Raw genomic sequence first — 139883 nt, forward strand, 5'->3', positions numbered from 1 at the left:
CAAGAGTTGGATGCTCAACCTACTGAGCCATCCAGGTGCCCCAAGTTGGTTACTTTTAATTTTCCCCTCCAATAATATTAAGAGCCTAATGGTGTTGGAAACTTTGAGGATTTGGAATAGTCACTTGATTCTGGACATCTGGTCAACCACAAATTACCTGACACTGAGTTAATGTCCTACACCTATCCTGGGCAATACTGACTGTATCACCTTGGGAATACCTTTGGCTGCAAGAAGCAGAATATCCCCAAACAGGGATTTCTTTTCCTCACATTAAAACCAATTTGGAAGAGATGACTGCTTTAGTTTAGTGGCTCAACGATGTCAAAACAGATTTTCTTGGCTTTTCTCTCATTAGTGGCAAAATGGCTGTCATAACTCCAGGCATAACTTTCACGTCTGAGGAAGGGAAAAGAGATAAGGGAAAATTAGTATCATACTTAATCGTGGAAGGCTATTTTTGCATAAGATTGGGAATAAAGCAGGGATGTCCAGTTTCACCATCTTATTTAGTATTTTGCTGAAGGTTCTAGTCAGTGCAGAAAGGCAGGAAGAAGAAAGATAAGGCATACATATTGGAAGGGAAGAAATAAAATTGTCTTTACTCACAGACAGCATGATTGTCTACATTGAAAATCCCGCGAGGTCTACAAAATAAAAACCACAAGCTATTAGAATTGAGAAGCTTAATAATGTCACAGGAAACAAGGTCATTATTCAAAAATCACCTGTAATTCTATATGCTACCAATGAACAATTAGATGCTGAAAACTTGCCAGTGCTACATATAATAGCATCAAAAATATGAAGTACTTGGGAATAAATGTAACAAGATTTGTGTGCCGAAAACTAATTAATGAGATAAATAAAAGAAGATGAAAGAAATCAAAGAAAATAGAGGGCTGTATCATTTTTATGGGTTGGAGGACTCAAAACTGTTAAGCTGTCCATGCGTACTCCACTGACCTATATTTTATTTATTTGCTTATTTATTTTAAGTAGGCTTCACACCCAGCGTGGAGCCCAAAGCAGGGCTTGAGCCCATGATCCTGAGATCAAGACCTGAGCTGAGATCAAGAGTCGGACGCTTAACTGACTGAGCCACCCAGGCACCTAGTGACCTATAGATTCCATGAAATCCCAATCAAAATCACAGGAGACTTTTTTTTTTTTTAATTTCAGAAAGTGACAGGTTGGGGCACCTGGGTGGCTCAGTTGGTTGAGTGTCCAGCTCTCGATTTCGGGTTAGGTCGTGACCTCACAGTTTGTGGGATCGAGCCCCAAGTTGGGCTCTACACTGAGTGTGGAGCCTGCTAAGGATTCTTTCTCCCTCCCTCTCTCTCTACCCCTCCCCTGTGTTCTCTCTCTCTCTCAAAATAAATAAGTAAACATAAAAAAGAGAAATGGACAGGCAAATACCTAAATTTATATGGAAAAGAAAATAATTTTGAAAAGAAAAAAATTGGAAGACCCACATCATCTGATTTCTAGACTTACAATAAAGCTAGTGATGTCAAGACAATTGTGTAGTATTGGCGCAAGGTAGATACTGAGATCAAGGGACTACAACAGAGTCCAGAAACTCACACACATATGGTCAATTGGTTTTTGCAAAAGGTGCTGAAATAACTGAGCATCTACATGCAAACAAACAAATACCACCCCCCATGGCATACTTCACTCCATATGCAAAAATTAACTTAAAAGCAATCAGGGTTCAATGTAAATTTTAAGACTATGAAGCTTCTAAGAAGAAAAAATGTTTGTGATTTTGGGTTAAGCAGGAATTTCTTAGATGGGACACAAAAAGCACAAACCATACAAGAAAATATTGAGAACTTGAACTTGATCAAAATTTAAAACTTCTAATTAAATTAAATTAAATTAAATTAAATTAAATTTTAAGTAGGCTCCACACCCAATGTGGGGCTTGAACTTATGACCCCGAGGTCAAGAGTCACATGCTCTACTGAGTCCACCAGGCAACCCCCCAAATTGAAAACTTCTCTTGAAAGACACTGTTAAGAAAATAAAAAGACAAGCCACAGACTAGGAGAAAATATTTAAAAAACACATATCTTTATAAAATTCTCAAATCCAGAATACATGAAAAGTTCTAGCAACTCCATAATGTTTGGTAGGCGGAATATTTCTCCTCAACTGTCCAGGTCCTGATTCCTGGAGAGGCCAAAGTCAGTTTGAGCCAACCCAGGTTGTCTGGAAGATGAAGTAGGTCCTGAGAAGTTGCTGGGTGGATGAGAAAAACAAATGACAGAAGTATGTTACATGGCCAAAAGGACTTTGTAGATGCCACTGAGGTTTCAGGCAACAAGACAGGAAAATGATCCTGAGTCATCTGAGTGAGCCCATTCTACTCACATGAACCCCCCCTCCCTTTTTTAAAGGTATTTGATTTATTTTTATTTCAAATGCTTCATTTATTTGTGAGAGAGCACAAGCTGGGGAGGGGCAGAGAGGGAAGGATAGAAGATCTGAAGCGGGTTCTGCACTGACAGCAGTAAGTCCAATGTGGGGCTTGAACTCAAGAACCTCGAGACTGTGATCTGAGCTGAAGTTGGACACTCAACCAACTGAGACACCTAGGCGCCCCTTCTCACATGAGCCCTTAAACACAGAGGACTTTCTGTGTCTGGAGTCAGAAAGATGTGCTGGAAGGAGAAGTCAGAGATTCAACTTGTGTGTGTGGGGGGGCACCCAGGTTACTGGAAGGGAAGGGACCACGTGGAAAGCAGGAGAAGGAATGCAGGCAGCCCCTGGAGCAAAGACTTGTTGCTGCCCCTGGATACCCAGTGAGAGGCAGAGACCCCAATCCTACAACTGTAAGTGGAGTTCAGCCAACAACCTGGAGATTCTTCCCCAGAGCCTGCAGCGAGGAAGGTGGTCCTAACATCACCTGGAGTTTGGCCTTGTGAGACCCTAAGCCGAGGACCCAGATGAGATTTCTGATCCAAGATATGTGTTGTTTAAACTGCTAAATTTGTGGTCATTTATTAGGGCAGCAATAGAAAACAAATAAAATAATAGAAAAAGACTCCTAAATGGGGATTAACCTTGCAGGATGATCTGTGTGTGTCATCATCGGCCTGCAGAAGAAGGAACAGCCGAGCATGAGAGGTTTCTGGGGCCAGGGCGGGCCAACCTGGGACATGCCCTGGAAGTCTCATCTGACTTCCATCCCTGTGGTTCTGTCCTTTCCTTTTGTTTTAAATTTTTTGAACATTTATTTATTATTTTTCAGAGACGGAAAGAGACAGAGCATGAGCAGGGAAGGGGCAGAGAGAGAGGGAGACAGAATCCGAAGCAGGATCCAGGCTCTGAGCTGTCAGCACAGAGCCCAACTCGGGGTTCGAACTCATGAACTGTGAGATCATGACCTGAGCCGAAGTCAGACGCTTAACCGACTGAGCCACCCAGGCGTCCCTGGTTCTGCCCTTTCCAGACTGTTCTATAAATGGAGTCATAGAGTATACATGACCCTTTTCCGACTTATTTGGGGAGGGGTTTTTAAACAAGGAAGGGCAGGAGGGAACAGTTACAACAGTGGCATGAGGAAACTTTAGGGGCTGATGGGTATGTTTACTATCTTGATTGTGGTGATGGCTTCACGGACGTATTCATATGTCAAAATTGATCAAACTGCAAACTTGTTACAAACATACGCAGTTTATGGTGTATCAATTATACCCCAGTAAAGCTATACATTAAAAGAGACAAGGTTAAGACATGAAAAGATAAGCCACAGATGGGGAGAAAATATTTGCCAATGATCTGATAAAATGGCCTTTCATCCAGAACATATTTTTTAAAACTTGCAACTCAATAATAAGACAACTCAGTAAAAATGGGCAAAAGTTTTGAACAGACACTTCCCCAAAGAAAATATGTGGGGTGCAAATAAGAATATGAAACCCTGCTCATCAGCGTTAGTCATGAAACACAAATTAAAATCATAATGAGGGGAACCTGGGTGGCTCAGTCTATTAAGCCTCTGACTCTTGATTTCAGCTCAGGTCATGATCTCAATATTCGTGGGATCAAGCCCCATTTGATCTGTCTCCCTCTCTCTCTGCCCCTCCCTCCCCTCATGCATGTGCATGCACTCCCTCTCTCTCTCTCTAAATAAGTAAGTAAACATTTAAAAAACAAACAAAAAACCCACAATGAGTTACCATTACTCTCCCACTTGACTGACTAAAACCAGAAAGACTGAAAATATCAAGTGCTGGAGAGTTTCAGATCAACTGAACTTGGTGAGGTCTGGACCTGGGTTCTCTTGGTCATTACAGTGTCCCATTTTCCCCCAGTTCAGGGCCTAGCACAGAGTAGGTACTCAGTAGATGTTTATTGACTAAATGGAGAAAGTACTTTAAAAGGACATATTTGTTTTTTTAATTTTTTTAACGTTTATTTATTCTTGAGAGAGCTAGAAACAGAGTGTGAGTGGGGGAGGGACAGAGAGAGAGAGGAAGACACAGAATCCGAAGCAGGCTCCAGGCTCTGAGCTGTCAGCACAGAGCCCGACGCAGGGCTCAAACTCATGGACTGTGAGATCATGACCTGAGCCGAAGTCGGACGCTTAACCAACAGAGCCACCCAGGTGCCCCTAAGAGGACATAGTTTTTAAGTAAGTTCTATGCCCAATGTGGGGCTAGAACCCACAACCCTGAGATCAAGAGTCACATTTTTTTTAAAGAGTTAATGTTCTACTGACTAAGCTTGCCAGGTACCCCAAGAGGACATTTCTTGATGATGACTAAGAGTCCCAATGCAATTGGATGCCCTCTTCTAGGGGATCCCCCAAGGTAATGTCCCAGCTCAGGGGTGATGACTTCATAATAGTTGTTGGTTCATTCCTTCATTCATTAATCATATGTTCCAGATAGCTATAGAGTCAAGGCCTTGGCCCTTGATACTAGAATCCAAAGTGGCCCACTGTCCCAGCCTTCTGAGGGCTCAGAGGCCACATTACCAAAGAGCTCACATAAACTTGGTAAGTGTCATGTGCAAAGTGTGTAAGAAGAAAAACAAAGAATGACTTACTAGTGGGTCCAGTGAAGGCTTCTCAGAGGAAGAGGTGATCTAGTTGGATCTTTTTTTTTTAATGTTTGTTTGTTTGTTTACTTATTTATTTATTTTTAGAAAGAGCAAGAATGAGTGGGGGAGGGAGACCTGGAGGGAAAGGGAGAGAGAGAGAATCCCAAGCAGGCTGTGAGCCACCATCACAGAGCCCAATTCGGGGCTTGAACCCATGGGCGGTGAGATCATGACCTGAGCCAAAATCAAGAGTCAGATGCTGAACCAACGGAGCCACCCAGGCACCCTGATCTAGTTAGACCTTAATGGATGAAAAGGGGAATCCAAACCTCCACAAGGACAAGGTCTTATCAACACTATCTCCAGTGACCAGCACATGCAAACTGCTAAATATTTACATAAAAGAACTGTGCTCTTCTAGAAGGCCCTTCTCTTTCCAAACAGAAAGTTTGCCTGATTCAGGTCACCAGGCTGCAAATAACTGAAAACCCTGTTTCATGGGCTTAAGCATTAAGGACAATGTATTTTGTCACAATTAAGGAGTCTAAATATAGGTGGCTGGGGGTGGGGGTGGGGGTGGATAGTGCATTTTAGAAGGTCAAAGAAGTATGGAGGGAGGAGATGGGGGGGATGGGTGACATAGATAAAGGGGATTAAGAGTACACTTATCTTGATGAACACTGAGAAATGTATAGCATTGTTGAATCACTACGTTGTACACTTGAAACTAATATAATGCTGTATGTTAATTATGCTTGAATTTAAAAATAATAAAAAATTTTAAAGTTTACTTATTTATTTGGGAGGGAAGGGGCAGAGAGAGAGGGAGAGAGAGAATGCAAAGCAGGCTCTGTGCTCTCATTGCAGAGCCTGATGCGGGGCTTGATCTCATGAACGATGAGATCATGACCTGAGACGAAACCAAGGGTTAGACACTCAACCAAATGAGACACCCAGATGCTCCCAAAATAATAATAAATTAAAAAAAATTTTTAATGTTTATCTATTTTTGAGAGAGATGGAGACAGAGCATGAGCGGGGGAGGGACAGAGAGAGGTAGACAGAATCCGAAGCAGCTCCAGGCTCTGAGCTTCAGCACAGAGCCCAAAGTGGGGCTCAAACCCATGAACTGTGAGATCTTGACCTGAGCCGAAGTCGGATGCTCAACTGACTGAGCCACCTACGCGCCCCTAAATTTTAAAAAAAGAAGTATGTAGGGGCTCCTGGGTGGCTCAGTTGGGTAAGTGACTGACTCTTGGTTTTGGCTCAGGTCATGATCTCACAGTTTCATGAGTTCAAGCCCTGTGTTGGGCTCTGCGCTGGCAGTGCAAAGCCTGCTTGGGATTCTCTCTCTCCCTCTCTCTCTCCTTCTCTCTCTGCCCCTCCCCAGCTTGTGCTATCTCTGTTTCTCTCAAAATAAATAAATAACTTTAAAAAAAGGAAGTATGGAGGACTTAGATTCCTTCCATCTTTCTGATCTGCTTTTTTTTAAAGGGAATTAGCTTGTTCTCAGACCCTCATGGTCTCAAGATGGCTGCTGAAGTTCCAGGCATCTTATAGAGACACAGAGACATTCAGGGGAAGAAGGGGAAGAAGGGATCTCCTTGTGTTTCCTGGTAATTGCTGGGAAACCTGTCTTGGATGTGGTGGGTTGGTGCTGAACATCCATTTCAACTTCCCTCTTTTATGCCTTGATGCTTGCAGAGGCTAGAAGGTTTAAAAACTACATTTCCCAGACACCCCTGCAGCCAGGGTCTGCCTTCTTCCATTTGAGCTTGTCTAGTCAGATGCCCTCATACAAGATCTGAATGGTGGACATGAGCTAGAAACCACTCACCCGATGGCTCCGCCATCATGAAAGGCTATGCCGTTCTGTGGTGGTCTTTCTAATCACAGGCATTTCCTGATGGCAGCTGTCCCACTGGGACAGATTTCTGGTTGTGCTGTCTTCCTGAACACGCCAGTAGAAGCCAATTCCCAATGAAGCAGTCCAGGTCCTGATCATAGAAAAGAAGCGGGCCCTTGAGAAGCCCAATCTATGGTTTGGCTCTTGAAGTGGTACCAGAATGGTCCATACAGAATCTATTTGTTCAACCTTCCTGACATTTCTGTCAGCCGTTTAACATCCTGTAATAAAACCCTTTTTGCAAAAATTAACGAGACTAGGTTCTAGTCTCTATAATGAATGCTGTGAATTTGCTATGGCTACCGTAACAAATTACCACAAACTTTGTGGTGTCAGACAGAAATTCAATCTCTCACAGTTCTGGAAACCAGAAGCTCGAAATCAGTATCACTGGGCCAAAATCAAGGTTATCAGTAGGGCCATGCTCCCTCTGGAGGCTCTAGGGGAAAATCCTCCTTGCCTCTTCCAGCTTCTGCTGGCTGCCAGTCTCCTTGGCTTGTGGCCACATCCCTTTATTCCAACCTCTGCCTCTGTGGTCACATTGCCTCTTCCTCTTTTTTTTTTTTTTTTTAAGATTTTTAAAAAACTAATCTCTACACCCAATATGGGGCTCAAGCTCACAACCCTGAGACCAAGAGTCGCACGCCCCACCCACTGAGCCAGCCAGGCACCCTGCCTCCTCCCCTTTCGTGTGTGTAATCTCCCACTGTCTTGCTCTTCTAAGACACTTGCCATGGCATTTAGCGCCCCCCCCCCCCATCATCTGGGATAGTCTCACCTCACGTCTTCCTTAATTCAATCACATTTGCAGAGACCATTTTTCTCCCCAGATAAGGTCACATTTACAGGTTCCTGGGATTAGTTTTAGGATGTGGATATCTTTTGGAGAACCATTTATCAGCCTCCCACATGAAACAATACAAGCACCTGTCTCCCCTCAAGCCACATCGCCCTCATCATCTGCCAGAACGAGATCACCACGCAACATGTCCTCTCTCATCTAGATTCACTGTCTGCTCTGTTCTAGGTCTCGGAATCTGGATTACTTCAACTGTAACCTAGTCGCTTGCCTCCTGTCTTCCAGCCGGGTTTAGCCCATGGGAGGTGTCAGTAGAGAGTTGTGGGGGCTAGGGAGAGCAGTTGGGTGTTTACTCCGCTGTCTACATCCCTGCTGGGCTGTGTGCTGGCAGAAGTAGGTTTCCAGATTCTCTGTCAAGGGACTGATAATCACTCCCTCCCACGTCCTTTCTGATTTAGGAATGGTAATAGCTTCTGGCCATTGGCTGGGCCTGGGATATTTCTCTTTGTTGGTTTCCTTTAACCGTGAACATCGCTGCTTAAATAAATGTCTCATTCAACCATGACATTGGTGTGCTGCAGAGAACCTGGTTGATATACATAGGAACATAGTCATGCCTATGCTAATCCCTAGAGGAATGGGAATCCCATGATTGGTTTTAGGTCAATCAAGATTCACCCAAGAATAACATGGGGGAAGAAATCTGCCAAAAAGACATGAGAAATTTGTGGGGGGCTGGGAACAGCTATGTCTCCTTTATCCATTCTACAGATAAGACCCTAGGATAATACTTCCTCTCTTGTTTGACAGTTTACATGTTAAAGCTTTTTAAAAAGTAACGCTAAATTGACTTAATGTTGAGTCCTTACTTTGTGCCAGGGACTATGCCTTAGCAGTTGATATGACTGGACGCTTTTAATTCCCACAACCACCTGTTGAGGAAAGATATCATAACTCTTTTATCAATTGGAAATGAAGAGTTGAAGTAATCTGCCCAAGATCACGAGGTAACTAAGTAGGCAGAGTTGAGATTCTAGGATCTCTCTGACTTCGGAGTTCACGTTTTTAACCACTACAACCATTCTGTCTCCTTTATCATGCTGGAGATATTTCCACCTCTCGGGTCAGGTGCTACTTACTTTGTATATATTATTTCTAATCCACAAAAGTTATGAATACATATCACCATCTTCCCTGCCCTGCTGAGGTCTAACTCACCATCATATCCCCCCTAGACTCCCTCAACCACTCTTAGGCAAGCCAGTCCCCTCTCCTTTGATGAGGCCAGAACTTTTAGAAACATACATTGGAGCAGTGGCTTCCTGGCTTAAAACGCTGCAAGGCCTCCCTCTGTAAACTCCCGGAAATCCAAGAGCTTCAAAGACTCACAGACACCATAAGACCTGGCCCTTGTCCAACCTGCCTAATCTCACTCCCAGCCGCCCTTCTGTGGAGCTCTGGACTCCAGCACATTGGCCTCCTCTCTGCTACTCAAACTTTTAGGATCAGCTCCTTCGGCAGTCTGAAGCTCCCTGAGAACATGGCTGTGGCTCTATATCCCCAATACCTAGTAAATAACTGGCAACCAACAAATACTATCCATGTAGAACGAGTGGATGATGGAATGGATGGATGGATGACAAATGAACCTTTCAAAGAGAAATATCAGCAGGTCATTTTCAGATGAGGATATCTAAAACCCCAGGGGCGCCTGGGTGGCTCAGTGGGTTAAGCGACGGACTTCGGCTCAGATCACGATCTCACGGTTGGTGGGTTCCAGCCCCGCATCCGGCTCTCTGCTGTCAGCACAGAGCCTGTTTTGGATCCTCTGTTCCCCCCACCCCCTCCTTCCACCCCACCTATCTCTGCCCCCCCCCCACTCTCTCTCTCTCTCTCAAAAATAAACATTAAAAAAAAAAACACCTAAAAGCCAGAAAAGGCTAGTATCTTACTAAAAGTCATTGGGCAAATACACGTCCCGTCTGGGTATCAAATTCAGGTCTGAGTCCAAAGTCTGGTTTCCTCTGCCTCACACCATCTCCAAACGATTGCTTACACTAGTAAGTGTAACACCATTTAATAAGTGAAAGTGAACAGCAGGAGAATCTGAATCACCACCACAGGCACACAGCGCATACAAGCAGAAGGACACATGAATAGGAGGATCCAAAAATATCACAATACCTGGGAGCTCTGACATCTGCGATCCCCAAATCCCTCAAGAAATGAGACCAGCTCAGGCGGGGAGATGTAAGACGCAGATTCATAGAATCTCAGAGGAGATGTTGAAGGTTCAAATCAGAGGCCCGGCCCTGCTCGGGTCAGAGTAACCCAGGCAATGACATAAGTAAGTCTGCCTCTAGGTGCTTGGGGGGTGGGGGTGGGGGGACAGTGCCCAAAGTCGCCCAAGGTTTGAAGTTTCTTCTTCAACAAACTTGGAAGATTATAGAGCAATGCGTCCCACGGAAATATCGCTGCATCCCGGGGAACTCGTTCTGGCCTTGGGCAAAGCACCCGCACCTCTGGCACCCAGTGCCGGTGGGTCGAGGTCCCGCCAACCGAGGCTGAGGATCTCCCGAGCTGGCTGAGAGACCCGCCTGCTGCAAAGGACCCCCCCGAGGGCGGGGCCCGAAGCCTCCCGCCCGCAGAGCTTCGGGTCCCAGGCCCGGCCGAGCCCAGGCCGGATCACAGACAAGGCCCCGAGTCTGCCACCAGCCTCAGGTCCCACGTGAGCAGGCGCAGGAGGTTGAAGACGACGCTGGCTTCGTGGCACCCAGGCGAGTCCTGGAACCCGGGAAGGAGGCGGAGGCGGGCTGAGCCAGGAGTCCGAGCTCCCATCCCGTCTCAGCCTCGCACGGCTCCCCCCCTGCAGACTCACCGCCTCCCCGCCCGCTGCACTCGCAGCTCTGCGTGTTTGGGGACGCGTCCTCGGTGGCCTGAGGGACTTCCTCCAGGAGCCTGGCCGGACCAGCTCGAGCTGCAAGGGGAACAGGAGGGACGTGAAGACGGCGAAGAACCCAGTGTCCCTGGGACTCTGCCCGTGAGTGACTCTCCCACCGCAGACCAAAGCCCGGATAGGGGGACACCGAGACGACGCGAATCGTGTCTGGGCCGGCTTTTCGGTTCGGGGGACAGATTGGCCTCGCGGGGAGGCCGGGGGCGCAGAGCGAGCCGGAGGGGCCGGGGGCGCGGGCGGTACTCACGCAGGCCCCCACGTCCCGCCGCGCGGCCGCCAGCAGCTCCAGGGTCGCGCAGGTGCCCGGGAAATTCGGGGATCGGGCGCCCCCGACGGCTCGCCAACCTCACCCAGGGCCGCCGAGGATCCCTCCCTGCGCGAAAGGAGCAGTTGCGCGGCCTCCAGCTCAGGGTCTCCTCCTCCTGTGGGACAAGGGTCGGGGTGAGGCTGAGCCTCCTCGCTGCGCTCCCCAAGCGCTGGGAAGGCGGGGATTCCTACACGTGGGACGCTCCCGGCCGGGGACGGTTGTGCGGATGGTGCACTGAACCCCGTAGCTCTCGGAAGGCCTGCACGGTGGGCCAAAGGCACCCCGCGGTCGCCTTGCGAAGCCCGGCGCCCCGACGTGGAACCGAGTCGGCCTGGAGGGGGCGCCCTTTGGGGCCTGGCACGGAGGCAGAGCGTGTGCTGACCGCAGGGGCGCCCCGCAAGACGCCGCGGTCTGAATTCTGCCCTGAGATCCGAGGCGCGCCTGCTGGGCGCTGGGACGCAGGGGGCCCTCGGGGACGGGTGGAGAGGTCTGGGCGTCACTCACGTAGCGGTCCCTCAGCGCCTTGACCGCCGCCACCGCCCTGGGGTCCAGCGAGCGGTAGTGTGACAGCAGGCAGCGCCGGGGTGTCGTCACGCCAGGGTCCGCCGCCTCGCCCGCCGTCACCAAGACCCACAGCCTCACGGCCACCGCGGCTGCGCCTCTCGGCCCCATCTCTGCTCCTGCGCAAGGCGAGGCGCCAAGAGTCCAAGCCCCTGCCTCTGCTTGGCGTCGCGCCGGGACCGATGCTCAGAGCGCGGGCCCGAGACACGCCGCGAGCCCGCAGCCCCCTGGTGCCCTCGGCCCGTCTCCGCTCGCCGCTCACCTGCACGCTGTCCTCGGTGCCCCCTCGTGCTGCTGCAGCGCCCGCCTTCCGCTGTCCCCAGGCTGGAGCCCACCTTCGACAGCGACAGCGGCGCCTGCAGGGTCCATGCGGCTTTTATGTGCGGGGCTGGGAGACGGTGAGCAGCCGGACTTCCCCGTCCGGAGCCGGCTAAGCTTTCCGAACGTCAGCGCTGGGGCGCCTGCCCGGGGCTGAGGACTTTACCCGCCTGCGGGCGGGTGCCAGCCGTGGCTCGGCCCCACGATCTGCCACCAGTTCTGGCCTCTGTCCCGCCTGAATCCTCTCCTCTTGTCATCAGCCTGGGTGTCCTTATCTCCATTCTAGTATACTAAGCGGCCTTTATAATGCACTTACTGGGTACTAGACCCTGTTCTAAGTCATCGATATGCAGGTGTCACATTTAATGCTCCAATGGGTCTGCAAGGGCTGTCCTACTATTGCCTCCATTTTGTAGATGGGAAAACTGAGGCACAGTAAAGTGAAGGAACTTTCCCAAGATACACAGTAAGTGGACAGAGGCTAGATTTGAACCTACCCAGAGTCCAGCCCCAGGGCTTACTCTCTAAGCCATAATTGCCGCCCCCCCCCCCCCCCCCCCGCAGTATCTGATTCAGTCCCCTCCTGTCTCTCCATCTCTGTTCATCTCATTCCATTCCCCCCCCTCCCGTCTGGAGAGGCCTCCTTTGTCTCTCCTTCCTGTCTGTGTCTCTGACTTCGTCTAACTCCATATGCCTCTGATTCCTTTTGCTGACAAACATCCAGCCTAGGATTTCGCTGTCTGTCTCAATCTCCTTATTTTAGTTTAAAATCTACTACTTTGTTTTCTGATAAAATTAGCAATGCAGATTCATGGGAGAAAGCTTGGAAAATACAGAAGTGCACAAAGGAGAAAAAAATTCCCGCCTCTAACTTCACTACCTACCTCTCCCCCTCATCCGGGCTCTGGAACCGTGTTTCCAGTGTGTGGAGAGTGTATGCCTGTTTGTTTGCACATATGTTTTCGGATTCCCAAAGTAACACATTCAAAGATTCGATCACTACAAACACATACGACTTGGAGAGTTAAAGGAAGTCTTTAATCCCACTTCTTGGAGGTAATTCTTTTTGTCAATTAGTAGCAATTCTGTGAAGGGCTCTCTCTCCTTCCTTTCCCCCCCTCCTTTTTTTTTTTTTTTCTTTTCTTTCTAGGAGTAATTTCTCCTAAATTGAAACCAGGCTGTGTACAGTTTGGTAGCCTGCTTTTTATGTCTTACGAGTATCTGTCATTTGCATTTCTCTGCATCTTTAATTATACTGTATCAGGGCCCCAGCAGGAAACAGATGGCCCAATCAATTTAGGATAATTTGAGGTGGGCTTAATACCAGGAGTATCTACAAAGGGTTTGGGGAGTGAAAGTAAAGGGCTAAGGGTAGTGAACGGCCTTGGGGCCCTGGATGGGGGAGAGATCTGTCATCCTTAACCCTGAAGGGACAGGGGAGAGGAGGGAGTGGCTGCCTGGCCTGGGAAGGAGAATCTTGTTCACAGGATGGACAGATAGACAAATCGTAGTGGCCCTGCAGGGAGGAAGCCTGGGGATAAAATATACTCTCACCTCTCAGAGGATGAATACTCTCCTTTCCTCGCCCTGGCCTTACTGCGAGGCTTCCAATTGGCTGAACCCAACTGAGGCCAAAGGTCAGCCTCCTGGGGTCTGGCACAGGTTGGAAAGGAGGGAAGAGTGAGGCTGGAGTGGCAATGGAAAACATCCCACACAGACCACTATTCAGGCTTCCAGTCTAAAGGGATCATTTAATAACCAATCCCCTCTTGGTGGGCACTGATGTTATTTCCAGGTTTTGTCAAAGCCGTGGTTCTCAAGGCTGGTGGAGAAGGGAGGGAGCGATTTTTTCATTCTCTTCCCAGCTGAAGTTTTCAAGTTGACTGAAGATGAACTCATCAATTTTTTTCTCTCATGGGTTGTGCTTGCCGAGTACCTAGAAAGTCATCACCAAATCCAAGGTCCCCTAGATTTTCTCCTGTGCGGTGTCCTGGGAGTTTCATAGTTTTACATTTTATTATTTAGCTCTATGACACGTATTGAATTAACTTTGTGAAACACATAAGGTCTGTGTGTAGATCCGTGTGTTTTTTTGCACGTGACGTCCACTTGTTTCAATACCCTGTGTTGAAAAGACTCTATTGTCTCCATTGATTTGCCTTTGAGTATTTCTCAAAGATCATCGCCTGTGTTTGTGTGGGTCCATTCCTGGGCTCTCCACTCTGTTCCACTGATTTGCCCAGCCCTTCACCAACACCACACTGTCTTCATTACTGCAGCTCTATAGGGAGACTTGAGGTCAGGGAGTGTCAGTCTTCCCACTCTGTTCTTTTCCTTTAACGTTGCGTTAGCTGTTCTGGGTCTTTTGAATCTCTGTATGGATTTTCAGTTTGTCAATATCCACAAATGACTTGCTGTGATTTTTGTTTGGATTGTGTTGAAACTAGAGATTAATTTGGGAAGAGCTGACATCTTGGCAATATCGAGTCTTCTTATCCATGTACATGGAGTATCTCTGTAGATCTCCTCCGATTTCTTTCATTAGAGTTCTGTGGCTTTCCTCACCTAGATTTTGTTCATATTTCACTAAGATTTGTAGCTAAGGGGTGCCTGGGTGACTCAGTCAGTTAAGTGTCTGACTGTTGATCGTGGCTCAGGTCATGATCTCATGGTTTGTGAGATCAAGCCCCATGTCAGGCTCTGTGCTGCTTGGTATTTCTCTCTCTCTCCTTCTCTCTCTCTCTTTCTCTGCCCCTCCTTCAAGCCCTCTCGCTCTTTGTCTCTCTCTCAAAAAATAAATAAACCTTGGGGCACCTGGGTGGCTCAGTTAAGCGTCCGACTTCGGCTCAGGTCATGATCTCATGGTCCGTGAGTTCGAGCCCTGCGTCGGGCTCTCTGCTGACCGCTCAGAGCCCGGAGCCTGTTTCGGATTCTGTGTCTCCCTCTCTCTCTGACCCTCCCCCGTTCATGCTCTGTCTCTCTCTGTATCAAAAATAAATAAACGTTAAAAAAAATAAATAAATAAACCTAAAAAATTATTTAAAAAATAATATGAAAGGGCTGCATGCTTTATTCAAAAAGATTTGTAGCTAAGTATTTCATTTTGAGGAGGTGTTAACATAAATGGTGTTTTAAATTTCAAATTCAAATTGTTCATTACTTTTATACAAGAAAACCAGAGACTTTCGTATATTAATCTTGTGTCCTGCAACCTTGCTATAATCACGCCTTGGTTCACAAATGTGTTTTTAATGCATAACATTAAATACACAGGACTAAAATAAATAAGTAAATAAATAAGTACACAGGACTATGAAGAACACTATTATATTGAAACACAGTTACCAAAACTTAAGAACAAGTTTGCAATAATACACATGCCTCTTTATTAATGCATTAAGTAATAAGATATTGCAGTAGGTTTCACGACTGCTATACTTGGGAGGTAGTAATGAGAGCATGTGATATGTTAAGATATGTGCCCCGTCTGTAATGTGCCATGAAAATATCTGCGGTTTCTTTTAGCAACAAAGTCACAGGTTCTGCTAATCCGATTGTATTTTGTTGCTTACATTCCTTCCCCTCCCCCCCCCCCCCCCCCCCCGCCCCCTGTTGCTTACGTTTCTAATGGAAAGAAATACTAACTCTCAGAGGTTAGTGAAGATGAAAATGCATCTTTTTCTCATGCAAGTTCACTCTCCCTTGAGTCTTACTGGGTGATGGGGGAGGAAGGGGTCCATGAACTCCAGGGTAAGTGAGGCCTGCAGCAGTTAAATAGAATAAAGTGATCTATATGTGTTGACATGGAAGAATCTTCACCATATATTATAGAGTGAAAAAAAGTACACTGCTGGGGTGCCTGGGTGGCTCAGTTGGCTGAGCGTCGAACTCTATACTGGCTCAGGTCATGATATCAGGGTTCATGAGATCAAGCCCTGCGTGGGGCTCTGCGCTGACAGTGAGGAACCTGCTTGGGATTCTCTCTCTGCCCCTGCCCCACTCACATGCGCACATGCTCATGCTCTCTCTCTCAAAATAAATAAAAACTCGAAAGAGAGAGAGCGAGACAGAGGGAAGAGCTTTCCTAAGATCACACCGCCAAGTGGAAGCAGAGTTGAGATAAAAGAAAAAAAAAAGTACACTGCTGAACAATACACTACTGTGTTCAGAAGTACTTGCGGGTGCAAAAGCGGTTCAGTGGAGAAAAGTAGGCTTTCCCACCAACAGTGCTGGAGCCAAAACGTGAACCTTGCTCTAAACTTCAGACCTAAAATAAAAAATTAACTCAAAATGAATCATGGACTTAAATGTAAACTATGAAGCTATAAGACTTTTAGTGAAAAAAAAAATTTACAAAGAACATCTTTGGGATCCAGAGGTAGGCAAAGAGTTTTTAGACTTGACACAGGCTCAGTCTGTAAGAGGAAAATTCATCAACTGGAGGTGATCGAAAACTTTTCCTCTGGGAAAGACCATGCTAAGAGCATGGAAAGACGAGCTAAAGACTGGAAGAAAATATTTGCAAACCACGTATTTGATCAAGGACTGGTATCTAGGATATACAAAGAACTCTCAAAACTCAGCAGTAAGAAATTAAACAGTCCAGGGGCGCCTGGCTGGCTCAGTCAGTGGAGCAGGCAGCTCTGGATTTCTGGGTCGTGTGTTCGAGCCCCATGTTGGGTGTAGAGATTACTTAAATAAAGCTTAACAAAACGTAAACAGTCTACATGGGCAAAAGACATGAAGAGACATTTCACCAAAGAGGATACACAGATGGGAAATCAGCACATGAAAAGACACACTATTAGCCATTAGAGAGATACGAATGAAAACCACAATGAGCACTCATTACACAGCTATCAGAATCGCTAAACCAGAAAATAACGACAACATCAAATGCTGGTGAGGATGTAGGAGAGATTGATCACCCGTTGTTGGCGGGAATGGAGAAATGGTACAGCCACTCTGGAAGAAAGGGTTGGCAGTGTCTTAAAAAAACAGACATGCACCCACCACATGACCTAGCAATTGTATTCCTGGGCATTTATCCCAGAGAAATGAAGACTTATGTTCCTACAACATCTTGCATGTGAACGTTTATAGCAGTTTTATTTGTAACAGCCCCAAACTGGAAACAATCCAGATGTCCTTGAACAGTTAAACAGTTAAACAAACTATAGTGCATGCGTACCATGGAATAACATTCAGGAATAAAAAGAAACAAACTCTTGATATGCAACTATCTGTGGAAAGCTCCAGAGAATTATGCAGAGTGCAAAAAGCCCATCCCCCCGAATTATGACTCAATTTATATGACATTCTTAAAATGACAGAAATGTTGAAACAGGGAGCAGATAGGGGCGTCTGGGTCGCAGAGTCAGTTGAGCATCTGACTCTTGATTTCAGCTCAGGTCACGATCCCAGGGTGGTGGGATCGAGCCCGGCACTGGGCTTCGTGCTGAGTGTGTCTCTGCTCCTCTCCCTGCTTGTTCTCTCTCTGGAAGAAAGAAAGAAAGAAAGAAAGAAAGAAAGAAAGAAAGAAAGAAAGAAAGAAAGAAAAAGAAAGAAAGAAAGAAAGAAAGAAAGAAAGAAAGAGAAAGAAAGAAAGAAAGAAAGAAAGAAAGAAAGAAAGAAAGAAAGAAAGAAGTGGAGAGCAGACTAGTGTGTACAAGGGCTTCAGGAGGGGATGGAGGGGTTTGACTGTGACTGTTGAAAAGCCAACAGGAAGGACCTTTGTGGTGATGGAATTTTCTGTGTCTTAACTGTATCAATGTGAAACTGTATTATACTTTTGCAAGATGTTACCATCAGGAGGAACCGGGGTAAAGGGCCCACAGGATCTTTGTATTATTTCTTACAACTGCATGCAAATCTGAAATTATGTGAAAATAAAAAGGATCAACACAATCACACACAAATATTACATATTGCCTTGCAAGCTATTTCACGTACCTGAAAATGTGTAAAAAGGTATTCAAATAGATTCATAGATAGTGGGGTATCTCTGGGGAGGGCATGGGAACTGAGGAGATAATCCTTGGAATATTTAACCTTATCAGTAATATTTTAATTCCTTACAAGGAGAAGGAAATCTACCTGAGTAATTAAAAATTAAAACCAACTCGGAGCACCTGGCTGGCTCAGTCAGTGGAGCATGAAACTCTTGATCCTGGTGTCGTGAGTTCTAGCCCCAGGCTGGGTGTAGAGATTGCTTAAAGATAAAATTAAAAAAAAAAAAAAAAAAAAAAAAAAACCTAAAATCAACTCATTGGATATGGGGGAAATGCTAGCTCATCCATTATTTAACTCCTGGTAGGATGAAAAAAAAATTGAGAGGTTTCTAAGAGCTAGAGCTTGTTGATCTGACCTCTAGACTTGCTGATATGGCTGAGTAAAACGCTGGGCTGGCCCTCCAACCTTCTGCTACTGTGCCACTGACCAGATCTATTTTCAGCCTGTACTGAGCCCTGAGACACGGCATCGGTGAGCTCTGGCTCATGGTTGGGTTCAGCCCAGGAGAGGTTGGGTTCAGCAGGAGACTGAAGGGGGGAGGTGAACAAGGTTGGGGTATCATTTTCCATTCTCCTGGTTCCCTCCGTGCAGGACTGATGTCTGACAGTGGCTGTGTTACTGTTCCTCTGTCCCAGCCTCGCCCCTCAATGGATAGACGAGCTCTCCATGTTGCTAGCTTCTGGGTGCAACACCACCCCTTGGTGCTGGTTCCCTTAACCTGCCCACTTTTGCCCAGATTGCACATGTGAGCAGGTCACCTGCTTCAGATAATTTTCATTTTTATCCGGCGTATTTTTTCATTGGAATTGTTATTGAGATCATTGTAGCTTGGCCTACTATTGTAAGAAATAATACAAGAGAGAGCCTATGCGCTCTTTCCCCTCCCCCGCCAAGTGAAAACATCTTACAAAATTATAGTACAATATGACAACCAGGCAAATGACATTGATGCAATCCACGCATCTTATTGAGAGATCCTGGGGCCACCTGGGTGGCTCAGTTGGTTGAGTGTCCAACTCTTGATTTCGGCTCAGGTCATGATTGGGGTCGTGGGATAGAGCCCTGTGTCGGGCTCCATGCTGACAGCGCAGAGCCTGCTTGGATCCTCTCTCTCCCTCTCTCTCTGACCCTCCTGTGCTCTCCCTCTCTCTCAGCCTCAGTTTTACTCATATACAGTGTGTGTGTGTGTGTGTGTGTGTGTGTGCATTTAGTTCCACACAATTTTATCACATGTGTAGCTTCATGTATCCACCACTAGTCAAGACAAAACAACTCAGTCACAAGGATCCCCAAGTTGCTTTTATTTTTTATAACCACACCCGCCTGTCCCTGTCCACAACCCACCTTGTCCCTAACCCCTGGCAACCACTAATCTAGCCTCCAGTTCTAAAATATTGTCATTTCAGAAATATTCTATAAGTAAGATCATGCAGTGTGTAACCGTTTGGGATGGCTCTTTTCACGGAGTGTAATTCCCTGGAGATTCATCCAGGTTTCTTTTCGTGTATCAATTATTCCTCCCTGCTTCCTGGTATCTATGTAGCAGAACTTGTTTTACTCTTTGAGGGACATCTTGGCTGTTTCTAGTTTGGGGCTCTTCCTAATGTCGCTATGGACATTTGCATGCAGCTTCTTGGGTGGACATACATTTTCATTTCCCCGGAGTGACGGTCCAGGAGAGCAGTTGCTGGCTGGACCTATCAGTTGCATGTTTTATGAGAAACCGCCAGCCTGTTTTTCGGAGTGGTTCTACCATTTTTACGTTCCTACCAGCAACATAAGACTGACCCGATTTCTCAATCATGTTTGAGTTGAACTCACAAACAGCTTTTTTGGTTTTTGCTCCTAAAATGCTCGAAGCATTTTTTAAAAATATTTTTTAATGTTTATTTATTTTTGAGAAACAGAGTGAGACAAAGCGTGAGCTGGGGAGGGGCAGAGAGAAGGAGACACAGAATCTGAAGCAGGCTCCAGGCTCTGAGCTGTCAGCACAGAGCCCGACGTGGGGCTCGAACTCACAAACGGTGAGATCAAAAGCTGAAGTCTGACGCTTAACCGATTGAGCCACCCAGGCGCCCCTTGAAGCAGCTTTTTTTTTTTTTTTTTTTTTGGCAGAGTATGGGTCACACACAGTGAGTGGGTCACAAGAAAGCTATTAGATTGGTATTTGTCTTAGTCCGGTTGGCTGCTGTCACAAAACAGACTGGGTGGTTTATAAACAACAGATTTTTTTTTAAGTTTTCTTTCTTTTTTTTCTTCAAATTTTCTTTATTGAAGTAATCTCTACACCCAACGTGGGACTCAAACTCACACCCCCCAAGATCAAGAGTTGCATGCTCTTCTGACTGAGCCAACCAGGTGCCCCCAGAATTTCTTTTTCACAGTGCTGGAGGCTGGGAAGTCCAAGAGCAGGTGCCTGGTCAGGTGAGGGCCCTCTTCTGGGAGGCCAAGTTCTCACGTGCTAGAAGGGAGATGGGGAGCTCCGTAGGGTCTCTCTCACAAGAGGACTAACCCCATTCATGACTTACTCACCTCCCAAAGGTGCCACCAACCAATACCATCATCTTTGCTGATTAGGATTTCAACACAGAAATGTTGAGGGGACAAATGTACAAGAGTATTAAATGTTATTTTCTACTGCACGTAATTCCAGCTCAATAACGTGCCTGGTGGGGCTCATAGCTGGATTCCTGATTGTCCAGAATCTGAGTCTGCTTCCCTGAGTCCGTCCCAGCGCTCCACTCCTCTCACTGTTACCAATCTTACTTGTACTTCTTTGGTCCTTGGAGACATGTGGTTGCTTTTCAGCCCCACAGTGGATATTGGTCAGGGGCGAATAACCTTAACTAATAAGGTGGCAAACAACCAAAACCCCAGCTCAAGCCACCTTGGACAGTGGACAGTTTACGGACTTATAAAACCAGAATGCGGGAGTTAAGAGAAGGCTTCGGGTAAGGTTTGATCCTGTAGGACATCATGAACCTCCCAGTTCTGTTTGTTTTATGTTTCGGGTTTCCTTCCACAGGTGGGGAAGCTGTTCCCCCTTACACATTCCAAGATGGGTGCTAAGAGCTCCCCGGCTTTACACTCGGACTTCTTCAGTAGAGGTCGAAGACAGCCTCTCTCCCAAGATGTCTGACTTTGATTGGACTAGCTTAGGTCATGTATCCACGACAAACCCAGTCACTGGAACCAGGGGCACAACTGTGGTAAAGGGCTGCAGCCAGGTCACATATCCCATCCCAGGGATGGGGGAGGGGGGAAAAGTCACCTTCTGGAACTATCCAAATCTCCAACTGAAATGGGGGATGTGGGGATGGGTGGGGGAGAGGTAATGGAAGCTTGGAAAACAGGCTGCATGGACACTTTGGGGGATCCTTTCTAACATTTCCATAGAATTTCTCTCATGATTTTTCTGAGTTCTTATCTTTCTTGTTTTTTTTTTTTTAGTATTTATTTTAAGAGAAAGTGTGTGTGTGTATGCGCGTGTGCTCGTGCGCGTGCACATGCATGTGTGGGTGGGGAGAGCCAGAGAGAGAGAGAGAGAGAGAGAGAGAGAGAACCCCAAGAATCCCAAGCAGCAAGCTCCTAGCTAATGGGTGGGGGGAGTTTGATTCCATGAACTTGAGATCATGACCTTTGCTGAAATCAAGAGTCAGACGCCTAACCACCCAGAGTTCTTACATATCAACCATGTAGACGTTTCTTAAAACCTTTACACCTTTGAATAAGAAAATAAACACTGAAAAAACAAAACAATTTTCTCATTGATGCTGAGGAAGACCTACATCTGAAAGAGTCACAACTTGCCTGTAATTATCAATATTTATTAATGAACGTAATTATAATAAATTAGAGGTGGTCTCATGAAGGAAGCTTGGTTGAACTTGGCCAAAACATACCTAAGCTATTCTGCACACAGACCAGTCTATATAGGTTGTAGAGCATCACCGATAATAACACCGGCAGTCCCAAAGTCACATCTCCAAGCTATGCGAGCTCGGGCAGGACTCGGTTTCTCTGTCCCTCAGCTTCCTCCCTGATAAAACGTCAGCTAATAAAAGGACCTTTGTGGCAACGCTGCTGGGGAGAATAAAGCATTAAATACAAGAGAAGAGCTTCAAGTAGGGCCCAGCACAGGGAGAGTGTTTAGTACAAATTAGCTCCGATTATTATGAACAATGACTGAGAAAAATGTAATCTCACTTTTCTTTTTTTTTTAAGTCCTTTAAAAAAATTTTAACGTTTATTTTATTTTTGAAAGAGACAGAGCACGAGCCAGGGAGAGGCAGAGAGACAGAGAGGGAGACCCAGAATCCGAAGCAGGCTCCAGGCTCTGAACTGTCAGCACAGGGCCCGCCGTGGGGCTTGAACTCACCAACTGTGAAATTATGACCTGAGTCGAGGGTCTGAGCCAGCCAGGTGCCCCGTGATTCCACTTTTCAACAGCAAACGCACATTTATAATTGGCAAAGGAATACATATCATTTAAGAACAGGCCAAGGAAGCCAGAGAGAGTTTGTCAAAGACCCGGATGAGGAAAACCCAAGAGAACCCAGGGGGAATATTCAGGGCGAGACAAGAAAGATAAACAGAGAAAGACAAGGGGCGCCTGGGTGGCTCAACAGTCAAGTGCGGACTCTTGATTTCGGCTCAGGTCATGATCTCAGCTTTGTCTACTGCAGCCCCACGTGGGGCTCTGCGCTGACAGCTCAGAGCCTGCTTGAGATTCTCTCTCTCTCTCTCTCTCTCTCTCTCTCTCTCCTTCTCTCCCTACCCGCCCCTCCGCTCCCCTGCTCTTTCTCCTCCCTCAAAATAAATAAATAAATTTTTTCTTGGAAAAAAAGAAACAGAGGAAGACAAGACTGCGAAGCCAGGAAGCCGCTGCCCACAGGGCACTACAAACCTGCCCCAGGAGCTCCCTGAGGGCAGGCACTGGTGTGGGGACACCTGCCACTCTTGTCCCTCGAACGGGAAGGAAAAGCTATGTTTTCGGTTCCTTCCTAGAGTGCAGAAGAAAGGCAAGCGCGGGCGCGCAAGTCAAACAGCTGTCCAGAAAACAGACCCAAGCGGTTGGCTCAGGACAGAGGGTTGGGGCCGAGCCACGGCTGGCACCCGCCCGCAGGCGGGTAAAGTCCTCAGCCCCGGGCAGGCGCCCCAGCGCTGACGTTCGGAAAGCTTAGCCGGCTCCGGACGGGGAAGTCCGGCTGCTCACCGTCTCCCAGCCCCGCACATAAAAGCCGCATGGACCCTGCAGGCGCCGCTGTCGCTGTCGAAGGTGGGCTCCAGCCTGGGGACAGCGGAAGGCGGGCGCTGCAGCAGCACGAGGGGGCACCGAGGACAGCGTGCAGGTGAGCGGCGAGCGGAGACGGGCCGAGGGCACCAGGGGGCTGCGGGCTCGCGGCGTGTCTCGGGCCCGCGCTCTGAGCATCGGTCCCGGCGCGACGCCAAGCAGAGGCAGGGGCTTGGACTCTTGGCGCCTCGCCTTGCGCAGGAGCAGAGATGGGGCCGAGAGGCGCAGCCGCGGTGGCCGTGGGGCTGTGGGTCTTGGTGACGGCGGGCGAGGCGGCGGACCCTGGCGTGACGACACCCCGGCGCTGCCTGCTGTCACACTACCGCTCGCTGGACCCCAGGGCGGTGGCGGCGGTCAAGGCGCTGAGGGACCGCTACGTGAGTGACGCCCAGACCTCTCCACCCGTCCCCGAGGGCCCCCTGCGTCCCAGCGCCCAGCAGGCGCGCCTCGGATCTCAGGGCAGAATTCAGACCGCGGCGTCTTGCGGGGCGCCCCTGCGGTCAGCACACGCTCTGCCTCCGTGCCAGGCCCCAAAGGGCGCCCCCTCCAGGCCGACTCGGTTCCACGTCGGGGCGCCGGGCTTCGCAAGGCGACCGCGGGGTGCCTTTGGCCCACCGTGCAGGCCTTCCGAGAGCTACGGGGTTCAGTGCACCATCCGCACAACCGTCCCCGGCCGGGAGCGTCCCACGTGTAGGAATCCCCGCCTTCCCAGCGCTTGGGGAGCGCAGCGAGGAGGCTCAGCCTCACCCCGACCCTTGTCCCACAGGAGGAGGAGACCCTGAGCTGGAGGCCGCGCAACTGCTCCTTTCGCCCAAGGAGGGACCCTCCGCGTCCCTGGGTGAGGCGGGCGAGCCGTCGCGGGGCGGCGCGGACGGTGGGCGCGGCCTTTCTAACTCCCGCCTGCTCCCCACAGTCGTGCGCGCGGCTTCGCCTGGTGGCCCGGGGCCTCGAGGACGCCCAGGCCGTGCTGAGCCGCTTGCGGAGCCCGGAGCGGTTCCCCGGCACCGGCCCGATCCTGGAGCTGCTGGCGGCCGCGCGGCGGGACGTGGGGGCCTGCGTGAGTACCGCCCGCGCCCCCGGCCCCTCCGGCCCCTCCGGCTCGCTCTGCGCCCCCGGGCCTCCCCGCGAGGCCAATCTGTCCCCCGAACCGAAAAGCCGGCCCAGACACGATTCGCGTCGTCTCGGTGTCCCCCTATCCGGGCTTTGGTCTGCGGTGGGAGAGTCACTCACGGGCAGAGTCCCAGGGACACTGGGTTCTTCGCCGTCTTCACGTCCCTCCTGTTCCCCTTGCAGCTCGAGCTGGTCCGGCCAGGCTCCTGGAGGAAGTCCCTCAGGCCACCGAGGACGCGTCCCCAAACACGCAGAGCTGCGAGTGCAGCGGGCGGGGAGGCGGTGAGTCTGCAGGGGGGGAGCCGTGCGAGGCTGAGACGGGATGGGAGCTCGGACTCCTGGCTCAGCCCGTCTCCGCCTCCTTCCCGGGTTCCAGGACTCGCCTGGGTGCCACGAAGCCAGCGTCGTCTTCAACCTCCTGCGCCTGCTCACGTGGGACCTGAGGCTGGTGGCAGACTCGGGGCCTTGTCTGTGATCCGGCCTGGGCTCGGCCGGGCCTGGGACCCGAAGCTCTGCGGGCGGGAGGCTTCGGGCCCCGCCCTCTGGGGGGTCCTTTGCAGCAGGCGGGTCTCTCAGCCAGCTCGGGAGATCCTCAGCCTCGGTTGGCGGGACCTCGACCCACCGGCACTGGGTGCCAGAGGTGCGGGTGCTTTGCCCAAGGCCAGAACGAGTTCCCCGGGATGCAGCGATACTTCCGTGGGACGCATGATCTTCCAGGCGCCTGGTGCGGCAGGAAGAGACTTGAGTCTGGAGTCTGCCTTGACTCCCACGTGCCATGTACCAGTTTCTACTTCTGTGGTTCCCAGAATCCCAGCGCCCCTCTCCCAGGGCAGGTCCCAGGCCCTGATTTGAACCTTCAACGCCCACTTTGGGATTGTCTGAATCTGTGATTCTTGAATCTCCCCAGTGGGGAGGCGGCATACGTTCCCTGAGGGATCTGGTAGTGGAAAGGCCTAAAGTCCTTAAATTATTGTAGTTTTTTTCATTTCTGTTACTTACTCATGTTTTGTATTTGCAAAATTCCTGTGTGTATCTGCAATTCTGTCTGCGGGTGTTAATTTATGGCCAATTATTAAATATTATTGCATTTGCGTTGGTTGTTTCCTTGTGACCATTTTGGGGTGCACTGTCCAGTAAAAAAAATGCTGAACCAGGGAGATCAGGTGACTTGAATTTCAGTTCTGACCCTGCCATTTAATTATGGAGTAACTCTGGGCAAATTGCTTCTCTCTGAGCCTCGGTTTTCTCATCTATGCAATGACATTATGATACTGTCCTTGCAAATGAGTAATGTATTTTGAAATAGTGTTTATAAAGCTTCCAGGTGAGGTCATAGTGTGGTCTTAATAAATGGTCTCCATTAAATAACCACACACAGAGAAGTACACACTTGTGCTTTTTAAACCTGTCCAGATTTGTGGGCTGGCGATCTTTGTTGCTAACTGTGATCCTCATTCTCAAGGTCACACAGCTAGTGAAAGTCAGAGCCAGGTCTGAACCCCAGACCCTTTAGTTTCAGAACCTATGCTCTGAATCACCCCCACTGAACTTCCTTTCTAAGAAAAACAAGCCTGAAGTTTAGGAATTTTGAGATACTCTATCCACTTTCAGAATTCGCTGTTGATCCAATGTCTTCTCCCCTGAATTAAGGCCCTTGCAATTGACAGAAATTGACAATGCCCTGGTAGGTGACTGGGGTACATCCCTGCTTTTGGCTTTGAAACATTTTTCTGTATCAGAGCTCAAAGATTTTCCCAACTGAGGACTTCTGTTTACCCTTTCTCTGGAATTATCAATGAGGGAAAGGACTGCAGGCAGGGATCACGTGTCAGAAAGGACCCAACACCTTCCCTCCAAAAAATTCATCCCTTCTGGGTCCAGAATTTCCAGCTACACAAACGCCAGAGACTGCAGTGGTTACTGTCCAGGTGTCAGACCAAGTTCACTAAATCCCTGCCCTCACCACTTATTTGCTGTGTGACCTTGGGCAGGTCTCTTAACCTCTCTGAGTCCCCACAGGTTACTACCTATTTACAAGGCAGGCGAAGCACAATATGCAGTTGGTGTTCTCACGGGCATTCAATACTGCCTTGTGGCAAAGCTTCCGTGACCTGGTGAGACACAGAAGTGTTCGACAAAAGGGGGGGGTGTCTCTGTTTTCCTTTTGCACTGGCTGCTGCCTTTCCCCAGAAGGCTCGACCCTCAGATGTTCACATGGCTTCCTCCCCCCTTCCTTTAGGCTTTTGCTCACATGTCACTTTCTCAGGCCACCTCATTAATCCCGCACTCTGCTCTCATCTCGGCATTATTTTCCCCCCATTTTCTGTTATCCGACGTAATACATACGCCACGCTCCCCACCCCCAACCCCAACCCCGGACACTGTCTCTTACTCCTCTCTAGTAACAAGCTCTGTGAAGGGTCGTTTTGTGTTTGTTTGTTTTCGGTGCTCAATTCCTGGCACCTTGAGCAGTGCCTGACAAAATGGGGACCAAATAAACACCCGGTGAATCAATGAAGGCGTTTGTCACCACTGGTGACCAGCTGGTTCCTTTGAAGTCCTTGGGCACACCCCACCCCCCATTCCTTAGCAGAGCGTCAGATCCCTGGGTCTTTCTGTGCTTGGATGATGGAAGGTGTGCGGGCTGTCTGTCTGTCAATCAATGGCAGGTGAGGACAGGTGGGGAAGGGTTGGTGTCCTCTCTGTTCTTGGATGTTTAGCTTTTCGACTCTCTCTGCCTGCGTCCAGACAGCCTTCTCCCTGGGATTTCTCCCCGCCCCTAAACCGCCTCCCTCTTGGAAGTCTCAAGTTCCCTGTGGCACCACCCACCAAGGGTGCCTTACCCCTCCCCTCCCTATATTAGGGAGTCCCGTAGAAAGGCAAGTCCCTCTGTCCCCTCCCACCCCAGTCCTGAAGCTAGTCCCTTCAGGGCACCGTGACCCCTCCCGGTGGGGCCGGCGCTGCCCCAGCCCTGAGGATTCACCTTCGGAACTCACCTTCGCGTAGGCAAACACTGGATCCGGTTTCTCTTTCGCTCCAGATGCTCGGCTGGCTCTGGGCTTCCCCGGCCTGGGGGCCTCCCCTGGCAGTGAAAGTTTTCACTTTTCCTACATCAGCCGGAATTGCCCATCTGTCCAGGTTAAAAGCTGCACCATGGGGCTCAGGCAGGAATGACACGTCTCAGAGCTGCAAGTTCTTGGGGGACGCAGACAGAGCAGTCAGCTGGGATCCGGAAGAGGACGCCCGACAAGACTGAGGACCCCGGGGGACAGCCTCTTTGACATTTGGAGTCCCCCGTCTGCTGAGGAAGACCAGAGTCCAGGAATGAAGTCGAGCGAGCCCCACAGCACCATCCACGACCCTCCCCTCCCCAGAGCCCTCCCCCTCGGCCCTTGATGCTGCCCTAGCCCTCGCCTTTCTGTCCTTCCGTATCACAGATCCGGCTGTGGGACGCACGCTGGTGCTCATTGCTATGGTCCAGACCGGGACGGGAGCAGTGCCCGGCCCCCAGCCCCTCGGGGCCCTCCTGGATGCCGGGGCTGCCACTTGGCCCAGTTCAAGTCTCTGTCCCCACAAGAGCTGCGGGCTAACCTCCTCCCCTCCCTCTGTGGGTTACCTTTCCTCACTCCCCCAGCGGGGGACCTGCACCCTTCCCTCCCTGGGCTAACCCCCCCATCAGCCCTGCAGTGGGCAGACTCTGAGGGACCCTGCCAGTCCTTTTGCAACTTAACCTCCTGTTGTTAGCACCATCCAGTCCTACTGGGGTGGTCTCCTCGCCGTGCCTCAGGCTGACAGGCCGACCTCTGCCTCTGCTCTCCAGGAAGAGTCACTCGCCCTGCAGGCCCCGACCTGACGCCCCGCCCCCGCCTCTTCCCCAGGACCTGGGACCTGCGGCAGCTGCAGGTAAGGGGACAGTCAGGCCCACCCCCACCCCCACCCTCACCCGGCCCCCTCCCCTTCTCCTTCTCACCGTCCCTCTCTCCTCGCCCTCCCAACCTGTCCTCTCTCACCTGCCTCTGTCTCCCATCCCCAGGTGTGGGAGCGCCTTGGAGGCTGAGCTGGCCCTGACGCTAAAGGTCCTGGGGACTGTGGCCGATGGGTCCCAGGGGGACATCCTGGACCAGCCCCTTCACACGCTGCGCCACATGCACTCTGAGCTCCAGGCCGTGTCTGCTCTCTGACCACCCACCCTAATGTCCCCCTCTGTCCCGGGCCCTGCCTCACACGCCACCCTCCTCTGCCCCCAGGTCTCGGCTCAGTCTGAAGCAGGCCCCTGGCCCCAAGGCCGCCTCTATCACAGGGTGCAGTGTCTCCACGAGGCCCCGAAGAAGGTGAGTGACCGGTGCCTGAGCACAACCAGAAGTCCAGATGACAGGCAGTCACTGACCCATCGCTTCCTCCCCACCGGAGTCCCTCGGCTGCCTGGAGGCCTCTGTCCTATTCAACCTCTTCCGCCTCCTCACCCGGGACCTGAAATGTGTCGCCAGCGGAGACCTGTGTGTGTGACCCCTGACAGCCACCTGCACCCTGTCCCAACACCTTAGCTATTACTTATGCATCCCCTACTTTTCTTAATTCATTGCCACCAAATCATGATTTATGAATTGATGTGCGTGAATTCTCAAACTCGGACCTGATAAAATGTTTATTTTTCTACTTTTTATAAACATTGTGCAAATAAAAAATGAGGAAAAAAACGCTCCTCGTGGTGTGGGACTGTGTGTGTGTTTGTATGGATTAAGTTTGTGAGGGTTTTTTTACATTTATTTTTGGGAGAGTGCACGGTGGGTGGTGCGCACGAGCAGGGGAGGGGCAGAGAGAGGGGGACAGAGGTTCCAAAGCGGGCTCCATGTTGACAGCAGAGAGCCCCATGTGGGGCTTGAACTCACGACCGATGAGATCATGACCTGAGCAGAAGTCAGATGCTTACCAGACTAAGCCACCCAGGCGCCCCTTTTTAATTTTTATTAAAAAAAAATTTTTTTTTTTTGCAACTACGTGGATGGAACTGGAGGGTATTATGGTAAGTGAAATTAGTCAGTCAGAGAAAGACAAATATCATATGACTTCACTCATAAGAGGAGTTTAAGATACAAAACAGATGAACATAAGGGAAGGGAAGCAAAAATAATATAAAAACAGGGAGGGGGACAAACACAAGCAACTCTTTTTTTTTTAAGTTGGTTTTTTTTTGTTTTCTTTTGGTTTCTTTTTTAGTGTTTATTTATTATTGAGAGACAGAGAGAGACAGAGCATGAGCATGGGAGGGATAGAGAGAGGAGGAGACACAGAATCCGAAGCAGGCTCCAGGCTCTGAACAAGGGGTCAGCACAGAGCCTGATGTGGGGCTCGAACTCACGACCCGTGAGATCATGACCTGAGCCGGAGTCGGACGCTTAACCAACTGAGCCACCCGGGCTCCCCAAAACATAAGCGACTCTTAAATGCAGAGGACAGACTGAGGGCTGCTGGAGGGGTTGTGGGTGCAGGGGGGGGTGGGCTAAATGGGGAAGGGGCATTAGGGAGGACACTTGTTGGGATGAGCACTGGGTGTCATACATAGGGGATGAATCACTGGCCTCTACTCCTGAAACCATTATTGCACTATATGCTAGCTAACTGGGATGTCAATTTTAAAATTAATAATTACATAAAAAATTTTCTGGAAAAAAAATTAAAAAAAATTTTTTAAGAGAAATATTTTTTCTTCTGCCATAACAAATTATCACACATTTAGCCTCTTGAAACAAGACGGATTTGCTAGCTCACGGTTCTGCGGGTCAGAAATCCAGGTGGGCTCGGTAGTTTCTCCGCCGTGGGTCTCACGAGGCCGAACAAAGTGCGGCTGGCTGGGTTCTTATCCGGGGCCCTGGGAAGAATCTGTCTCCGAGCTCATTCAAGTTATTGGCAGGATCGGCTCCTGGCAGTTGTAAGACTGAGATCCCTGCTCCCTCGTGGGGCTGTGGACACCCATCCACCCTTAGCTCTTGGTGGCCTCTTTGTGGTCTTTGCTCACGGGTCCTTACATGTCAGAGCCAGCAGCAGCGTGTGGCAAGTCCTTCTCATGCTTCGAATCCCTCTGACTTCCCCTTCGGCCACATTTCGTCCGACTCCTGATTTCGGCTCAGGTCATAATCCCAGGGTCGTGGGATTGAGCCCTGCTGAGTTTAAGAGGCTCTTAAGATTTTCTCTTAAGAGATTAAGATTCTGTCTCTTAAGATCAGGATTCTTTTTTTTTTATTATTAATATTTATTTTTAAGAGAGAGAGAGAGAGAAAGAGAGCACGAGCGGGGGAGGGGCAGAGAGAGAGGAAGACCCAGAATCCAAAACAGGCTCCAAGCTGTTGGCACAGAGCCCGACGCGGAGCTCGAACTCACAAACCGTGAGATCATGACCTGAGCCGAAGCCGGATGCTCAACCGACTGAGCCACGCAGGCGCCCCTCTTTCATCGTATTTAACGAGAAGTCTGGAACAGCAGGGTTCGTGTGAAGCTGTGTTGACCCGGGTGGTCCACAGGCTACATACACCTAGCTAGTCAGCACTTGAAATGTAGCTGGTGCAAGCTGAGCTGTGCTCTAAGTATAGAACATTCTGCAGGAATTGAGGAATTTTTATTAAAAAAAAAATTTTTTTCACATCGGGCCTGCCAAGTTTCCCCACTGTAAAGCTACTCTTTTTCTCTTTGTAACAAGTAAGTGAGGAGACTTTGAGACTAGGTAAATGCGTATTCCTTCCCTACCTCTGACCCGTCCATGTTGGCATCCATTGACGGTGGTCGTTTGACGGCTGCTGTTAGGACAGTTACCGACCAGCGATTCTCTTTTTACACGTATTCGCTGGCATTCTACTCTTGGGAAGAGCCTTTCTCTCCTCCCTCACTTATGTATTTACCGATGGATTTCCATCAGCACAGACTCATGACTCCTTATTTTATTCAGTGGATAGTAATTCTTTGCTATCCGTTACTTTGGTATTTCAGTTGTTCCGGATTAGGTCAGTAGGGTTCAAGAGGGCGCCTGTGTCTTTGTGTGTGTTCCCGTCATTCTTTGAGCACCGCCTTGCTTTCTGGAATACAATTTTTAGTAATCCCCCCGCCCCTTCCAGGTCTGTAAAGAGCCGCTTCTCCGAGGAGATCTGGTTATTTTCAGTGGAGCACAGTGTTTGGAGACGGAGATCTGGGTGCGAGGTGGGTTGATTGCTTCAGGAACACCACTGCTTCTACTCTTTCTGAGGACAGAGGGACAGAGCCAGGGAATAGATAGATGTGCGTACAGAATTTCGGCTCAGCGTAAAAGGCTGAAATCTTAACAACTTTTACACTGGAGGCACCTGGGTGGCTCAGGCGGTTAAGTGACTGACTCTTGCTTTTGGTTCGGGTCGTGATTTCACTGTTCGTGAGATCGAGCCCTGCATCAGGCGCTGTGCTGACAGCAAGGAACCTGCTTGGGATTCTCTTTCTCCCTCTTTCTCTGCCCCTCCCCCACTCATGTGCATGCTCTCTCTCTCTCAAATAAATAAACTTAAAACAATTTTTTACACAGATTATCTGTTGAAATTATGTATTTTTTAATATTATAAATATTTATATTTGCAGATATGATATATTTAAATATATGATATTTAACGAATATTTCTATTATTTTCTTTTTCTTTCATATATTTATTGGTCACATGTTATTTCATATATTTCTTTTTACTTTTGAAATGTGGCTACTAGGAAACTTAAAATTACATATGTGTCTCACATAACACTTATATTGAACAGTGCTGGTCTAGAGGGCATGACGTCTTACTGGTTCTAGACTCTTTCCACCTGGCTACTCCTCCTTCCTCAGTGTATCAGTACTGTCTCTCATCATGATCATAAAATGGCTGCCACAGGTCCAGCCATCACACAATCACATAACGGACCAAAAAAACCAACCAAACAAAAAAACCAGAAGTGGCAAAGATTACAGCTAGCTGTATCTATACTTATTCTCTCTTTCTTCCTTTACTGAGACAAACTAAGTTTTAAGTGGATCCAAGAGCGCTCTACTAAAGACATTTTCCAGCCTTCTCTGCAACGACAGCAGCGGGTATTGCCCAATGCATATGAGTGAAAGTGATCTGAGCACCTCATGAGTCATTCCTTTGAAGGAAATGGCAATGCCCATCTCTTTCTCCTTTCTCCTTTCTTGCTGAATGACAAGAATGAGAACAGTCATTTTATTTTGCCTTCAGTTTTCCAGGGTATTTTCAGTGGCTATAGAATTCTGTGTTGACAGCCTTTTTTTCTTTCAACACATTGAAAATTCAGGGTAAGTTATATATAGACCGAGGTCCTTTCTTTCTGGAGCTCCCTCCATATTGAGATTTCTTCTCTCAATTTCTACCTGCTCTGGAAGCTCCAAACTCTGGCATCTGACACCTCAAATGAATGATTACGATTTTCTGCTTGAGTTCTGGCTGCCTCTTACCGCACAGACAGAGATGCGTCTCTAGGGGAAAAGCCATGTAAACTTAGATCTCATACAGTGTGTTCTTGTCTTTAACGTTTTTATTTTATTTTTGAGACAGAGAGAGACAGAGCATGAATGGGTGAGGGTCACAGAGAGAGGGAGACACAGAATCTGAAACAGGCTCCAGGCTCTGAGCCGTCAGCACAGAGCCCGACGCGGGGCATGAACCCACGAACCGTGAGATCATGACCTGAGCCGAAGTCAGACGCTTAACTGACCAAGCCACCCAGGCGCCCCGCATTCTTGTCTTTAAAAGGTTGAATCCTCTCCAAGTTTCTGCCTGCCTCTAGTTTCTCTCCAGTGCTTAATTAAAAAATTAAGCACTGTTATTTAAAAAAAAAATTTTTTTTTTTTTGGTCCAGAATTGGACCAGAATTGGTCCAGAATTGCTGTGTGTGGGGAAGGTAGTCAGGGCCTTCTCACCTGTCCTTGTCCTATCCTTCTCCCTCTCTGGTTCCCTCTCAATTGAGTGATTCCACTCAGGGTCTCTCCTGTGGTTGCAGACCACATGTCAGCTGGGATTTGATTGATCTGAAGTTTTGACTGGGCTGGATGCCATTGATGGCTCACTCATATGGCTGGCTGTGAGCTCAGCAGGGAGAGTTACCAGAGCACCTGTAAGTGGCTTCTCCATGCGATTCAGACTTCTCCCAGCATTGCACTCCCTGGGCAGTTGAACTTCTTACAATGGGGTTGGCTGACCTCCAAACGGTGTTTAAAGGACAAGATGTGAATGCTGGAGTCCAGTTAAGGGCCATGTCCAGAAAAGACACTAAATGCTATCGGTCCCAGCAGTCTCAGGCCCTGCCCAGATTTGAGGGACTGGTGAAAAGTAAAACTCAGTCTTGATGGTGGAGTGGAAGTGTCATGCTGCAGCAGAGCATATAAGATAGATTGCTGGAAAATACAGTTTGACCACAATAGACACAATTTCCCTCCACGCAATACTCTAAGTGTGTACGATGCTGTGTGAATGAACGTGAATGTCTGCCCAGGGTCCATGGCTGCCCAGTGCCTAGTATTAGGGGATAGAAGACCAATTAGTACCACTCTCCGTGGTCCTGAATCTGTGTGATTTCTCCCTGCCCAAAGCCATGCAGGAGAATGGTCCAACTTTACTAACACACACACACACACACACACACACACACACACACACACACACTGCATGTTCTTTCCTTGTCAATATTGGCAAAAATTGACATGAAATATAATAATAGAAAAAAGAGAACCATTCTGTTTTATAACAATAGCAAGAAGTTGGTGACAGGTCACAATGGATCTGGTCATATTCTAAGCACTATCCCAAGGTGAAGTCCTTAAATTCACACAATAATCCTATGTTGTAGGTACTATTATCCACATACATTTTGAGGCCAGGAATAGTGAGGAACAGAGAGGTAAATTGCCCACTCAATGTTACACAGCTAATAAGTTAGGATTTGAAACAAATTATTGTGGGTTTTTTTTTTTTTTTTTTTGAGAGAGAGACAGAGACAGAGACAGTGTAACTGGGAGAGGGCAGAGAGAAAGGGAGACAGAATCCCAAGCAGACTCCACACTGTCAGTACAGAGCCCAACACAGGGCTCAAACTCATGAAACTGTGAGATCATTACCTCAGCCGAAACCAAAAGTCGGACACTTAATCGTCCGAACCACCCAGGCGCCCCAAAACAAATTATTGTTGACAGACTCCGTGCTCTTAACCACTATAATATATGGGCTCTAAAAGAAAATGGGCAACAAAAGTAAATGTGAAAAGTAAAACTTTTTTTACTGAGACCGTCCTTATTTCTGGTTCTTCAACACTATTGCACGACAGAACCCAGTGGTTTTCTTTACACCCCTGTACAGACTCTCCCTGAAATTATGAATGAGGGTAGACAGGAACACAGATGGGGGTCAATGAAGTAGAGGAGGAGAGAGATGCCATATGGAAATAAAAAGACAGAGGTTAGTTTAAAATAGCATTTTCAAAAGTAACAAATGCTCATAGTTTTTTGTTTTCCTTGCTTTCTTGATGAAAAATTGGTAAAATAAATAAAGCTACCACTTTTATATTTCATTTACATCATTCATGTACTAATGGTAGTTTTATAGTTACAAACATTTGATTTTTGTGGTTTACTAGGGAAGGTGGCTCTGTTCTTACCCCATCAAGAAGTTTCTGATATTCAACCATTCCCACAAAGGCCACTTCCAGGCTGGTGATAATGTGGAGGACAGAAAGAAGGGAGAGACCAGGAGAAAAGAAATGGAAGGGGAGATTCCAGGGGGCTGAACCAGATTTGCCATAAAGCTAACAAAGTTCACCTTTGGCTGGGTTTCCTGGAAACAGATTATGAGATGAGAGCCTCCTAGCCCAAGCTTTACTGGGGAGGATTCTCAGGAGATAGACATACAAGGGAGTGTGCAGAGCAGGACTGGGTAGAGGGGGAAGCTAACCCACCATACACTTGAAAACGAGGTCCTACAGGGAGCTCTGGAGCTGGGAAGGCCCTTTGGAATTGTTCCAAATTGACACAAGGAGTTCAGGCCTTTCTGTTTCTAGATCAGTCAGTTAGTGGTTGTGGGACACCCCCCCCCTCCACCAAGAACTGGAGTATAAACATAGTCCCAGCTGGTTCCCAGTGGATGATGGAAATTTCCATGGAGGGACCTGGCTGTGCACTCTCGGCAGCTTGGCTCTGACCACCACAGTGTCCACTACAGTCCACCCCTTGTCTTAGTCGAGCCGCTTGCTCCATATACTCAGTTTGTCCCATCTGGGAACAGTTCTTCCAAGATTCTGGCTAGTCCAGTCTTCTGGAGGAACTTGATAAAGAAGGTTTAGTAGAGGGGCGCCTGGGTGGCGCAGTCGGTTAAGCGTCCGACTTCAGCCAGGTCACGATCTCGCGGTCTGTGAGTTCGAGCCCCGCGTCGGGCTCTGGGCTGATGGCTCGGAGCCTGGAGCCTGTTTCCGATTCTGTGTCTCCCTCTCTCTCTGCCCCTCCCCCGTTCATGCTCTGTCTCTCTCTGTCCCAAAAATAAATAAAAAACGTTGAAAAAAAAATTTAAAAAAAAAAAAAAAAAAAAAAAAAAAAAAGAAGGTTTAGTAGGATGATCTACATCCTGCTTCTGCAGCTGGTCACAGGCAAGTTACTGATACTTATTATTCCCTCCTGCACCACACATTGTAGATTCCCTTCATCCTCGACTAGAACTTCTACTGGCTTGGATGGGTAACCCAGACCCTTATCCCAGAGTGGTGTGAGGCCCTTGCTACCATGACCTTCTCAATCTATGGCTGCAGTCTACCTATTCATTTTTTTTCCCCATCAAAGCTGGCCAACAGATTAACCGAACTGAAGATCCAGTGGATCACTTGAGTGCTAAACATATGCTTCCCCATCTCCACTGTACAACAGGGTCAATTTCCCCTGCCAAAATGTTGCTCATTGGTGTCTTAGCAGAAGAGCAGTGGCTGGGTAACAATCAGAACTTAAGGTTCAATGGGATTCTTGCTGAGTTTCAGGTGGAAGGGACCCTTGACTGGGAACCAGGATCTCTCATTCTGCAGAACCTAAATTTTTCTGGTAGGAAGCATGACTTTCTAAGGTGGGTCAGTGGAAATGATGGTAAGCAATGCGATTTTTGCATTCGCTCTTTGGATCCCGGACTCATTTTTTCTACTTTCTGGGGGACCAATACCATATGGTGATGGTTGATTTGTGGTGTATGCTGCATACTCAGTAATTTCCATTGCAGAATTTCAATTGCAGGTGGAAGCCTCAGCTATATCTTTAAGAGGCTATTTCACAGCTTTATTAGGCCAAATCTTCTGGGTAGTGAGGTATGAAATGGGACCAGTGGATCCCATGGTTGCATGCCTACTGCTGGGCTTCCTTTGTTATGAAGTCTTTTGATTCGTGGTGGTGTTATGGAGGATCCTATGTTGGTGGATCTGAATTCTGATATCCCTCAGATGGTAGTTCTTGCTGAGGCCTTGAGGTCAGGAGAGGCAAACCCTTGGCTGGGTTATCCCGATGAGGATGAATCACTGTCCTATTCAGGGTGGAAGGGATCCAATGTCATCAACTTATCACCCAGTGGCATGTTGGTCTTCTTAGTCCACGGTGCTTCTGGCTAGCAGGCTTGACATTCAGCAGTGGCATTATCCAGATGAGTTTTGGTGAGCAGCAGCTCAGGCTGTTGGGCCCCATCCATGGCCTTCTTCTTGCCACCATGGTTCCCCCATTCATGTGCGCATGGTAGCAGATCTGGGGAGGCTGATGATGGAGGCCGCTGATGTCAGCTGGCCAAATCATTACTTCCCCTTTGTTGATTAGTGTCACTTCTGTAGTAAATGCTCTCCGGTGGCGTTGACATGCAAAACCAAAATACGCTGTGTGTCCATTCCCCTGTGTCCATCCATATACCTCTATCCCAAATGTCCCCATCTGAGGTCATCTCGTCTTTTTCAGGCTAATTTCAAGCTGCTGACCAAGCGTCAGGGCCATTTGCTAGTGCTTATAAATTCTTGCATAGTCACCTTGGGCTACTTCTATTTCCACATACTGGATGATCAGCTTTACCACCTGGAGCTGTGCCTATTGACAAGGTTTCCTCTCAAAGCTGTCTTTCGGGGTCACCCTTGAATGGGCTGTCATGAGACATAAGTCTATTTTCATCTTAGACCCAAGTACTGAGCCAATCCATCCATGGGCCAAACTTAGCCTCTTTCATTCTCATGGGCCAGTCACAAAGAACCCCCTGCCGTGTGGCCATACATGTGAACAGAGGAATAGGCAGCCATATAACAGCAATAGATGACATGGAAGCTTGGGCCACTTGTTCATGAAGCAGACTTGTCCTCTGGCCCTGCCTGTGCCTCATCTTAGATCTTAGATCTTACAATGAATGGCTGCTTAGATCACCTGGCCTTATGATCTGGTGGGTCAGACAGCTCATAATTGGTCACTTGATGTCTCGAGACATTGAACTTCCTGTCCACTGTGACCCAGCAGCACGCCAGACACCGCTTTATGAATGGAGTGTACTTTGTTGTAGATGCCCTGACCTTGCTCCAGAACCCTAGTGGGCTCCATTGTGATTTTCCCATTGAGGTTTTGTGTAAATGCCACAAGTGGTCTTTTCTTACCACGGATACCTCAAGTTCCATAGGGTCTGTTGGATCATATGCTTCAAGTGACAGAGGACTCACATCACGGTCTGGACCTGCTGCAGAGTGCTTTTCTTCTCTGCACCCCACTCGAAGCTGACACTCTTTCACATTTATGGCTTGGAGCATTATTCCCATATGCTGTCTGCTGAGTCCAAACATGCCTAAGTGGTATTGGGCCCTTTCCTTAGCAGGAAGAGGTGTGACTTGACCCATGGAGCAGGTGCCCGGACCTTTGAAGAGTTTCCCTCCCACCCCCGGGAGGATATCTTCCACATACTTGTCACTTCTTCCTCTTACAATCTGATTAGCATGTTGCCATCAAAGTGTGGGCCAACATGACGTTCCGTGTCCAGATGGTCTAGGTCCTTGCAGTTAATGTCATGGCAGAGGACAGGATGGGCTAACATATCCCTGGGGCCAGATTAAGTATGCATCTTGGCCATCCTGAGTAAATGCGACCGGCTTCTGATTCTCCTTTCCATAAGGGACAGAAAGACTGCATTTGCCAGGGCAATGGCCACATATCACACGGTGAGGCTGTGTTCATTCTCGCTGGCAAAGATACCCTGTCCAGCACAGCAGCTGCAGTTTGGGCTAATGCCTGACTGAATGTGCACATCCACTGTCATCCACGATGATCTAGACGGGCTTCAAAGGGAGCAGGCAAGTGAACTAAATGAGGGTATGATGGGATCACCACTCTTGCCTTCTTCGTGTCTGAGGGCACTGATCTCTGCCATACCCTCGGGGGTGTGATCATTGTTTCTTAGTTACGATGATCAGGATGGGAAGGGGCCAGCTGCAGATATTTCTATTATAAGAAGCCCTTCCCCATTGTAACAGCTCTGTGAGGGAGACCTGGGTCAGGATGCCATGTATCACCTGCCTCCATATGCCCCCCACTCGAACGGAAGGGCCAGAATGGCATCGATATTCATTCAGATTCTGTGTTCCACGATTATCAAAAGGTCTGAGTTGTCACCTGTAACCAGTGCCCTCTTAACCAAGGTAACGGCCATGGGTAGTGGCTTCCCGTAAATGTTTACCGACTGGTTCTCAGAGAAGAAAAGCTCTAATTTGTAGCATTTTCCAGTTTCGATGGCTGACACCAGGCTGCCAACATGGTATCGCTGAGCACGGAGTTTGGAAGACACGTCCGGCAGGACGTCATGATCTAGTATTTCTACGTAGAAATAATAGACGTAATATTTTACTTGCCTGGGGCTCTCATAACAGAGCACCACGAACCGAGTGACTTAAAAATGGCAGAAGTGTGTGGTCTCACAGTTCTGAAGGTTGGAAGTCCAAAGTCAGGGTGTCAGCAGGGCCATTCAGGTTTTCGTCTGCAAACCTGTGCAGGAGAATTTCCTCATCTTTTCCAGCTGCCGGCATTTGCCAACAATCCTTGGCATTCCTGGGGTGCGTCACTGCCATCTTGGCCTCCGTTGTCACATGGCCGCCTTCTTCCTCTGTGTCTCTTCTCCCTCTTTTTATAAGCACACCAGTTGTATTGGATTAGGGCCAAACCTAATGACCTCATCTTAAAAAAAATTTTTAATGTATCTTTATGAGAGACAGAGCATGAGCGGGGGAGGGGCAGAGAGAGAGAGACACAGAATCTGAAGCAGGCTCCAGGTTCCAAGCTGTCAGCACAGAGCCCGATGTGGGGCTCAAACCCACGAAGCCTGGGATCAGGACCTGGGCCGAAGTCAGACGCTCAACCGACTGAGCCACCCAGGGACCCCTGGGCAGAAGGCTTTTTGGGGAGGGCTCTTGGGAGGTGCACCTGTAAGAATATGAGGAAGGCAGGATTGTGGGGGGCAAGGCAGTTCCACAAGACATTAGCCCATCCTACAGAGAGCTCTGCAGCTGAAATGGCCCCTCAGACTTGTCCCAAATTGAAGCCAGGGACTCAGGCTTTGGTATCTCTAAGTCAGCCAACCATTGGCCACGCCCAGTTCCCTGGGAGGGGGACTAATTTTGGGGCAAGGCAGTTCCCTGGAGCTGACAGCACTCCCCTCTGGGGGGGTGGGGTGCAGCCGGGAGCCATTCCCAGCCGCTGGGGCCTGAGCCTGCTGGTCTTGAAGAAGGGATGTGAGCGGAGCATCACCAGGCACTCGTATTCACAACACAGCCCAAGCTTCAGGGCCTCACCTTTGCATGGCCCTTCCCAGTCTGGGGCGGGGCCTTCTCCGCAGGTTCACAGGGTTACAAGTTTGTGTAAAGTAAGCAAAATAAAACCTTTTCCCCTGGTGGCTCAGTTGATTAAGCATCCGACTCTTGATTTCAGTTCAGGTCATGGGCTCAGGGTTTGTGAGTTCAAGCCCCACGTTGGGCTCTGCGCTGACAGCACGCAGCCTGCTTGGGATTCTCTGTCCCTCCCCCTTTCACTCTCTCTCAAAAATAAAGAAACATTAAAAAAATATTTTCCCTTTCTGTTTCCTTTTTTTAAATTGAGATGAAATTGATGTATAGCATTATATTAACTTCAGGTGTCCAACTTAATGATTCGATATTTGTATACATTATGAAATGATCACCTCAATTCATCCCCATATATACTTATAACTTTCTCTCTTGAGATGAGAACTTTTAAGACTTACTCTCTTAGCAATGTTCAAAGACCCAATACAGTATTATTAGCTACAATCACTGTAAATCACACCCTCAATAGCTGTTTATTTTATAACTGGAAGTTTGTGCCTTAAAAAAAATTTTTTTAATGTTTCTTTGTTTTTGAGAGAGAGACAGACAGAGCACGAGTGGGGATGGGGTAGAGAGAGAGGGAGACACAGAATCTGAAGCAGGATCCAGGCTCCATGCTGACAGCACAGCGCCCCACTCGGGGCTCAAACTCGCAAACCTCGAGATCGTGACCTGAGCCGAAGCCGGACGCTCGACTGACTGAGCCACCCAGGCACCCCGGAAGTTTGTACCTTTTGAACACCTTCACCCATCTTGGCCACCTTCATCCCCCTCACCGCCTCTGGCAACCATCAGTCTGTTCTCTGTGTCTGTGAGTTTTTTGTTTTTTGTTATATATAGAAGCTAGATATAGATACAGATATAGATGATATAGATATAGATATAGATATAGATATAGATATAGATATAGATATAGATATAGATACAGATACATAGATATACTTGGCTTCTATATAGAAGTGAGATCATATGGGGTTTGCTTTTCTCCGACTTGTTTCACTAAGCTCAATGCCCTCAAACTCCATCCATGTTATCACAAATGGCAAGATTTCCTTCGTTTTTGTAGCTGAATGATACTCCCTTGTTATATATAGTCCACACCTTCTTTATCCATTCATCCATTGATGGACACTTAAGTTGTTTCCATGTCTTGGTTATTGCAAATGATGCTGCAGTAAATACAGAGGTGTGTATATCTTTTGAGTTAGTGTCTTCTTATCCTTGGGGTAAATACCCAAAGCGCAGTTAGTGGGTCATATGGTAGTTCTATTTTTAATTTTTTGAGGACACCCCCCCCATACTGTTTTCCCTAGTGGCTGCATCCATTCAGTTTTTCAAAAGGAGCCCCTGAATGGTGTAAGCTTCAAGCCCCACTTAATCCTGGATATGCCCCCACGAGTGAGAACAACTCTAGACAATTCATACTAAAGAGTTTGCATAAAGGGTGAGCTGCTGTAACAAAGAGACTCTCGAAACCAGTGGATGAGAAAACCCCACGGAAGTATAATTCTCTTCCACCCTACAGCCCTGAGGGCCGTGGTCCAGTTGACAGAACATCTCTACCCAGTTTTCCAGAGACCCAGTTTTTCACTCCCTGCCCCCCTCCATAGGCTCCATGCCCAGGGGGCTTGAACTCATGACCCTGAGATCAAGACCTGAGCTGAGATCAAGAATCAGATGCTCGGGACACCTGGGAGGCTCAGCCGGTTAAGCAACCGACTCAGCTCAGGTCATGATCCCACAGCCTGTAAGTTCGAGGCCCGCATTGGGCTCTGTGCTGGTGGTGCAGAGCCTCCTGGGATTCTGTCTCTTTCTTTGCCCGTCCCCTGCTTGCTTTCTCTCTCTCAAGATAAATAAATAAACTCAAAAAAAAAAAAAAAAGAGTCGGATGCTTAACCAACTGAGCCACTCAGGCAGAGGGCAGGCGTTCTTAAACATTTTCACGCATTGGACCTCATGACAGCCTTGCAAAGCTTCTCGAAATAAAGGAAAAGACACAGGACAAAGAAATCCAATTTTTATTGTAACGCGGCTATCAAAATATTTTTTAAACCCGTGATATGGTAATTTATGTGCTTCTTCGCTAATGCATTAAATAGAAAGCTACTCGTGGCAGCTTTAATAGCTACTTTAACTTGAAAGTAGAGATGAGCATAAATAATATTGCAAGATGCCTGTTGGAAAATAACATAATAAGAAAACATCTGTGATTTCTTTTGGTGATAAAGTCACAAGCTCTGCCAACACTTGTAGTCTGTTGTCTCCATTCGCAACAGACGAGCGGTGGACTGAATAGTGGCCCCCACAGGTGTTTCCAGTCCCTGGAACCTATGACTATTTTTAATTTAGCTTATTTTATTTTTAATTTTTTTAACATTTATCTATTTTTGAGAGACAGAGCATGAGCGGGGGAGGGGCAGAGAGAGAGAGAGAGAGGGAGACACAGAATCCAAAGCAGCCTCCAGGCTCTGAGCTGTCAGCACAGAGCCCGACCTGGGACTCGAACCCATGAACTGTGAGATCATGACCTGAACGGAAGTCAGACGCTCAACCGACTGAGTCACCCAGGCGCCCCCCCCCCCTTTTTTTTTATTTTAGAGAGAGAGACAGAGAGAGAGCACGAGCAGAGAAGAGGGTCAGAGGGAGAGAGAGAGACAGAGAGTCCTAAGCAGGCTCTGCGTTGAGCCTTGATCCCACACTTAACCCACTGAGCCACCCAGGCGCCCCATGAATACATTCTTGATTCAATGATCGGCTGAATGACTGAACAAAGAAATAAAGGAATGAGTGCCTTTATTCCACAATCGGTTGGGTCCTTTGACGTCCTCAGCCGCACCTGAAGTCCTTAGCAGATGCTCATTCCCATCTCGTATTGGTATCATGTGAAGGGGAGCCCAAGAGAAGCTTTCCTCTTCTGTCTCTGCCTTACTGACCCTTCCCCCTGCATGGTTCCCTGGGTCATCCCTCTGCTGTAAGCAGCCTCCCTCCAGAAGCCTCCAGCCCCTTCGTGGAGATGCTTTCTGGGTATCCCCTCGCTGTCTCCTGTCCACGCTTGGGCAGCCTGCAGAGATGAGCTCCCCACCCCACCCGGACACCTGTAACCCCTGACTGTGGGGCTGAGGCTGCCCCAGCCCTGAGGAGTGTCCAGCTCAGGAGGTCACTTTCCCGTGTCTGTTTCCCCTCCCCAGGCTCCCCTGGCCCCGCTCTGCCCCCCAGCTTCCCCAGCCTGGGGCTTCCCCTGGCTCCCCAGACAACCTTGGGCTGTGTTCTGCCATGTCAGCCCAGATGGCCTGTCTGTCTGGGCCACATGGTGTGACACAGAGCTGAGGCAAGAATGAGCTCCCAGGAGGACGTGGAAATTTAGGCACTGTCATCGTCACCGGGGACAGAGCTGCAGCTGGCACCCGGAAGGGGAGACTGAGGCCCCAGGGCAACAGATCCCAGGGCAGCAGCCTCCTCCTTCTCTTGGTGAAAGAGGCTCAGGAGCCGGGAATGCAGCCAGGTGCGGGGCCCTAGAGGGAGGACACCATTGTGAGTGTCCCCTTCATTGCTCCTGCCGGGGCCCACCTCTGCCTCTGCTCTCCAGAAAGAGTCACTCGCCCCGCAGGCCTGGACCTGCCGCCCCTGCCTCTTCCCCAGGCCCCGAGAGCTGCGGCAGCTGCAGGTGAGGGGACAGTCAGGCCCACCCCTGCCCTCACCTGTCCCCTTGCCCTTCTCCTTCTCACCGCCCCTCTCTCCTCACCCTCCCAACCTGTCCTCTCTCACCTGCCTCTGTCTCCTGTCCCCCGGTGTGGGAGCGCCCCGTGGCCTTGGAGGCTGAGCTGGCCCTGACGCTGAAGGTCCTGGGGACCGTGGCTGACGCGTCCCAGGGGGACATCCTGGACCAGCCCCTTCACATGCTGCGCCACATCCATTCTGAACTCCGGGCCTGTGTGAGCACTGGGGGCACCCAGGCCGTGTCTGCGCTCTGAGCACCTGAACGTCCCCCTCTGTCCTGGGCCCTGCCTCACATGTCACCCTCCTCTGCCCCAGCAGGCCCCCAGACCCAAGGCCGCCTTCACCACTGGCTTTCCCAGCTCCACAAGGCCCCGAAGAAGGTGAGTGACCAGGGAGTGACTGGTATCTGGGGACAGCTGGGAGCCCAGATGATAGTCATTGACCCATCCCTTCCTCCCCACTGAAGTCCCTCAGCTGCCTGGAGGCCTCTGTCATGTTCAACCTCTTCTACCTCCTCATCCGGGACCTGAAAGGTGTCACCAGTGAAGACCCTTGTGTCTGATCACTGAGACCCACCTGTAGCGTGTCCCTTAGATATTATTGCCACACAAACAATCTCCCCTAGATTATTGCTTCCAGATCCCTATTTGTTTATGAAGCCCCCAAAAGATGTTTATCTCATGCTTTTCATAAAATGTGTGAAAATAAACTATTGGTCTGTGACATTGACCCTGTTTGTATGTGACTGTGTAAATGACTGCACGATTGCAAAAGTGACTGTGGCCCTCTGAGTGTGTATGGGGGGAGGGGGCAGCAAAGGAAGGGGGGAGGGGATGATAGAGTTTATGAAAGAATGAGTGAGGAGTGACAGGCTCACTAAGGACGCTTTCAGCTGCAAGTAGCGGAAGATTTCATTGCAAGCTACTTAAACAAGCAGTTGTGATGCCAAGTCATAACATGTCTGGATGGAGGCTGTGGCTGTCAGATCAGTGGGACAAGGGCTTTATCATGAACCTAGGGTCTGTATCTGAGTATTTCTAAGGATATGTGTCAATCTTGTGTTTGTGGTTCCTTCCCCTAAACCTACTGTGGTTCCCAATCCAGAGTGACAATTGTCATGGTGGAAATCTCTTGGGAGGAATCTCAGAGTTGTCACCAAGAAGTCATTTATGTTACACTGTGGACATCATTCTATGCAGACAGTCATGTCCTTTGCAAACAGTTTTATTTATTCTTTCCCACCCTTTACACTTTTATTTCCTTTTCTTGCCTTATTGCACTGGACGGAACTGTAGTACTACATTGAATAAGAATGGCCTGAGAAGGCACATTTTCTCTCTTCTACAGGGTAAGCCTTCAATCTTTCACCATTAAGTGTAATGTTAACTCTTTATCTACTTGTAGATACTCTTTGTAGACGCTCTTTATCAACTTGAGGAAGTTCTTATCTGTTCCTATTTTTATAAGAGGTGTTTAAAAATTATGAGTGAGTGTTGAAGCTTGGCAAATGTTTTTTCTGCATTGATTGATATGATCACATGAGTTTTCTTCTTTAGCCTGTTTTGGTGGATTATACTGATTAGGTTTTTTTATTTTTTTTTTTAACGTTTATTTATTTTTGAGACAGAGAGAGACAGAGCATGAACGGGGGAGGGTCAGAGAGAGAGAGGGAGACACAGAATCTGAAACAGGCACCAGGCTCTGAGCTGTCAGCCAGAGCCCGACGCAGGGGTTGAACTCACGGAGTGGGAAATCATGACCTGAGCTGAAGTCGGCCGCTTAACCGACTGAGCCACCCAGGTGCTCCTATACTGATTAGTTTTCAAATACTGACCAGTCTTGCATCCTTGGACGAACCCCATTGGATCATGGTGTATAATTCTTTGATCTATTGCTGAATTCTATGTGCTAATATTTTGTTAAAGAGTTTTGTGTTATTACTTTTGTGTGTGTGTGAGAGATAACAAATTCACCTCACTTTTTAAGCCAGTTGAGTTAGTACTTTCTGCTATTTGTAGCCAAAACATCCTTAATGATACACGTGGAAGTGAAAGGTGAGTTTCCCTCAAAGCTGAAGAATTCTGGCTGCATGGGATTATTTGTCACCATCATTCCCTGGGACTGCAGTTGGTATGAAGTGCCAAAGTATCCTTGCATTCAGTACCCATGGAGGAGAGTCAGGAAGATGGATAATCTGGGGCTGCAGTCTGGGGAACCAGGATCTTCTGCCCACTCCCATCTCTGTGACACCACTCTTTCTTTACATCTGTATCTGGAACGTTTCACTCCAGCTCTTTCAAATCTCTTCTTTCTCATATTCACTACTCCATCACTTCCTCTCTCTTTCCATACAGATTACCTTTCCCTCTACCTTCCAGAAGCTGCAAGGTAGAAATTCTTCATCATCTACACCACTCTCCTACCTTGCTCCTCAGTCCCCATGGATGAAGTGTCTTTCTGCCCTTTCTGCCTGACTTGGGCCAGTGTCTGATCCTGGTCCCTCTTAATTCACTCCCCCATAAAATACCTTCCTCTATTTTTCAAAACCTTCTTTACAAGTACTTGCCCATCATCAGGCTCACCTTTCTTAGTCCATAGGTTTCTTTCCAACTATTTCTCCATATCTTTTTTCCATTGGCTCCACTTCCTTACCTACCCCAGTCTCCATAGCCCCTACAGTTGGCTTCTGCCCCAAGAGCTCCACTCAACACCAACAATCTCTTCACAGCTAAATCCTGTGATTGCCTCTCTAGTTCTCACCCCAGATGGCCTCTCAGCAGCATAGAACCCATTCTTCATCAATTCCTTCTTGTAACTCTCTCCCATTTTGATATTTGTGATATTATACTTTTCTTATCTTCCTTCAAATTCTGGCTGCTGCTTCTCAGTCACATTTTCTGGTTCTCTTTCTTCTTCCTACCTCTTAAATACTAGAGCTTCTCAGAGTCCTGTCCCTTTTCTTGCTTCCCTCTTTATGGTCTCTCTGGACTTATAACATACATTTCTATATACATGATATACATTCATACATACATGAATTCACCAACCACCTTCTTGCTGATTACTCTTGTATCAGTCAACGTAGGCCAGGTTATGCTATCGTAACAAATAATTCTCAAATTTCAGTGGCTAGTAACAACAAATGTTTATTGCTCATTCAATATGACTATCATGGGTAGGCTGAGTCCCAGCTCCTCACTGGGATCCAGGATAAAGGTGTAGCCCTAACTGAGATATTGCTGGTCTTAGAGTAGAGAGATTACAGTACATGGTGGTCTATTCTTAGAGCATCTGCTCCAAAATGGTACACATACTTTCATTGGACAAAACAAATGACATAACCAAGACTGAGGTCAATAGGGCAGAGATTTCTAATTCCCTCCCAATAAATGGATTCCTCACTTTAAAAAGTAAGAACAGGGGCACCTGGGTGGCTCAGTCAGTTGAGTGTCTGACTGTTGATTTCAGCTCAGGTCATGATCCCAGGGTTGTGGGATCAAGCCTCACATTGGGCTCCATGATGAACGTGGAGCCTGCTTGGGATTCTCTCTCCCTCCCTCCCTCTGCCCCTCTTCTCTCCTTGTGTGCTCTCTCTCTCTCTTTCTCAAACAAACAAACAAACAAATAAATGTAAGAACATAATTTGAATAAGGCAGTCTAATATATTCTAAAGTCATATCTCCAACTCTAATTTCAAGGACAGGGACAAATTAGCTTTGTTCTTGTGCATAGAAAACAGCTCAAGTTCAGATCCACACTGGACCACCTCATAAGCCCATAGCAACAAAAACTCTAATTCTAAAGGTCCCCTTGCCATCTTCTGAATAGTGATCCATAGAAAGGGATTGGCCAGCAGAAACCCCTCTAAGAGCCAGTCTACTGCACCCTCAAGGCAGCGCCACTGGCTGCTCTCCATGGTTCTGAACACCGCTATCTGCCAGAGCAGGGTGGTTTCTTCCATCCCTTGGATCTTGATGAATGCCTGTTAACATCTTCAGCACTTATAGGTAATGGTGGTGGTGGTGGTTTTTATTTTTGAGAGAGAGCGCGTGAGAGAGTGCATGCCAGTGGGGGAGGGGCGGAGAGACAGAGGGCAGGGCGGGGGGGCAGGGAGAATCTCAAGCAGGCTTCGTGCTCAGAGGGGAGCACAACATGGGGCTCGATTCCACAACCATGAGATCATGACCTGAGCTGAAATCAAGAGCCAGATGCTTAACCGACTGTGCCACCCAGGTGTCCCGGTTGTTTTTTAAACAAAATACTGTAACATCACATATAGTTGTAGAACAAAAAGAACCATACCATTGTGTATTAAATGCAAATATGTTTATCAGGACTTTTTTTTTTTTTTTTTTTTGCTTAAATAATAGAAAACCCCAACTCAAAACGATCAGGAATTTGTAATTTCATATAACCAGAGGTCTAAGGGTAAAATAGGCCAAGAGTTGGCTAATTCAGGAACTCACAGTAATGTTATCAATAATCCAGATTCTTCCTATCTCTCAGCCTTGCCATTCTCAGCATTTTAGCTTCACCCTTAAGTTAGGCCAACTTATGGTCACACGGGAGCTACTACAGTTCCAGACATTACATCCTCTTGGCAATATCCAGAGGAAGAAAAGGGACAGCATCCTACCACTCCACAGATTTAGCTCTTCTCCAGCCCACCAATCATCTCCATATTGCTAAACTCAGTGGTTGATTCTCAGTCCAATCTTTCATGATCTACTCACAATCGTTGACATAGGTGATGATTCTTTGTTCTGTGAAACATACTCTTCGCTAGTTCCCACTTGCCTGATTTTCCTTCTACCTCTCTGGTGGCTCCTGCTCAGTCTTATTTTCTGATTATGCTCCTCCTCTCCCACTTATAGACATTGGAATATACCAGGGCTCATCCTGGTCTTTATCTTTCCTCAATCTGTAATGCATTTGGCTATTCTCATGGCTTTAGAACATAACCAGCCTCTACAGTCATGGTTCCTGGGACAGATTGAATTCTTTTTTTTTTTTTTTTTTTTTTTTTTAATTTTTTTTTTTTTTTCAACATTTTTTTATTTATTTTTTGGGACAGAGAGAGACAGAGCATGAACGGGGGAGGGGCAGAGAGAGAGGGAGACACAGAATCGGAAACAGGCTCCAGGCTCCGAGCCATCAGCCCAGAGCCTGACGCGGGGCTCGAACTCACGGACCGCGAGATCGTGACCTGGCTGAAGTCGGACGCTTAACCGACTGCGCCACCCAGGCGCCCCGACAGATTGAATTCTTGCTGCAAATTCTCCTCCACACCCCCAAATCCACATCATTGGCATGGCCTCACTGAAGACAGAGTTTACTTCCCTGCCTCTCGATTTTGGACCAAGTCATGTGGATTTTTAAAGCCAATGATGTATGTCTAAAAGTGATGATGTGTCGTTCTCAAGCTAAGCTAAGCCTCATGGGTTTCCACTTGCCTGGGCTTTGGCCATGGCAATGAGAAGAGCTCCCCTGGCTTGCTGCTGTCCTTCAGGCTGGCCTCGGATCTGAACCAGCCAGACCCACAGCTTGAAGCAGAGCCACCCATCTGAACCTGGCCGGAATCTGCCAGAGATTATCAGAGCCACCCCCGGCTGATCTGCAGATGCTGGGCTCGGTAAGTGGTTATTGTGGTTTTGAGATATTTGTGATTATTTATTACACAGCACAAAGTGACTGATACCACTCCCAAATTTTGATCTTCAGACCTCACCCCTAAACTCCAAGCTTATACATCAAAGTGACTACCGAACAACTTCATTTAGATGTCCAATGGGCTTCTCAAACTTATCATACCCCAAACGTAACTCCTGCTCTTCTCATGTTAACCCTGTTGTTTCTATAATCTTTCTCAGCCCAGTAAGTGGCAGCTCATCTTTCCAGACCCACAGGCGAAAGACCTTGGAATCATCCCTGGCTCCTCTCTTTTCTGTCATTTCTCACATCTGGTTAGTACACCCAGTTGGCTCTAATTGTAAGTATATGCTGAATCTGACGATTTCTCACTCTCTCCACTGCCCCCACCTAGTCTTGTCCACCGTCTTCCCCCTGGACCATGGCAGCAGCCTCCTCCCTGGGCTCCCAGTCTGTTCCCCAAACACAGCCAGAGGGACCCTGTGAACACCTGAGTCAGGCCAGGACCTCCCTTGCTCTCTCCTGGCTCCATTTTGCTCAGAGTAAAAGACAAAGTCCTCATATAAGGCCCCACATGACCTGCTCCCCTGACCTCCCTGATCTCATCTACTCCTCTCTCTTCTCACCTCTCTCCATTCTGGCCACACGAATTCCTTACCATTTCTTAAATATTCTTTTGCTCTGGTAGTTCCCTCTCCCTGGAATGCTCCCCCACCCTCCCCCAGCATTGCCATAGCTCCCTCCTTCCCCTCCTCAAGTCTTTGCTCGAGTGCTTCTTCCTGAGGCTTCCCTGACCACTCATTCAAAATTGTTCCTACTCTGTTCCATGCCCGCTGCTTGATTAACTTTTCTCCGTAGCATGTACACCATGTGGCATTCAATCATTTCATTTATTTTCTTTTGCTTATTGCCAGTCTCCCCACGTGGAATGCAATCTCCCCAAGGGCACTGTCTTTTTGTCTCATTAGTAAAGCCAATTACCCCCACGATCACTTTTTCAAGACTTGAGGTATAGTAGACATAGAATATTATATTAGTTCCAGCCATACAACATAAAGATTCGACGTCGGTACGTATGAATAATCACCAACTAGGTCTAGTTAACATCCGTCCCCGTACATTACTACGATGTTCTTTCCTGTGATGAGACTTTTTAAGATCTATCTTAGCAATGTTCAAATATGGGCTGCAGCATTCTTAACTGTGGTCATCATGCTGTGGTTACAGTCCCGTGACATTTATCTCATAACGAAGAGTCAGTGCCTTTGCCCCTTTCCACCCATTTTTGTCCACATTCTACCTCTGCCCTGCCTCTGGCAACCACCAATTCTCTATTTCTGTGAGTTCGGTTTTGCGTGTGTGTGTGTGTGTGTGTGTGTGCGTGTGTGTGTGTTGTTTTCATGCACCACACATAAGTGAGATCCTACGCTATTTGTCTTTTTCTGTCTGACTTATTTCACTCAGCATGATGCTCTCAAGGTCCACCTGGGTTGTCGCAAACGGCAAGATTTCCTTTTTTCATGGCCAAATAACATCCCATCGTGTACCTATACCACATTTCCCTTATCCTTTCCTCCACTGGTGGTCACTTAGGGTGCTTCCATGACCTGGCTATCGTAGATAGGGCTGCGATGAACATGGGGGCGTAGATACCTTTCTGAATTCGTGTTTTGTTTTCTTCAGGTAAATACCCAGAAGTGGAGCTGCTGGGCCCATAATCACTGTGACTTTAGCCAACACCCAATTCCTCAGGGGATCTCCTGCCCCAGTTAGCTCTCCTAGGGGACATGAGACATTTTAGGGCAGAGTCACCACATTCATTTCCTATGGCTGGTGTAACAAATTGCCACAAGCTTAGTAGTCCGCAACAACAGCATTCACTCTCCGATAGTTCTAGAAGTCAGAAGGAAAAGACGAGACCTCAAAGACTAAAATCAAGGTGTCGGCAGGGTTGATTCCTCCGGGGGGGATCCAGGGGAGAATTCATTTCATTTTTCAACTTCCGCTGGTGGCCTGCATTCCTGGGCTTCGGGCCCCTTCCTCATCCTCGAAGCACAGCGCCCCAATCTCTGCTTCGGCTGTCACACCTTTCCCTCTGTGGTCAAGTCTCCCTCGACTGCCCGCTTACAAAGACATGTGTTTGCGATTGGAGTTCACCCAGGTAATCCCGGACAGTCTCCCCATCTGAAGATCTGTAACGCATTCACATCTGCGAAGTCTCTTTTTACCCAATAAGGTCACATTCACAGCTTCCAGGATTGGTACCAGAATATCTCTGGAGGCCGTTAATCAGCCCACCACGGTCAGCCTTCTCTCTACCACACCCAGGCTGTGGACAGGCTGGATCCCCTTTTCTCTTCTCCTGGACATCTGTCCCCTATCCGCCTCTCGTGCCATCCCTCGACCTGCCTCTTACCCAAGCTTTGTGACAATCCTTCAATGTTTGTTCTTTCTTTAGGAACAGGAAACTTGGTCTGTCAGCAGGCAAATGGCTAACCCGAGTCAAGACTCATCTTCGTGTGGCATCATGTGCTCCCCTGGAGCTAAGTTCAGTGTCATGTGGCACTTCTGGGAAAGACCTAAAGGGTAAGGCATTCACTCTTGCCTCCCTCCCTCCCATTGTCCACCTGTTGTCTGGGATTGTGGGTGTGAAGGATGGAGCGCAAGCAACCATCTTGGACCATGAAGAGGAACCCACATATTGACGATGGAGCCACAGTATAGAAGGAGGTTGGGTCCTGACACTGGAGCCCCAGACAGCTTGGGCGACTGCCTCTCTTCATACAAGAGAGACTACTCCTCCTTTATAGTAAAACTCAATACTGATCTGCGATAGGCAGAGTAACTGTCCCCCCAAGATGTCCATGCTCTAATGCCTAGTCCCCATGCAAGTGTAATGGTGGCGGCGCCTGGGTGGCTCAGTCGGTTAAGCTACCAACACTTGATTTAGGCTCAGGTGATAAACCCAGGGTCGTGGAATCCAGGGCCGTCTGGGGTTCTGTGCTGAGCATGAAGCCCGCTTAAGATTCTCTCTCTGAAAAAAAAAAAAAAAAAGGATTCTCTCTCTGCCCCTCCCCCCTCTCAAAAAAATATACCAACGACGAATATAAGCAATAAAAAGGAAACGTCCCATGCAAGCCTCAAAGCTAAGAAGCTACAACTAGCTTTCGTGTCTTAGCCCCACTTCACACACCAAGAAGCTGAAGTCTACAGAGGTTGTTCAACGTGCCCAAGTGCACGGAGCTCGTGAAGGGCAGAGTCGGGATTTGAACCTGGACGCCGGCACGCCCGGGCTGCCTGGTGAATCTCCGTGCTCTGGCGCCACCTCGCGAGGGCTCCCTGCCTCCCCTAACCCGTCCCGCAGCCGCCGAAGCCCCGCCCCGCTTCGGGCTCCGCCCAGGGTTCCACCCGCACCGGCACCCGCACCCGCACCCGCACACGCACCCGCACCCGCGGCTGCAGGGACTCTTGGGCCAACGCTGTTCCAGCCCCGAGGAGTCTCGGACTTCGCTTCCTCCACAGCCTTCCTCCTGAAATTTCATTGGAGTTTCTCTAACCGCTGCCCGGGCGTCCACTTGGCCTTGCCCACCTCCCAAATCCTGCCACAACCTCCTGGTGACAGGTTCCATATTTGGAGCTGCATTCTCGCTACACCTGTCTCGGCCGGGGAGAGACGCTTCTTCAGTGGCCCCCAGCAGCCTGGCGGCACCCGGGAGCTCGCGGGAAATGCAGAGCCTAGATCCTTCACCCAGACCTGTTGGATCGGTTTCTTAAGACCCTCCCCCCTCCCTCCCCAAGCGATTTGCGGCGCAGTGAAGGTTGAGTAGCCTTGACCTAGACCGCAAGGGGGCCATGGGATCCAAGGGAGGCTTGGAAACAAGGAGCCTCACCTGGGGCCGGTGTAGCTGAGAATACGGTCTTCAGCCACGTCCTGAAGTTGGATGATGACTGACCTTCTGTCTGTGTTGGAGAAGATTCAAGTTCATGTGAGGCATTCGGTTCCAGGCACAGCCTTATGAGGCTCCCCCTGGGACCCCCAAGACCTGTCCCTTTTTCTATGGCTAACGTGTTTTTTTTTTTTAATCAGGAAAATTCTGTGAAATACGTCTTATAGAAGCTGAAAAACTTGAGGTGTCAATACAGAAAATTCTAGATGTAATAAAGTCAGTCACCTGCGGAGACTTAGAAGACCAAAACCCTACCCAGCGTTTTTCAAACTCCAGGAGGCATCAAATTACCAGGAGGGCATTTAACACTCAGATTGTGGGGCTCCACCCCTAGAGTTTCTGATTCATCCAACTTGGGTGAGGCTGAGAATTTGCACTGACTTCTAACAAGTCCCCGGGGGATGCTGATGCCATTGATCCCGGGACCACACTTCTGAGAATCCCTATTTCCAAACCATAGGATTATGGCTGCTTGGGGGGGGGGGGGGTCATATTAGCCCTTAAGGATTATACAGAAATAATCCCACCAGTGACATATCATTGCAGAAGCATAGTGAGTTCCCCTGATCCAGTGTGAACTTGAACTTGAGTACTGATCTGAATATTTTCCTGTACTTACGCAACAGACAGCATTTTCATTTCAACGGTGTGCCACCTATAATGTTGTCTGTGTTCAGGCACCACCTTGATTGAGACAAATACTTCCTTTTTCTACTGGTGGCAATTTCACGTGCACACCAATCTCCTTTTTTACGGTCTTGTGAAAAATGTGGCATTCAGGTTGTGAGCTCTGAAAAGATTGTTTCCTGATGATACAAATCCAAATATACCAGTGGATATTAAGGGGGAAACTGGCTATTCTTTGCACTGTATTCCCAGAGTCCTTTGCAATGCCCCGTTTTAACTCTCTTCACATTATGTTCAAATTATTGATCGACTTTCTCAAGGGCTCATGGGTTCCTCAAGGGCAGGGCATTCTTCCATTTTTTTTTTTTTTTGAAAAAAAAAAAGGAAAAAAGGAGATGTTTACTTTTCTACTATTTGCCCAGTTTGTGTTAATAAACAGTAAGGAAATTGTTTCTGGGTGAAGATGCCTGTGGGTGCTCACTCTGGGACATCAGAAATGTGCATGGACTTTTGTGCTTTGGAGATTTCATGGGGTGTAGAGCGGGAGTGGTTGAGGGCTGGGGGCTTGTTGTTGATGGTGGGTGTGCTTCTGTCCGGGGGCGGGGACAGAGTTTCTCCCCGACTGTGTCCAAGCATGTGTCTGCGCTGAGTGCGTGCTGTTCTCTAGAACTCACCAGTGAGTCTCAGTGACCATCAGTGGTCGACTGTGTCACAGCGTGTCCCTCCCCTCCCCTGCCCGTGTATGTGTCCCCGGATTGGGGATGCCGTGCCCTCGCTCTGGGTCTCCGTGGATTCTCTCTGATGCTGGCTGTGTGCTACGGTCCACAGCCAGGGGTCCTGTCGCTGGGTCTGTCTCCCCATCAGGGTATCTTTGCTGTCCCGTGTCGCTACAGTGTCTGATGTTCGTGGCCCTCTCCAATAGCACTATGCTTTCCTGTCTCCATCCCTGAGTCCAGGGACCCATGCAGAGCTGGGAGGGTGGGGGCTCTGTGTCCCTGAGGTCAAGGAGGCCGGCTGGGAAGTTAGCGGCTGGAGATTAGATTTCATGGGCTCACAGGAGGAAAGGAGGGAGAAGGATCCAGGTTTTGGTTTGGGGCAGGGCCAGGCCAGGATCCAGGGTCTCAAAATCATCATTATAAGACAGTCATAACTGCTCCCGTCTCTGGAGCTTGTTCCCTGTGCTGGGCACTGTACTTTGTGCTTTATATATTTATATTGATAATGTTTTTGTTCAGTATTACAGATTAAGTATTTATATTATATGTATAAATAAAAATTATGTGGATTGTTCCTAATGTTTATGAATAAGATTTAATTGTGTCAGTTATAGATTTCTTTATATAGTTATTTTCTTTTTTTAAATGTTTAGGGGTGCCTGGGTGGCTCAGCCGGTTAAATGTCTGACTTCGGCTGAGGTCATGATCTCACGGTTCGTGGGTTCAAGCCCCACGTCCGCTCTGTGCTGACAGCTCAGAGCCTGGAGTCTGCTTCCCATTCTGTGTCTCCCTTTCTCTGCCCCTCTCCCGCTCATGCTCTGTCTCTGTCTCTCAAAAATAAATAAACATTTTTTTAACGTTTATTTTGAGAGAGTGAGAGAAAGCAAAAGAGAGAGAGAGAGGGTGCGAGCACACAAGTGGGGGAGGGGCAGAGAGAGAGGGGGAGACACAGAATCCGAAGCAGGCTCCAGGCTCTGAGCTGTCAGCACCGAGCCCGACGCGGGGCTCGAACCCACGAATCACGAGATCATGACCTGAGCTGAACTCTCAACCCACTGAGCCACCCGGGGGCGCCCCATAGTAAATTTCTATTGTCCTTTTCTATCATCCCATTGAAGGTAGGAGGAAACCAAAGCTCAGAGAGGTGAGTTCACTTGCCCAAAGTCACTCAACAGAGTGACAAGAGTCAAAACTTTGAACCTACTTCCAAGTGTTTCTAGCCTTTGGCTCCTCACCCCTGCATGACCCTGGCCAAAGCGGGGAGACAGCATCTGGGGGCCCCGGGGGTGGGGGCAGGGCGAGCTGGTCGGGGAGAAGAGCAGACTTGTGCTGCTTTGTGTTTATTGAGCTCTTACTGTGTGCCAGGCACCGTGCTCAGGGCCGACGTAGTAACAGTGATGGCAAATGCCCACAGGACACTTGGCAAGGGCCCTACCGTTAGTGCTGTCACGGGGACTAACTCACTGACCCCTTATGCCAGCATCCTGAGGTGGATCCCATCGTTGACCCCCTGGGGCCCTGCTCAAAGAGGAGCTGGGATTTGGCCCCAGGCAGCCTGGCTCTGTAGGCCGTTCACTTACCCCCTCCCCCTGTACTTTCCGTCACCCTTTGTAATCTTCATAACAATCCTATTGTACTATGTATCATCCATTAAATTTTTTTTCATGTTTATTTATTTTGAGAGAAAGAGAGAGAGAGAGAGAGAGAGAGAGAGAGAGAATCCAAGCAGGCTCCACACTGTCAGCACAGAGCCCGACAGGGGGCTCAATCTCACCAACTGTAAGATCATGACCTGAGCCAAAATCAAGAGTCAGACACTCAATCAGCCGCCCAGGTGCCCGGAATATCACCCATTTTACAGATGAGGAAACCAAGGCCAGACTTGGCCTTACCCACAGAGCCACAGACTTGAAACACTGATTGTTGATGGGTTCATCCACTCTTCACTCTGTGCTCGCCTGGCAGGCAGCCAGGAACTCCAAAGTCTCTGAAGGGTCTTGGCCAGGCCCTCAGATGCCCAGCTCCCTGTCCCCCTGTGAGGTCCCAGCCTACCCTCCCTTCCTTTGCTGCTCCTTAAGTTTCCTTTCAGCTTGTGTCATTTCTGCTTGTGATTGGTCACCGCTTACTGTATGTTACAAGAATTGTCTACTTTTTCCCAGGTTAAAAGGTTTTTGTTTAGGCTGTGTTTGTTGCTATACAAAAGGTTTACATGTTATACAGCTCAATAGGTCCTCTGTTTATCTTATAAATTCAAGATTTCCAGTCTTCTTAAGCAAATCTTCTGGCTCCTGGGAAATGGGGAGGAGGTTGTGGCAGCCTCCTGTTCCTCCCCTCTCCGCTTCCAAGGCTTGCCTTTCTTGGGGAGGGGGGTTGTTTGATATCTTCTTGTCCATTTGTAAGCACTCTTTATATATTATATAAGCTATCACTGATACACTGTCCCACCCCCACCCCCACCCCCACACCTTTTTATACGTTGCCTTGAGGTGGTAAAAACCAAGTGTTGTCCTGATATGTCTAATTCACAGATTCTGGGTTTCCAACCTTGGTTGGGAATCTCTCCTGTTCTGGGGGGAGTGGGATCTTTCTCCTCCTCTCCTCCCCTCCTCTCCCTTCCCTCCAGGGCCACTCTCTCCTTATCTCCAGCTTTTCCTTTCCCAAGGTCCTGTGTCCTGACAAGGGGACTTGCCCAGCCTGGAAACCCAGCCCCCCACCCCCACCCCGCCCTCCGTTGACCTCTCTTTATTTGGAAGTGGGCGGAGGGGGGGTTGGTTTCCAATCCCTGTCGGTTTTCTAGAGCTCTTCGTACCTATACCTATAAGGCTATGCTGCCCTCCTGTTACAAGAGACTCGTCCTGAAGTCCTGTTAATCGACTTTTTAAAAATAACGTTTGCCACGTGAAAGTTACTAGGTTGTATACAAATCTGCCCATCTCGTGTTCATCGGCTGTGGGTTTCCGGCCTCGGTTAGGAAGGCCTCCCCGCGGGGGAGGCGAGGGAGGGCGTCCTTATCTCGCAGCTTCTCCCTTCCCACGGGTCAGGCGCATAAAAGCTCGAGGGGACGCGGCCCGAAGTGTCGCCATGTCCCCGCTGTGCCCCCTGCTGCTGGCCCTGGCCCTGGTGGCCGTCCCCGGCATCCGAGCCGCCTGCCCGCTGCCCGCCGACCTCAAGAGGCCGGACGGGACGCGCACGTGCGCCAAGCTCTACGACAAGAGCGACCCCTACTACGAGAACTGCTGCGGGGGCGCCGAGCTGTCGGTGGAGCCGGGCACCGACCTGCCCTTCCTGCCCGCCGACTGGAACAACGCCGCCTCCTCGCTCGTGGTGGCCCCGCGCTGCGAGCTCACCGTGTGGTCCCTGCGCGGCAAGGCCGGCAAGACGCGCAAGTTCTCGGCCGGCGCCTACCCGCGCCTGGAAGAGTTCCGCAAGGGCATCTTCGGAGACTGGTCCAACACCATCGCGTCGCTCTATTGCAGGTGCCTGCCCGCGCCCCGGCCCCGCCTCCGCGTCCAAAGCGCGAACCGCACCCCCCCCCCCGCCCCCTCTACGCGGCGCCCCCGACCCACGTGGGGACTCCCTAGAACCAATCCCTAGAACCAATCCCGGAGGACCCCCTTCCCCTCCCCGCACCCTGCCCCCAGCAAGGCCATGCCCTTCGGACCCAGCTCTGGGATTCCCGGACTCGGCAGCTGACCCCACCCTCCAGCCCGCCTCCCACCTTCCTGAATCCTCCACCTGCGGATCCGTCCAGAGCCTGGCAGTCCTAGGCCTGGCTTGGGGATGGGGAGCCACCAATCCTCTCACCCTGGAGCCCCCAGAACCGAAGCCAGTCGTCCAACCCCCAGATCGTCGGGTCCTGGAGCTCCCAGACCCAACTCTGGGACTCCCAGACTCTAAACTGACCCACTGCAAGACCCCAAACCCAGTTCCAGGAAGCCCCCAGCTACCCTCATGCTCCCCATCCACCTAGACCCTCTAGATGGCCCTCCGCCCTGGAAACCAGTCCCAGGAGGCCCTGCTAGGGTTCTGGAGTCCTCCAGACCCAACTTTGGAGGCCCCTGAGCCCACTCTGCACTCTCGCATGCAAGCTCACAGACCCTGGGGCCCTACACCGAGTCAGAGCTCTCTCCACCTGTTGGGTCCCTCCCCCTACAAGAGCGCCCTGAGCTCCCAGGACACCTAGGTCCTGAACTCAGAGCCCAGCCCCAGCCCTCCACCCCATCTCAGGCTTTCGGAAGCCCCCACACCCTGGATCTCTGAGCCCCTGGCATCCCCCGCTGGTGACAATTTTTGACTCTGTTGCAGGTGTTACTGATGCCTTAGAGGTACCTCGTGTCCAACCCCCACAGAGTGCAGAGGCCCCTCACCTGGGGTATGCTGAAGGCCCCAAGTCCCAGGAGGAGAGAACTTTCTTCCTGCCCCCTCCCCACCCTGTCTTCCCTGCAATATAGAGTGTGCTTGTGAAGTTACCCTGCCTGCCATCTACTCGTGCTTGGGGCCCAAGTCCACCCTGGAAAGGGCGGTCGGGGGGTGGGGGGGTAGGTCGGGGGAGAGAGCAGGGTGGTGAGGCCTGCATCAGCCTATACTTGGGACAATGCTGTAGGTGGGGACATACTCATAGATTCTGCCATGGATTTAGGTGTGCACAAAGGCACACATCCACAGGACACGCGTGTGACATGTACCGTTGGCTGACTGTTAAACGTTCAAATGCTTCCCACACTTTTTGATAGATAGCCCTCCCCTGAATGTCCCCCCCCCGCCCCGCCCCCAACTGTTCTGGCCTGCCAGGGACCTCCAGTTTCCCTCAGGATTCACGCATGGAACAGCAGGAGGCCTCCAAGGACCCTGCCCAGGCTAAGACCGGGGTCTCCTGCGTGATCTGGCCAGAGCCCCGGGTTTAGGGGTGGTTAAAGACTTTCAATCTCTTTTTCCCCAACACATGGAAAAAATTTTAGTTCAGATTTGCAGTCTGTCCCGCCACTGTCCCCAGCACGATGGCCCCGGATGGATACCATACCTTGCTGGGTTCGGGGGCTCTGGAGGACTGAGACGGAGAAATGAGGGTCTTGGGGGAAAAGATATGGGGACGGCTCTAGGGGTTGAGAACTTGGGGGTGCGGGGAGAAGGGAACAGTCTGAGACTAAGAGATGCCAGAGAAGAGGCAGGTGGGGGCCCCAAGAGGCTGTAAACTGGGGACATGTGGAGAGATCAGCGGTCAAGGGAGGTGCGAAGGGCACAGGGGCTGTGGGGTGCTGGAAAATCACGGTGTGAACTCAGTGACATTCTGAAGAAGCAAACGCCAGGGAAAAGACTCCGCATCCCCGCGCACACGCATTTATTCATCGATCCACAAGGATGCGCGAAGCACCTACTGCCTGTCGAGCACTAACTCAGGAGGAAGTGGCCGCTGCCCTCATGGAGCTCAGAGAGTGCGGAAGCAATGCCAACGAGTCAGACGTCCAAGGGTGTGGGAAGATGCCAAGGGGGGAGCCGAGGGCCAGGCAGGAATAAGGGGCCCAGGAGGTGGTCAGCGATCAAGGAGAAGCTGAGGGGTCATGAAGGGATTAAGGGAACAGGTGGTGGTGAGCACCAGGGAGGTGCGAAGAGAAGGCCACAGAGCCGAAGGGTCAGGGAGGTGCCAAGGGATCGGGTAAAGCGTCAAGGCTGTGGACAAGTGACACCGGGGGTCAGAACAGGCCCGGAGTCTGCCAGTCACTCCCTGAACTGCACGGACACGGAGGAGTCCGTCACCCTCGTCCGCCGCAGCCCCCCAGGCTCCATCCGGTTCTTGGTCTTGTGCAGGAAGTGGACGAAGCGCACGCCAGGGCCATACTGGCGGAACACGTGGGACACCTGTGGCAGCACGCAGGGTTAGGGGAGAAGTCCTTGTTAGGGACCTGCGATCCCTACCCTACCCTGCCCTCTGCCCTCTCTGAGGTGACAGGAACACGTGTCTGGGGATGGCAGCCGGGGACAGAGCCTCACCTGGATCCAGCAGCCGGGGCGGCCTCTCCCGGAGGCCCGGGGGGCCACATGGTGCTGCGCGATGACCGTGCGGCGGTCGGCTGCCAGCAGCCAGACGTGCAGCTCATAGACACACGTGTCCAGCCGGCTGTCCTCGTACCTGGGGGTGGGGTCCAGGCCTTCAGCTGCCACTGCGGCCCCGACGTCCCGGCCCCAACCCCTGGCCCTGATGGCCATTCAGCACACGCTCACTGGCACCCGCTCTGTGCACCCGGGGCCGGGCAGTGCTGGCCACACAGCAAGATGGCCCCACACCCCGCCCTTGCGGGAGTCACAGTCTGATGGGGGAGGCAGACCTGTCACCAGTGAAACCAAGAATGGTGGGGGCTGGGAGGGGGGAGGTCTGGGGGCACATAATGCATAATGCGTCTGCCCCAGCTCGAGGGTAGTCAGGAAAGGATTCTTGTGTAACCATGCGTGACGGAACCCCAAAGGATAAGGGCTTTATCTCGAGAACAGGGGGTGCCGAGCATCTCAGAAAGAAGGACCGGCCTCCGGCCTGGCCCATCTCAAAAGCTGGGAGTCTCAGGGCGAAGGGGCTAGTGCAGTGGGCGGGGCTGGGTCCTGCAGCGGGCGAGCCGGTCTTGGTGATGAGCTCAGACCAAAGGGGAGGAAAGGTGAGGTTTCCACATCCGGGAGCCCATCCCGTGAGCTGGCGGGGACAGGCTGGCCGGGCAGGGGCACGTACCAGTCCATGACTGTGATGTCTGGCTGCTCATCGTCGAGGAGCTCCTCCCAGAGGCCCTCGGCCATAAGATCCACACACTGCTGCTTCACGGTCCAGCTGCGGGACAGGGCAGTGGGGGGGGGGGGGGGGGCGGTGAGGCCTGGGACGTGCTGGGGTCCTAGCGCCCTCGCAGAGACATCAAGGGCACCCACATAAGGGCGCCGAGCACTCAGTCAGCACCTTGAGGGTTCCTCTATTCCCCTCTGAGGGCCATTCCTTTGGAACCCCATGATGCAGATGAGAAACAGAGGCTCAAGAAGGGAAGTCACTGGCCTTAGGGATCCCAACCCAGGCGCGTGTGACTGAGGCCCTGAGTTACACCGTCTCCCCTAATGTGCAGAAATGAGGCTCGGTTTGATGGAGAATCAATAGTGGCCTGGTGACTCCCTCTCCCGGGGGGAAAAAAGTGGAGAAAACAACACTAAGACCTGTTATTTATTGAACATCTACTACATGCGGGCGGGACCTAGCCAGCCAGACCCTCCCTTGTGTTTTGTGAGCATTCTTTTATGCCAAAGCCTGTGCACCGAGCAGGAGACTGAGGCCCAGAGGGGCAAAGTCAGTTTCTCTAGGTCCCGCAGCCAGACCCTGGGGCAGGGAACCAAATGCAGGCCACACGCATCCCGGCCGCTCACCTGAGGTTCTGCTGGAGCTTCTCGGTCCTAATGTACCAGCCGTGGAAGTTGCCTGGCAGGTGGAGGAGCAGAGCGTTAGGACAAGCACATTCTCCAGGACTGTCCCCTCCCCTCGGGCGCCGCCACCAGCACTCACCCAGAGTCTCCAGGGGCTGCTGGGTGGGACCAGTAGGGGGTGCTGGCTCATAAATGTTGATGCCTGAAATGCACAAGGTGAGTGGAGCCTCGGGCAGGCTGAAATTGCCTCCAGCGCCCCCCCACCCACCCCGTCCCACCCCTACCCGCCTCCACCGGACTCCCTCCCCACGAAGGGCTCCGCTGGAAGGGCAGGAATCTGTGCCAGACCGGGCCTGCCTGGCAGCGACGTGTGAGTCAGAGCCTTGCCAGAGCCCTGAGAATGTCCGGGGGGTAAAAGCGACGGTGCGGTGAAGAGGGAGGGTGGAAGGAGGAGGGCGTCCTGGTGTGACAGACAGAGGGACCGAGAGAGAGAGGCACGTAGAGAAAGAGACAGAAATACAGGCGGAGGGAGGCAGGGAGAGGTAGAGATACGGGGTAAGACAAAGAGACACAAGGGGACATAGCAGGGGCAAATGATACAGACAGAGACAGAGGGCCGTGCAAGGTGGGACGAAGAGAGGCGCCAGGAGACGGAGAGGGGCACAATGACGGGAGAGCCGGGGAAGGATGCAGAGAAGGCGAGAAGGGCAGAGAAGGAGAGACGGAGGGCTGCGAGGGTGCCGCGCGCGGCGGAAGAGGCGGGGCCTCGGGGCCGGGTGCCCTGCGGGTCCCGCACCTTCGGGGTTGGGCGAGCGCAGCAGGTTGCGGTAGAGCGGCCGCCGCAGGAACAGCAGCTTCCAGGTGAGGCGGGGGGGCAGCTCCAGGCTCCCGCCGGGCGGCCCCCACTCCTCCAGCAGCAGCTGCCGGGCGTAGGCCTCCGACGGCTGCTCGGGCCGGGGGGACCCGGGGGACTCGGGGGGCGCGGGGGACGGCGGCGACGGCGGCGACGGCGGCGACGGCGGGGACGGCGGCTCCCGGGGGCTCTCGGGCTGGTCGGTGTCCATCCCGCTGCCGAGCGCGTGTGGGTCGCGCACCTGCTCGGTCTGTGGGCTCCGGGCGACTGTGCCGGGCTCGGCCGCGGGGCTCGGGGTTAACTGGGGGCGGGAGGGGCGGGGCGCTCGGCGGGCATTTAAGAGACGGGTGTGTTGGGGGAAGGCCCTCGGTCCCAGGCCCTCCGCCCTCAGACTTAGGAGTCCGGGGCCCCAGTCCCCTGCCCCTTCAGACCAGGAGTCCGGGTCCTCTCCTCCGCCGGGACCCAGGAGTCCAGGCGCCCAGCCCCGCTTCAGTTTCCCAAGCCTCCTGCCGCAGTTTCCCCGGGGCCGGCCGAGGGCCCAGGCATTGGCCCTGGGAGAAGCGTGTGACAAAAGAGCTAATACCAGGGCTCCCCCGCCCTCATCAAGACCTGGCATGGCAGGGTTCGGAGGTCAATTGAGGAAGACCCCCTCCTGCCCCCACCCCGTTCTCATCCAGAGGGTAGGAGGTGGGGGGAGGTCCTACCTCTGCTGCTTCCTCCTCCCCCCTCACCTGGGCCATACCCTTGGGACCCTGACAGGGGCACCCGGGTGGCTGAGTCAGGTAAGCGCCTTGATTTCAGCTCAGGTCATGATCTCACAGTTTGTGAGTTCGAGCCCCGCTTAGGGCTCTGTGCTGATGGTGTGGAGTCTGCTTGGGATTCTCCCTTTCTCCCTATCTGCCCTGCACGCTCTCTCTCTCTCTCTCTCTCTCTCTCTCAAAATAAATAAACTTTAGAGAGAGAGAGAGAGAGACAGAGAGAGAGAGAGAGAGAGAAAATGGGGGGGGGGGGAGGGGCAGAGAGAGAGGGAGACACAGAATCTGAAACAGGCTTCAGGCTCTGAGTTGTCAGCAGAGCCGGACGCCGGACTCGAACTCACAGACCGCGAGATCACGACCTGAGCCGAAGTCTGATGCTTAACTGACTGAGCCCCCCAGGTGCCCCAATAAACTTTTTTTTCAGAGAGAGATGCAGAGGGACAGATGTGAAGGCAGGAGATGGGGGACCCCAGGGAAGCCCTGAGAGAGCAGCAGAGAGGGGAGCAGCAACCCCACCTGGGTTTGGGGGGGCCTGTACCCCTTCCCGGGACAGGGGCAGGGGTTACGCACTGCCAACCCCTCTTTCCTCAGAGGTCCTGGGGATTTTGGAGTGAGGGGTAGGGCGATGGTGGGGGCAAGAGGTCGGGGTGCGGAGGAAGTGGGGTGCCGGAGGAACCTGTAGGGCCGGATGCCCGCGGCCACATCCTCCGGGGCCCCGTCCCACACCGGCCCAGGCAAGCACAGGCACAGAGTTCCGCACGGATTACCGGCGACAGTTTTCACAGTGGGTGCTTCCTGTGTACTAGGTGCTGTTCTAAGTGCTTATGGGTTCATTTCGTCCTCCAGCAACAGGGGAGGTGGACGCCCCTATTATCTGCACTTCGGAGACCCAGGAAAGGCGGCAGCACACAGGGGTGGCGCTGCGGCCCGGCCCTGCGCACCCAGTGCCTGTGTTGCCGGCGCACCGACCCCGTGTGGGGTGTGTTGTTATTCACAGATGAGGAGAGAGAGGCCACCCTCACAGGCCTGGTCCCATGCTGCCCTAAATAACCCCGTATGCTTCCACGGGCACTTCCTGCCCCGGATTCCTGCAAGATGCGGACAGACACACGTTCCAGACACTCAGAGTTGAGCTCACGCCCGAATGAAGCTGCTCGTGTAATTGAGGGCTGCTTGCGTGCCAGGCATTGTTCCGCGTTCTTTAGGTGGAGTAATTAACTCGATCGCCGCATCCTCCCTAGGAAATGGAGTCCGTCATTGCACCCGTTTTGCAGATGAGGAACCTGAGATGCAGAGAGGTCTAGTAACTCATCCGCGGTTGCACAGCTGGCGGGTCGACAGGTGGATACACCAGAGTTTCCGCGGAGGCACACGGACGGGGACACAGAATCAAATCCCCCCACCCCCAGGGAGGAATACTGGCCCGCACAGAAGCACGCGAGAGATGATGGTCACATTTACTGGGTGTCTGTCTTTAACTCATGGAACCTCACAACAAGCCCGGGTAGGGGGGATCTAGCCATGGTTCCTTCATTCACAGATTGGGAAACTGAGGCAAGAGGTGAGATGACCTGTCCTGGGAAAGGTGAGAATTAGCTCGGGTCTTGGGCGGGGTGGGGGGTGGGGGGGTGGCAGGCGGGACCCATGGGAGGGAGCAGACCAACTGTTGCCCTCAAGGGCTGGCACCCAGACGCACCAGGAAGGCCTCAGGGGTTTCCCAAAAACTCGCAGAGCTCCTGGCACACGCACGGCCAGAGATACTCCCCCGGCCGCCACAAGCACACAACACACACCCATATCTATGCACCCATATCTGGCCGCCTGCCCACCTGACCTCGCTGGAGAGGGAGCACAGGAGCAGGGGTGGAGGAGGAGGAAGAGGAAGGGCAGAGAAGAGCGGGAGTGTCTTTCGAGGGGAGTCACAGTTGTTCCTGGGTCAGAATCCAAGGCAGGGAGTGGCCTGGGGCCAGAGACCTAAAAGGAAGAGCGGCAAGGAGTGTGTAGAGTGGGGTCTACACCCCTGCCCCGCCTGCCCCCCGGCCTGTCATGGTTTCCACACCACACTTCACATCGTCTCCTTCCTGGGTCCTCACCCCCTTCTATATCACACACACACACACACACACACACACACACACACACACACACGGATACAGTCAGAGGGGTCCTACAAGAGCCCAAACCCAAGCAGACACTCCCCCACTTAAAACCACCATGGCTCCCCAGTGCCCTCAGGCACTCTTGGACTGACATTCGGGGCCCGGATTTCTGGTCCCTGCCCCCATAACCTGTGCTCTCCCATCAGGGATTTTGTTCCCAAAGTTCTTTCCACCTTGAATGACTTTCCCCCTCACTCACCCCCCCCCCCAGACTCCGTGTCCCAAACTTTGCAGCATGTCAGACTCACGCAGGGAGCTTATGCAGAATGTGTCTTCCCAGGTGCCACTCCCAGGCGCCTGACTCAATCCCTCTGGGCCCCAGAATCCAAAATTTCAAAAGCACCTCTCCCCCTGACACTCCTATGAGAAACGTTCTTACTTAAATCTGAGGAATCCAGGCCACAACCCGGGGCCCTGCAAAGCCAAGCGGCTTTCAACATTAGACCTCAAATGTCCCCCTGTCTCCACCTTCAAGGAATAAAGGTCTTAGTGTGGGGACCCATCTTCCAAACAGGCTGAGGCCTGGGTGACCGACATAGCGCCCCTCCTCAAGGGCACCTCTCATGGGTCACGAAACGTTCAAGACCATGAGCAATGGCGGGACCACTTTGGAAATCACTTCGACAATTTTTTTAAGTGTAATTTATTTTGAGAGAGAGGGAGAGAGAGGAGGGGAGGGGCAGAGAGAAAGAGAGAGACAGAGAGAGAATCCCAAGCAGGCCCCACACTGTCGGCCTAGAGCTCAACGCGGGGCTGGAGCTCATGAACTGTGAGGTCATGACCTGAGCCGAGATCAAGAGTCAGACACGTGGGGCCCCTGGGTGGACAGGTCCACACAAAGGCCCACACGCCACGCTTTTTCATAACAGCTCCAAGCTGAGAACAGCACAAGGTGCTCATGCTCTCTCCTCTCAGTAAGGAAAAGGGATAAAGCATCGAAACATACAAGCGCGTGCACGAAACCACACACTGTCACGCAGAGTGGCAAATGCCAAGCAAAAATGTGCACGTGCTCTGCGGTTCCGCTTAGGGAAAATGCCAGAAGAGGCGGCAGTCACCTAGAATCCAAGAAGGGAGGTTGCTGGCTCCCTGGACCCGGGAGGGTCCCCTTTAAAGAGGCACGAGGCGGCGGGGGGGGGGTGGTGCTTTCTGGGAGGATGAGGCAGTTGTCTTAGTGGTGGTGGTTATATATGTGTGTGAATACGTTTGGCAAAACTCGCCCAGCGGTGTGTTTAAAATGAGTGTGTTTGGGCGGGGGGGTGGGGGGGGGCGCCTGGGTGGCTCAGTCAGTTAGGCATCCGACTCTTGACTTCGGCTCAGGTCATGATCTCACCGTTCGTGGGTTCGAGCCGGAGCCTGCTTGGGATTCTCTCTCTCCCGATCTCTCTCTGCCCCTCCCCCTCCCCCGCGTGCACTCTCTGGGTCTCAAAATAAATAAATAAACATTAACAGAATAAAATAAAACGGGTGTGTTGTATTGTAAATTATACCTCAGTAAGAAGCAAAACAAAAAGAATACGGCAACTCTCTCTACATACTAATAAGAAATTATCTACAAGCTTATTAAGTGAAAAAAGCGCGGTGACCGACAGGGGACCTTATATGCTACTATTCGTGTGAAGAAAAAAATATATGCAAAGCAAACAAGGATCCCTGGCTTCCCATTGCCTTTCTACCTCTTATTCTTTTAACAAATACTTAAGTATTACATAATAATAAGTAATAATACTTATCAAGTACCACTATTACTTATATCCCCCAGCCCTGTGCATTGGGGAGATAATGTGGAAGAACAGAGAGATTCCTGTCCTCATGGAGCCTCCGGCCTTGTCGGGGGAGGTATGGACTTCAACAAGTCCAGGGGTAGCTGGTTAATTAACAAACAGCATCAAGTGCTTTGAGAAAAAAGAACAGACTGTGAGGACGGAGGAGAGGAGCAGGAAGCCTGCTTTAACTAGGGTAGTTAGGGAGGACTTCTCGAAGGAGGTGACATTTGAGTGGAGACCTGAAGAAAGGGAAAGAGCTGAGCCTATCCAAGCAGCAGGAACAGCAAGTGCAAAGGCCCTGGGGTGGGACCAAGCTTAGTGTGTTTGGGGAACAGCAGGGAGGCCCAGGCAGCTGGAACAGAGGAATGTAGGGCATTGGGGGGTAGCTTAGGTAGGGAGCGGTAGGTAGGTAGGTGGAATACATTCTAAATGAGACCCCGGGGAAGGTCTCAGCTGGGAAATGATCTCTGGCTGAGAGTGGTCAGGGGAACAGCGAGGAGGCAGATGAGGGTGCACAGGACCAGGGCGGGGTCATGGAATGACAGGCAGAGGACAGGTTCAGCATCCCCTCTCGATTGGCCCTGGGCTGTGGACAGATGGTGGCACCATTATCAGAGAGGGGAATATGGAAGGCGGGACAGATGCGGGCTTGGGGAGGAGAGACAGGAAATCGAGCGTTGTATGTAGGTTGTGTGAAGTGCAGGACATCCAAAGGGACGGTGCCAGGCGGTGACTGGATATATGAGGCCACAGTTGAGGGACAGATCCGGGCTGAGACCCAGATCTGGGAGGCACCACCGTGTCGACAGCGGAAGAAAATAATGAGATATAACAACAATAATGATCGCAATTATGGAGCGCTTACTCTGGACCAGACACTGCCCAATGCGCTCGTGTGTATTCACGTAACGCACTCACTGCGGTAGGTATTGTTATTATTAAGCCCACTTCACTGGGAGGAAACTGGGGCACAGAGAGGTAAAGTGACCTGCCCAAGGTCACCCAGCCAGGACGTGGCAGAACTGAGATTTGAACCCCAGCGGGCTGGCCCCAGAGTCTGCATCCCCAGGGAGGGTGGCTGAGGTTGGGGTCCAAGGTCCTCATGCTAGTACCTGGCCCCCAGTGGGACCCTTCTTACCAGCCATCTGACCATGGCTCTGCTCTCCTTAAAACCCCTCCCGTAGCCCCAAAGGCCTCAGAGGGGATCCTGGTTAGCAGTCCAGTCTCTAAGTCATGGAGCTGGTCCCGAGCTACCCAGACACCGCCCCTGCCCCCTCTCTGCATTCTGGCAGCTCCAACTGCCATTCCTAGGATTCAGAGCCCTCAGGAGGAGGACAGATGAAGGCTGTGCTGGGCACGGTGACAGGGCTCCATCTCGTCCCAGGTGGGAAGTCCCGCTGGGGTCTGTCGGTCCGTCTGCCCCATTACACACGGTGTACGACTTTCCTAGGGCTGCACAGCCAATGAGCACACACGTGGTGGCCTGAAACAACAGAAGCTTATTCTAAATCCGAAATCAGGGGTCGGCAGGGTCTCGCTCCCTCCAGAGGCTTTGGGGGAGAATCCTTCCTTGCCTCTCGTGCCTTTTGGTGGCTGCCGTGTTCCGTGGCTTGTGGCCACCTCGCTCTAACCTCTGCCTCTGTGGTCATGCTGCTTCCTCTTCACTCTCAGATTTCCCACTGCTTCGCTCTTTTTTCCCCCTAAAGTTAATTTATTTTGAGGGGGGAGGGGCAGAGAGAGGGAGAGAGAGAATCCCAAGCAGGCTTTTTGCTGTCAGGGCAGAGTCCAGTGTGGGGCTCGATCCCACGAACCACAAGATCATGACATGAGCTGAGATCAAGAGTCGGACGCTCAACAGGCTGAGCCACCCAGGCCCCTCTGCCTCACTCGCATAGGTCAGTGACATTTGTCATTAAATCTAGGGCCCACCTGACTAATCCAGGATGACCTTTCCACCTCAAGCTCTCTAACCTGATTATATCTATAAAAACCCTTTTTCCAAGTAAGGTAGCATTCACAGATTCTGGGGACTAGGTTGGGGACATATCTTTTGGGGGACTGCCATTTGTCGCCATGCAACCCACGACAGACAGGAATCCCTCAGAGGACCTCCTCAGAGGTCTGGGAAGGCAAGAGAGCCTGGTTCAGTGGTTCTCAAATTTGACTATGTGTCAGAATCTTCTAGAAGGCTTATTAATCGCAGACTGTCGGGCTCCAAACCCTGCTCCCACCCTGAGTTTCTGATTCGGTAGTTCTGGGGTGGGCCAACAGGTGATGCTGGCCTGGGATCCCACACTGGGAACCACTGGCTGGTGGTTGACCATAAAGTTGCCTGAGCTCAACAGTCGCCACCCTTATGCTGTGTGTCCTTGGGTGAAGGACTTTCCTTCTCCAAGCCTTAGTTCCTCATCTATAATATTGAGCTAACTCCTCCCCACAGTGCTATCCGAGGTAGCCCACAATCTCCCCTCACTCGTGGTATCCCATATTTTTGCTGGTCCTTGACCTTCCAACTTCCTTTCTACCTCAGGGCCTTTGCACAGGCTGCCCCTTTTGCCTACCAGGCCTTCCACTCCATCTTCTCTTCAAACGTCACCTCTTCATAACACACACCTTTCTGCCTTTATTCTACCCAACAGTATATCCTGGCAATTGTTCCCTACTGGTGCATAAACAGCAACCTGGGCCCTCCCCAGCCAAGGTCAGTTTCCCACCCCCTGCTATTCTCTGTCGTCACACCCCGTTCTTTCTTTCTTGAATTTTGTATGATTTATAAATACCTATGAGTATGTGGATATGTTCACTTGGTCATGAACCGTGTCACCCCATGAGAATGTCTGCCTCACCAGGGCAGGGCCTTGGGCGGGTTTGTTTTTTTGTTTTGTTTTGTTTTTAGCTCAGCGCCAACAGACTGGTTGCTCTGTTTGCTGAGCAGGGAGGACAAGAAGGCAGGAGGACGAGGCTCCATCCAGTCAAGGAACCGCATCCAACGTGCATGAGTCTAGCTCCCACCGCTTCCACGGCAAAACCAGTGTCACCCCCAGGGCCCAATCCTACTGGTTGAGAGAGAATGGTGGGGTTCTTGGAGGGCAGGTACCAGGGGCCTCTGAGAAACAGACGGTAAGTTTTCCACCAGGGATGCAGGGGGTGGGGAAGCCCAGCCAGGTCGGGAGGGGGCAGGGGATGGGAGAGAGTCTGGTGGAGGATGCGGGGAGCCAGCTTCGTCCTGCAGGGGGCGACAGAGAGGCAGGGATGAGTTGGGTAGGAGGGAAATGGGAGGGGCAGAGGGAGAGAGGAAGAGGAGGAGGGGAGAGTGGTGGGGAGGGAAGCAAAGAGACACAGAGACGGAGGTGTAGATAAAGACAGACTGGGATGAGCTTGGCCAGGGGCAGGGAAGGATCTAGAAGGTTAGAGACACCCGGAAGGCATTACCTGGGGCAGAGGGCAGGTGGGAGTCCAGCGGCAGGTGCGGGAAGAGGCAAGGCGTGTGTATTTCAGATACATTTGCCCTTGTGCCAAATACAAAGTATTCGTACAAGATCTGTACCGAGGCATTGTTTAGGACGGCAAACAACCGCAAGCTTCCTGAAAAGTCCATCAACAGGGACTGTTTCAGTAACTCACGGTTCATATGCTTCATGGGATGATACTATAGCCATCAACAAGGAGTGCGGTTGCTGTGTCCGTGCTAACAAGGAACCACCGCCACCATAGAGTGTTAGGGAGGAAAAAGCAAAGCACAGAAGGTTGTGTACATTTATGCTAACATTTGTGCAAAGTAGGACACATATCTGCGTATGCATGGAGGGATTTCCTGGTACATGCCATACGTTTCTGGAAGGAGATTGCGGGAAACTTGTAGAGAAACTTGTACCAGGGGTCGCCTCCAGGGAGGGGGGGGGGGCAGGGGAGGGAGGGGGGTTGATTTTGCAATTTATCCCCTTTGGAATCTTTTACATTTTGTTCCATGGGTTTGGGTTACCTGCTTAAATACTAAGAGTCAGCGATAGAATAAGGTAGAGAGACAGAGACGGAGACAGAGACAAAGGTACAGGGAGGAGAGGGAGTGAGGAAGAAAGGGAGAGATTCTAACTTTGCTGAACCCGGGGGCCCCAAACTTCTGTGATGCGTCTAACGTTCTAGGGACAGGCCGCGAGCTGTCCCCACCTCCCCAAACCACAGACCTGGACCCTGTTTGCTGTCCAGAGTCACTCCCAGCCCCAACACCTCTCGGCCCTAAAGCTTCTTGAGCAACCATCTCTCCCCTGAGGCTTTTTGGGGCCTGGCCCTAGTCCAGTTGACTGGCCACCCCCAGCCCCCCCGGGAGACAGACGGTGACAGTCTCCAACTGGGTCCTGTGGCCCCTCAGGCGCAGTAGTGAAGGGAGCCCTGCCCAGTCCAGGAGGCTGTGACAGGGCAGTGATGTGCAGAGAATCCCAGACCACGTGCTTAGGTTCGAATCCCACCTCTCGCACCTTCTGGCTGTGTGACCTCAGGTTGGTGACTTCCTGGGAGGCTGGTATTAGCTTCCAGAGTGCCGTAAGGGAATCGCCACAGACTTGGTGGCTTAAACCAGCAGAAAGGTGCTGTCTCACAGCCCTGGAGGCCGAAGTCCAAAATCAAGGCATCAGCAGGGTCTTGCCCCCTCTGAGGCTCTCAGGGGAGAATCTTCTTGGCAGCTGGGAGCCGCCGGTGCTGTTCACACTGCAGGCCTCCCGTGTCCGCCTCGTCTTCACGTGCCTTCTCTCGGCATCGCAAACCTCCCTCCGCTTTCCCTTCTAAGGACAGGACGTTGTCACTGGATGCAGGGCCCAGCCCCATGAACCAGGGTGATCTCGTCTCAAAACCCTTAATCGCACCCGCAAGGGCCCTTTATCCACAGAAGGGATTTGGAGGCTCCGCGTGGACGGATCTCCGGGAGGCCGCAAGGGGCGCCTTTCAACACCCTGTAGGGTTAAACTAGATAAACTCGGAGCTCAGCAAAGCCCTGGACACGGACTATTTTGACGAATGTTAGTTATGACCTTGATTTTGCTTGGGCCACACGATACTGTTCAACGTGCCAGATCGGTTGCCTACCTTGAAGACTGAAGAGCTCTCACGTGAAAATGGGAATTTCTCAAGGAAAAGCCTCCCCGGGGCTCGGAGGCTGAGCCTCTTGGACCATGTCTGTCGTGCTCAATGCTGCAGCCCCACCGTCTGGGCCACCCAGGGCCTGGCACAGAAACCAACGAGGGACCTGAGACTTTAGGCCTGGCCCTCCTAGGCCACGGGACCCGGGGCAGGGCCTTACCCTCTGTGGACGTGATTCCACATCTGTGAAATGGGGGAAGGCATGAGATGGTTCCCTGGGCTCTTTTTTTTTCTCCTGGGCCCCTCTTCATAAGCTGTGGGGTGTTGGCAGGAGGCAGGCACGAGGTTTGAGCCCAACAGTGACACTGTGGCGGACAAAGTGCTGGGCGGCCCCCACACCATGTTCCTGTTCTCAATCCTGGCTGCGCGTTAGAATCACCTGCACAGGGGTGCCTGCGTGGCTTAGTCGATTGAGCGTCCAACTTTGGCTCAGGTCATCTCACAGTTCATGGGTTCGAGCCCTGCCTCAAGCTCTGTGCTGTCAGTGTGGAGCCTGCTTCAGATCCTCTGTCCCCCCTCCCCCACTTTCTGCGTGTGTGTGTGTGTGTGTGTGTGTGTGTGTGTGTGTATAATCACCTGGATAATTTTCATTCAAATACCCGTGACTGGGTCCCAAGCCATACCAAAGAGGGTTGCCCTTTGTTCATAGGACAGACCATCAGCATAACCTTGAAGGTCTTTATTCCTCCCCAAACCCCTCACTTGTTCATTTATTCTTCCTCTTTGTTCCCTCTCCCTCCCCCTTCCTCCCCACTGGGAGCCATACCATTATGTAAATGAGTCTTTCTTGTTTTTAATCCTGAAAAATGAATATTATTGTTTTATGCCCATAATTTGTAATCGACACACGTAGCCTGGTACTATAGATCTTGATTTTACTTTTTTCCGTTGCTGGGTTGGCTCCCCCTACCCATGGGCGCACTTGGTCCCTGGGTCCTGAGCACGGCACGAGCTGGTGTGCAGCCCGTGTTTACCACTCACTGACCTAGGATGGACACCCAGGCCGCCTCCTGCTCCTGCCCCATAAACACTGCTGCAGCGAACATCCTCGTGCTCGCTCCCTCCCGGTCCCATGATTTCTTTGGGAAGTCACCCAGAGGCAGAATTACTGGGAGATACATATGTGCAATACTTACTTCATCAGACTAAACCACACTCTAATTTTAGCAGACTTGTGACAACTTGTTGTTGAAAGTTGTCTTCCTCTAATTACCATTGAGTTTGTGCTCTTGTACACACCCTGATTGGTCTTTTGTGTTTTTTAAATTTTTTTTCTTCTATAAGTTGCCTGTTTATACCATTTGCCCATTTTCCTATTTGGGTCAGTCTTTTTCTCATTAAAAAAAAATCTTCTCGGGGCACCTAGGTGGCTCAGTCAGTTGAGTGTCTCTTGATTTCAGCTCAGGTCATGATCCCAGGGTTTTGGGTGGAGACGCAAGTTGGGCTCCACACTCAGCATGGAGCCTGCTTGGGATTCTCGCTCTCTCCCTCTGCCCTGCTCGCTCACACGCTCTTCTCTCTCTCTCTCTCTCACACACACACACACACACACACAAATCTCCATGTTAGACTTTGCAAATATTTCTTCCCATTCTGAAACCTGTTACATTTGCCCATGATGTCCTTCCTTGAACAAAAGCTTTAAATTTTAACATAGTCAAATTAATTTTTTTTTTTTTTTTTTTTTACTTTACAATTTGTTCCAATGGAGTTTTAAGTTCTTCTCTGCTCCTGGTCACCAAGTATTTTCCTCTGTCACCTTTATAGTTTTTCAGAGGATGCTGAATCCATCAGAGAAACCTTGTCCAATAGAACTCAGATAATGGAAAGCTTTCATATCTATATCATCAAATTAGTAGCACTGGTTAAAAGTGGCAATTGAGGATGTCAAATGTGGCTACCGCAGCCACAGCACGGAATGCTTCATTTGGCTTCATTAATTAAAAGAATTAAATAGCCAAATGTGGTTAGCGGCTACTGCCCTGGACAGCACAGATCTAGAGTTTTGTTGTGGTGTTAGGTACGGAGTTCAGTTTTCTTTTATCTCCAGAAAATGAACCAATTTCCCCAACACTATTATTAAACTATCTATTCTTCCCTCGTTGCTTTGTGGGGCCATCCTTATTGTATATTAAGCTCCTGAATACACGTGGGTTGGCCTCTGGGTTCTCTGGAGAAGCCCAGTGAGTCTAGTGAACAGCAGAGGTGGAGAATCACAATTCTACACTAATAGACTTTTTAGCCAGACACACAGCTGCCCAGAATAAAGACTACATTTCCCAGCCTCCCTCGCCACTGGAGGAAACCATGTGATTAAACTCTGGCCAATGAGGCAATGGTGCAACCTCTGGTCATGTCCTTAAAGGGGAGTGCCCACCTCTTCCAGTCCTCTGGACCACTGATTCAGCCGGGGCCGGGGCCGGGGAGGGGGGGGGGGGGGGGTGGGGGGGGTGGGAGCGGGGAGGCTGGGAATTTGCATTCCCAGCAAGTTCCCAGGGATGCTGCTGGTCTGGGAACCACACTTGGGACAACCATTGGTCTGACTTGTTTCACTCACTCATCTTGGGTTTTTGTCAAACATGCCTTTGACCTGCAGGCTAATACATCCTGACTTCCCCCTCCCAGGCCTTTGCAGTTTAGAGCACAGCACCCCCTGCTGGAGCTGAGCGAGGTAACCCTCGCTGCTTGCGTGGCACCAGGTCAACTCAGAGGCCGGCTGCGACTGTGCCACACTTGCCCTTGAGTGCTCCCCTGTCCTGCCGAGGCTGGAAGCCTGAAGAACTAACTTGCACGGACCCCCTTGTGAGCTGGGGTCAGTAGGGTTCTGCCTGCAGGAGGCACCGGTGCTGGGGGGCGGGAAGCTGGAAGAACCCCTGTTCCCCCAGCAGCAGAGGCACGAGGGGACTTCCGGGATTCTGGTGGTGCCACTGGAGCCCTTCTGTTCCTCTAGCCCCACACATGGCCGGGTTACTGGCCCTGTCGGCTCCCACAGACTTCCCAATACTTTTGTAACTAACCCCCTGTATTAAATCTCTTGTTTGAGACAACTAGAGGCCTTTGATGTCACAGGAGCCCCTTCTGCGGAGGCAGGACAGCAGGATGGGGGCACAGGGCCTGCAGAGACATCCTCAAGGCCACCCCAAACCATTCTTTAAACTGCAGTGATGGTGACTGAAGGGGACAATCACAGCTGGGTCGCCTCCACCATGTAATGGCCCTACAAGGGACTTCCCGTCCTTCACCTGCAGTGGCCTGTCCCGGAGAGGCCCCGGGGGCCCCAGGGAAACAAGGCACTCAGGCTGTGAGCACGGCGGCTCTGTTCTTCACCGTCCTTCGCTGGTTTTAGAATCACAGGCTTACCAGCCTCCTAAAATGAGTGGGGGTTTCTATCTTTTTTCTGTTTCCTGGAACAAACTGTACCAGGTAGGAATTACTGGATCCAAGTCTGGTAGAACTCATTTGTAAAAGCATTTAAGCTCCAAGCTTTTTCGTTAGTGTGTGTTTGGCGGGGGACGGGGGTGTGTGTTACTTTGGACTTTTCCTGTTTTCCATTCCTCCTTATACCAATTTTGGCTCTTCCCAGGGACCTAACAGCTCCACCCAGACTCCAACACATTCACACATTCAGCAACAGCTGTCGCCCTTGGTAGGTTTCGACCCGATTCCCCATCTAGCCTCAGTGCGTGTTCCTGGCCGGCCCGGATCACAGACACGGTGCCCCATCCTTGGGGAGCTCAAGGCCCGAGGAGAGGGATGCTGGGGGCGGAGGAGGGGGTGTCATGTGACCGTGGGGAAGAGGAGGTGTGGCCCGAGCTGGAATCTCTACATACTTCGTGCCTACAAACCAGGCTGAGGTCCCGGGTGCCAATGGTGATGCGACTGGCTCCCCCCGCTGCTGCCGCCCCCACCACTTCCTGGGTTCCTGGGAAGATGCGCGCAGGCAAGCCCAGGACCAGCCCGGGGCGGTCAGTGACCAGGATTCAGAGGCAGTGCGGTTATCGTGACGTCAGCCAATTGCTTTCGCCCCTTGTGGAGACCCAGGCTCAGCCCCCACCGGGACCCTGATGTGGAGGGAAGTCTTTGGCCAATGGAGTAGCTTCCAGCTGGCCACTCGGGATCCATCTGCCTCCGCCGATTCCTCAAAAGCCCACCTGCCCGCTGACCGATTTTCTGAATGGCCAATTTACTCGAACGTCAACTCATCAAGGATCATTTCCATCCACTGGACGTGCTCAAGACAACCTTTGAAACAAGTTTCCAGCAAATCTCAGATTTGGCGAACTGGTGGTCGTGGCACATGGGCTCCGGGAACCTGGCCGTTGGCAGGCCGGCGGGGGAGCGAATCCGGGCCCCTGGTCAGGGGGGTGCTACTGGCTTCTTTGACCCGAACTCCCGCAGAGGCTGCCCTCTCTCCACCCCAACCCCTCCCAATTCCACACCAAGCCGGCCTGGGTGGGGGTGGGGGTGGGGCTCCACACACACACACACACACACACACACACACACACACACACACACAAAACAAGAAAACATTTTAATTGTAAAACTAACTCGAGGGAGGGGAGGGTGGGGCGGCTCCAAGGGGACAGGAACCTGATTCTTCAAGTGGTGGTTCTGTCCCTGATGCTGCCCCGCAAGACAGGGGCCATCCGTCCCCAAGTCGGGACAGGGGCTAGAGTGTTATAAAATGACAATATAAATAGACTTCTAGAAAAGAGGAGGCTGTCCAGGCGCAGTAGTCGTCTTCTGCAGAGGCTGGGGATGGGCAGGAAGCCCTGACCCCCGTCTCCCCATCCAGCCACAGAAAGGGGGTGCAGGACTTGGGGAAAAGGCCACTCTTCAGACATTCATGACCGCCCCCACAATGGCTCAGGCGGGGACAGGGGGCTGCGCTGTATGCTAGGTAAGGTCTCAGCGATACCCACTCGCAGGCTGGAGGACAGAGCGGATGGACCTTCCGCACATGCACACGCGCGCACACATGCACACCCGTGAGCACACGCACGCAGACAGACACACACCTTTCGTAGTGTTCTCTCCACCCACAGCAGCCCCCACTGCAGATGACTTCCAGTGATGGGGGGCTGCCCATCCTTCCTGGAGACAGGAAGACACAGGGAGGGCCTGTCCCCGAGGGTGGGGGTCCTGGGATCCTCACGTGCTCCCACGAGTCCCTGTGTTTTTTCAAAAGTCACAAAATCAAAACTGGAGTTCAGTAGTAGGGTCCTGCACACCCCCCCACCCCCAGCAAGAAGGGCGGTGCCACATGGAGTGTCTCCCAGGCTGAGGAGTGGGGGCCGGCCCCCTACTGGCCTGCGGCAGGGCAGGGGTGACCCCAGGGGCTCTTTGGTTCAGGGACAGGGCACTGGGCCTCATCTGGTGCGGTTCTGGCGCATGAGGGGCACGATGCTGGAGGGCGGGCCCGCTTTGGCCAGGAACGGGTGCTTCAGCAGTTCAGCCGCCGTGGCCCGCTGTGCCGGGTCACGCACCAGCAGGCGGTCCAGGAAGCCCTTCAGGGACGGGGACACCTGTGGGGAAGAGAGGGAGACAGTCGGGGGATCTGAGTGCCAGCTCCACCGCTCACTTGCCATTGGGCCTCCGTGCTCCTCTGTCAAATGGGATGACAATACCCACTGCCCAGGGAGGGGGCCAGGAGGTCCCATGTGTACTAGGGTCGGGCCCCGGGGGGAGCAACAAATCCAACCAGGGGCTCATTTCTTCTGCATTTTCAAGGTCTGTAAGGAGGTGACCGCAGCTGAGCCCTGGGGGCACCTCTCCCTTACCAGGAAGGCTCCTCTCCTGCACCTGGCTATGCTGTGTGTGTTCAGCCAGGCCAGCCTAAGCACAACCACTGTGGGACGGTCGGTGAGGGCTCAGGGGACCCGCGGGGGTAGGGGGTGGGGAGCTCAGCACAGAGCGTCCTCTCCCCTACACCACCTGCCTGCCGGGCGGGGCCCACCTTGTGCAGGTTTTTCAGTCGAGGAGGCAGGTTGTCCCGAATCATCTTCATGGCTTTGAGGGGTGGCTCGTTGAAGTAGGGGGGCTCCCCATCCACCATCTCGATCACCATCACCCCCAGAGACCAGATGTCCACCTGTAGTGGGGAAGGACAGTAGGGCTGAGCTATGCAGGGACCGGCTGGTGCTGGGGGAAGCCGCGGAGGTGGGGAGGGGCCCTGCTTCTGCCTTTGCCTCTTTGTGACTGGGGTCCTCGGGCCCTGAACACCCACTCTGGCACCCACCTTGCCAGACCCACACACTCTTCCCGCAGGGAGCCCTCGAAGGGTTCTGCGCACGCAGCACCCCTCACTTTTCTGCTAACCATGCCCAGGTCTCCTCGGGGGAGCAACCCACCCTCCCTCCCTCTGCAGAGCATCCTGGGGTCCCAGACCAGGGGGCCCAATCGGCACAGGTGGGACATAGTAACTGGTTCAGGAATAGGCACGTGACCCAAGCAGAGCCAATCAGAGTCAATTCTAAGATTAATATCCGGGAAAACAGCGACGCTCGTGGGGTGGGGACGTGGCCATGTACCGAGGGGCTGGGCCAGCTCTGCTCCAACAGGGGGGGTGCCCGCCTGACTGAGGACCACGCCGAAGCAGTCGGGGCTGGGGACGGACAGAGCTCATGGATGGCTGGGCCCGAAGCCGGTCACCATGCCCAACTTCACAGTTCTTGGGACCCAGACCCAGCTAACCATTTGAGCTGGTTTTGTCACTCACAGCCCTGGGCGTGGCTCCGAACTAGCACCCAATCAGGGACGAATGCGCAGAGCACATGCGTGCCTACGTCCTCTCCCACAAGCCCATCCCTGGTGACCCACTTCCCAGACTGAGCCCCACCCCGCCCCCAGCACTCCAGCTGTTTCGGACCGTCACGCTGTACGCCAGGGCCGACAGCCGGACAACCGGGCCACCTCCGGGTTACCTCTGGCCCATAGGGGAGGCGAGAGATGAGCTCTGGGGCCATCCAGTAGGGCGTGCCGACCAGTGACTTCCTCCGCGGTACCTCCTTGCTCACCTGGGCACAGAACCCAAAGTCCGACAGCTTCACCTGCAACAGGGCACAGGCAGCGGGGGTCAGAGGTGCTGGAGGGGGGAGAGAGCGGTGTCCACCTGCAGCCTGGAGGTTAGAGCCAGACCACTGAGTGGCTCCACCATCTGCCAGCAGGGGGCCCTCAGGTGTGTCACCTCCCCAGGATCACACCTTCTGCCTCCCTGACAGGGTCTGCCCTGGGACTCCTGCAGGAAGTGGCCCAAGCCTTACAGGTTACAGATGCTTCATGGGGGCGGAGATCACGGCTGGCTCCAGAGGCCCATGCCCTGGGCCCCGGTGTCCCTGGAGGGAGCACATCTTTAGGTGAGAGGGGCACAGCCCTGCCCACGAGGGCAGGAGGGGTGTGGCCCACGCGGCAACAACCACGTTCCCAGAACCACGGATTTTCACCTGTTTTGGAGCCACGAGCCCCCTTCAGATTCTTGAGGGTATGTGTGGATCTTCTCACCCCCAGGAAATATACACACACGGCGTGCACACAATTTCAGGCTCCCAGATGTCCCCCAAACACATCTGCAGACGGCTTTAGGGGTTGGTGGATTTCAATTGAGACTCCCAGTGAAACAGGGCCCGCTCCCACCCCTACCTCTACTGGAATGGCTTAACCTTCCTGGGGGAGGACAGGCGAATCACCAACAAGATTTTGGTGAAAGTCAAGGACCCCCTCCCGCTGAAAATCACATCTACTCTTAAAAATATAAATGCAGGTTCTGGGCCCCGGGAGGCTCATCCGTGGACCTCAAATTTGGAGCGTCGGTCCAGAAGATGGGAGGCGGGATGGCGGTCGACGGCCCACCTCTGGGTGCTCAGCTAGGAACAGTTTCTTGGTGGAGGAGGAAGCGTATGGCCGAGAGCACTGGCCGGCCACTCAGACGCCCTCTCCCCTCTTTGGGCCCAATGCGAGACCACAGTTCCAGCATCCTGTGCTGAAGACAGACTCCGCCAGCCCAGGCCCCCCGTGGATGCGTGAGCGGAGCCCCCCACCGCCCCGGACCCGACTCCGGACTGTTGCATGAGGCGCAAACTTACTGCTCCTTGAGCCACTGAACCCGGGATCAGAGATACCCTCGGAGCAGAGGAGAGCTGGGGAGAGGTGGGGGGAACTGGGGAGAGGCGGGGGAAGCCCGAGCCACCCTGCTCCTCACCCTGCCGTCGTGGGTCAGCAGGATGGAGTCACTCTTGATGTCGCGGTGGATGACGCCCTGCGCGTGGAGCACAGACAAGGCCTGCAGCACGGCCAGGCACACGGCGGCAATCTGCTCCTCATTCATCCTGCGCGGGATGGGGGTCAGCGACTGGGGCAGACAGGGCCCCGGCCGGGGGTCCGAGGGGGACGCGGCCCTCCCGGCCCCGAGACGCGGCCCCGCCCCAAGGGGTCCGAGGGGACTTCATCCTGTCGTGGGACAGGTCTGAGGGGACGCAGCTCCCGCTGGAGAGCCTGGGGAGGCAGCAGGCTGGGTGCCCGCCGGGGTCCAGCTGCCTGGTGGTACCTGGTGTGAGTGACGATGTCGGTGAGGGCGCCGCCCTCCAGGAACTCCATCACCACCCAGAGCTCATCCCCGACCAGGTAGCTGTTGTACATCTCCACCACATTCTCGTGCTGGTAGTCCCGCATGATCACCACCTGGGCACCGGGCTGGGTCAGCGGGGTGGGGAGGGCCACCCTCCCGCCTCCTCTCCCGCCCCGGGCTTGGGCCCCACCATGCCGCAGGCCCAGTCCCACCTGTCACTCCCGCTCACCAGGGTCATCCTGGACCGCCTGCCCCAGTGCCAAAGCCAACAGACCCCAACGGCAGCTTGAGGCCTGATGCCTGCGTGGTGGGGGGGGGCGCCCCCCCACACCCCAGTTTCAGATCCTGCTCTCTGACCAGTCCTGAGCTGGTCTCTGAGTGGCCCTGATGACCAGGCTGGTGTTGGGAGAGGGACTCGGGAAGAGAACATCTACGCACCGGGATGAGACCTCAGCACAAGCAGGTTATCAGCCAAGGTCAGAATAAAAAGCTGGGGGGGATGGACTTCAGGGGCAGAGGGCCTAGCGAGGCAAAGCCGGGGGTCGGGGGTGGGAACACGCCGCTTGCAGGGGTCCCGCTGAATAGCTCCCGGTGCAGCTGGAGCCCTGTAATGTTGGGGGGCCAGGGGAAGGGTCATGGGGACAGCTGAGGAGTACTGAGACGGGGAGGCAAAAGCCACAGTTTAGACCACCTCCAGGCCTGCCGTCCTGGGACTCCTGCATCAGAGTCCGGGGCCTGCTTCCTCTGGGGAAGGAGCCGGGAGTCTGCCTTTGTCACAAGCTCCCTGGCAGACGCCACAAGAGCCAAAGCCAGAGGCTGGACAGAACCAAGGGCCTAGGTGGGGGCTGGACCTCAAATGCTCGGCCAAGAGGCCAGGCCTTCATCCTGAGGACACTGAGGGGTGGGGCGCGGGCATGGGATAGTCTCACGTGTCACATGTCAAAAAGAGCCCTTTAGCGGCTGTGTGGGGAATGCCCAGGGGGCGCCCAAGAGGGGAAGGCCGGGCAGAGCCAAGCGGGAGAGGCTGGGGCTACGCAGGGGCTGATGGGCTGGGAGACGAGGAGGGGCCAGAGCTCTGAGCTGGGGTCAGGGAGGGTGGGACCTCTCTGAGACAGGGGACCCGGGAAGGGGCAGGGCTGGGACTCTGGGGCCAGTCTGGGAGGGTGTGAGGGGCCTGGGGCTCAGAGAAGGCCAGTAACGGGACAGAGATGCAGCGGGGGGTACGGGGGCGCAGAGGGGACAGCCCGGGGAGGTGTGAGGAGTAAGGAGAGGGGATAGGCCCAGAACCCAGCCCCAGGGAACCCCAGCCCTGAACGGCCTTCTCCCATCCCCACCCTTACAGGGGCTGGCCCAGAACGGGCCTCGAAACCCACTGGTGGAGGACTCCAAGAGGAGGGTGACGGCGGGGACAGGAGGGGACAGGAGGGGGCCCGAGGCCCACCTCATTGAAGAGCAGCTCGCGCCTCTGCTGCTTGCGCAGATCCATCTTCTTGACGGCCACCAGCCTGCCCGAGCTGCGCACGGTGGCGATGCACACGATGCCCGTGGAGCCCTCGCCGATCTTGATGAAGTTGTCCAGGTAGGAGCGAGGGTCGCCGGGGTCCACCACCAGCTGCAGGGCGGCCCGGAACTGCTCGTGGGATACTCGCTGGGGTTCCCGCTGTGGCGAGCGGGGCCCGGGGGGCCCAGGGGCGGGGGGGACGGCGGGGGTGGTGACGGGGCGGGCCGGGGGGGCCAGCTGAGGCTCGGAGGCATGGGGGCCCAGCACTCCTGGGCTGGGGGGTCCACGGGCTCGGGTGGGAGGCCGGGAGGAGGAGGACTGGGGGACAGCCCGGCCCCCTGCTGACGGCCCATTGGGGGCCAGGTTGTGAGGCTCCCCCTGCAACAGAAAAGAGAGGCAGCTGTCAGTGGAGGGGACAGGGGCCAGCTCTGCTCCCTGAGCAGGACAGGGGCCCTGGCTGCGGGACAGACACATGGCGGTCAGGATGGAGATGGACAGTGGGCTGGGCACAGGTTGGGGTTGGTGGGTGGGGAACAGGGGAAGCTTTGGAAAAAGGGACGGCGGGAGGTCCTGGGGCAGGGGGATTGGTTACCTGGGCACCCCGGGACGGGTGGTCCGTATCGGCCCTCGGGTACGTGTTAAAGGGCCGACCAGCTGCCACTTTTGCCCCACTGGCCAGACCGGCAGGTTGGGGGGTGCCGACGTCAGGCCCAGAGAGGGGGCGTTTATCCCGGGAGGACTCCTGGGGTCCCCCCGAGCCCTCCCTGGAAGACTTGGGCCTCTTCTCTGGCCCCGCCCGCCGCCTGTCACCACTGCCGCCACCCGCCTCGCCGCGACCGGCGACCCGGCCTTGGCCGCCCGCTTTCTCTGGGGCCCCTCTGGCCGTGCTGGCCGGCTCTGCGGGCATCCCGTTTTCCTGGCGGGCTCGGGCAGGTGGCGGCGGGCTGTCTCTCCGGAGGGAGTTGGAGCGTGTCACCGACATGTTCTCAAACTCGTCGAGCAGCAGCGTGAGGGCCCCATCCTTGGCGCCTTTGCTGCCCCGCACGATGGTCTGGGGTCCGGGGCAATGGCGGGATGGGGGCCGGGCAAGGAAGAGGAGGACACAGGACGTGGATCCGACACACAAGGACAGCACGACACAACACACACAAAGACAAGACAGAGACGGAATGAAGAAATGCCATGGGTGATGATGGGGCCGGGCAGTTGGGGGAGGCACCGGCGGGGGAGGGGGGGAGGCTGCAGCCCCTCCCATACCAGTGAGTTGTCTGTCTGTCTATCTGTCTGTCTACCGCCGGAGGAGAGCTGGAGGATTAACCTCCCACAGGGCAGGCTGTGGCCCCTGGGCTGGCTGGGCCCCCTGAGAAGCACTCCCTGTCTTCTGCTCTCCAGGCTGGGAGTAGGCCTCTGCCCTGTGAGCCGGAGGGGAAGGAGTGCAGAGCCCACACCACCCCATAATCAGCCCCGGAGAGCCGAAAATTACAGGATGCTAGGTAGGGCCAGACACAGCTCGGACCTCCTCCTCCCTTGCAGCCCGTGAGGGCCGTCAGCCCCAAAACCACACTCTTGGGTTCCCTGGAAGCCGAGGGTGGAGGACAGGGAGAGTCGGGAAGGACCGGGCCCGAAGCGCAGGGCAAGAGTGCCCCAGGAGCAGCGGGGGCAAATGCAAATTCCCACGAGGGCCCGGTGGACCCAGAGTGTGTCCTGAATCCACCCAAGCCTCACCTGCCAAGTCCACCCCGATCTGGGCCATGGCCACCTCTTCCCTCGAGTACTGAGTCAAGGCCTCCAGGATTCCCCCAGCCCCCACTCAGCTCCAGACACATAGGCCTCCTCAAACATACCAGGCACGCTCCCACCTCAGGACCTTTGCACTGACTGTCCGCTCTTCCTAGAACATCTTTCCCCTCAAGTATGCCCACAGCTCCTTCCCTTCCCTCTTTCAGGCTTGCTCGGCGTCTCAGAGGGAAGCTTTTGCTGACCACCCGCAGTCTAAAATGCCTGCCCCTAACCCTCCCTGTTCCCCGTTCCCTGCCTTCTTTTTCCTCTGGAGTACTCAAAACCAGCAGACACGAAGCACTCATAAGCTGACCATCGCCTGCACTCCCAGTGCAACGTTCACGAAGGCAGCTCCTGTCTTTTCCTGTTTTTGTGCTCTTGCACATCTCAGCGCCTAGAACAGTGTCTGGGATGTATGCAGACAGTGCTCGGTAAACACTGGCTGAACTGGTGAGTGAGTGAGGGGGGCTGGGAGGAGGCCGCGGGGAGCAGAGAAGCACCCCCATCCCTCTGCTATCAGTCAGTCACTGCTATGCGGGGACGCGGGCCCAGGGCGGCCAGGCAGCCTCAGGCCGGAGCTGCCTCTACTGTGCAGAAAACACCATGACACAAAAGCCACCTACAGGCCGCAGCGCCCCTGCCCCTGCCTCTCCTGGGCCTGGCTACCAGCGCAGAAGCCCGGCCCTGCCCAGGAGCCCAGTGAAGAAGGTAGATATCCGCTCAGACTCTGGCACTGGGATAAGAGGCTAAGTCCCTGGGGGTTGGGGGAGGGCCCGGGAGGACTGGAGAGATTCCCAGCCGAGGGCAGCGAACACCAGCATGAATTACGACCAGGCACCTCATCCTCCTGGCAGGGCTCACGGCCGACAGGCTAAGCAGGGGCTAGACTGTAGGGCCTCCCCCGGGGAGGCCACAGCCAGTGCTCCAGGGGCCACGGGACCAGCCAGGGGTAGAACTGAGGGGGGCTGCGTGGGGCCCAGGAGAGCCAGAAATAAAGATCCGGAGGTGAAGCCTCGGCTGCTTTAAGCGGTGGCAAAGACTTCAAAGTATTCAAAAGGCCTGCGTGGGATGCCCTCACACCTCGGTGGGCCACCGGATGGAGATTCCTGTCATCCTGGTGAGCGTCCGCCCTTGTGTCCCCACCCGCCATGCCACGCGGATCACTAAGGGCGCCCTCCCGCCAGGCAGGGGCCGGGCACCAGGAGAGGATGAGTCAGCTGCAGGCCTGTCCCCAGGCGCTGGGCCCGCGGACGGGCACACCCATCTCCGCCCCTAGAACAACCCTGGCTGCATGCCCCTGGCCCCCGGCCCTTCCTGGTTTCCACTGCCCTTGGGGTGAAGTCCACGCTCCGAAGCCAGCTTCCCGGGCCGGGCAGGCTCACGCCCTGCCACCACCGGGCCAGCCTCACCGGGGGCCACGCCTGGGCGCCTGGACCACGCAGACAGGAAAGGGCTTAAGAGCACAGGCCTTGGAAAAAGACCTCCGTTCAAATCCCAACTCCACCCTTTTGCCCAAGGTGGCAGGAAACCAAAGCCCCAAACTGAAAGACCCCCAAGGCTTCACTTGGACCGTTTCCTCCACTAAAAGCCGAGCCTCCTCTCCATTTGGCACAATGACTCCTTCGCGTCCCTCAGGGCTCAGCTCAGGTGTCCTCCAGAAGCTGGCCGGGACTGTGGGGCTGGGTCAGCAGCTCCTCGGAGCCTAGCCCTGACCATGGGGGATGGGGGGGGGGGGGAATCTTGTCCCTCGCCCCAGGACAAGTTTCTGGTACTGGGGACAGGGGCATGGAGCCCAGGGAGAGGAGCAGGACTCGGAGGCTGGTGTGGGGGGCTGCTGCAGGGGTCAAGGTAGCGGTCAGTGTTGAGAGGCAAGGGGAGGGATCAGCGGGTGGAGGAGTGAAAGGTCGGCACGGGGCGGGGGGGGAGGGACGAGGATTGGGGCGGACGGTTGGGGTGTGTCGATCAAGCGTGGGGTTGAGGGCCGGGGGCGCCGTGGGGGGACGGTGTGGGGCAGGAGGGGTGGAGGTGGGCGCTGGCCTACCTTGGGAGCCCCGGGCTGGATGGAGGTGATGCAGGCGGGGTCCACCAGGGGCTTGGGCCGGCGGGCCGACTCCTCGATCAGGCTCTGCCACTGGCGGGGCAGCCCCGTGAACTTCTGCTCATGCTGGTCAAAGCCCGTGTGCACGCGGTGCTCGAAGTTGGATGGCGCGGAGATCTCTACCCGCTTCTTCTTCTTCCCAAACATGGCGCTGAGGCTCTCGGCACCACGAGGGCGCAGACTGGGGCTCCTATCAGCAGGCCTGCGGGAGGGGGCCACTCACCAGAACCCGCCCAGTCCTCTCTGCTCCTCCGGCCCTGCCCTGGTCCTGTCCGTCCTCGTCTCCTCCCTGGTCTCCCGTCTCCCACATGCAGCCCGAGGGACCCTGCGGACACCTGCCCCCGCTCAGAGCCCTCAGCCGAGTCCTCCCGGTGGCCCACCCCACACAACCTGCCCTTGTCACCTCCCCTTTGTTTACGCTCACACTGGTTTTCAACCCTCAGCGCCTTTGCACTGGCTGTTCCCTCCCCCTGGGACACTATTCCCCAGTATCCACACATGGCTCCCTCCTTCCCCTCCTTCAAGTCTCGGAGTTGTTGGTGAATCTTCAAGTAAAAGACCACCTCACTAGCCTTCCATGGTGTCACTTCATAACACGTTTAACGTCTGGAAATTCCACTGTTCTTGTGTTTACTAGCTCCGTGTCTATACCCGTCAGCACCGGAATATCAGCACCACAGGCCAGGTCTCACCTGCCCAGTGTCTCTGTGTCCCACCCCATTCCCAGAACCATGCCAGGCACACAGAGTGTGCTCAGTGACCGATTCCTAAAGGCCTGGCCTCAGCCACCTCTGCTTTCCCAGCCCGGAATCTGGGCTAACCCCACACATTTTTGGCTACCTACCCAATCACAGTCCCTGTCCTATGTGCGACCCCTAGGAGTCTCACCGCAACACTCCCACTTTTTAGATGAAGGGACCGAGACTCACCGAAGTGAGTTCACACAATGGGGAAAGTTCTGTGCAGCAGATACGAGCAGACAAAACCACGCCCGCCTTTAGGGGCCGTGGTCTCCAGGTGAATACTTAGCACAGTACCAGGCAAGGCATAAATGCTCAATGAAAGCCAGTTTGACAACCAAAGGGGCTGTAGGGGAGATGCGCAGATCGCAGTGTCCCACAGGGAGACCAGGACGATGAGGGCAAGGGGAGTCAAATGGCCAGAGCACAAATCTCTCTCTGCCACTTACTATGTGTGACCTTGGGCAAGTGACTTGACCTCTCTGTGCCTCGGATCAACCCGCACAGGGCTGCTGTGAGGATTAACTGAGTTAACAGGAGCGGAGCGGGGCGTGGAGCGAGGGCCTTGTCCACGTGTGTGACTCTCGTGAGTAGTATTCCTTGCAGTGTCTGAGGGAGGAAGGGCCCCGGGTCCTGCTCCCCTGTCCCACACATGGGCCCCAGAGTCCCACAGACCTGGTTTGATGCTGGCTGTGCTAGAAGTGCCCTCGGGCAGGTGACGTCTCCTCTTGGGGCCTCGAGTTACTCATCTGTAAAATGGGAAGAAAACATTCATTCATTCATTCATTCATTCATTCATTCATTCACCAATAACCCACTCCTCTGTGCCCAGTCACGTACTGGTTGATGCGGGGACACAGTGGTGACCAAGATAGCCCTCTGACAGCCCAGAGCGGTCAGGGCTGGAGTCAGGGAGTACCAGACTGGCGTGAAGGATGGTAGGGTGGGGGTCAGGGGAGGCTTCCCAGAAGAGAGCCCGTGTGAACGAAGGCCCAGAGGATGAGGGGAAATGCACTGGGCGGGGATCTCCGTCTGGTTCATGCTGGCCCGCCAGAGCCTGGCACGGTGCCTGACACAGGGTCGGCCCCAAGCTTAGTAAGTCTTGTGACCTAATGAGGACACTCTCAAGCGTGCCTGGGATGCGGCCCTTCAGCCCCCGGTTCTCCTCCCTCCCTGTTCTTCTCCTGTGGGAGCAGCTCTGTGAGGTTAGAACTGGCTGCCACCCCTAGCCCAGAGGTAGGACCATCAGTGGGTAGCCATCTGGGAGAACCGGTCTGGTAGCAGGAGCCCAGTGGGAGGGGGTGGGGACCCAGCAGACAACCTGTCTCAACCGGTCGGGCCTCCTGGGCAGCAGGTGGCCACAGCCAGATCTGGCCAGGGCTCCCCGAGCAGGTCCAATTTCCCAGCTTGCTCTGGGGCCCCTGGCTGCCAGGAAGTGGGCTGTGAAAGCCCTGGCCAGGGCGGGTGCCCCTTTGCCTCTGCCTCTTTCCCTTCTCTGACCCCAACCAAGCCAGGAGCCCCTTCGATGTCTCTCCCCCGTTCCAGCCCACTGACCCCGGCCCATCCTTCCCGGGAGACTTCCATCCCTGTCCGGGCTCTCCAGCCTCTCTGCCCTCGGCTGTCCCCCCCTTCCTGGTACCCGACCTCTCCTTGTCCCCACGGCCGGACCTTCCCCCATCCTCCCTGCTGTCACCCCGGAGCCTCGCCTCCGCCTCCTCACTGTGTTCCCAGAGGTGCCCCAACCCGGCCCCAGGCCCAGCCTCAACCTCACCGTGGCCTCTCTCACGCAGCCCTCCCCATCCTCCACCCAGCAGCCCACAGCCCGAGGCACCAAGTCACTCCAGGGGCAGAAGATTAGCCACGTGACCCCTCACTAAATCCGGGAGAGGGAGGGGCGGACCCTGAGGTGGGAGGAGCTCAGCACGGAGACAGGGCACGCGGGAGGCAGCCTGCAAGGTGGGACAGCCAACTCAGAACCCTCCCCAGAAGCCCCAAGCCACCCTTGCACATTGCAGCCCGCCTGTTTATCCTGCCCTCCGCTCGCGTGACCCCTGCAGGGGAAGGGGATGGAAGGACACACCTCCGGATATTTGCCAGGGGGCCACCCCTTCCCTCTGGGCACCTCATGGAGGGCGGGACAAACAGAGGAACTGGCCGTGTTTATAAAGATCAGGCCCCGGCTCCACCCTGGGACAGCTCCCAGCTCTGGCGGCTCCCTTGCCCGGCTCCCCACCCCCACCGAGTCCCCAGGCCCCTGAGCAGCCCGGCTGCTGTGCCCTGTGCCGCCTTGGCTCCTGCCCCTGCCAACCAACCCACCTCGGGGGCTCACTGTGTGGCTGGGGGCCGGCCGCTCGGCCACTCTGTGCCTCGGTCTCCCCCTCTGTTAAAGACAATAATGCCAGTGCCTGCTTCCTGGAGTTCCTACAGGAGTCACAAGTGAGAACACGAGGCCCTGACCGCCTGGCCCGAAAGCAGCTGTGGGCAGCACTGACCTGAGCACCCACTGTGTGCCGGCCCCTCCTCTAAGCACCCTGCCCGGAGTCCCTCATGTAATCTGCACACGTGACCCACGAGGAAGCAGCCACTACGCGTTACAGACAAGGTAAAACGAGGCACGGGGAGGGCACGGTCCACTTGCCCAGGTCACACAGCTTGGCAGCAGAGTGGGGGACGCGAGGCTCCAGGACTGTTAACCTGAAACCCGTGCCCGGCCAGTTCTCGGAAATAAAGGCGGCTGCCCCCTCGGAGGTCCGTGTGTGCCAGGCTCTGCTCGGCATCCTCTGCCCCCAGTCCCATTCCGCCCTCACGACCGACTGGCCCCAATTCACACATGGGGAGCCTGAGGCCCGGAGAGAGGAAGTCCCTTGTCCAGGGCATCCGGGATTTGAACTCGGGCAGGCGGGCACCAAAGTCCAGGCTCTTCCCTGCCTGGCCTGCCCGGAGGGCCACAGGGACGCCATTGTTTCCGTCATCATCGTCATCACCAGGGAGCCTTTCTCCCTCCCACTCAAGCCTCCAGTCCACACCCACACCCTGCCCTTCAGGTCCTGCCCTGACCCTTCCTGGGGCTGAGGGTCCCTACTCCCTGTCTGACCCGTCCCAGGCCCCCAAGGGTAGAGTGGGGTTCCTGCCCCTGCCTCCCATCCTTATCTGCCTTTACCGCAGCCTTCGGCAGGACAATCTGAAGCAGGAAAGATGTCCACAAACCAGTCCCTGCCACCAAATGTGCCACACGGAGGCTCAGCTCTGGGACTTCCATCACTACCACCACCACGAGGGCCCCCGTGACCCTGTGCAGATGCGGATGAGGAGCTCCGGACCCCCTATGACCTCGGTGGGGCAGCTATTCTCATTCCCACTTCGCAGATGTGGAAACTGAGGATCACAAAGGTGAAATCTCTTGCTCAGGTTACCAAGCAGAGCTGGGCCTAGAAGACAGGGGGATCTACTACGGGGTCGACCTCCTTAAGCCTTCTGCTGGCCCCCAAGGCTCCTCCGTGTGGCCCCATGGCCTGATCGGCCTGTCACCTCTGCCCCCTCATTCACTCTGCCCCAGCCACATGGGCCTCCTTGCTCTTCTTCAAACCCTAGATGTGTCCCCACCTCAGGGCCTTTGCACTGGCTGTCACCCCACCTGCTGGAACTTCATCCTCCCTGATCTGCACATGGCTCCCTCCCTCCTCCCCGCTACCCGAGTCTGTGCTCAAATATCCCTGCTCCTGTCCCGGCTCCCTCTATGCCTTTTTCTTTGCACCTGTCTTCTGTCTTCCTCCCCAGTGTACCCCGTCTACAACATGGCCCCAGCCCACACTAGGCGCTCAAGGAACCTGTGGTGAATGAACTGATTCATCTGTACCCACTACGCTACAGCCCTGCTTGGACACCTCTGACTCTGCCCGGGCCGTCCCTGGGGAACTCTGGCGGAGATGTGCCTGGGACCCAGGGGCGGCGGGTGAAGCAGCAACGTCAGACAGAGGGAATAGAGGAGGACAGCGTGCAGATGCCTCTGAAGTCTAGGGTCTGATCCCAAGAACGCAGGCCCATTTTGCATTCTACTCTCGTACGGTCATTGCAATTAAAAGAAGTCTTTTGAATTATTCAGCATGTGGGACAGGCGGTTTCCAACCTGTCCCAGCAAAAGCTTCAGATTTTCAAGTCACCCCTGCGTTCACTGGTTCTATACTCTGAGCTTTCAGGAGAAAATGATACCCACCCTCCCACCCACCCAAACTCTCCCCACCATGGAAATTGGCCCCAGGGGGAGAGCAAGATCCACTTGTGGGATGAAGCTGTGTCTGGGGAGTGTGTGTGTGCGCGTGCGCGTGTAAAACTCCTTGCCTCCTGTCCCCTTCCCTCCCCCAGGCTCTGAATAAAGCTGCAGTTCTGGGAGCTGACCTAGCTGGACCCCAGGGGCCCAGGAAAAGAACAGGGGATGTGACAGGATCACAGTCTCGCTTTCACATCCACCCAAACGAACCCCTCGATCAGGAAGAGGACCATGGAGGAGGGCTCACTGGCCCCGGCCTGCACTCAGGGCTTTCACCCGTGGCTCCCACTCACCCTTCTGTCAAGACCTTCACCCACTAGCTTTGGGAAGTCCCTCCTCACCTCAGTTTACCCCATCTCCCCTGGCTGTGTTCTGACAATGGAAGGAGAGTCCGGCCTCCTTTCCCGGCCTCCAGCAGAATCCTCACTGCCTCCCTTAATCCCCCACCCTTCCCACCTCCATACCTGTGCTCAGCTCTTGGGTGCCCACCTGTACAGCACCCTGCCCTCCCCAGTCCAAATCTCTCTCCCAGTCTCCCGCCCCGAGCTGAGTTCCTCCAAGGAATCCTCAGGGACCTTGACTCCAGACCCTGCCACGAGCTCTGGGCCTGACAAGACCTACTCTACCCACAAAGGACCCCATCACGCTCCTGCACCCACCCACCGTCGATAGCTACTGAGGGCTGATCTCTGCCAGGCTAGGGCCGGGGCTCCTAGCGGTGGTCAGGACGGCCAGAAGCCTCCCTGCCCGTGCAGAGCTCACGGTCTAGGGGAAAGGAGACTGTCGATAAATGAGCTGAATCAGAAAAACGTCTAGTAAGTGAGATGGTAAGCGCTGAGGACACACACAAAGGAAGGGTCAGGACAGTGTTGAGGGTCAGGAGAGGTTGGAATTTTCAATGAAGTGATTGGGGGGGGCGTGGCTGGGAAGGGGACACTTGAGCAGCGACCTGACAGGGGAGCGGAGAGGGAATCATTGGGATACCCGGAGGAAGAGCACTGGGCAGGGCAGCACAGAGGGAAGAGTCAGGACAAATGTCCCCAGGTGTGGTCAGAGCAGAGGAGGCCGAGTGGTGGGGCAGGCGGTGGGGGCAGATCATGTAGGGACTTGTGGGCCACGGGGATCACTCTGTCCTTTCCCTGGAGTGAGGCAGAGCCACACGAGGGCTCTGAGCAGGGAAGGGACGTGGCCTGACTCACGTCCACAGGCTCCCCATGGCCACGTGTGGGGCACAGACTGGGAGCGGGGAGCCCGGGGAGGTGCAGGACGTGATGGTCCAGCGGAAGACAGGGGTGGGCAGGCCCACGTGGGGGCTCAGGAGGGAGAAGCGGGCAGGCTCCAGGCGTGTGGTAATGGTCGCGATGACGGGACTTCCTGAGGACCGACACCACTTTCCGTACTGGCTGCGGCAAGTGCGCCACGGGGGCGGGGGCTTGGTCCAGTCTTGCCCATCGCCGCACCCCCGGTGCCTGGCACATTCCGCCTACCCTCTCCCGGCCCTTCACATCACCCAACAAGTTACACAGTCATGAGTGTGCCTATTGTCTCCCACTAAGTCAGTGGCTCGGCACAGGCGGGACCCACGTTTCAGTTGATTACGGCTCGGTCCCAGCACCTAGCGTGGGCTGTTCCTTCTTGGTGGCCGAGTGGATGGAGGGGACGGGCGCATGCTTTGGTGCCGACTCTGGCCCAGGCCCGCACCAGGCGTGCGGCACCAGGCGTGCAGACAGGCCACAGCGAGCCCTCCGCACAGTTCCTCTTCCTTTCTCCTTCCCAAACCAAAACGCTGAGGTCCAGAGAGGGGAAGTCACTGCCCAGGGCTGCCCAGCACCAGGTCACAAAAGTGCCCACTCTGACCCACAGAGAAGGTCACCACCCCCTCTGCCTCCTGCTTCCCTGCGTCCCAAGCTCCAGCCAAGGCCTTTGCTCCAGACAAAGGACCCCAGAGGTTTATGGGACAAGAACGACAGCAGAGACAACTCTATGCCGATAACCAGAACCAAGATCAGAAAGGCTGCCTTGGTTAGGAGGGAACCAGAAGCAACGGTAAACCAATGGCTCTCCCCAGGCCTCCCCCTTGGATAAAACTCCCCGCTGGGACTTACCAAGCCCCAGACCAGTTGGGCTCTTTCAACCTCAGGACCTCATCCCTCCCACTCTCTTCACTACAACTGCGCTCGCCTCCTGCATTTTTGTCTCAGACACCTCAAGCGTGTTCCAGCCTCAGGGCCTTGGCGCCTATGCTTCCCTCTGCCCGGAGCTGCGTGGCTCACCCTTTCCTGACATTTGGGTCTCCGTGCAAATAAAACCTCATTAGAAAGGTCTTTCTTGACCCCTGACAAAGTTTGCACCCCTGCTTTATCCTCCTCTGTGGCATTTATTAGTACCTGACCTCGTGTACATGTGGACTGTTGGTCCCCTCCTCCTCCTCTCTCCCCAGTTGAGGCTCCCTCTCCCTGAGAGCAGGGGTCTCTGTCTCATTCTTGCTGTAGGCTTGGCATCCGGAGCAGTAGGCACTCAACAAGTATTTGTGGAGCAAAGGAGGGATGCCATTGCCCAAGTGATGCGTCCAGACCCTGAGGGGGGACAGGCGAGGCTGGTGGAGGCGGAGAGTGGACATCAGTCCCCGATCCCTGCCTCACACCACCTGCAAGTCCGACCTTGAGGCTCCAGCAGGAGTTGGTCCGGGCTTTGGAGACCAAATCCGGCTCTTTGCGAAGAAGCTGGTGCGTGTTCCAAACACCACAAGGGGCGCCCACCGCGCTCCTATCCCGGGGCCCTGCCCACCCCAGGGAGGCCCACCCCAGCCACGCTGTGCTGCCGAGGCTCCAAACGTGAAGTGACAGCCTATTTTGGCGACAGGCAAGAGGCAGGTCATACAGTGACAGATGCCGCAGGAAACCCATTGGTCCCCATAACGGGTGAAATCCCATGAGATGACACAGATCCTGGGGTCCCCCTGGCCTGGGAAAGTCTGGGGAGTGAGGAGCAGCCCTGCCCCCCCCCCCCCCAACCCGGCCTCTGTGCAGACAGTGTCAGGCAAGGACTCGGGAGGCGGTGGGTGGTTAGGAGTGAGCCACCCAAGCTCTGTCACCGGCTCCACCACTCCCAAGCTGTGCACCCCTGCACAAGTGATTCAACCTCTCTGGGTCTCATCCGCAAACCAGGGATGACGACAGTCCCTGTCTCCTGGGACTTTTTGGATGACGGAATAAGGCGACGCGTGAAAAGCATTTAGAACAGGACCCACCACCAAGCAGGTCCTCGCTACGGGTGAACCTGCTGCTGGGAACAAATAAATGAAAGAGGAGGCCGGGCACAGCCGTCTCCTGGCCAGCACAGGGGTGCCAGCCTGTCTCTGTTGCCTGGCTTTCTGCAGGGCCCGGATGGGGAGCAGAACGGGCTGCACTGTCCGACGACGGGTCTGCCTCTCCCGCTGCACCAGGAGCCCTCCGAGAGGGCAGGGCCTGGGGCCATCTCAGCCCCTCTGGGTCCCCAGCCCTGCCCAACACAGGGTGGGGCACAGCTCAGAGCGGGGCTGAATGAAGACACAGTATTTCCTGTGCCCAACTGGGCCGGGCAGGTGCCCAGAGCCCCAAGGAGGCCAGGCGGCTCCTCCGGCAGCCCCAGGCCCGGTGCCCCGCACCCCCCACCAGGCACAACAGGACACAGACACAAAGGGCACCCCCAGAGGTGCCCAGGGTGGGGACAGAGGCCACAACAAGACTGAAAGTGTGGATGAGCCCCCAGGGACCAGGAAAATCCGATTCGACTTCATTCATTCTTCCCCTGAGGGAGGGCAGGAAGGAGGGAGGGGGTCACAGGCAGGAAAGAGCGTCTGGAGCCCCCCTCCTCCCCCCGCCAAACAACTCCCCCCTACACACACACACACACACACACACACACACACACACACACAGGAGCCCTAGACACTGAAGTACATGAAGCCGCCCCACCGCATCTTGGTGACAGCAGCCGTATAGGAGCCTCGGAGCAGGAAAGGACGTTCCACCCTGAGCCTTAGTTCCCGCCTCCGGAATATAGGCCCCAGCAGCGAGTGGCCGAGCTCCGAGTGGGAGAAGCGGCCATGAAGAAGGGTCTGGCCCGGAGGAACCAGAATGGAAGGGCCAGGATAATCGGCAGCCCCGCAGCTGCCTCTCCACACAGAGTACAGAGACCACCCCCCACTCCCCGCCGAGATGCACAGACTCCCGAAAGAGACCCACAACACATGCCAACGAGATACACCATACAGACCAGCCACCCACCTTAAAACACAGGCACCTGCGCGCATATACACAATCCCAGATGGTCCACAACTGCCGGATTTACCTAGAAAGGACCCAGACACATACTCAGGAACACTCCCCGAGACAGAGTTAGACCCCGAGACCCACACAACCCTAGCTCCACACACAGAAGGTAATGAGACCCCACACCAGACCCAGGCACACCCATGGCCAACCCCAGGGTCATCCGGGGTGAGCCAGCGGGGCACAGCCCCTCAGGACCACCCCCACGAAAGGAGGCCCCAGGAATGTGCCCCCACAGAGGTGCTCAGGGGCCTGCGCTGAGGCACGCAGGAAGCCCCAGGAGACAGACACCTGCCTCTGAGCACGTGGAAACACGGCCACCTCGCCCCTGGCCCCGGATCGGTGTGAGCCCTTGAGCACGTGTTACCCTGGCCCGGGTGGCTCTGGTCGCCAGGCGGTAGGACTGCCCTCCCACGCCCCATGTGGTCCTCCCCTTTCCTCCCCTGCTGCCCGAGGCCAGGGTCGGCTCACCTCCACCATCCTCTTCCCTTGTCCCGGGCCACCCTCACTGGGGCAGGCCAGCAGACAGGCTTCCAGCCGGCAGAGCAGTGAACGGGGATCAAGGGGTTCCCTGGCCCACGACGCAGGTGCCCACCAAAGAGAGCTGGCTGGCTCTGCACCCCAGCCTCTCTGGCAGCGGGTGGTGCCGAGGCCCGCCCTGGCAGGAGTCGAGCTTGGCAGTGGCTCCGGTCCACGGAGGGGGGAGGGAGGAGGGAGGAGGGAGGAACAGAGGGAAGGAGGGGCCGAGCCTGGAAAGCCGGGGCCACGTGGCCACAACTGCCCCGGCAGAGGGAGGACCTGGGCAGGACACAGCAACGGGGGACCTAAGCCCCAGCCCTTTGCTTCAACGGGGTAGTTCCCCGCTGGCACCCCACACCCCCGTGCCAGGCTTGGTGCCAGGGGCCAGGGAAGCAGTGGCCACACAGCATGGGGCTGAGCACCTGAGAGTGGCTGGCCAGGCAGCCAGGTTTGAGATGACAGCCCGGGCTGGGGGAGGGGGGCGCTGGTCAGGGTGGGGGGCCCCTCTGATGCGGAGGGGCGGCTGGAGATCCAGAGCTTGCTGTCTCTGCCCCCACCGGCCACCTCGTGGTTCCGGCAAGAGCTCCGAGAGGGGCCGCGAAGGGGGCCTCTCCTGCTGTACCCCACTCTCTCATTAGATGCAGGGAAGGTCACGGCGGACCCCCGACATGGACATCTCTAGGCGCAAAAGTGGGACTGGTGGGCCTGAATGGTGGACATGTGGAGGGAGAAAGGCGGGGAGGGCTGGGGCCTCCTCACGCCCCGCTGGCTCCCGTCTTCCAGGATGCAACTCACCTTCTGAAAGTGAGGGGCCCGACTCTCCAAGAACTGACTCTGGGCTGGGCCCGCTCTCGGCACCTACAACACACTCACCACTGCCCTAAAAGGGAGAGGTACTTTACCAGGGTCCTTTTACAATGGAGGAAACTGAGGCCCAGAGAGGTTGAAACACTTGCCCCAGGCACCCAGCAGGGAGATCGGGCACCAGGCTTCCCGGACAGGCCTCTGTGCCCTTCACCAGCTGTCCTGAGCATGAGGCTGGCTTGCCCTGAACCCCCATTCCACACAGGAGAAAGATGTTTAGAGAGGGGAAACCTAGAAGGTGTGTGCACACCCCGCCCCACCTCTGCCTCCCTCTTCCCTCCCCTTCCAGATCTTACTTCCTCTACAAAGCCTTGGCCGGCCCAGGTCAGAGCGCACTGCGTAAAATGTGTTTTTTGTGTCTGTCTGTCTTCTCCCTGACAGGGGACTTGGGGGGCAAGACGGTGGGGCTGCCTGCTGTGTCCCCATCCACATTTCCGGCCCTGCCTCAGACACCTTCTTCTCCAGGAAGCCCTCCTTGACACTGGGCTGGGTCTGGTACCTCCTCCAGACTCCATCCTGGTGCCGACTCCTCCAGGCCACGCTGTCTCTGCCATGTCGGTCTCCCTCATTCGTTCACACATTTCCGGAGCTCCCGGCACCTGCCAGGCCGGCCTGTTGGAGGCCCTGGCAATTCAGCGCGAACAAACTAGACAAAACTCCCTGCTCCAGGGACTGACGTCGAGTGGGACTGCTTCCCCACGGGGGCGGGGTCCCGTGAGCGGCGGGGACCAGGTTCTCAGGTTCTCACAGGTGGCCTAGGACGGGTGCCCAGTCGATGGTAAGCCCGTGAGAACAGCGAGCAAGTGGCCCAGGCGGGCAGGTGGACAGAGAAGCCTGTGTCCTTCCCACTCTCCTGCTCTGGCGCCTCTACAGAGACGACTCACAGTGGCCAACTCCCCGAGGACTTTATCACTGGGACCAGGAGGACCGCACCGGCTCCGAGGTCCTGGAAACCCCACCTTCCCTCCTGTCTACCACCCACCCACCAAGCCAGGGGCTCCCAGTCAGGCCCAGGTTGGGTCCGGCATGGGGGGGCCACAGCAGGGCAGGTCTAGGAGACCCCAGAAGTCCTAGATCCCAGGCCACGCCCTCCTATATGGGGTGGGGCACCTGTCAGGCAGCCGCCCAGAGAGGAGCCAAGTGGGTGGGCCCCCAGACCTTCCCAGACCGGACAGGCAGGTTTGGGCCGGCTGGCTGGCTGGCTGGATCGGGCAGTTCTGGCCAGCCAAGGGAAACTAGGTCCCAAGGGAAGGGATGGGGGGAGAGGGAGGGAGCACGCTTTCCCCAGAAGCCACACTGGAAACAAGGGGTCCTCCTGGGAACAGGCTTCAGGGGCAAGGAGAGGCGGCTCCCGGATCATCTCACACCGGAACAGATTGTTATACGGCTCTGTGTACATAACCCCCAAGTACAGACTAAACCAATAAACCCATGCAAAATTCATCACCTTCCGTCACATCTGGGCTTCATCCATCCCCTTTCTTCCCTTTCCTTCTCTCTGGCTCTATAGGACACAGGCCCAGGGTTCAAAAGCCAGTGGCACCAAAGGGTAAACAGTGACAGGCCGGCGCCCTCCCGGGCGGCCCCAGCTCAGCCCCAGAGGCAACCTCTACGCAGTTTCTTTTCTTTTTCCTGAGAGAGCCTACACAAGCGCGCGTGTGCACACACGTGCTCGCACACCGTTTGAAAAACAAAAACAAAACAGAAATGGCAGCCCACCACGCATACTCTCCCGACCTTGCTTTTCTCAAAAACGTGCGTTGGGTCCTCTGCACTCCCGGCGGCCTGGGGGAGGAGCTCAGCAGCACCCAGGCGGCCTGGGGGAGGAGCTCAGCAGCACCCAGCGGAGGTGAAGACACACCCTGGGGACCTAGCACGTGCTCTCCCGGGCACATTCCCTCGACACCTAGAAAGCGCTCTCCCGGGCATGTACGGAGCTCTCCCGGCCAGCGGACTGCTGGCCTCAGGGACGCACACAGGTAAGTTCCCACAGCACAGTCGGAATCAGCTAGAGAGACTGGGAGCGACGCACGCGCTCGTCCCCCAGAGACGGATGACGATCTGGGATGTGCTGGCTCCACGGGGTGGTACGCAGCAGTGAGAAGAAATGAGCCACAGCTACCTGTGAATGGACAGTCGAAAGCGAAGGAGCAAACCGCAAAACAATGCGTCCCGTGACTTGGTTTAGAAAGAGCTCAAAACTAGACACAATGAAATACGCTGTTTAAGGATGACGACAGAGGCGGCGAAACCCAAGGAGAAGCACCGGGCGGTGACTGTCTCCGAAGTCAGGGGAGGGGCTGCCTCTGGGGCAGGGAGGGCCTGAGAGGGGGTCCTGGGGGGCTGGCGCCAGCTGCTGCTTCTCCTGGGGCGGGGGCGCTAGGTGGGTTTCCCCTTCACAGTAACTGGTTACGCTACACATTCGTGCCTGATACCCTCCTCGGCTTGCAAGCGAACGATTTCAAATTATGTTACCGGGGCGCCTGGGCGGCTCAGTCAGTTAAAGGTCTGACTTTGGCTCGGGTCAGGATCTGCTGTTCCCAAGTCGAGCCCCACGTAGGCTGTGCTGACAGCTCAGAGCCTGGGGCTTGTTTCTGATTCTGTCTCCCTCTCTCTGCCCCTCCCCCACTTGTGCTGCCTCTCTCTCTCTCTCTCTCTCTCTCTCAAAATAAACATTAAAAAAATTTTTTTAAATAAATAAAATTACGATGTTAGACACAAGTACATATGTGTATATATGTATCCGTGTGTGGGTTTATGTATGTATAATATACATACATTATATACATAGTCTTTACGTGTCTTAGGTGATTTTCCAGGCCTCGATCGTTGCAAAGCACTGCGTGCACTTGAGCTGTTGCGCGGAAGGACCGGGATGCCCGAGTCAGTCCCCACGGGGCCAGGTAGGTGGTTTCCAGCCTTCTGCTCTTACAAATGGTGTGGCAAAACGACGCCCGTGTGCAGATGTCACTTCATGGGTGTGCCAGCATGTCTGTGGGCCACGTGCTGACAAGTGGGCTCGCTGGACAAGGACCATCACCGCCAAGCCGCCCACGTGAGCGCTCCCCACCCCCCACAGCCCCTCGGCCTCCCAGCCCAGGGTGCTGTCTCGCTCTCTTCGCTCCTTGCCTGTCAGATAGGGGAGGTCTGGCCCCTCTCGGCCTACTTTTCATTTGCATTTTCTACTTAGGATGCACACCCCATCGTAGTCTGAAAGCCATCAGACTCCTTTCCCGCCGAGTGTCTCCACCAAGCCTTTGCCTATTTTCCACGGGCCCAGGGAGACCTCTGTAAATCCAATCTATGTCCCTTTCCTGCCGAAACGCTAGCGGGCACGCACGGCTAAAGCCACCCCCTCTCCAGGGTTCCCCAGGCTCTCCCAGCCTCTCTGGGCTCATATCCTCACCTTCCCTTTCCCCCCAGTCGCGGGTGCAAACTCCTGCCCACGTTCAGGGTTTCTGTCAAGAGAAATCCAATCCACGTCTGCCCTGTGTCACCAGGGCTGGGGCGGGGGTGCAGCCTGGTCCCTGCCCGCTGGGGCCCCTGATCAAGGATCAGACACATGAAATGTGAAATTCCAGCTGAGCCAGGCTGGTTGGAGGGACGAGAATGTGGCGGAGCAAGGCCAGAGAGGGGCAGCAGCCAGGCCACAGGCGAGCCAGGGGGAGCCGGGTGGGTGCTGGCGAGGGGCCTGTCCTTGCCAGAGAGAACTCTGGCTGTCCTGTCTGCGGAGGACGAGATCGAGGTGGCTTGAGTGGGTGTGGGGGACAAGTGACAAGACACAGCATCGGTCCAGGCAACTGATGAAGGCAGCCGGGACAGCGGGACGCAGAGAGAGGGGGACAGGCCGGGGCGATACTTGAGGAGTCAGATACAGGGGCTGAGGACGAGGCAGGCGTCAAGGAGGTCTCGGAAGTTGGGTAAACCACAGTGCCACCTTCCACACAAGGGGGCCTGAGAGGAACTCCAAAAGCGACAGGCCCCAGGCCCAAGAATTCTGGAACAGAGGAAAGTGGAGGCCTCACTCCCCCTGATGTGAAGGCCCACTCACAAAGCCGCAGTAATCAGTGCGGATAAACACACACGGGTCAGCGAGCCGGAGCGAGGACCCGCAAACAGACCCGCGCAAATATACACACTGGTGTTTAAAAAACTCATTTTGCAGGGCGCCTGAGTGGCTCTGTCGCTTAAGCGTCCGACTCCCGATGTCAGCTCAAGTCACGATCTCGCGGTTGGTGAGGGCGAACCCCACGTCGGGCTCTGTGCTGACAGTGAGGAGCCTGCTTGGGATTCTCTCTCCGCCCCTTCCTGCGGGCACACGCATGTTCTCTCTCAAAATCAATAAATATACTTAAAATAAACAAACACTGGCTTTTCCTTCTTTGTGGTAAAATATACACAATATTTACCATTTCAACCATTTGTGAAGCATTAAGTATCTCCTCAGTGTTGTGAAACCATCACCACCGTCTACACCCAAAATGTTTTCATCATCCCCAGCAAAAACCCTGCAGCCATGAGACAGCAGCCCCCATTCCCTCCTGCCTCCCAGGCCCTGGGAGGCTCTGTTCTACTCTCTCCGGGAACTTGCCTATTCTGGGCGTCTCCTTTAAGTGGGATCTTACAACACTTCTCCTATGTCTGGCTTCTTACGCTACGCATAATGTTTTCGAGGTCCATCTACGTGGGAGCATTTTTCAAAATGTCACTCATTTTTGTGGCTGAAAAATAACTCACTGTGTTGTATATATACACATCATATTTTGTGTATCCATTCATCCGTTGATAGCCACTTGGGTTCCCTCTACCTTCTAGCTATCGTGAACAATCCAACTACGCACACTGATGGACAAATATCTATTCAAGCCTCTGCTTTCAACTCTTCTGGGTATATACCTAAGGAGTAGAACTGCCAGGTTATGTGATGGTTCTATGTTTAACCGTTTGAAAAACTACCAGACTGTTTTCCACGGCGGCTGCTCTGTGTTACATTCCCATCGGTGATGCACGAGGGCTCCCAGCTTCTCCACATCCTTGCCAATACTTATTTTCCCTTTATTGGTAACATTTATCCTGGGAGGCGCGAAGTAGGATCTCGCCGTGGTGACTTACTTCTGGCCCCCCAAAAAGCACAAGCAACTCAAGGGAGAAAAGGGCATTTCCCGTAAACGGTGCTGGAATCATGAACCCTGATCTTCAACCCCGCCCTTTGCACCCACGTTAACTTATAATGGATCACAGACTCAAATATAAAACCACAAAACTTTCAGAAACCAACTGACCAAACCAACCTTCAGGATCTAAGGCTAGGCACAAATGTTAGACTGGATATGAAAAGACCCATAAAAGGAAAAATTAATAAAGCAGACCTCATCAAAATTATAAACTTTTGCTCTGCAGAAGTCCACAAGAGGGGGGGAAAATCTACCGATTGGGAGACAAGATTTACAAGCCACCCATTTGACCAAGGACTAGTCTCTAGAAGAACTCCCCAAATTCAACAGTAAAAAAACCAAGCAACCCCCGGAGAAAATGGGCAGAAGACACGAAGAGACATTTTACCAAAGATGGTGTAGAGACAGCAGTCAGCACATGAAAGGATGTGTGGCGACAGACGCAAATTAAAACCACAATGAGTTACCGTTCACATGCCTAACAGAGCGGCGAAAATCGAAAACAGCGGCAACACCAAATGCGGGTGCAGATGCAGAGAAACGATCATTCGCACACTGCTGGGGGGAACGTAAAATGGTACACGGTTTGGTGATTTCTTTCTTTTCTTTTTTTTTGGCAATTTCTTTAGATGTGCAACTGGCCATACTGCCCAGCAAGTGCACTTCTGGGTATTTACCCCAGAGAAACAAAAATTTACGTTCACACGAAAACCTGTATGCAACTGCTTATGGCGGCTTTATTTGTAATAGCCGCCAAAATGAAAACAACCCAGAGGTCCTTCCATGGGTGAAAGGATAACCTGTGGTACGTCCATACCATGGGACACTCGTCAGCAAGAAAAGGGAACCAACTATTTTTTTAAAAATGCCTATTCTATTTTTTAATGTTTATTTATTTTGAGAGAGAGAAAGAGAGAGAACAAGTGTCCACGAGTGGGGGAAGGGCAGAGAGAAAGAAAGAGAATCCCAAGCAGGCTCCGCACTGTCAGCGAAGAGCCCAACGTGGGGCTCCAACTCACAAACCGTGGGTTCATTTCCTGAGCCCAAGTCAGACACTTAACCGAATGAACCACCCAGGCGCTCCAGGAACCAACTGTCGATACACGCAACAAGCTGGGGGAACTCTCCAAAGAATTAGGCTGAGTTAAAAAAAAAAAAAGCCAACCAAAAGGTTACATACAGTAGGATTCCACTTACATAACATTCTTTTCTTTTTGAAACTGTAAGCTTTTTTGCTTTATTTTATATTTTAAATTCTCCTTATTGTTACAGTTCTTTACATCAGGGCTGTGAAAATTGTTTCACAGTACATCCCATTTTTGAAATGCAGGATTATAATAATGGGGAACGGACAGATGAGTGACTGTCAGGAGTTAGGGACGTGCCAGGGAGGGCATGTGGCTATAAAAAGGCATCAGGAAGGAACCTTGTGATGGAATGTTCTGTCTCTTGACTGTATCAATGTCATTATCCTGGTCGTGGTCTTGTACTAACTATAGTGTTTGCAAGATGTTACCTCTGGGGAAACAGGGGCCTTCTCTGTGTTATTTCTTGCATCTACCAGTGAATCCACGGTTATCTCGAGATAAAAGCTTAGTCAAAAATATTAATACTTGAGGGGAACCTGGGTGGCTCAGTCATTACAGAGGCTGCTTGGGATTCTCTCTCCCTCTCTCTCTGCCCCTCCCCTGCTTGCTCTCTACCTCTTCCTCAAAAATAAATAAATAAACATTTGAAATATATATATATATATATATATATATATATATATATATATATATAATTTAAAATATATATATTTTTATATATTTTATACATATTTATATTATATATTATTGTATAATTAATATATTAATATATTATGTTATATATATTATATATTTATATATTTTTATATATTATTTAAAAAATATATACATATATTAATAATTTATTTAAAATGCCAGAGACCCTTGCCCACCTTTTAGCCTTTGAACATGCGATTCACTCTCCTTGGAACACCATTCCGCATACTAACTCTTGTGCCTCTTTTAGCCTTCAGCTCAGAATTCTCCTCTTCCAAGAAGGCTTCCCTGATTTCCTAAGCCCAGTTCTCTGGGCTTCCTCCTCCACAGCCAAGGCAGTGATCTGTGCTCCACGGTCATTCTGGCTGTCACCGACTGGTGCTGTCCGTCTCCACCACTAGAGCACAAGTTCCATGAGGAAAGACCATGGGCTGACCGGCCACCAGCCTTTCCCCGGCGTCAGCCAGAACAGAGCAGGAGGCACAGCGGCACTCAGGGAATATCTACAAAATCAATGAGTGAGTGGCAGTGAGGACAATAACACAGCTCGCACTCAGTACAAGGATTCTCCGCGCCAGTCTCTTTTGAGTGCTTTCCGTGGATGAAATAATCTTTATACAGTCCCATTTTATAAATGGGGAAACTGAGGCCAACAGAGGGAAGTCGCCGCATGCCAAAGGTCACCCAGCCAATAGGCGGCGGCAGAGCCGGGGAACGCATTCAGAGCCTTTGATAGTCATCTCCACCCCCGAGGGCCTCTCCGGAAAGGCTGGATGAGCCTGGCTACCAGGGGAAGCAGAGGGGCAGAGGGGGCAGGCAAGAGAAGAGACCGTCTGGCCCTCAACCTGCAATCGGTTCCTCTGTAGTGGGACAAACAGACCCCGGATGATACCAGAGTTCCTTTATCTCTTACAGGTGCTCAGTGAAGACCCCTTACATGTCAAGGGCCTGTGACTGAGTCCCATGTGGTGACCTGGGAAGCCAGCAGTGCCCTCCATGGACAGAAAATGCCGATGTCACTTGAGGTTTCAAACCACCGCCCCCCCCCCCCATGCCCTCCTGAGGCTCCCCCAGGGCTGGGCTGCTTTCATCTGGCAACTGTGGGGGCGGGGGAGGCAGCTCCGACCCGCACTGGGGAACATTCCTATTGGCACAGGACTTCATTTGTCCACCTAGAGAAACCTCGAGAGCAAAATACTGAGAGCAAATTACAGCCGAGAGCTGGCGGTCTGGTGTCATTACACTCGGCTTTAAAAGCTGCGGAGCAACATGGGAGACTGTGTAGGGAGGCACCAAGGGACCACGGTGAGGCCTGAATACCAGCAGGTGGGCACAGAGGGCTTTCCCCAGGGCCAGGGTGTCTCTCCTCTCAGCTGGGCAAGAGGGCCTAAGGGGGGCCGTCAGGTGATTCCCTGTCCTCTTGGGGCATCTGATAGCTCTCAAATTTCATAAAAATAGAAGCAACAATTAAAAGGAAGAAAAGGGGCACCCGGGTGGCTCTGTTGGTGAAGCGTCCGACTTCGGCTCAGGTCATGATCTCACAGTCCGTGAGCTCGAGCCCCGCATGGGGCTCCGTGCTGACAGCTCAGAGCCTGGAGCCCGCTTCGGATTCCGTGTCTCCCTCTCTCTCTGCCCCACCCCACTCACACTCTGTCTCTGTCCCTCTCTCTCTCAAAAATAAATAAACATTAAAAAACATTTTTTTTTAAGTAAAAGGAAAAAAAGACGGTTGGATTTCTTTGACAAAGCTGGTGACACCTACCTTCCAGATCTGGGTGGTCGTTAGATGGGGGTACACCTTAGAATCATTCATGAAACTGAACAGGGAGTGATGTACTTTTTCTCTACACATGTCCTATTTTACACTCCCGTGTGGCAAACACCAGGGACGGCAATTCTGACAGCTGGAAGCTTCCTCTATATACACCTGTACCTTCAGACAACCTCCCTCTCTTGAGCTCTCTCTATCCCTCAACACACACACACACACACCCAAGCTGTAAACTGCTATCATAATCACAACAGTCCTCCTTGGCCCCTTGCAGCTCTTGGCCTGTTTCCTTCAAGGAAGGCACAGGCCTGCAAGCAGCCAGCCCTGGAGCCCTTGGATGCTGCCACGGCCGGGGTCCCCGTACCCTGGACGCTCCCGTGTCCCATGTGCATCACTCTTCAGTGAGTGAGCCCTTCTGGCCAAGGGAATGTGTCCCTGCCCTGCCCTACCCTGGGGCACCAACAGCCAGTCATACAGAGTAGAAGGACAGAGTTAAGATTTAGTGAAGTGTCCCCCTGGAGGACACTTTACGGGCTCATCGGTGCCCTATGCTGGAGACACAAGACGGCAGCGAGGCCAGCTGCGAAGCATTCCGTTCGGGCGCCCTGCTGGCCCAAAACGAGGCGGTGGGCAGGGTGCTGTTAACACCCCACACTGCAGAGGAGGAAAGTGAGGCTCAGAGAGGGGAGGTGCCAGCCCAAGGTCACACAGCGTGTATCAGAGCCAGGGGTCCGTGGTAGGTCTGACGCAGGCCAAAGTCTGCTCGCGTAACCGTGTTCATCCTCTCGTTTCATGCGCCCGGTAATTATTATGCACACAGTGAGCGCCAGACACGGTTTTAGGTACTGGGGACACAGCAGTAAAGAAGACAGTCCCTCCTTCCCAGAGCTGAAGTTCCAGTGGGGGAGATAAGACAATACACAAGTAAACGAAAAAGGACGTAACAAGGGGGCGACGACAAGGAGCACAGTCAGGGAGGTCTCCGAGGCGGGTGGCACTGGAGCTGGACCAGAGGGCAGGGAGGAAGCCACGAGGCAACCCAGGGTAGAGGGGATGGCCACCACAAAGGCCCCCGGACCGAAGCCCGCCTGATACACGCCAGGATGTGCGAGGAGGCCAGCGTGGCCGGGAGCGGTGGGGGCAGTGGTACAGTTGAGGTCAAGGAAGCCCGCGCGGACTGTGGAAGAAAAGTAGCTCCCATCACACCCTTTTCTGCACGGTCTCCACCTGGCTGAGTCCTGACCACAGCCCTTCTAGGGAGGCGTGGTCCCCATCGTGTCCCCGAGGAAGCGGGTGGAGGATGGGACAGCTTCCCAGGCTGGCCCCGCTGGCCAAGGGCAGAGCCAGGCCAGGAGAGCAGCTTTGTGCCTAAATGACCACCAGGCCAGCTAGTGGCCAGCTAGGGGGTGACTCAAGGATGGGGCTGGGGGACGGGGATGGCTCTCAGCTGGGGGCCTAGGGGTCCTGGCAAAGCAGGAACCCGAAGCCATGCGCTCTTGACGACAGACAGTTCGTGGAGGCTGGTGGCTGACACACAGCGCTTTGCCCAGGCCCCAGCAGTTCCCGAGCCTCTGTCCTCAGGTACCCCCGCCCCACCCCACTCTGCTGTATCCGGATACCAGTCTGACTGGGAGCAATGGAAGAATTTTTCTTTCGATCCACTCAATTTTTAAAATTTAATGAAACTTACTTTATTTTATCTTATTTAATTTTTTTAAGTTTTTTTTTTTTTTAACATGTATTCATTTCAAGAGAGACAGAGTGTGAGTGGGGTAGGGGAAGAAAGAAAGGGAGACACAGAATCCAAAGCAGGCTCCAGGCTCTGAGCTGTCAGCACAGAGTCTGACGCGGGGCTCGAACCCAAGAACCGTGAGATCATGACCTGAGCCGAAGTCGGATGCCTAACCAACTGAGCCAGCCAGGCGCCCCCTAGGTTTATTTTAAAAGTGCCCCAGGCACTAATGTTGACCTGATGTTCATACATATAGTACCACCTGGGAAAGAAACAGAACCTGAATATAAACAAGCCTCTAGACCTAAGTCCCAATTTACAGGAGGCACAAGGGACAGAGGAACACGTTAAGAGACACAAGGATTCATCGGCTGGGTCCAGACTGTGGAAAACTCGAGGGGACAAAGCACTAGGGTCTTTGATAGATACACAATGCAAACAGCAAGCACACAAAAGCGCTGACACGAGAGGTCCCACAGACGACAGACGCCTTAAGGGGCCTGTCAACCAAATGCAAAGCACAGACCTTGTCTGGATTCCAAATCAAACGAACAAATTGAAAAAAAGGATGATAAGACAATTGGAGAAATGTGAGGATGTTAACGAACTACCAGCTCTTTTTTTCCTGTGACAACAGTATTGTGGGTTTGTTCTTTTAGACTCTTTAATCTCCTTCAGGAGGAAACTGGGAAAACTTACGGCTAAAGTATATGACGTTTGGGAATTGCTTTGAAACAATCAGGGAGGTGGGGACTGCGTTACGAGATGAAAAAGCCCGGTGACATCACTGGTAACTGTGGATGCCGGTGACAGGGACAGTGACGGGGACCTGGGGAAGGCATGAGACCACCCCTCTGAGCATGAATGAACACTTCTACACAAAGGTTTTACACGTTTTGCAAAAGGAAATGTGACCTACTGGTAACAGCAAAGAATTACGGCTTGCCCACCCAGTGAATCTTTCATTACTAAATCCAAACACGTGTCCTGCCTCTAATAACTGTAACAGCGATCGCGGCCAAAGCCACCATGACGACATACGGATGGCAGCGCTGTGCTGAGCGTCACACACGCCACTGACTCGCTCACTCCTCCCAGCTACTCCCAGGAGGCAGCGGGAACCCATCTCCTGCTCCAGATGTGGGAACCGACGCCGCTGCGGCATCCGGGGCTCCGGGGCCCGGCCGGGGCCCCAGGGGAAGCTCTGCCAGAACCGGAGAGGCCCAGTGGGGAGCCCTTGCCCTGAGTGGGCGTGGGAGAGGACCCATTTCCCCTCATTCTCCTCAAATAGTAAAGGCCCCCGCGATGCAACCTCCACATCTGAGCATAAGTTTTTGCTGAAACCAAACCCTGGGTTGCCCCGCAGGAGCTTGAAATGGTAACTGCCACAGAGGGCACCACCAGACTTTTGGGCCCGCGGAGGGATCTTGGGTCACAGGATCGGTCACGTCAGGGTCTGCCGCCTGCCCGGACAGTCCTCCCGCGAGGCAGCAAAGCCGGCCCCAGTACCCCCAAATATCAGTGGGACGCTTGCCCCCACCCCCACTCCAGGTGCCAGGAGAGGTGATGGGGGCTGGGAGGGTGACGCCAGCATCCTTCCCATCCCTGTCCTGGGCTGGTGGACACCATCTCCCTCTGTGGCTTCAGCAGGATCCTGGCTAAACGGGAAGCCGGACAAGCTTCGACTCTCGGAGGAGGGAGTGAGAAATCGAGGCCGGGGAAAGGGGGAGAGAGGCAAAAGGCAGAGAGACATGGGGAGAAAGAGAGGAGGAGGGGAGGGAGACAGAGAAGGTCACCTCCAGGAGCCTGGAGGAAGCAGGGATGGGAAGACGGGACAGCGGCAGAGGCTGTACCGCCAGCACGGAAGCCCTCCCTGGGCCCAGCGGCTTCATCTGTAACGTGGGAACAACAGCCCTATCTTCCGGCAGTGCGCCTGTGGGGGTGACGTGGCTCAATCACGCCATGTCAGGAGCCTGGAAAGTGCCCCCAACGTTGCAGAAGTGAACAGGTTTGCTATCATTTCTGTAGGCCGGTGGCTCTCATCTTAGCTAGTCACCCAGGGAACTTAAAACAAAACAAAACAAAAACTAATCAATGCTCGGGCCCCACAGCCAGAGATTGGGATTCAAACAAAGGATCTGGGCTCGACCCCCCCAGGTGATTTAAGGTGCAGCGGCGGGGGGGGGGGGGGGGGGGGGGGGGGGGGGGGGCGGTAAGTGGGATGTCAGGGGCTGGGCAGGACACACAGCTCCAGGCCTGAGGCCTGGGGGGGTGGGAGGGGAGAGGTGGGACTTGTAAAGTGAGACAGACTGATGACAGAGGGGGAGGGAAGTAGAAAGGAGGGCCGGGGAGGGGCAGGGGCATTGCCTGGGAGGCCCCTCTGCCTGCTCATCCTCCCCCACCTCAGGCCACCAGGAATCTGGGGCCTGCAGAGGAATGCAGGCGGGCCTGGCACGGCCATCTCCGGGTCCCCTCCCCCTGCACAAACTCCCAGGAGCCCACCTCCGCCTGGCCCAGCCAGAAGCCTCCCCTGGGAAGGCATCAGCTAGCCCTCAGTCCTCCAGCCCTCCCAGGCTTCTCGGAAGGCCCGTCCTGAACCCCTTCTCCTTTTGGGTTCTCTGCAGCTCACATGCTGGACCAGGCGCCAGGCCCAGCACTTAGCAGGGGTGGAGTGAGTGGCCCTGATCACCCTTATCACCTGCTCTGGTGGGCGGGGCAGGGGGAGGGGCGACCTGAGAAGGCCTCCCAGAGGGGGTGACCTCTAGTTCAAGACTCGGTGAGGAATACTTGAGATGAGGGCACTTAACAAAGGTGGGCAAGGCTAAGTGCAGCAGGCAAGCAGATTGGGGCAGGGCCCGGTCCACCAGAGGGGGCTCCAGGTTTGGGTCCTCGCCCCCAGGCAGTGGGAGACGTGGAAGGATGTCAGGCGGAGAAGGAACCCACGCTGACCTCAGCCACACCAGCTGCCCTCCACCTCTCTTCTTTCACGGGGATGGGAAACACCAGCTGGCCCACTGGAGCGTGCCAGGGTATCCCCAGGTCCTGCCACCCCAGAGGGGTACAGCTGGGCCCTGGTTCCTTCCTGCCACGCTGTGAGGAGACTCCTCCAGAGCTGCTTCCCGCATCCCTGAGCCTGTTCCCCGATAATTAAACTGTAAGCTGATTAGTCAAGGAAAACCTTTAATTAGCCCTTGAAATCATTCAGGAAAATTACAACCTCCTCTCCGGGCACCCTGCCCGCCTTCTCCCAGGGCCTAGGAGTGATGCCAGGGAGGAAGCAGGGTCTGGGGAAGGGGGACTCCTGCCCCTAATGTGAGCCTCACCTGGCAAAGGCCAAACCTAGGGTGCAAGGCACCTTGTGGGAGAGGAAGGCACGGACTCCCCCGGCCACATCATGAAGTACCTCGGAATAAATCCAACAAGAGGTGGGCAAGGACTGGAAAAGTCCAAGTGCTGGAAAAGCAGGGCACGTTCCTGAGAGACATCAGAGAAAACAAATAAATGGGGAAATATACCATGTTCATGGACTGGGGAGACACAAGGTTGTGTCTGTGTGTGTGACAAGATGCTTGTCTAATATTTAAATAGAACTCAAGAAGCCAGGAATGGCCCAGACACTCTTGAAGAACAAGTAAGAGTGTTTGCTCTCCCCATGATCAAAACTTCTTATCAACTACAGAAATTAGGGCAGCATGGTAGTGATGCAGGAATAGGCCAAAAGAGCGAGAAAAGGACAGAGCACTCAGAGAGAGACCCAGTTATACAGACACGTGATCTATGATAAGCCTGACTGTGGAGAAAAGTCAGCCTGTTTTTAATAAATGGTATTTGGAGGATTGGGGATCCAGATGAAGAATATGAACCTGGATGCCTACCTCACACCACACACACACACACACACACACAGGACAAAGAAAGACTAAAGGTGAGAAGCAGGACTATAAAACTGTAAAGGAAATGAGTGATACATTTGACCACATTAAAATTAAGAGCTTCTGTTCATCAAAAGACACAATAAAGAAGGCGAAAAGACAGGCAGCAGGCCAGGAGAAGATACGTATAGCATCTCGGAAACAAAGGCTCTCATCCAGAACCTAGGATTTAACTCAAAAGAACTGACAAATAAAAATGCAGACAGCCTGATGGAAAATGGGCAAGTGACTTGAACAGGCTCTTCACAAGAGAGGAGCTTCCAGATGTCCCAGGAACAGGTGAAAGGCTGCTCCACCTGACCGGCCACCAGGCAAAGGCAAATCGCCAGGCTGAGGAGATACCACCAGACCTGTTTAGCACCAGCTTGCAGGACAGGCTAGCACTCACCACTGGTACCACCCTTACCCTCTATGAAAGGGGTCAAATAGTCATGGCCACCTTCTGGGATCTCGGGATGCACTGAGCAGACGCACAGGAGTGCTACGTGGGGCGCCGGGCCTGGTACGTGCAAACCTTCAATTAGTTTTCCCTATTAATCAGTCTGGGGAATAAGCACTCCCCAGACCTGAGGTCATTTCAGGCCCTCCCCTGCCTCTGAGCAGGGATGCCCCAGAAGGCTGAAAGTCCAAGAGGCAGACGCCAAGTGGGTAGCAACGGGATCTGTTTATCCACCAACCACTGTGTCCCTGGAGGCCACAAAGGGCCAGAGTATTTGTGGAAGGGAAACGAAAACAATCACGTTCATATTTACACGCCAGGCATCAGCTAAGTATGTTAGGAGCAGAACTTCATAGATGCCCTAGAACACCCAGAGTGGCCTCGATTCTAGAGAAGAACCGGGACGTGGAGAGGCCCGCGTGGCCGTCTGCATTCAAAATCCAGACTGACCACAGAACTGACACTGCTACCCTTCAATTCCCCGAAGGCCCCTGCGCTCTCCCAGCCTCAAATGCCCATCCCCAGCCAACCTCTATCCACCCTTCAAGTGGTGTTCCCTCCTTACCTGGGGCAGATCTCCCGTCATTGGTCACTGCACTCAGGTGACAACAGCACTCACAGCTTAGCACAGCTCATTCATTCCTGCTTTCACATTTAGTCCACCAGCGTTGACTGAGCAATCACGACACATACACATCAAGCTGAGGTTCTAGCAAGGGACACGGTAAGGGTCTCCCACGCTTACCCCCCCGCCCATGAAGCCAAGTTATGAGGGGCAGGGAGGACAATAAGCCAAGTGACCCACAAATCCTAATGTAATGTAATGTAGGATGAGTGCTACAAAGAAAATCAAGCAGGGGAAGGCGGGAAGAGACAGTGACAGGTCGCAGAGGAAGCAGCATAAACCAAAAGCCCTGAGGCAGGACCCAGCCTAGAATGTTCCAGGAACAGCATGGCAGGAGAGAAGGGGAAGCTGGCAAGGAAGCTGGGCCAGGATCTCATGCCCTCCCCCCCGCCCCTGCCCCAAAGAGATGAAGCCACAGGAGGGTCCCCAGCAGGCAGAGACACGATGTGACCCCAGCTCCCTCTGTCCTCATGGGAGGATGGACTGTGGGGGCAGCGGGGGTGCGGGGAGTGAGGAGGTGGGGGAAGAGAGTGCATCAAGTAGGGGCTGACACAGGGAGAGTGAGAGGTTCTGTTCTGAAGGTACAGCAAGTGGCTTTCCTACCATGGTGGATGCGAAGGAAGAAGACAAGAGGAGTCAGGATGATACCAGACTCCTGGCAGGATCTACAGGATGGATGGGGTGCCCGTTGATGAGACAGGGTCACTGGGGGACGACGGGGGCTTGGGAGTCTGGCTTCCTTTACCTGTCTGTGTGTCGGCCTTTGACCAACGTCTGTGCACTAAGACAGGGTACACTAAGGGCCACTTACTGTGGTCACCTCTGGTTCCTGTGGCCCCAGCACAGCTCCTACTCAGGAATAAGCACTTGACTCCTACTGGAAGGACGGGTAAGAGCTGGCAGGGACAGGAACATGGGAAGGACAGAATAACGAGAGGACTCCAATCAATGATAAGCAAGCACATGTTACTTCTGCAGAACAGAATATAAAATGTTCCAAGCTCAGTTAAAAACTTTGACCGACCGGGGGTGCTGGTTAAGTGTCCTGTCCGCCTCTTGGTGTCGGCTCAAGTCATGATCTCTCAGTCGTGGGTTCAAGCCCCGCATGGGGCTTTGCGATGTTGTTGCAGAGCCTAGCTGGGATCCTCTCTCTCTCTCCAGTCTCTCTCTCTCCCTGCCCCTCCTCGCCTCTCTCTCTCTCAAATAAACTTAAAAAAATTAAAAAAGAAAGTTTGACCAAACGTTGGTGAGGATGCGTAGTGCACATTGGTACCATACCCTACCTCTGACCCAAGCAAGGCACCTTGGGTAGATTCCCTGGAAAAAGCATGCACACGTGCCCCAGCAGACGAGTTCAAGGACATTTATACCCTGCACAGCAGGAGACAGAGAGATCCGTTCTGGTTTATTACAACGACAGAATACTACACAGCAGTGACGGCGGACGAGGGGCCTGCCACACTAGAGGCAACGGCTGGACCTCCCAGATTGCGGACCAAAGACGGCGGGCACAAACGAGGACGCGCCGGAGGACTCCATTTATGTGAAGTTCAAAAGCAGGCAAAGGTGGGGGGTGCATGCCTGGTAAGAACTCTCCAGAAAAGCAGGGACGCAGGGACCCCCAAGGTCAGGGGGGTGATCACTCCTGGGGTCGTGATGGAGAGAGTGGGGGTGGAGGCTTCCAGGGTGAGGTGTCCTGTCTCGCCCCGGGTGTGGTGAGGTGTCGGTTCCTCCTATAATTATGTGAAATCGAGGCTTACGTGCATTTCCGGAGGCATATTACGCTTCACGATTGGTACACGTATAAAAGTAGTGGAATCATAAACGCACATAAATATACATAGACACACACGGCATCTCGGAGTCAAATCATCCGGGGTCAGGCTGCTGTGGAAGATCTGGGGGTGCCCGCGGGCAGCAGAGCAGGGGTCCCTAGGGAGAGAGGAGGCAGACCGGCCTGGGGGTCCTCACCTGAGGGGCAGGTGCTGAAGAGCCCTGCCCTCCGGCCATGTCCTACTTTCTCCCTATTCCCAGCACTGACTGCTGAGGGGAGGGGAGGGGAGGGGAGGGGAGGGGAGGGGAGGAAGGGGCAGGAGGAGGGCGGGAGGAGGCCCAGGATAGCAGCCCGCTTCCCTTCCCGTTGTGTGGGAGCGGCTGAAACCAGACTGGGGAAGTGAGCCGGGCCGAAACCGCAGGACAATGCCACTTTATCAGGAGTTTCCAGAGCCAGGCCCCAGGCACCTGGGGGTGGAAGCAGGGAGGGCCTGGAACCCCGGGAAGACACAAAGGGGGGGGAGGGGGGCGCGGGAGAGCCTTCTAAGCCCTCAGGCTTAGTTCTGAGGGTGGCACAGGTCGTGTGCCAAGGTGGTCAGGAGGCAGACTCGGCAGTGACCCCAGGCAAGTCTCCCGGGCTCTCGATCTCCTCCCCTGTGGAAGGGGAGTAACAGCAACGTCCCGATCTGGAGGGTGCTGGCGGGGGCCAATAAGTCAGTCCGCAGGAGCACGCAGAGGGAGGCCCGTGAACAGTCCTGGTATCGGGTGAGACTATGCGTATTATCACTAGCAGCTAAGTCTCTGAGCGCCTTCGATGCACTTTGCCTGAAGATTATGCATTTATATCCTCACAACAACCCTTCGGCGAGGTACCATCGTCGTCCCCGTTTTACGGATAAGGACGCCACGGCACAGAGCGGTTAAGTGACCACTCAGCTACTAGGGGCAAAGCTGGCGCCAGAGTCCATGCCCTCAGCCTCCACCGTGTCACTCAAGTTAAGAACTCCAGACTGGAGCCAGGAGGGCCTGGGGTTCGAGTCCTGGATCTGCCACTTATTTGCGCCGGGGTTGCCAGCCTGTGCCTCAGTTTCCCCTTCTCAGGGAAAGTAAAAATCCCACAAACAGCTCCCGGGAAAGGAAGCCTGGACGGCTTTCAACAAACACAGAAATGCTCCATTTCATTCACATGAAAATCAGGACCTTACATGACGGGCAAAGATCAAAGTATCAGGTAACACCCAACAACGCCAGCGAGGAAGCCTCGGAGCCACCAGACCCCGGGGCTGGGGGGCTGGGGGGCTGGGGTGTAAACGGGCAGGCCAGAGCCCTACGGGCAGAGCTACCAGGGTGCGCACCTCAGACCCCCGAGCCCGCCTCCAGAGCCGCACCCAGAGCCACGCTCACACGCGTGAAGCCCTGTCCAGAAGAGGGAAAGGCTGGAAGGGCGGGAACGGCCACTGACGCGAACACAGGCGCATCAGGGGACATCACACGGCCGCAGAGAGCGCTCCACAGAACGGAAGGGGGAAAACTGCGAGGGAATACCAACATGGGAAGTCGGCTCCACCTGGGGAGAAACAAAAGGGGGCAGATCGTGTGCAGGAACAGACGTCGCAAAAAAGAAAAGACGCCGGGAACAATGGCTGTCTCTGGGAAGGGGACGGACAGCCAGGCCCGGAGCGGGGTTTCCTCGTCACCCTGTAGCCTGCTGTGCCGTGCGGAGGTTTGCAACTCTTATGTAGGGGACAATGCACACACGGAGCAAAAACGTGCCTCTTTAAAACGAAGAAGACGCTGGCAGAGAGAAATGAGGTTACTAAGCCCTCCCCCTCCGGGCCCCTGGGCAGAGCCACCACGAGGATGCTCAAAAAGCACAGCCAGCGCCTGGCCTGGCCGCCCCGGAGGCTGGGAGCCCGCGAGGAGGACGCCGCAGCCCAGGAGGACGGGGCGCACGGAAACGGAGACTGTTAAAATTGTTGAACTATTAAACTGTTACCGCAAGCTCACCGTGGGCCGGGCAACGTGCTAAGCGCTTTCCAGCATGATCTACAACCCTCCCAACGGCCCATTTCACAGGTGAGGAACGTGAGGCCGGGAGGCTCCGGCTCTTTCCCAGGGGCCCCAGCTAGGGGGAGCAGGGATGCTGTGGATGGCGTGGCCCCCGGCACGGAAGTGGTCACTGCCCCTGAGGACGGCAGCAGCACCTGGGGAAAGGCAGGGCAGGACCAGAGGGCCCCAGGAGACAGGCTGCGGTGAGGGGTGGCTTCTGTCTCGTCCGCCACAGCCAGCTCCCCTGGGACCTGGCAGAGCTCCCCTCTGCCCCCCTCTGCTCCCCCCACACCTTCCTGTGGGCCAAGGCGGCCGGCGGACAACAAGCCCCAGCCCCGGAAGGGTGGTTGGGGCGGGAAGGGTCCCATTTCCCTGGCCGTGACTTGGAAGGAGACCGCTTCCTGCTGGCAGCATCTGTGGCCGCCTGGCTCGGGTGATGGGATAAACAGCTGCTGGGGACACCCCGACCGGCGTCTGGCCAGGAAGTCTGGTCTACTGTGAGCCAGCAGGACAAGGAGGGGTGAGGCAGTGGATAAGAGAGCGAAGGGGTTGTGGGGGACCCCGAGAGAGGTAGGGACCCGGGGCCCAGAAACAGCCCAGGTTGAACAGACCTCCAAGGAGCTTCCATCTAATAAAGAGGAGCCTGGGTCAGGCCCAACTGGACAGGAAGAGACCTTGTCTCATCAAAACCACTTCCAAACCACTGAGGACAGCCACAGCAGGCAGTGACTCCAGAGTCTGAAGGCCTGGAGTTCACGTCCTACCTCTGCCGCTTGCCTGCTGTGTAATCTTAGACTTGTCACCTACCTCTCTGGGTCTGTTTTCTCATCTCTAAAGTGGGGACAATAACAGTACCTACCTCGTAGGCTGTCTGTGGAGATCCAGTGGGTTAATGTGTGGAAAGTACCCACAATTTCGACAGCACACAGATCCCTCCTCCATCACTGTCACCCTCATCCTCTCCGCCCTCATCTGCTGGGACTATTACAGCAGCCTCCTACGGTCTCCCTGCCACCGCCCCCCATGATCTGGGCCCCACATGGCAAAAGGAGCAACCCTTATAAAAGAGAAACGGGATGGGGGCGCCCGGGTGGCTTAGTCTGTTAAGTATACTCTTGATCTCGGCTCAGGTCACGATCTCAGGGTTCATGAGTTGGAGCCCTGAGTTGGGCTCTTCTCTCACAGCGCAGAGCCTGCCTGGAATTCTCTCTCCCTCTCTCTCTGCCCCTACCCACCTTGTGCTCTCTCACTCTCTCTTTCAAGATAAATAAACTTTTAAAAAAAGTTGTTTTTTTTTTTTTAAAGAAAGACACCAAATGTTGCTTGAAACCTTCCAATGATCCTCATTAGACACAGAACAAAACCCACACTCCTCGCCTCAGCCTGTCGGCCCCCCGTGTATCTGCCACATCTTCCCCGCCTCCCTGAGCTCAGTGCCTGCTTGGTCACACTGGCCTCCGTGCTGGTACCTGACCATCTCAGGGCCTTTGCACTTCCCATACCCACTACCCGCTCTGTTCTTTCCACCTCCTTTCTAGGCCTGGCTCACTCTTTCTCATCGGTCAGATGTCTCCTTCTCTAGAAGGCCCTCACCGACTCCCCAGGCTGGGCCAGGTGCTTCCCGGATCCTAACCTTGACGCTTCTGCTTGTGCTTCCCCATCCCAGTCCTGACGCTCTGGGCCGTCATTGTCTGGGGATGGGGCCCGTGTCCTTGGTATGCCAAAATCCATGCAGGCAGGGCCAGGGCCGTGTTGGTTGCCAGTGGGACCTGTGGTCAGACACACAAGGAGTGTAACAGGCTCTGCCTGTCGCTTTCCACACTTCACCTGTTTCCTCCCTGCCCCGTTCCTGAGGAGGTTCAAGTCAGTACGGTTTCCTTCCCCACGGTCAGCCCTGAGAGATGCCTCCCCAGGAGAGCTGCGTCAAAGCTGTGGTCACTGCCCCGGATGCCCTACAGGGCAAAAGCCTGGGTGTGGGGGCTCGGTGGGTGTCAGGCCCCAGCTAAGCCCATCGCGTGAACCACCTCCTCAACTGCTCCCAGCCAGCCCGGGGGCGGGGGGTGGGCATAAAGCCACCATCTATCTCATGGCTGAGTAAAGCCATTTCAGCAGGGGCCATGAACTCGCCCAAAGCAGGACGTGGCGTGAAGGGAGCCCTCAAGCCTGGTTGGAAAGCAGACTGGTACAACTGCTTAGGACAGCAATTTGGAAGGTCCAGCAGTTCCACTGCGAGTCCCATGCCCGCGAGAGACTCTGGCCACGGTATCCAAGGAAACACGTTCTAGAATGTTCGACCCAGCACCGTCACTGTCCCATGGGAAACCACCCAAATGTCCACCAAGAGGTGAACAGGTAACTCCTGTGTGGCATAATCACAAAAAGAAACACTCACGGCCGAGGCCGTGAGTCCTAGCGCGACACACATCCTCACGGAGCAACAGGCGGACTCTAACGGTGAGCAGGAAAAGCAGGCTGCTCACCGGGATACCACTTACATGATCCGTGAAACCGGAAAACGGCGGCGGTCAACCCCGGCTGGCCACCAGAGCCACGTACTGATGCCAGCCCCACCCCAGACCCAAGCGGATCCAAGTCGGAATCTCTACGGCTGGCCTGGGCCACGGCATTTTTGAAAGCTCTCCAGGGGACTGCAGTGTGCAGCCAGGGTTGAGGGCTGTTGCTCTCATTCGGGAACACTCTCAAAGGCAGTAAAAGTAGGAAGACCCGCAGAGGAGCGCTGAACACCAAATCCAGTGCAGGGCAGCGCCGGCAGGGAGGCTGGGGAGGGGGCGGGGCGGGGCACTGAACTCGACACTGCAAGCTCTGAGCTCGTCACAGGCCCCAGCTGGAGGGGGGAGTGCTCTGCTATACTGAATGCTTCACTTTCTTCCCTAGTCTAAAATGTATCGTCAGGAATAAGACTGGCAAGTAAGAAATGACTTGCCTAAGGTCCCTCGGCCGGTGACAGGGCAGGGACCCGAACTTGGGTCCCCAGTGCCAAAGCCCCGTCCCTCCTTTTCTGTGCCAAGCCCGGGATGCTGAGCAAGCTGGAACCGCGAGGGCACGAGGCGGGGCTGACCTCATGGGGCTGCCTGGCAGTGTGCCCGCCCAGTGACCCTGCCCAGAAGGGGGCGGGGCGGCTGGCTGAGAAAGCCAGGAGGCGGATGGAAAGTGAGGTCCTCCCAAGGAAGACAAACGCTAACACAGCGCCCACCGTGTGCCCGGCCCTGGGTCAAGCGCTTTACACCTTGCACCCTCACGGCAATCCCACGAGGTGGCCACTATCGCTATTTCCATTTTGCAGACGAAGAAAACGGAGGCCCAGAAAGTTAAGCGACTTGCCCACAGTCACGGCCCGTGAGCGCTGGAGCTGCGTGTGAATCCCGGCTCCAGCGCCCGCGCTCCGAACCAGTCCCCAGTACTGCTCCACACCCCCAGGGCAGGTACCCGTCCCCTCCCTGCTCCACCGCCCCTCCCAGGCCAGGCACCCCAGGGGTACGGATGAAGCCATGTGTCACAGGCTGGGGGTCTGCTGCCAGTCTGCTCCCACGAAGGGATGCCGAGAGCCCTTGGAGGCCAGGGATTCCGTGTCTCTTCCACTGCTGTGGTCCCGGCGCCCAGCAGCAACCATCGTTTGACCTCCAACAGCCGAGCATCCTCTACCGCCGGGCAGGGCTTCAGGTGGGTGTTCAGGGAAGCAACAGCATGGGAGAAACTCCCGCCGTGGGGGGCCCACATTCTGGGGAGGAGGCAGGGGACAAACAGTGCCCTGAAAAACCAAGTAAGAACAGAGCAAAGGGCTGGGGAGAAAACAAGATAGTGAGATAAAGAGTGTGAGGGCCTGTGAGAACTGGGTGGAGTGACTGGGAGTGAGGGGGCAGGGTGGGGAAAGGATTCCAGGCAGAGGGAACAGGAAGGTCAAAGCCCTGGAGGGTGGCATGTGCCCACAGAGAGTAAGAACAGCAAACAGGCCAGTGGGGTTGGACCTCGAGGAGGGATGGGGAGGAAATGAGGCGGGGGCGACTGAGGACCAAGGTGAGAGCTTGGGGCTTTCAGTACAGAGAATACTCAACTTTGTACAGGGTCCCACTCAAGGACACGCTCTCCAGGCAGAAGCCCATCAGACTCATTGAACTCTGGGCCACCCACAAACACCCCACTCCCATAGGTCCGAGGGAACTTCTCTTCCCAGATCACGCCCTTCCAAGAAGCCCAGAGACAATCCATTCCAGTCCAGGGAGTGGCTCAGCTTTGCCCGGCCCCCTGCTTCCAGGAACAGACCTTCAACAATCTACAGTATGAGGACTGGGGGCAGGAGCTCTGGAATCAGTCAGACCCGGCTTGGAATCGGCCTCTGTTACTCAGCAGAAGCTATCTGAGCCTCAGTTTTCCCGTCTGCAAAGTGGGTCTATCCGGTACCCACTTCGCAAGATTGTGGTAGAATGAAACAGCACTGAGAACAGCGTTAGCCGTCATTAAATGATAGACAAGATGATGTTTGAGAGCATCCTACCATTCTGCGCCCAGAACTCCAGAGTTTGAATCCCAACCCCACAACTTATTCGTTAGATGATCCTGGGCTAATCACTTGGGCTCTTAATAATAGTGCCAACCCTGTAAGGTTGTAGTGAGGATTAAATATATGTAAAGCATCTAAATGAACTGGCACATAGTGATTTGTAAGTGTTTGCTATTATTTCCATTATTTGTGGGAGGGGGCTTTTACTCCACCAGGACATCCCTGACCTCTCTCTGGGACATTCCTCCCGTCCTCCCCAGCAATGCATCCCTCTAGGGTTTTAACTTTGGACCCTCAGATACATCATCTGTCAGATTCTGACCTTTGCCCTCCTTTGGCCACGCCCCACATTTGATCCCTTAAAAAGAGGTCCCCCAACCTAAATCTCATGCATCTGCTCCGCTGGTTGCTGCCTTAAACCTGCGAACCACCGACCCCCTTAGCTGTGATCTCTGATCCTGGTAGGCGCACCCGGCCTTCAAGTGATGAGTTCTGACCCCCATTTTTGACACTCGCCCCGAGCCCCCTCGAACGCGCCCCATTCTAAATTTCGAAATTTGCGCTCTCCTTCGCCACGCCCCCTTCGCTAGTTTGACCTCTGACCTCCCCTACCCCACCCTCCCCAGCAATATTGACCCCCGACCCCTCGGACGCGACCCTTCCCTCCTGAGTGAACTTTGACCCCAGCGGCCCCGCCCCCTACTTGTGTAAACGATCTCCCACCGCCATCGCCCGGCCCACCCCAATCCCCTGGCCAGACCGTTTATCCTACCGGATCGGCGCTGCAGTCGCTCGCGGCCTAGCTGCTCGACTCGGAATTCCGAACCCTCACACGGCCCTCAACTCTCTTGCGCCGCCGCCACCGCGGCCACTGCCGCCGCCATGTTAAATCCCCAACGAACATCCGGGGCTTTCCCCCCTCACTGCCCACCAGTCCCCATAGCAACGGGGCTGACCGGGCAGGGGGCAGGGCCCACTCGGGGGCGGAGCTGGGCCGCTGGCAGAACCCGCTCCAGCCTCTGATTGGTGCATATTGTCCAATCGGAGGCCTTCGGGATGAAAATGCCAAGCGGGGATTGGAAAATTTGGAAAGGGTGCCGGGAAGCTGGCTCCCCGCCGGATCGAGTTCTTAAAGGGGAAATGACTATTCTTTTGTAACAGACCCACCTTACACTAAAAAGAGTTGGTGGGTGGAAAGCGGTAATGCGCAATAGTGGCCAGAAACAGTTATGACGAACTTATTATGTGCCAGACACCCGACCAAATGCTTTACTTGCATCGTTCCGCTAAACACTCGCTAAATCCCTATTTTATTGTTAATACCCAATTTACGGATAAAGAAACTGAGGCTCAAAGTGGTGACCTAGCTGCCTCAGGATTACAGGACATAGATAATGAGTTTTGAACGACAGTCTGTCTGAGTTCAGGAACTTGACCTGAAATCAAGACACTATTTGATCTTACTCTTTTTAATAAGTTTTTAAAAAGTGAATAATGTGTCAAAAAAAAAAAAGAAAGAAAGAAACTACCAGAAAACAACAAAATCCTTAAGCTAAACGCAGATAAGCTGTCCTGTGATTTCACTCACTGGGCGCCAGCCACCTTGCCCTTCCGGAAAAATATCAGGTGCTCTCCCACCTCAAAGTCTTTGCATTGTCTGTTCCTTCCGTCCAGAGTAGCCTTCCCCCAGGTACCCCAGGGCTCCCTCTCTTGACTCCTTCAGTGTTTTACTCCTGTATCACCTTATCAGTGATCTTACACCTTTGCACCTTAACTAAAGCAGCAAACAACCTTCTCTCAAGCTACTAAACCCCTCACTTTGCTTTTTTTTTTTTTATATTTCTCTGCTGTAATCACCTTCTAACAAACGAGATGATTAGCTAATTGTAGTTATTGTTTTTTGGTAGTTCCCTCTACTGAAATGTCAGCTCGAGGAGGGCATGGGTTTTGTCTGTTTTCTTCACTGTGCATGCCCCAGTACCCTTGCACTGTTGGTATGTAGATGATCAATAAACATTTACTGAATGGGGTGGTTGGATGATTCCTAAATCCACCCCCACAGAGATACTCTTAAACGCTGAGTGCATTCTGCCTCTCCCCTCCCCCACCAGAACAGTGTCTAGCACATAGTAGGCATTTAATTAATGCCTGTGAAGGCAATGAATGGATGATTGCATGAGTCATTTTTTTTTCTGTACGTTTACCTACCCCTTTTGTCTTTAACAGAATCAGAGGCATATGTTTATAAAGAATTTTATATGTTTTTAAAAACAAGATGGGAAATATCACCAGTATCTTCCCATGTCATTTTCTTCGAGAGCATTAGTTTTAATGGCTTCAGATGCCACCCTGTCAATGAACTCTGATTTGTTTAACCACTCATTCTTGTTGAACATCGAAGCTGTGATAAATATTTTGCTATTATAAATAATACCCCCCCCATTCAAGCAGTTAAATATTTGTGCACATCTCTAATTATTTCCTTTGAATAAATTCCCACAAATGGAACTGCTGGGTCAAAGGAAATGTACAACTTTAAGATTTAATAATAGTAACAGTTGCCATGCCTGGAGCTAAGCTGTGTAATTTTAACAACAGGGGCTATGATTATTCGTGCCTGCGCTTCGCAGAGGAAATCCAAGCTTAGAGAAGTAACTTTATTTGCTCAAGTCACACAAGCTAATGGGGCAGAGCCAGGGCTCCTCCCCACCTTTGATTCCCAGCCAAGGCTCTCGCTACCTGCCCTCTGCTGCCTCCCGGCGGCCCGGAACACAGGCTGCCAAATTGTGCTCCAAGGATCCAATTCACGTTCCCACCAGCGTTCAGAGGGAACGTGCACTTTTAGGTATCCTCGCCAGCATTAAACATTCTTGCTTTTGTGCTCTTTTGAAATCTGTATGTCTTACAGAGTCTCTGCTTTTTAAAAGTCAAGTCCAGTAGCGAAGATGACGGCACGCGATCCAGGTTGGAGTGATGGGAGGAGGGCCGGGGGTAGCCTTTGCCTCTTTGAGGCCCTCTTTAAGGTAGGGCATTAGGCTCTTGGAACTTAGTTGGGCATCTCGGTCAGAGATCAGACCCCCGGAACAAGCCCAGTGGTAGACCTACTCCCAGGGCTTCCTCAGGATGGGCAATTAGACCCTCTTTCTTCAGGGCTCTGAGAGAAAAAATCAGCCTCCTCCAGAAGGCTTCCTGGAGGAGGTAGCGAGGAGGTGACCGCCCAATAGGTGGAAACAGGTGAGGAGGACTTGGCCTCATAAAAATGGTAAATTTCAGTACATCAAGGGAAAAGATGAGTGGCGATACGTAGATGGCAGACAAAGCTTTCTGTCCTTCATATGTAAAGAGCATTTTCAAATCAGTAAGAAAGATGAACATACAACATAAAAACAGGCAAAACACATGAACACGAATTTAAAATACAACAAATACAAAAAAAAATGGAATTGGCAAATCAAATGAATGAAATGGATATTAAACTCTTAAACAGATCCCTTTTTTGATCTCTCAGAAAAATTTTTATGTCATAATTAGTGCTGACGAGAATACCAGATAACAGCCACTCTCATACCCCACTTATAGGACTATGATCTTGGGGCAGGCTTTTGGTAATATCCATGAAGAGACTTAATAATGCTGTCAACCCTTTGATGCAATTCTTCTTCTTGGAATTGTTCTTAAAGGGAGAAAAAAAGACATAGACAAAGGAATATATGCGGATGTATAGGTGATGCTTGAATAACACAGATTTGAACTGCATCGGTCCGCTAATAAGCATATTTTCAAAAAAATTTCTTAAGTTTATTTATTTATTTTGAGAGAGTGCATGCACACAAGCAGGGGAGGGGGAGAGAGAAGGAGAGACAGAATCCCAAGCAGGCTCTGCACCATCAACGCAGAGCCAGATTCGGGGCTGCAACTCACAAACTGCGAGATCATGACCTGAGCCGAGATCAAGAGTCAGATGCTTAGACAACTGCACCACCCAGGCACCCCACTAATAAGCAGATTTTTAAAAAATGTTTATTTATTTTTGAGAGACAGTGAGAGGGGTGGGGGAAGGGGCAGAGACAGAGGGAGTCACAGAATCCAAAGCAGGCTCCGGGCTCCGAGCTGCCAGCACCGAGCCTGACGCGGGGCTTGAACCCACAAACCGTGAGATCATGACCCGAGTTGGAATCAAGAGTCAGACACTCAAGTGACTGGCCCTGTGCTAAGTACTTTACACGCACCACCTCATTTAATCCCTACAACCATCCCATGCACTTTTGTTACTCCCATTCTCCAAATGGGCAAACAGGAACAGAGAGGTTAAGTAACTTCTCCAAAGCCACACAGGCAGCCTGGCTTCAGGGTCTAGGCTTCCAACCAGTTCTCTTCTTTTTCAGAGAATAAATGCTTGAGAGATAAATAATAAACACATGAACCAATGGACAATATAAAACAAGGTGACAAGCGGAGCTCGAAACGTGTCACGGAATACAAGATTGCCGCCATAAAAAGAGCGCAGAAGACACAGGACCCAGCGATCCCACGCGTGGGTATTTACTCCAGAGAAATGAATCCATATATTCCCGCGATGACCCGTACAGGAAGGTTCATGGTGCTTGTTTTGGGGGTTTCGGGGTTTTTTGTTTTATTTTTTTCCACAGCGCTTGCTTTCACATCGCCGGAAACTGGAAACAACCCAAAACGTCCATCAACTAGCGAACGGATAAACGGGTTGCCATATATCCATTCCAGGACGCTACTCGGCATAAAAAGGAAGGAATTGTTGATAAGCAGGGCCTCGTGGATGAATTGCGAATGTGTTAGGCTGAGTGAAAGAAGCCAGTCTCTTCTTACAGTTCTATTCCTAGCTTTCTGGAAAAGGTAAATCGAATCTTTAGTGACAGAGGGCAGATCGGCTGTTGCCTGAAGCTGGGGGACAACAGGACGGATTCACGGCAAAGGGACAGGAGGGAAACTTGGGGGTGGTGGAAATGTTCCGGGTCTTGATTATAGTGGCGATTTCATGGGAATACACATGGCCCAAAACTCCTCAAATTGGACACTTTATTTTTCAAATGTATGTATTTATTTATGTATGTTTAAAGTTTATTTTTGAGAGAGAGAGAGAGAGAAGGGAGGGGCAGAGAGAGAGAGAGAGAGAGAGAGAGAGACAGAATCCAAAGGAGGCTCCAGGCTCTGAGCCATCAGCACAGAGCCCGACGCGGGGCTCGAACTCACAAACCACGAGATCATGACCTGAGCCGAAATCGGAGCTCAACCGACTGAGTCTATCCCAATGCTTTAATTCCAGGGTATTTTCTCCGCAGTGCTGATCGCCATCCGGAAGGCTCGCATGATAGTATTTTTGTTCATGGTTTCTTCTCTATCTCTCCCAGTAGAATTTAAGCCTCACAAGGGCCAAAACCGTCGCCCCTCCTGGGGACACTCACCCCAGCTTGCTGGACACACATCTGTGGAGCCCCAAAAGCCTCGCTCCTCTTCGCCCTCCCAGAAGCTGTAGGGGCTTCCGTCCTGCAACCCGTCACTTGCTGGGCATGTCACACACGACAGGTGTTGTAATCGGCCAGACGTGCCTGTCTCCTGCGCACCCGGCAGTGGGAACCCCGAGGGCCAGGCCTTCATCTGATTCACCTAAATTACCATCGTTCCTCCTATTTATTACCTGCTCCTTCAGCGCCAGGTGCCGCATTGAGCATTTTGTCTGCCCGTCTCCTGCCTTCCCTCATTCACTCAAGCAGTGTTTATTGAGGAACTGCTTTGTTTCGGGTACTGGCACTCCAGGGGTAAACAGAACTGGCAGAAACCCCCGTGCCCCAGGAGCCCAGTTTCCGATGGAGGAGAGAAAGAATAAATCATGAAAGATGTATCTCCATAGCGGGTCCCAAAGCAAACGTGATCTGAAGGCAAATAAAGCAGGGAAAGGTGATGGGAGGTAGGGGGTGGGATGCCGTGTGGGTTTTTTTTTTTTTAAGTTTTTAATTTATTTACTTATTTTGAGAGAGAGAACAAGCAGAAAAGGGGCGGAGAGAAGGAGAGACAACATCTCACGCAGGCTCCGCACCGTCAGCGCTGGGCCGGATGCGGGGCTCGAACTCACAAACCGCGAGATCATGACCGGAGCCGAAGTGGGACGTTCAACCAACTGAGCCACCCAGGAACCCCGCTAGCTAATTAAATGCGGGACATGACAGAGGTGCCTGGGTGGCTCAGTCTATTAAACATCTGACTCTTGGTCTCGGCTCAGGTCATGAGCTCACGGTTTGTGAGTTCGAGCCCCGCATCGGGGTCGGTGCTGATGGTGCAGAGCCTGCTTGAGACTCTCTCCTTCTCTCTGCCCTTCCCCCGCTTGTGCTCTCTCTCTCTCTCTTTCTTAAAATAAATAAATAAGCTTAAACAAAAAGTGAAAACCATGAAAAAAAGAAGAACACAACACTTTCAGACTCATTTAATCCCAAGGCAACCCCATAATGTGTGATCCTCCTTTTGTGACAGATGAGAAAACAGAGGTTCAGAGTGGGCTGGTGACCTCACACCCCACAGGAAGGGGCAGAGCTGAGATTCAAACCCAGTGCCGGGCCTTTGCTCTCTGTGGACCCCACCGCCCAGGCACGTTCACAGCCTCCCCCAGGCCTGGGATGGAACAGGCCAGGCCCACACGGGCACCAGCTCAGGGCAACGACTGCCCAGCGGGTGACTTCACGGGCTGGGTGCACCCCTCTGTGGCATTCCCTCATTGTTTGTCACCCGCGTTGCGTAACTGTGTTTCTCTGCTCACCCATGAACTCCTAGGGGGCCTGGCGGGGGCGGATTCATTGCTGTCCCCGGCGTGTCCCTGGCATCGCCCCGCCGGAGCCTGGCATATGGTGGCCATCAGTAAGGCAATAAATATTTATTAAGCACCTACCTTGTGCTGGGCTATGCCGGGGAGAGCCCTGGGCACCGCCCTCCCGGGATGGACAGTCCAGTGGGGGAGACAGACCCACCCTCCCAGAAAGTGTCAGCCCGGGGATGGGCTGGTTTGAGAAAGCTGAGCCCGTGCAGCTCATAGAATGATTAAGACGAGGTGAGCCTGCAGAGCTGGGGACCCACGGGCTCCCTCAGGGAAGGCCTGAGCCCTGGGGCTGGAGCCCAGCTCAGCCTTGGATTCCCGGAGTCAGAGGTCTGTCACCAGCTCAGAGCCCTCCTGTGGCTCCACTGCACATAGGATAGAGGACAAAGTCCTCTGATCTTTCCCTGTCACCCCTCTCTGCCCCTCTCTCCCCCTCACTCTCTCTGCCCCAGCCGCCCCGGCCTCCACTTCCACTTCGACACCCCGGCAGGGCCAGCCACGTTTCTGCCTCAGGGCCTTTGCACTGGCTGTTCCTCTGCCCAGAACACTCTGCTCCTGTGGCTACTCCCTCTGACTCCTTCAGATCAAATGTCACCCTCTCAGTGAGGTCTCCCTGATTGTCCTGGTGAAAATTACAAGTGTCCCCCCTCATGGCCCTTCCCTGCTTTGGGGGAGAACTTATCAATAGCTACCCTGCTTCCGATTTTTCTTATTGTGTTTGCTCTCTGACCCCCTGGTTAGGGCATGAGTTCCGTGAAGGCAGAGATCTCGGACTTGTTCACAGCGGTCCCCCAGGGCTGAGAACAGGGCCTGGTACACGGTAGACGCCCAGTAAATAAGGGTCAAGGAGAAAGACAGAGGGGGCTGAGAAGAGGAAGGGGAAAGGGGAAGAAAACAGGCAGGTCCGTGTAAGCACCACTAGCTTGGAGGCAAGAGTGTTAACACTTCTCCCCTCCAGGATAAATCAGTGCTGGGCTGGGAAACTGAGGCACAAAGCAACACCGGTTGGCACGCCTTGGGCCGGAAGGCCCGCCCAGGAGAGAGTCACCAGCGCCACCTGCCGGAGAGTGGTGTCATGACGGCCGTGCCCACCCTGCTGACTCGGGGCCGGTGATGCGCGGGAGGGAGAGGAGACGGGCCAGGGGGCACCCCCAGCGGAAGTGCAGAGTCGCAGCGATGAGCCTCTTTATTCCAGAGGCCCCGTGGGCGCCCCGCCCCGTCAGTGCTATGCAGGAGAGCAGGGCTGCCCACCGCCCGCCTCACTCGGTGCCTGTACACCTGCCCTCTCGTTACAGCCAGAGGGCACCCCCACCTCTCCAGGAGGGGAGAGCGGCCCCAGCTCCCGGAGGGCTGTGTCCACCCCACATGGGGCCTCAGAAGGGCTGGGAGACAAGGCCCGCCCTGACTCTCCACCCGGGCCTGGGCAGCGTCCGGTCACACTAGCCAAGGCAGCAAGGCCCAGGGCTCCTGACCAGGGCTGCCCCTGGGCCTAGAGGTACATCATCCGGCCAAGCAGGGGTCTCACCACCCAGACGTCGTCCACAATCTTCCCGTCCTGCAAGGGACAAAAACAAAGGAGGTAATGACAGCTGGACGTTCAGACTCCAGGGCCACGGACTTGGATTCAAATTCCAGCTCTACCTTTAATGGGCTGTGTGAGACCGGACAAATTGCTAGACCTCTCTGAACCTCAGTTTTCCTCATCTGAAAAATGGGCATGATAGTTATAGCACGTACATCATAGATCTTGTAGGAATGAAATGAGATTATTTGTAGAGGGCTTTTTAAATTTATGTTTTATTTATGTTTTATTTTTATTTTTATTATTTTTTACTTACTTTTATTATTTTTTATTTTTATTTATTTCTTACTTATTTTTATTATTTATTTTTATTTATTTTTATTTACTTTTATTTTTTATTTTTATTTTATTTTTACTTAATTTTATTATTTTTTATTTTTATTTATTTCTTACTTATTTTTATTATTTTTATTTTTATTTTTATTTTTATTTACCTTTATTATTTTTTATTTTTATTTACTTCTTATTTTTATTATTTTTTATTTTTATTTACTTTTATTTTTTTATTTTTATTTTATTTTTACTTAATTTTATTATTTTTTATTTTTATTTATTTCTTACTTATTTTTATTATTTTTATTTTTATTTTTATTTTTATTTACCTTTATTATTTTTTATTTTTATTTACTTCTTATTTTTATTATTTTTTATTTTTATTTACTTTTATTTTTTTATTTTTATTTTATTTTTACTTACTTGTATTGTTTTTATTTTTATTTATTTTATATTTTACTTATTTTTATTATTTATTATTTATTATTTTTATTTATTTTTTACTTACTTTTATCATTTTTTATTTTTATTTATTTTATTTTTTACTTATTTTTATTGTTTTTTACTTTTATTTATTTTTATTTTTTACTTATTTTTATTATTTTTTATTTTTATTTATTTTTTTGGCGCCAATTTTTATTTTTTATATTTTTAAAAGTTTATGTATTTTGAGGGAGAGTGCGTGTGTGCACATGTAGGGGAGGGGCGGGGAGGGGGGAGAGAGAGAATCCTAAGCAGGATCCACTCTGCCGGTGCAGAGCCGGACCTGAGACTCAGACCCATGAACTGTGAGATCATGACCCGAGCTGAAACCCAGAGGCCCATGCCCAACCGACTGAGCCACCCAGGCACCCCGAAGGATGTTTCTGAAGGGGCCCCAGAGCATGGCAAGGATTGTATAAGTGTCGGATATTATTATAAGCACAAACCCCAGAGTCAGACAAACCTCACTTACATCCCAGTGCAACGGCTCTCTCTCCATGACTGTAAGCACATTATCCAACTCTGAGCCTTACCTTCCATATTCTACACACTGGGAGAACCGAATGGGATAACACATAAGCCTACCCCCGGAGCGCGTGGGGCTCGATAAATGGAAGTTATTTATAATAAAAAGAACATAGTTGAGGAGGGGGGAGGGGGAGAAGAAGAAGAAGAAGAAGAAGGAGGAGGAGGAGGAGAAGAAGAAGAAGAAGAAGAAGAAGAAGAAGAAGAAGAAGAAGAAGAAGAAAAGAATATGGTCTTCAGGGTCATATCCCAGCTTTGTCACCCTCCAGCTGTGTGACCCTTGGAAAATTATTTCCTGTCTCTAAGCCTCAGTTATCTCATCTGTAAAATGGAAAGAAAACCCACCCCATGTGATGGTTCTCGTGATTCAAATACTACGAGATGGAAAGCATCTAGCACAGCATCGGATATACAACAGGTGCTCAATAAATCATCATCATAATTATTATTTTAAAATTACAGTGGTTGGGGCGCCTGGGTGGCGCAGTCGGTTAAGCGTCCGACTTCAGCCAGGTCACGATCTCGCGGTCTGTGAGTTCAAGCCCCGCGTCAGGCTCTGGGCTGATGGCTCGGAGCCTGTTTCCGATTCTGTGTCTCCCTCTCTTTCTGCCCCTCCCCCGTTCATGCTCTGTCTCTCTCTGTCCCAAAAATAAATAAAAAGCGTTGAAAAAAAAATAAAAAAAATAAAAAATAAAAAAAATAAAATTACAGTGGCAAAAATAATGGTGAACCGTGATTATTTGGGTGCATCTAACCTTAAGCCGTCTCAGCCACCCACATGTCATATTGGTTTCCCACCTCTTTCAGTCCCTGCTTCATGTTGATAAACACCTATGGAATTTACCATGTTTGGGAAACTGTTCTCAGCACTTCTCTATCATAAGTCATTCAACTATTATCATCCCCTTTAACAGATGGGAAAATTGTGGCTCAAATAGTTGAAATAAGTTGTTCGAGGTCATCCAGCTGGTAAGTAGCAGAGGCAGGATTTGAACCCAGGATTTCCAGCTCTGGAGTCCGTGTGTTTTTGTTTTTTGTTTTGTTTTGGTTTTGGTTTTTTTAATTTTTTAATGTTCATTTTTTTTGAGAGAGAGAGAGAAACAGAGGGTGAGCAAGGCAGGAGCAGAGAGAGGGGAGACACAGAACTCGAAGCAGGCTCTGAGCTGTCAGCACAGAGACCAATGTGGGCTCGAACTCACAAAGCGGGAGATCATGACCTGAGAGTAAATGGGCCGCTTAACCGACTGAGCCACCCAGGCACCCCTGAAGTCCCTGTTTTTAACCACTTGACTCCAGAACACGCCAGGCCCGGTTACTCAGGGAGGTGATTGGACCACTGTTCACTGACCTGGTCGTCGGACACCTGCTGGATGTGGATGTGGCTTCCATTGAGGATGTGCAGCCGCGTGTACCCGTACTCTTTCACGCGCAAGGCGCTCCAGGGCCGCGGGAAGAGGGAGAAGGGGGTCAGCCGCTCCTCACAGCCCTGCCAGATAGAATCATTCAGACCCAGGGCTGGGGAGGGTGGAGGACCCACAAGGAGCAGAAACAACCTCCAGGGCCAGGACCCTCCTGCCCCCAAGGAGGGCAAAATCCGTTAAGACTTGACCTCACTGATGCTCAGCATTGAGGGTTTCGACCCAGCCAGGCTTCCTGTGCCCTGGGTCTCTGACTTCTAGAAAAGTGCATGGCTGGAAAAGACTGCCCACTGCAGCATTTTCTGTAAAAGCCCTGAGCTGGAAGTCACCCAAATGCCCATCAGTGGGGGTCCGTTAAATAAATTATAGCACAGCCATCACAAAGCAGGGCTCTACAGAAAGGTGGCCAAGATGGATAATAAAAGGGAAAATGCAAAATAGATAAAAACCGGTGGGTCTCAACACTGGCTGCACAGCAGACTCCCCAAGAAAGCTTTTTAAATCACCAGTGCCTGGGGGAGAGGGTGTGCTCATCCTCTACAAACAACAAACACCAGGCGACATGAGCAGAGACCATGAGGGACTGCCATCATTGTAATAACTAATGGAAGCAGCCATCACTATAATAACTAATGGAAGCAGCCATCACTATAATAACAAATGGAAGCAGCCATCACTATAATAACGGATGGAAGCAGCCATCACTATAATAACTAATGGAAGCAGCCATCACTATAATAACGGATGGAAGCAGCCATCACTGTAATAACAGATGGAAGCAAGAATCATCAGTAGATCGTGAAACTAATGGTGAAAGTTTGAGGAATAGCCAGATATTGGCAGAGTCCCAAATGATCTCTCCAGGAGTAATAATATATATTAGTAATAATTATATATAATAAGATAAAATTATAGAACATTAATAATAGAATAATAACTACAGCAAATAAAATAACATAGAGATTACAACAAAGGCAGCTAAATGTTCACACTTGGGAAATGTTGGTAAAGGGGATATGGAAAGTCTTTGTATTTTTGCAACTGTTCTGGGAGTCTGAAGGAATGTCAAAATTTAAAATCAAAGAAAAAAACCAATCTCTGCTGATTAAAGTTCAGAACAGCGATCACGTAGGGGTATGACGAGTCTTCTGGTGCTGACCACAGTCTATTTCCTGCTCCAGGTGGTGGCCAACACGGGGCCAATGTCAGGGCCCCTTTCTCGAAGATTCTCATGTTTGTTGTGGAGTGGGGCCCAGACATGGGAGTTTTAAAACTTCCCCATGGTATGCGCACCAAAGCTGAGAACCCCTAGGGTATGAAGCATGATCCAAGTTGTTTTTTAAAAGTGGGCAATATAGTAACACATCTCTATCAAGACAATGACTCCGTTGTACATGCAGAGAACATTCTAAAATGCCATCCAAGAGCCAGAACAACAGAGTAGGACTACGAAGGGGTGTGGAGAGCTGGTGTTCACCTCCTGCCCCCTGCACTGTTTGAACTTTTGTCACAAGTGGTTCTTACTTTGATCGTCCTGATTTGTTAAGAACTGGCTTAAAAAACAAGCCCTCTCTCCTTGCAGAAATGAGTGATTGCAAGGCAGAGGGCGGGGGGGGGGCAGGAAAACACAAGATGATCCTGGAGCACCTTGGAGCGCCAAAAAATAAGGAAGTGCTCACCAAATGACAGGGGCATGTGGGAAAAAAAACACAGCACCTGACCGGAAGCCTTCCCAGTGGCCCAAACAGGAGCAGTAAGGCAATAGCGGTCGTATCAGATTATCGCCCACAGGATAGAATCATTACCTGGGAGTCCAGACTGGTATAAATCAATAACTAACTACATAAATGGAACAGAAGGGACAACTTTTCCTCATGGGAGGCTTCTAATTAATAAATCTAGGAGGAACGCGGGAAATAGAAGCTCCCCGTTAGAACACCACAGTAATAATTCTTGCTGGCAAGACCCGCCAAGGGATTCAACACTCAGTGGGTGAAAGCTTGAGGACAGACGGGATATTTGCATGGCGGCAAAGTATCTCCCTGAAGACACTTATTAATTAGAAAGGGAGCCATAATACATTCACGGTGGAGGAACCCAGCAGACACCTCCTTCACCAGGTGACGCAGGGAAACACCTCCAGGAATGAGACACGCAGACGGCCCGTCATCCCCGGTCACACCATCACTTCTGGGTGACGTCCGGGCACTGTCTTGCCCCGAATGCATAACCCGAGGCTCAGCGTCAGACATGCCCAGACCCAAGGGCCATTCTGCCAGACAACTGGCCGGGAGTCTTCCGCAATGTGAAGGATGAACGACAACGGAAGACGGAGGAACCATCACCGATGGGACAAGACTCGGGAGACACAAGATACTGGACACAGTGTGGGATCCCGGAACAGGGGGCGGTCGTTAGTGAGAAGCTCGGGGGAATGGGACTAGTCTGGAGTTGAGGTGCGATGAGGATAATGATAAGCCCGGTGCCCCTGGATCATCCGGTGACCGGGGCAACCCCTGCCACTTACTGAACCCACTACTGAACGAGCATCTGACTGCCTGTGCCTCTGTTTCCACATCTGTACAATGGGCATGCTACTAGGGGCACCTAACGCTCTCGGGTTGAGAGTTGGTGACGGTGACTATACAAAGCACCTGGCACCGAGGCCAGTACAAGAGGCGATGAAAGTCAAGAGGCAAGAAGCCGAAGGCGCCCCCTTCCCGCCCTGCTCACAGCAGATCCAGTGATGATGTGGACGGGGCCTCGGGGGTTGGTATACGGCATCTCTCGGCTGCCATTAAACACCTGGAGAAGGGAGCGAGGAGGAGGGGCATGTCACAACAGGCCACACCCCGGGGCGTCCAGGGGTCCACTGACACCGGCCACACGGGCCCTTGGCCCTCCCTGAGCCTCACCTGGTAGTCGTAAATGGGCCACAGCCGTTCGTACGAGTGCTCGTGAGCCCACAGCTGCAGGTCGACCCCTGAGACAGAAAAAGCGGGGGTCAAGCCCCTTGACCCTGGAGAGATCGGGGGCGGGGAACTCCCCCGGGTCACTCACCGTGTTTGTAGAAAAGGTCCTCCAACCCATACAACTTGCCAAGGAGGCCTTTGCGAACCTGGGCAGGGCGACAGAGGAGGTGAGTGGTGAATCGGGCCGGCCCCCCACGTGGCGCTCGGCACCCCGCCCCCGGGGAGGGGGTCCCCACCTTGCTTTCATGCCATGTACAGTCGTCCAAGTCTGCGTTGGAACAGTACATGGGCCGGTGGCCCATGGTGATGATCCACGGCCGGGCCGCCCGGTTCTTATTGGCTTTCTGGAGAGAAGGGCCCGGAGTGAGAGGCAGGGAGAGGGGAGGGGAGGGCAGGCTGGTCAGGGGATGAGAGGGGACCTCCAGCCAGGTTACCTGGAGGTCGCTCTCCAGCCAGTGGAACTGTCTCTCCACGAGGTGGCGGCCATAATTGAGGAAGAAATACACTTCGGTGGAGAAGGAGATGATGTGCGCAGGGCCCAGATCCCAGCTGGAGGGGTCAAAGGGCATGGGTCGAAGGCGGGGTCTCCTCTGCATCTCCCGCCCTTCGGGGGAGGGGAGCCAGTCCCCCAGGTCCCCCAGATTACCTGTACCACAGGCCTTGGTTGTTCCCCGGCATGCTGAAGCGAGCCTTGTAGTGAGAGAAGTTGCTGGATAAAAGGAAATAAAGGGGTGGGAAGAGACTCTGGGTTCTCCGGTCCCACCCCCACCTCCCCACTTCCGGGCTGGGTCTGGCTCCCAGCCTAGCCCTTATCTCCACTAATCAGCAGCTGCAGCACGAGGGACTAAGGTGAGACACTAAGAAGGACACATCTGTTTTCACCGCTCAGGCCCCCGCCCACCCTGAAGCCCTCGGCCCTCACTAGCGCTCTTCATGATTCCCAGGGCAGGTCATGTAGGGCAGACTGGCGGCCACAGGTTCGATGAGCCGCATGAACTTGTCGCCGACGCGCGCGTTGTCCTGATCCATGTTGTAGGCAAAGTCTCCTGAGGGGCGGGCGGGGAGAGAGTGAGGACCCAGGCCCGGCTCTCCTTCTGCCAGGACTGAGACAGCTGCTCAGTCGGCTGTAACTCCGGCTCGGAGCCATCCCGGTTCTCCGATCCCTACCTCACACCCACCCACATGTGCCCTTGGGACTGTTTCCCCGAACCTCTGGTCTGAGCCCCTCCCCCCGCAGGACCGTGCTGGTCTCCTGTGCTCTGATTACACCGGCCCACATCTTTGCCCGCCCTCTTGTCCCCTCCCAGGACAACGATGTTAAGACCGACAGTCTGATACTGGTTTCGTACCAGGCACAGTTCCAAATGCTTTACATTCTTGATCACCTGAATCTTCAATACACCCTCTGAGGTGGATATTATTATGACCTCACTTCAAATGGGGAAACTGAGGCCCAGGGGGCCCGTGCAAGGTCACAAGGCTGGCTAGTAAAGACCCAGGAATCAAGCCCCGAGAGTCTGATTCCAGAGTCTGCGGCCTTGAACCTTATCAGCCCCAATCTCCATCTCCCATCTGTTTCCCTGTCCCTTGAAGCCACAGCAGCAATGATAATGACAATGAACATGTAGCACTTACAGCATGCTGGGCAATGTCAACTATTTAGTCATGACGACAGTCCCGTGAATTCTGACCCAGTCTCAGCTGTCACAGGGGAATAACGCAGAGGACAAAAGCAACGCTCTACGTGTTGGAGCTGGGATTCTCACCCGCGCGTTCTGGTTAACCATAGACACCATCGCCAAGGTCAGGCGCATCCCCGGTCCCTTCAGAACCACACTGGCCCCGGCCAGGTCCCCTCAACAGTCCTCCCACCCACGCCCCACCCCACACCTCCGGGCGCACCCTTGCCGATGCCTCACCCACATGGAGAACAGCATCATACATGCCCTGCTGGGTGTCCCTGCGCAGCCGGGGTAAGGCCTTCGGGTTGTCAGCCCCCAGGTCCCCAAACACAGCCAGGCGGGGACTCCAGTGGGGACCGTTCTTCAGGGCCCTGAAGCGGAACCGACGGCTCCAGCCCCGAGAACTGCCGCAGCGGTAAACTGAGGGAAAGGGAAAGGTCGTGGTCAGCGAGGGGCACCCCCGGCCGTCTCCTCCACCGCCATCCACCTTCAGCTGGTGGGGGGAGGCGGTGGGGAATCGAAGGGTTCTGACCCGTGCCCTCTGGTCCACCCGGCCCCGGACCCCAGCGCCTTCCATTTTCATCTTCAAGGTCTCCTACAATGGGGTCCGGGTAAACAGAGCAGTTACCAGCCCAGCCCGAGCCCCCTGCTGGTGGTAGTAGCTTCTAGTCTACACCGCACTCCTCTTCCTGCTCCCCTCAACACTTGGGTCCGGGGCCCCTCTCACCGTACTGGACCCCCGGCAGCAGCCCCCGCAGCGTGACTCGGTGTATATAGAACTTCCGCCGGAGGATGCCCCCATCCACGAAGGGGCTGAAGGTGCCCTGGGCCCGGAGGGGCAGGGGCCCCGTCAACTGTAGGCCAAACTGCACTTCAGAGTGGGTGGGGACCCATGTGGTCCAGGTTACCGTCATGGAGCCTGGCTCACCTGGGGAGAAAGGAACAGAGTGGGGCTGGGCGGTGAGGCCGGGGGGGGGGGGGGGGGGCTGAGAGGGGGGGAAGGGAAGGATGCACAGAGAGCGAGGGCCAATAACTAAGAGCTCCGGAACACCGAGGAGTCAAGGGACACAGTTCCGGAGCTCCCCAAGTTCAATCCCGGCTCTGCCGTTTCTAAGCTGTGCTTCCCTGAGCAAGTCGCTTCACCTCTCTGAGCCCCAGTTTCCTCACCTGTAAGGTAGAATGACGATAATATCTACTCTACAGGGTTTTGATGAGGCTTAGGTGAGTAAATACAAGTAAAGCACCTGTAACAGTGCAGCTAGGATTACATTATTAATATCATTATTCACTCTGGGCAGACCTTGTGCCACTTTACATACATGATTTAAAAAAAATTTTTTTTTTTAATTTATTTATTTGAGAGAGAGAGTGAGAGAGCGCGAGCTGGGGAGGGGCAGAGAGAGAGAGAATCTCAGGTAGGCTCCCCAATGTCACCAGGCACCCCCATACCTGATATTATTTAGGGGTTATAAATTTAGATGTCTAGAAGCCTGCTGGGTAATATAAACGGAGACAAGGGCCAGCTGGAAGGAATAAGGCAGCAAGGAGTTATGGTGTGTGTGGCCAACTGTAGACCCTGCCCTATCTCAAAGGGGCGGCCATCGCTGGCTCTGGTGACAGCCACCATGTGGGCCCAGTGCCACGAAATCTGTCAACTTCTAGACTAAGTCTCTATGTGGTGGTTTTACATTACATAGACATAGATATAGATATATAGATGTACACACAAATACAAACTTTTTAAAACATTTTTTAAAATGTATTTATCTATTTTGAGACAGAAAGAGAGAGAGAGTGAGAATCCCAAGCAGGTTCCATGCTTTAGCGCGGAGCGGGATGCGGGGCTCAATCCCACGAACCGTGAGATCACGTCCTGCGCCGAAATCAAGAGCTGGCCCCTTAACGGGCTGAACCACCCAGGCACCCCAGAAATCCAAACTTTTAAGTGACAGTTCAAAATTCTTAAATGTCGGGGTACCTGGGTGGCTCAGTTAAGCGTCCGCCTTCGACTCAGGTCATGATCTCGCGGTTGGTGAGTTCAAGCCCCGCGCCCGGTTCTGTGCTGACAGCTCGGAGCCTGGAGCCTGCTTGGGATTCTGTGTCTCCCTCTCTCTCTCTGCCCCTCCCTTATTTGTGCCTATAGTCAGCTACTCTTCATGTAAGAGGATATACACAAGTTATCTACTCGTTTCTACCAAAGAAATACAGGAAGGATACGGCAGAAAGGAAATAGATGGGTTACTTACATGGGGTGGATGGGGTAGAAAAGGGGGGGACAGGAACGGAGCAGGAAAGACCAAGGGAGAAAACACTACCTTTTTTGTGTAATTCTGACTCTTAGAATTATAGTCCCGCTTCAAATTTCCTTCACACACGCCCCGAATAAACTAACAATTAAAGCCACCCAGGAGGTGGGGAGAAGCCAGTATGGAATATAAATACCGACCAATGGAGGTAACTATACTTAAAAAGTGAACAGGGGTGGGGCGCCTGGGTGGCTCAGTCGGTTAAGTGCCTGACTTTTGATTTCAGTTCAGGTCATGATCTCCCGGTTTGTGGGTTCGGGCGCCCCGTTGGGCTCTGTGCTGACAGCTCAGAGACTGGAACTGCTTCAGATTCTGGGTCTCCCTCTCTCTCTGCCCCTCTCTGACCCACGTTGTCTCTGTCTCTCTCAAAATAAATAAAATAAACCTTAAAAAAACAAAAACCCAAAACCTCTCTGCTTTCAGAAAAATAAAAAATAAAAGGACTACAGCGGAAAAGG

At 53.1% G+C, this 139883-nt stretch overlaps 6 protein-coding genes and 1 pseudogene across 14 annotated transcripts in view; 3 read left to right on the forward strand and 4 right to left on the reverse strand.

Moving 5' to 3' along the window:
* Positions 1-10445: 10445 nt before the first annotated feature.
* On the reverse strand, positions 10446-11695 carry LOC122208920 (annotated as a pseudogene).
* Positions 11696-23416: 11721 nt separating this feature from the next.
* Positions 23417-24792, forward strand: LOC122208921 (interferon lambda-4-like). Its single transcript, XM_042920368.1, has 5 exons — positions 23417-23647; positions 23974-24045; positions 24121-24264; positions 24501-24575; positions 24694-24792. The coding sequence occupies exons 1-5, from the start codon at positions 23417-23419 to the stop codon at positions 24790-24792; spliced, it is 621 nt and encodes a 206-aa protein (XP_042776302.1).
* A 2187-nt stretch (positions 24793-26979) lies between these two features.
* Positions 26980-44469, forward strand: LOC122208922 (interferon lambda-3-like). Its single transcript, XM_042920369.1, has 9 exons — positions 26980-26986; positions 27755-27877; positions 28196-28220; positions 28351-28480; positions 28565-28648; positions 43777-43853; positions 43978-44135; positions 44226-44287; positions 44374-44469. Exons 1-9 carry the CDS (start codon positions 26980-26982, stop codon positions 44467-44469), a joined length of 762 nt encoding a protein of 253 aa, XP_042776303.1.
* Positions 44470-57893: 13424 nt separating this feature from the next.
* SYCN (syncollin) lies at positions 57894-59283 on the forward strand. The gene is made up of 2 exons (XM_042920534.1): positions 57894-58322; positions 59152-59283. Exons 1-2 carry the CDS (start codon positions 57928-57930, stop codon positions 59159-59161), a joined length of 405 nt encoding a protein of 134 aa, XP_042776468.1. The 5' UTR covers positions 57894-57927; the 3' UTR covers positions 59162-59283.
* Positions 59284-60175: 892 nt separating this feature from the next.
* Positions 60176-63296, reverse strand: NCCRP1 (NCCRP1, F-box associated domain containing). Its single transcript, XM_042919590.1, has 6 exons — positions 63029-63296; positions 62372-62434; positions 62236-62287; positions 61562-61657; positions 60835-60973; positions 60176-60702 (listed from the first exon to the last, which is right to left on the reverse strand). The coding sequence occupies exons 1-6, from the start codon at positions 63294-63296 to the stop codon at positions 60562-60564; spliced, it is 759 nt and encodes a 252-aa protein (XP_042775524.1). The 3' UTR covers positions 60176-60561.
* A 14120-nt stretch (positions 63297-77416) lies between these two features.
* On the reverse strand, positions 77417-122271 carry PAK4 (p21 (RAC1) activated kinase 4). 9 transcript variants are annotated; one of them, XR_006197136.1, is made up of 11 exons: positions 122119-122271; positions 88261-88334; positions 86789-87047; positions 83561-84019; positions 82909-83346; positions 81447-81580; positions 81102-81228; positions 79828-79953; positions 78861-78995; positions 78215-78429; positions 77417-78075 (listed from the first exon to the last, which is right to left on the reverse strand). XR_006197136.1 is itself a non-coding variant. In XM_042918947.1 (11 exons), exons 4-11 carry the CDS (start codon positions 86990-86992, stop codon positions 78274-78276), a joined length of 1779 nt encoding a protein of 592 aa, XP_042774881.1. In that variant the 5' UTR covers positions 86993-87047; positions 88261-88334; positions 104683-105009; positions 122119-122271; the 3' UTR covers positions 77417-78273. The 9 variants fall into 9 exon arrangements, 8 of the variants coding, with proteins under 8 accessions (XP_042774881.1, XP_042774883.1, XP_042774880.1 ...); XM_042918947.1 differs by adding an exon at positions 104683-105009 and having other exon boundaries at positions 77417-78429; XM_042918949.1 differs by lacking the exon at positions 122119-122271 and adding exons at positions 96121-96184; positions 96637-96772 and having other exon boundaries at positions 77417-78429.
* Positions 122272-129508: 7237 nt separating this feature from the next.
* ACP7 (acid phosphatase 7, tartrate resistant (putative)) overlaps positions 129509-139883 on the reverse strand; it is a 14883-nt gene continuing 4508 nt past the window's right edge. Inside the window, exons 2-12 of the mRNA XM_042919955.1 lie at positions 137847-138047; positions 137357-137539; positions 136360-136483; positions 136084-136146; positions 135872-135986; positions 135674-135781; positions 135526-135583; positions 135381-135448; positions 135199-135270; positions 132396-132533; positions 129509-129739 (exon numbers count right to left, since the gene is read on the reverse strand). Of these exons, the coding sequence (XP_042775889.1) occupies positions 129674-129739; positions 132396-132533; positions 135199-135270; positions 135381-135448; positions 135526-135583; positions 135674-135781; positions 135872-135986; positions 136084-136146; positions 136360-136483; positions 137357-137539; positions 137847-138047 (1196 nt within the window). The 3' untranslated portion in view covers positions 129509-129673. The remainder of the gene's footprint in view (positions 129740-132395; positions 132534-135198; positions 135271-135380; positions 135449-135525; positions 135584-135673; positions 135782-135871; positions 135987-136083; positions 136147-136359; positions 136484-137356; positions 137540-137846; positions 138048-139883) is intronic.

This window comes from Panthera leo, chromosome E2, assembly GCF_018350215.1.
Source record: "Panthera leo isolate Ple1 chromosome E2, P.leo_Ple1_pat1.1, whole genome shotgun sequence".
NCBI classification, from domain to species: Eukaryota; Metazoa; Chordata; class Mammalia; order Carnivora; family Felidae; genus Panthera; species Panthera leo.

Bases quoted from the DNA above. Each gene is read 5' to 3' on its own strand.
- NCCRP1 (XM_042919590.1), bottom strand. From the start codon at position 63,296: ATGGACACCGACCAGCCCGAGAGCCCCCGGGAGCCGCCGTCCCCGCCG. The intron at 62,435-63,028 runs GTGCGGGACCCG...TGTGCATTTCAG, and splicing joins GCGCTCGCCCAACCCCGAAG to GCATCAACATTTATGAGCCA. The intron at 60,703-60,834 runs GTGAGGCTCTGT...GTGCTGCCACAG, and splicing joins GCCCCGGCTGCTGGATCCAG to GTGTCCCACGTGTTCCGCCA.
- LOC122208922 (XM_042920369.1), top strand. The intron at 28,481-28,564 runs GCCGTGTCTGCT...CTCTGCCCCCAG, and splicing joins ACATGCACTCTGAGCTCCAG to GTCTCGGCTCAGTCTGAAGC. The intron at 43,854-43,977 runs GGTGAGGGGACA...CTCCTGTCCCCC, and splicing joins CGAGAGCTGCGGCAGCTGCA to GGTGTGGGAGCGCCCCGTGG.
- LOC122208921 (XM_042920368.1), top strand. From the start codon at position 23,417: ATGGGGCCGAGAGGCGCAGCCGCGGTGGCCGTGGGGCTGTGGGTCTTG. The intron at 24,046-24,120 runs GTGAGGCGGGCG...TGCTCCCCACAG, and splicing joins GGGACCCTCCGCGTCCCTGG to TCGTGCGCGCGGCTTCGCCT. The intron at 24,576-24,693 runs GCGAGTGCAGCG...CCCGGGTTCCAG, and splicing joins GTCCCCAAACACGCAGAGCT to GACTCGCCTGGGTGCCACGA.
- SYCN (XM_042920534.1), top strand. From the start codon at position 57,928: ATGTCCCCGCTGTGCCCCCTGCTGCTGGCCCTGGCCCTGGTGGCCGTC.
- PAK4 (XM_042918946.1), bottom strand. From the start codon at position 86,992: ATGTTTGGGAAGAAGAAGAAGCGGGTAGAGATCTCCGCGCCATCCAAC. The intron at 84,020-86,788 runs GTAGGCCAGCGC...CCCGGACCCCAG, and splicing joins TCCAGCCCGGGGCTCCCAAG to ACCATCGTGCGGGGCAGCAA. The intron at 79,954-81,101 runs GTGAGGAGCAGG...GCCCTGTTGCAG, and splicing joins TGCTGACCCACGACGGCAGG to GTGAAGCTGTCGGACTTTGG.